This window comes from Malus domestica, chromosome 12, assembly GCF_042453785.1.
Source record: "Malus domestica chromosome 12, GDT2T_hap1".
Lineage (NCBI taxonomy): Eukaryota > Viridiplantae > Streptophyta > Magnoliopsida > Rosales > Rosaceae > Malus > Malus domestica.
This window is the reverse complement of record NC_091672.1, coordinates 30,035,033-30,143,345: the sequence shown is the minus strand read 5'-3', so window position 1 is coordinate 30,143,345 and position 108,313 is coordinate 30,035,033. Positions and strand designations below refer to the sequence as shown.

Below are 108,313 nucleotides of genomic sequence, written 5' to 3'. Positions count from 1 at the left end.
ATCCTAACTTAATTTTAGAAAACATGTAGTGTAACGGGAAAGACTTGAATTTCGGCTTATAATGAATCTTTGAAAATTTTCCAAAATCGATTTGAAAACGTGGATTAAAACTCACAGTTTGTGAAAAAAAATGAAATTTTTAGTTTTTTGAAATATTTTGCATGGGAGCAAAGGAAAATGTTGCAAGACCTTTGGATGTGACCCTACCATTTATTGGGTCCCGAGACTATTTTTTATTGATTTTTAAAGTTAAAAATAGAGAAAATAATATAAACTAATATAGGGCCCTAAATTTATTTGTATGTGTCGCAAATCTTCAGAATGTCCTAGATAATTTTTGGAAACATGTGGTGTGACAAAAATGACTCAAATTTTGGCTTATAATGAATCTTATAAAATTCTCAAAATGATTTGAAAATGTGGGTTATGACACATCCCAGCCCGGGTCCCTACCACATCCCGGGCTCGACTCTGTCATAGCACGATATTGTCCACTTTGGGCCCCAACCACACCCTCACAGTTTTGTTTCTAGGAACTCACGAGTAACTTCCCAAGGGGTCACCCATCCTGGGATTGCTCTAGCCCAAATTCGCTTAACTTTGGAGTTCCGATGGAACCCGACACCAGTGAGCTCCCAAAAGGCCTCGTGCTAGGTAGAGATGGGAATATACATATAAGGCTTCCAGGATCCACTCCCATGGGCAATGTGGGATGTTACAATCCGCCCCCCTTAGGGGCCGATGTCCTCGTTCGCACACTTCTGGCCAGGGATTGGCTCTGATACCAAATTGTCACATCCCGGCCCTGACCCTTACCACATCCTGGGCTCGACTCCGCCGTAGCACGATATTGTCCGCTTTGGGCCCCTACCACACCCTCACGGTTTTGTTTTTGGGAACTTACACGAGATCTTCCCATTGGGTCACCCATCATGGGATTGCTCTTGCGCAAACTCGCTTAACTTCAGAGTTCCGATGGAGCTCCCAAAATGACTTGTGCTAGGTAGAGATGGGAATATACATATAAGGCTTAGAGGATCCACTTCCCTGGGCGATGTGGGATCTTACAATCCACCCCCCTTAGGGGTTCGACGTTCTCGTCGGCATACTTTCGACCAGGGATTGGCTCTGATACCATCACCTAGGGGAATGATCCTTATATGTATATTCTCATCCTTGCCTAGCATGAGGCCTTTTGGGAGCTCACTGGCTTCGGGTTCCATCGGAACTCTGAAGTTAAGCGAGTTCGCGCGAGAGCAATCCCATGATAGGTGACCCACTGGGAAGTTCTCGTGTGAGTTCCCAGAAACAAAACCATGAGGGCGTAGTCGGAGCCCAAAGCTGACAATATCGTGTTACAGCGGAGTCGGGTCTGGGATGTGGTGAGGGCCTGGACCGGGATATGACAATTTGGTATCAGAGCCAAACTCTGGCCGGAAGTGTGGCGACGAGGACGTCAGGCCCTTAAGAATGGTGGATTATAACATCCCACATCGCTCAGGGGAGTGGATCTTGTAAGCCTTATATGTATTTTTCCATCTCTACCTAGTACGAGGCATTTTGGAAGCTCACTGGCTTTGGGTTCCATCGGAACTCCGAAGTTTAGCGAGTTCGCGCGAGAGCAATCCCATGATGGGTGACCTACTGAGAAATTCTCGTGTGAGTTCCCAGAAACAAAACCGTGAGGGCGTGGTCGAGGCCCAAAGCGGACAATATCGTGCTACGGCGGAGTTGAGCCTGGGAAGTGGTCCCGCCTAGGTCGGGATGTGATAGGTTATAACTCACAGTTTTTGTGAAAAAAATTGAAATTCTTTTTAGTTTAAGGAAATAATTTGCATGGGAGCCAAATAAAATGGTGCAAGACATTCAGATGTGATCCTACTATTTATTAGGTCCCAAGAGTATTTTTTTATTGATTTTTAAAGTTGAAAAAAAAAACAATAATATAAACTAATGATTTTGGACCTTATGAAATTCACCGAATGACAGGGAAATGTTCTCCTTTTTACATATAGCATGCAATCCTTTCATTAAAAGAGGGAAGCCCTTACTAATGGTGCAATCATTCACCATGATGATCACATCTATATTTATCATAAGGTTGAAGTACATTACGATATCTGATAATAACTATTGTTATAATACAAGAAGCAATTCCGCTTCAATTTATTCCATGGTGAAGCTTAATTATCAGTATAAGGTAAGTTCACTACTAAGCTACTGAATTCATCCGGGGTGATAGACTTTAGTCGCTGCAGTCGACAAAATCGTAGTTGACGTTAAGGTGGCCTGATGCGTAGCCACTGCCGTCGGTGTCAATTTGGTTAAACATATTCACGTCCAAGTCTAGCCCTCCGTTGCTGCATTGATCAATAATTCTCACCACTGTTTGTGCTCCTGTCACAGTGTTTGTCACCTGCACATATATAAATTCATCAAATTAAAATTGCACACACACATTTAGTATAAGAGCGTTCTGGTGATAACAGTTAGTATGCTAAAAGGAACGTTCTACGCGAATCAGCTAATATGTTAATGTAGGAGCGTTTTAGTGCTAACTAATATGTACCAAGAGGCACTTTCCGCAAGCGTCTTCTCCGCTAGGGCCAGCAGGTCCGCAAAATGCAGTCCATCCATATTTGCTGCGCCATTCGTAGGATTGATCGGCATCCCATGTTGAGCAGAATGCACTAACAGCCCGCAAGTCGTAATTGATTTGGGCTGGATTGTAGAGGTGGTACGTGGATCCCACAGTAGCACTTTGTCCCCACGCACTTCCCACAAATACACAGATAATGACTGAAACTAACAATACAAACCATGGTGCAATCTTCCCTGCCATTTCGTGGTTTATGTGATCTGTAATTTAGGGTTAGTTGAAGTTAGAGGGCGAGGGTAATCTAACCTTTGGGAAGTTGGAATCGTATGGGGCGTAGGCGAGTTAATTGGCTACCACTATCACCTTCACGACTCAGGACTCAGCTGAGGGATGAGTTTTTGCATCTGCTTTGGATACAATATATATAGAGGCCTTAGACCTTACTGTTGGACGTGACAAATACGGCATACAGCAGCGCATTGTGAAATGTACAATACATATATGGTATATACTGACACGAGAGAGAGAGAGAGAGAGAGAGAGACTAGAGCAACTAGTTGACTTGTGTACTACCAGAAAAATATAGAAAATCAGATCATCACAATGGCTTATTAGATTAAGATTTTAATTTTATCATTTTAATTATTCACATATACACAATATAATATTTGTAGGTGATAATTTACGCAAATTAATTAAATGATCAAAATGAAATTTAACTTTTTGACGAACTTCGACAAACCAACAATAGGCATTTACTTCAGACGGCACATATCGCACTACACAAAGAAAATTGAGCCAAGAATGAAAAAACCCTTTTTTTTCAAATGGTAAAGAACATTCATAAAACAATGTCCAAACGGACGTAATACAACGTATGTGTTGAATATATCATTCTAAAATAGTTAGTTAGACAGTTGAGAATGTGGCTATATAAACTGTAGTCTCATAGTTGTAAAGAGATTAATTCAGTATCAATACAATCAATTGTTTCTTTCTCTAAACTCTCTCTCTCTCTCAAACTCTCTGTTCATCCATTTCTCTTAATCTTTCTTCTTGATTTTCTCTTCAATTCTAAACACTACAATGTAGTTAACATGGTATCAGAGCCACCAGGCTTGCGCCATTGATTCTGGTGGTTCCGTATTTTCTTTTAGATTTCTTTTTCTAGTTTTATTTTCTCTTCAGATTTTCTTGAATTTTTCATCTAAGTTCTTTGGTGTTCCTTCTTCTCTCCGATCCCTGAATCGGAGAAGGAAGCAGACTCAAGTTCTTACTCAGTTTTTTCTTTGTGGATGCGAATCGACTGAAAAACGTCGTCACTGACCTCACTGATTTCAACTGGGTTTTGGTCGGTAACAACAAGAATTTGGTCGGAGCTGGAGTTGTAGGGGTCGGATTCTCGACTTCTTGGCGGTTGATTGTGCTCTTGAGAGGCGAGGAAGGCAAGATTGGCCGGGCGAAACGAACGACGTCAATGCCGTGATAATCTTTTCCAGCAGCAGCGGCAGCACCGATCAGAGCCGCACTCTCGCCGAGATGCGAGTCCTCCTCTCTAATCCTCAAGATCTGGCTGTGCCGCACGCACCCCGTCTTCTTCCGATCGAAGCATTGCACAGACTCAATAGCTGGGGCCGCCATGGTGTTGCTCTTTAGGGTTTGGGGTCTTCTTCGTCGTCCCCCGCCACTATCGCCCCACCGACCTCGGCGACTCCGTCTCTTTCGACGATCCCGCGTTGTCCTCCTCCTGGTCCTCCGTACACAGATTGCGCAGTGGCGTTGTTGTTAGGGATTTTGTTTTGGTCCAGGTGTTTCCCAAAATCTTCTGCTTCTTGTTCGCTGCAGTCCAGAATCAAGTTGCATCGTTGGTGTTTGATGAATTGCTGCACATATCAATTGTTTGTGTAATTGTCTCAATGAAGAATTCTGTGTTAATTCGTGTATTAAGGCCGATTGCCAAGAGTGTCTTAGTTCAAGATTCTTTTCTAGTTCGGGTACAGATTCAAGGTTCGCAGAATTGTCAGGTTCGAAGAATTGTCGGGTTAGTTCATATCTTGCACTCCATGTGTTTGATGGAGTATCGCAGTCAAAGTTTTTTGCTTCACGATTATTTGCTCTGGGTTTGTTGATTTTTTGTGCGAAAGAAAACAAGGCCGATGCCATCTTTTTGCACTCTTGATTTGGGATATAAGGCCAAAGCCATTATCTCTGTGTAAGTTGTTTGTTTCCTCCACAAGGCTGATAGCCGGAGTGAAAAGTTTTGTCTCAGATATTGTGTGTTACTCCTTAAAGGCCGATAGCCGGAGTAAAGTTGTTGAAAAGTCTTGTTTGTTGTTCTTGTGTGCACCTCCATTAAGGCCGATTGCCGGAGTGCATTTCTTGTTGACATATTGTTAAGTAATTTAGGGTTGATAACATTTGAAGCAGAGAAGATACTCATTTGAAGCAGAGAACTTGCTGATGTCTGACAAAAGTACTTTGAATACTGCTTTCAGCTTTTGGACGATTGGCGTACCTAAACATGGGACATTGGGTTATTTTTACTTGGCTCCATTGATTGGTTTGCTTCAATCTCAAACTGGGAAGTCCCAGTTGAGATTGAGGGGGGATGTTGAATATATCATTCTAAAATAGTTAGTTAGACAGTTGAGAATGTGGCTATATAAACTGTAGTCTCATAGTTGTAAAGAGATTAATTCAGTATCAATACAATCAATTGTTTCTTTCTCTAAACTCTCTCTCTCTCTCTCTCTCTCTCTCAAACTCTCTGTTCATCCATTTCTCTTAATCTTTCTTCTTGATTTTCTCTTCAATTCTAAACACTACAATGTAGTTAACAGTATGTAGCTCTAGAAAAATGAAAACCAGAATACCCAAAGAAAACATTCAACTTGTGTGGGCTGCTTTATAGCTCTTTAGGAGCAATCTAACACTTTAGGATAGATACTGATAAGCCAAGTCATGTGATGTATTATTTTACATACTATTATAAGATGGACGGCTTTGAAAATATATAAAGAAAAAAATAAATTCGTATGTTATAATTTGAATAAAATAGGAATGCCACAAGCCAATTTGGGAGAAAGTGTTTTCTCACATTGAGAGTTTACCAAACATTATATGTAACATCGAAGTTAATTGGTTTGGATGATTTGATCCCGTAAATTCAGACCATCCAATGCTCATTACATTTAATTCTATGTAATACTGAAGTGGACCCTAAGAAAATGCATATAAAGCCAATTAATAAACCCGACAGCAAAATGCACTCCTCTATTAAAACAATATTGTAAAAATTAATTAAGAATATAGGATTATATGAAAAAGTTCATCGTTATTCGTATGTCAAATTTACATGTAAGTTAATATTTAGAATCGATGCAAAATTTCACATTGTTGTGTACGTTTGTTTTATGTATCAACTTGAACTTAAGAGACAATGTTGGGTAACGTAACAAGGTGATTGCCTGGATGCATCGATCGATCTGCATGGCTACTTTGCCCCAGCAGCTTTGTTAATATACACCAGCTTTCTACATATCTGCCGTCGAAGCTCACGGGCATAACTCACATTTAACATTTTGCAAGTCTTATTATATATAGTATGATGAAAGAATCAAGATCGATTTAACATAATTTACATAAATAATTTAGTATGATGAAAGAATCAAGATAGATTTAACATAATTTACATAAATAATTTGATTTGATAGTGAAGTTTTGGAAGTTTACCAGAGCCGCAGCACTGATTTCACATCTTATTAATAAAAACAATGGCATAAATAACAAGCATATCCTCTTCGTAAGCGCAGTTGTATATACAATATCAACTAGGGGTGTGATATCCACACACCCCTTTTTACTTTTCCCACACCTTTTTGGTTTTCGACCGTCGGATCGGATGAATTGAAGAAGATCAACGGACAGAAATTAACAAGAGGTGTGTGGATAGCACATCCCTATCAACTACCAAAAAAAATGAGTGATTTGACTAGCCTCTTGATGAACCCGAGAGAAAGAAAAAAAACAGTCACTAGAAGGATCCCACCTTCTTATGACTGACGAATTTCATGCCAAATACCTAAACAATATGTATTGAGTGACGTGAAACACATGTATGTGTTGGACTTCATATATGAGAAAACCCAAATTTGATGCCATGAATTAAGTTGACGTTTCAATTTAAAATCAATTGGTAATATGAAAAATAGCAAGAAGGAAGGTTAGTACCACAGTAGAAATCAAGCACCCTGATGGTCCTCTTCACTCCCTTCGTGACACTCTTTTCCACTAGGCCCTCATAACTATATATTGACAAAATGTATGTTCAATTATTTATAAGCACATACAAGTTTTTTTTGTTTTTCACCGCAAGGAATTCATCCTTTATTAGTCATCCTCTAAACATAATGGATAATTAATAATTATAAGTAGCAACCTAAGAAGTAGGCACATGACTGCTCTGGCATCGGCAGCCAATAATTACCACAAGTTGATATCAAAGGGAGCAGTTTCCATTATTTATTAATCCCTTTTGGCTATAACCATAAGAGAAATGAGAGTAGCTAGTGTATGGTTTAATCGCCACAACTGACAAACTGGTAGTTGGCCATTAGATGGCCTGGGGCATCGCCTTTCCCATCAGTGTCCGGTCATTTAAACACACCCTCGTCCAAATCTAGGCCTCCATTACTGCACTGATCACCAATTCTCACCTTTGCCTGATCTCCTGTGCTCACGGTTGTCACCTGAGGTGTAACAAATCAAATGAAACTAATCATTTCCACACTACAAGATAACACGGGTTAGGTGACAGAATTTTGTGGTGCCGACTTTCTTTGGCATTGAATAGGTGACGCGAACAGTAACACTAACTTGAATTTCGTGACATATAATTAAATGTGACAAATTTTCATGTTTATGTGACAAATATTTGTAGCCACAAAAACCTTGTTTTCTTGTAGTTCTGGTAAACTCTAATTGAGCATGTGTGTTTGTCGCAACAAAATTACTTACTTAATATACGTACTATTCTTATATATTCACTTAGATGTGGAAGGTCTCATGCCTGATTTGAATAACAAATTCAATATTTAATTATTACATTGTCTCATTATATAACTTATAATTTATATCCCACATAGGGTATCAGTAATTGTATAATTCTATCCAAAAAAAAAAATCATTAATTGTATTAAAAAAAAAAATCATGTATGGACGTGCCCCTTAGCACTTGCCACAAGATGCCTGACCCCGAAGCCCGACGGGGCCGCAAAACGCAGTCCAACCAAACTTCCGACGCCACTCCAAAGGCTTATTAGCATCCCAAGTGGACCAAATCTAGGTTTCAGTCGAGGATCTAAAAACAGTTTGTTGTTTCTTAAAATACCAAGAAATAGAACTTGGTTCAAGAAACACAACTAATCCAGTGGTAGATCTTCTATCATTTGGGTCTCTTGCCTAATTAGCATCACTGAATGCTATTAAATTCAACTCTTCTCGATTATAATTAATTCCCAAATGCAATGTCCCTTTTAAGTACCTCAAAATTCTCTTCATGCTGTAAAGTATGCAACCATGGGATTCCGCATAAATTGGCAGACCTGATGCACAGAGAATGCAATATCAAGCATGGTGAAAGTGAGATACTGCAATGCTCCTACAATGCTCCTGTACAAAGTTGGATTCCCATAAGGTTGACCATCATCTTTAAGCAATCTATTATGGGTAGACATGGAGCGTCACAAGGTTTTGACTCAATCATTTTTGTCTTGACTAACAAATCCTGCACATATTTAGTCTGTGATAGAAATAACCTAGTTTTGGTATTGGAATTCCTAGAAAATAATGCAATGGTCCTAAGTCTTTGATCTCAAACTCAGCTGTGAGAGCTTGAATGACCTCTTGATTTGCACTAGTTGCATACCAGTAATTATAATGTCATCAACATATAATAACATAATGACAATACCAGAATCCACTTGTTTCACAAATAGAAATGAATCAGAATATGTATTCTTGAACCCCCAGTTTAGGTAGAAATTTAGTAAACCTCTCATTCTAAGCTCTGGGAGCTTGTTTTAAACCATACAATGATTTATGAAGTTTGCAGACTAAATTTGGATGATTGGGATCCACAAAACCAGGAGGCTGAGCCATGTAGACTTCTACTTGAAGAATCCCATGCAGAAAAGCATTCTTGACATCTAACTGTCTTAAAGTCCAACTAAATGTGCTGCAAGTGCCAATACAATCCTCACTGTAGTTAGCTTAACTACAGGGCTAAAAGTTTCCCCATAATCCAGTACTGGTTCTTGACTGAATCCTTTTGCCACTAATATGGCTTTATGTCTAGCAATAAACCCATCTGCGTGCTTTTTGATCTTAAATATCCATTTACACAGCCACCAAATTCTTGTTTGCAGGCAAAGACACCAGACTCCATGTACCCTGAGAATGAAGAGCATCAACCTCTTCCTTTATAGCTTTCAACCAAACATGAATTTTTAAAGCAGTCTTGTAGGTAGCTGGCTCAGTCAATGACAAATCAACACCACCAAATTCTTGTAGAGTAGTCAAGAAAGCCTTCTTTTTCACATTTCCACTTTTGCCCAACTGGCGGCTCCAACTGTCCTTACTGAACATGTGATCACTGGTCTCCAAATCTCACTGCTATGAGATTATGGGTTACTAAAACAACATTTAAACAAGTAAAATGTACACCTTCGAGTCCACATATGGATTTGAGATAACTAAGTAAAACCTATTGTTCGTTCGATTAAACTATGCATCATGTTTACAGAAATTTAAAAGGAAAATATGCGTGGATCATGTGCCAATATAATATTTATATTCGCTGCAAGTGAGTTGAATGGTTTGAATTTTAAAGTGTAAATTAAAGTTGCTAAAAAAAATTGTAAACTATAAGAATCCTAGAAAGTAAGGGACAAAGTTTTCAAATCCCAAGTTTCGTGTCGGTGTTCATGCAACTTGCGAAACCCTAGCCTTTATATTATGGATAGAGTTGACATTTCCTGAACTGAAATCAAAATCAAAATTACCGAAACTGAAATTTACTTAACTTTTCGGTTCAATTTTGATAAGTTGGATTTTACCGTAATCAAACCGAAGTTTTATTATTATTACAAATATATGATATATTATTGTATTTGGTTGAAATTAATCTCAACTATTGGTTCATAAAGACAATTTTATTATGTTATTCTCTCTCCTTCCCTCTCGACTCATTCTCTCACTCTCTCTCTCTTCGACTCATTTGCTAGTTGTTTTCAATTTCAAGTTTCAACTTAAACTTAATTATATGCCATTTAAAATTTGAAGTTACATAAAAATTTGACACTCAAATTCAAACTCACAAATTCGCATAAAAATTACACCAAGATTTGGCACTCGACTTTATTTAATATGACTAAAATTGGGAGAGCCTATAATATTTGGCCTAACAAACAAAGGCCGATTTATTTTTTCTGTTTACCAAACCAAACCGAAGCAAATCCAATTTTTTTAGGCTACCGAAATTTTGATTCGGTTTTAGTTTGATTTTTTCGTTAACCAAAATTTCAGTTTGGTTTTTAATTTGGCATTTTCGGTTGTTACGAAACCGAAACCAGCCCTAGGTTATAGATTAGAAGATAATTCACTTCCCATAAGGAGAAGGAATATCCGAATATTATAAAAATGTTGACTTATTATCAATATTTGAATAGTTAAACATCTTTGAAAGAGAAAATTAGATTCTCAAATCCCATTTTTATGCTGGCGAGTGATCTTACAGTTGCACAAAAGAAACACAATCTCCGGCATTCCTGCAATAATATATGGTCTTTAGGCATGCATGTTCTTCTTTAATTTACTGTTCATGCTTCTGAGAATCGAGCGAGCTAGCTAGCTTAGGTTCATTTCATATTCGTATCGTAAGTTCCTGCTGTGACTTGTCCGAGATGGTTAGATTCAAAGGCAGGGGATAGAGGCTAGAGGTGCATGAATGGAGGAAATGGTCCATATTATTTTTCAATTATTTGGTCCCGGTAGCTATCAATGCCATCAAAAGATATGAATACTGAAGAAAGTTAGGGTTTCACCATAAAACCAATTGACAATAAGGAGAGCAGCTCAACTCTTTACAAGCTCTTGCATGGTTTGGTCCCTCACAGAATTGTGGCGAATTTTCAAGTCTAACATGTGGACAACACAAATTAGGTGACTTGAAGCATGTATGACCGTTGGGCTTCACACATGAGCTAACCTATTCTTTTACCATGAAAAAAAAAAGTTAGGGTTTCACCTTAAAATCAATTAGCAATATAAAGAATAGTCCAACTCTTTTTAAGCTCTTGAGATTTGGTCCTTCACTGAAGTAGGACTTTGTCCTTACATTCTCATAAATACTTAAAAAGAAATATAGCCGGAGGGTGATTTTCGTACTCTTATTCACCTTCTGAACAATTTTTTTAATTTGAATCGTTGATTTCTTTTTATTAATCCAATGGTTAGAAAGAAAAATATGTACAAGTATAAAAAAAATAGTGTGCATAAATCATTTTCTCAAAATTTATGGAAGAATTGTTGCTTATAAAAGTTTCTTTTTTTTTGTTGGAAGGTGCTTATCAAAGTTAGATATTAACATTTTTATGCTGAGTACAGAGTGCCATTAGACTAAATAACCATAACCATGTACTTGTTTAAACAGAGCTAAAAGTTTTATTAATTCCACACAATTACCAAATATGTTAGCAACTTCATATACACAAAAGTGCAACCAATTTATTTATATTGATATAAACCTGCAGGCACCAGCATAACTATGCACGTATTGTTGCATACATTTTGTTCGTCCTTCCTTTAGAAATTTAGAAATTGCGTATTCTTTTCATACAAATAATATTGGAGGATGAATAAATCAAACGCAAAACTTCAAGTATTAAAATATATACTCTTAATAAATTGAGCTACAAATTTATTGCATGAATTGCTTATTTGATCAGTCGACAGCTCGTTTGTTGCGCATAGCTGTCTAAAAATTATGCTTGTCACATACTTAATTGATCAATCAAAAAATAAATGCCCCCAACAATATGCACATGTCCCTGCTCCACCTTATCACGTATATAGAATTCATGGATCTAATTCATTGTCTCTGATCAGCAAATGGAAATATAAATAAATGAGTGAGATTCATGATAACGTTTTATAAATCGATTATGTGTTATTGCATTGATACTTCTCTTCTTGATATTGAAAGAAATTTTAAGTTCGAATTTTACCTGTCAATTATCAAAAGTTAATATAAAATAATGTCTTTTAAGTTACTAATAATATCATAATTTAAAATGAAATGTCAGATTATTCTGAAAACTAACATTAAAAATTCATAAAAATTAAAATAAGAAAACATAATGCAGAGAATCTCATCATACACAAGGCATAATGTACGGTGCCAAATTAAAAATTAGAGAGAATAAAACCACTATTGACAAGTAACACTGGCAATATATATTATATAATTATTAAACAGTAGGGCTACGGACAATAAAGAAAGTTGCACATGAGCCACTATGAAGTATGAACATCTTCTATAATATATATTATTGCTTCTTGTCCCTAACAAATCTCCGAATATATTCTTCCATGTAACTTTAATTAACAACATTAGACGACCAAAAAGAAAAAGGCACAAAAATACAGAGTCACAGACATCCAAACTTCGTGCTCTCCATCTGTGTAGAGCCGGTCTGCTTTCATTTGATTGTGTCCATGGCAGAAATATCAACCCACGGCAATCTAGCAACTTCTTCAACTTCTGTTCTTGTACTTCTCCACCGCTCTTGGTGCTGCAATACAGTGGAAAAAATTAGACCAAATTAAAAGAAGACAACCATTTTATTTTAAGTTTTAGTTTAAACTTATTTGACAACTGTTTTCCCTTTTTAAAATTTTGCTTGATTTTAAAAACTGAGAGCTGAAAACAGTTGCCGAATAAGTTCTAATTTTCGTACAATAAAAAATTAAAAACCGAAATTGTTACAAATTACTCTGAGTTTTCATGAAATATTTAATTTAAGGCACTAACCAAGTCCGATAGCCTCAGATCCCTTCATTATTCGCAGGCGTTTGCATGAATTGACAAACATTCTGTGACCATCCAAGATAAATTTAGTGATGTGTGGTTCATCATAATTTCAAGTGATGTGCAGCCTAATTTTGAACTAGATATAATTAAATTCGACTAATATATATGTATATGTATAATGTTAAGAAAAAACTTACTCCCATGGCACATCTCCAACAAGCATCCAATCTCCATCCTTGTCCTCATAACTAGGCACATACTCAGAACCACTCAGAAGGTCTATTAGTTTGCTCTCGTTCATGAAATCCTTCATTCCTTGTGACCCACAGTTACCTTCAATATTCCAAAATTAAGCAAAATTTTATCACTTGTAAATTACTAAGAGGAAAGGAGGGTATGAAAAACTACTTCTAAGCAATATATTCCTTGGTTTTTATTAATTTATCACAAACCATAAAACAAGGCTATGAAACTGAAAAACAGTGGGTTGAAGAAAAAAACCCTATCAATTAGAGTACCACTTGCTTTATCACTTGTATGTTACTAAATATCCAAAGGTATGAAAAAAATTGTGTTACTTGTAATTAAACTAAGCATGATTAATTAATTAATTAAATTACCAATGGTGAAGGAGCTAAACATTTTGCTTAAGGCAGTAGAAAGCTCTTGGTAGCTTTTGTACAACTTCAGGTCCACTTTACGCAAGTAGGGTGCGCCATCCATGCTGACTTTAACAAATGCTGCACTGATGCTGTTGGTATTTTCACCCTCCTCAGAGCTATTCTTTTGGACGGTCAGGATGTTCTTTCGGAATGATCGGACAGGGGGCCAACCTACAACTTGAGCCCTGTAATAATACAATAATGTGTAGTATAGTTATGTAACATGTCGTTACTATTTTACTCATATTATTACATGTAAAAGGCGATTTCAAACCAACAAAGCTTTCTACTTTACAAAGGTCGGTAGAAGAACGTTTATGCATGCAGACTTATACTTACTTTACAAAGAGGTTATTTCCACAATAAATTGTTTTACTAATATATATCTCCAGGTATAACATGACAACTTTATCAACTATTATTATATAGTATATCTTTGGTACTCATAGAATTTAATCAATAATATACGCGTGTATACGGTAATGTTCTTGTCTATCTTGTTTTACTTTTGATGAGTTGTCCTTAATTCATGTTTAGTGGTTGAGAAAAAAAAGCAAAATAAGATTCCTTATGTTTTGTTGGTTTCCTTAGTCTTCCCGACAACCAACCTAACCATTCAAAAAATACCTATAATTCAATACGTAATGTAAACATTGTACGTAGTCCATACTCATGGCAATTATTTCTCTGGATTCATGTGATCCATGGAAAATAAAACCAAAAAACGAATGTATCAAACAAAATGATTTTCTAAGTTAGTGTTTCATGAGTTGTAACAAGCGATTTATATTTTAACTTGGTACAGAGAAATAATATATAACTTTAGTCAACTTAACAAGTGCTCGTTTTATGAGCACGTACTTAATTAATTCACAATTTTACTGTCGTCTTTCCGTAGATAAAAACCATTTGCATCGTCTAAACTAATAGAAAAATACTCGAGTAACAGTAAGTAATACTCGATGAAAATTATTTGTACCGTCTCAACTGACACAGTAATACTCAACTAACACACTAAGTAATACTAAAACTAAACAAGTAATTTGGTAAAAAGAGAACTTACTTGGCAGCAGGAGGCTTAGTTGGATCATTTGACCTAGGAACAGGAGCAACATTCTTCTCCTTCATCTCCACCGCTTGATCTTCATCACCAGCCGATTGATCTTCAGATGAAATATTGAGCTTCAAATCAACAGTTTCAGCAAACCCTCTCTTTCCAGTGTTCTTGGAAGCTTCAGCATCCTTTCCAGCAGTGCCTAATATTCCACCAGGCAACCCCAGACGCAGTTCTGTCTCCTCAAAGTTTATCAAGCTGTATTTCTGATCCTGCTCTTCGTGTATCACACGACCCATCGTGCTTCTAGGGTTTTTTTCTCTTCTTCTTTTTCTAGGATTTTTCTGTGTGTTAGGGTAAATATTTGAGGCTGTAGCTTTCTGGATCTGAACAACTCGATGATGTTTGTGAAGAGGGGTGCAAAGAGAAAAACGTGCAACTTTGGAAGAAGGGGAAAATAGGTGTGGTGTGGGAGAATATTGCTTTGCTGAAGAAATCTTTAGGTGGAATTAAACGGTTCAGATGATGCCAAGTGGAGGGTTCAGTTAGCTGGATCGCTCGGGCCTTGTCGGAAAACTGATGTCACGGGTGATATCAGGTTTGGAATGATTGTGGTGAGGCTAGTGGACACAAGAAAACATGGCGCTCTCTGTTTGCCTTTTATTTGTTGGAGGCAGATTGTCTGCCCTCCTCTTAAAGTGCATTTCTCATCTTCTTCTATTTGTGCGGTTACGATTAAATCACGTAAATATTTTATATTAATTTTTTAATAAAGATAATAAGACAGAAAGCAATAGAAATATAAAATGTTGACGTTGATTAACCGTGACGGCATAAATAAAATGAGATATGAAAGACACCATAACAAGAAGGCAGACAATCTGCCTCCTTATTTGTTTCCTTGCCATGGCTCCATCTCCACCAGTGGTTTATCATTAATTAATTTAATTAGTTAAGAAGATTAAAAAATTTAAATTAAATTTACAAATTAAATAATGTAGTTGTAGATAATTGGATATTAATTAAGATTTTGTTAACATATTTATCTTTAATTTGATTTGTAAATTTAATTTAAAATTTTTTCTTTCTTGCATTATCTTTTAATAAAACGTTATTAAGTAAACAAATTATTCTTAAACTTTTATTTTAAAATCCAACGATAAGCTATTTTTTTTATTGGAAGATAGAAATTTATTAAATTTAAATATGAACTGTTATTGGCACTCCTTAAAAAATATCTCTCTTTCTTACATAATTGGTCTACTTTTTTTTTTCATTAATGTTTTTAATTAGTTTTTTAGTTGCCTAACTTTACTAATTATTACAAAATGTTAGTCCTTTTTTCCTTTTAGGAGACAAGTCTCCGTGGATATGCTTTAGCTAGCCTACCTCCAGTCCAGTATTAAAAAGTGCTGAGTGTCTTTTTTTTTTTTTTTTTGGTGATAACGAATAATAATCATTGATCAATATTGATGTAGATCAAATAGCGAGTGGGTTGCAAATTAAGTTGAAAGGCGCAAATTCGGCAACAAGCCTAACTTTAGCATATTTTGGGCTCTGAGTGTTATATTTTAGGCTGAATTCTATAGTTTGATATGCGCTTTACCAGCAATTTAAGAATTTAATTAGGCCGTTTGTGTTCTTTTCCTAATTCGTTTCTTATACGTGCTCCTAAAAGGTATAAGGCTAAGAGACATCATAAAACAACTCCTTTTTATCTGATTTTTACAAACAGCCTTTAGGGTGTTAGAGCCGAGTTCGTTGCGTTTATTATTAATCAATAAACTTGAGGGGTTTTTCATATTTTCTAATGGATTTCAGTTTATTTGTTTTTTAAGGTAGCCATTTGATGCGTTCTCTTTGTCACGTTGCATCAAATATCAACCTAATAATCGGATTCATCTCAATCAACTACTCATACTCACCCCACAAACTATGTGAGATTAAAGATTATTTTTACGATGGAGAAGTACTTTATTCTTTTAAGTCCTCAATCGAATCAAGCTAACCTTGGATCGCACAACATAATGTGTTTGGCTACACTTGGAGTTTTCAACTCGAAACTTATTGGCAATGAGTGGAGGTATTATGAGTGTTTATAAGAAAATATTATGGGCAATTACTGTATATTGTGAATCTTCAAATATAAAATGGCTGGTAATATCTACGCACTCCTCTTTACATTCTACACACCTCTTAATTTTTTGTCGTCGAATGAATTGGAAATGATCAAAGAGCAGAAATTCACAAGCATACGTGAGAGATAAAAAGAGGTATGTGGATAACATCACCCTATAAAATGGGAAGATATCTACCAAGCATATGCTTCTTGCAGTATCATTGATGTATGTTAACCATTTTACATGACAGAAAGCCACTTAGTACTACGGTCCTCTTCACTCGTAAGTGAGAAGTCTAATTAGGTTCGATTCTCATCAAAGATGAATTTGAACCATATTATTACTAGCCTATTGTAAGGCTAAGTCCACTCCCTCTCCTTTAATGTAGATAATATCCTTTGTTAAAAAAAAAAAAAAAACATAACGGGAAATAAAAAATGGACAAGTTTTGAAGCTTTTACCTACTTCAGCATATCACATCTGCTTACGTCTTTTATATCACAAAGATGACCTTTGTGGATATGAACAAATTAAAGCAAAGGTTGAAAGGGATATCAAAGATTATCCAAAGTTATTCCATTACCACCACAACAAGTGTTACAATCTTATTCGAAAAATGTTAACTCAAATACCATTCAATTATAATTAAGTTGATGTTGAGCTTTATAAAACCGCAGCTTTTTAAACCATATGCGTCTACCATTGAAATCTAACCCCTAAAGACCTCTCATATCCCTTTCTTTTGTCCTAGGTCCAAGAAATGAACAAAAAGGAACAAATCATGAACAGTAAACCCTAATTTTTTACCCCAAAAAAAAAAGTTTACCCCAATGTCGTTGCACAAAATTTGAAATTTGAAGCCGTTGATCATGTTGAATTTGCATGAATCATTGAATCCGACGGCTTTGATTTAGCCGTACGCATGAACCTTGAGCGAATATCGCATGCAAAGAGGAGGGAGAGAGATGGGAACGCGTGAGAAAAGTCAACTCTATCGACTGAGGGAAAACCATGTGCATTTCTGCGGTATTCCATTGTAGAAGATGATAGGAGCACTGACCGTCTGGGGGCCACAACCACCAACATTAGGTGCCATTTCCATTTCCAGATGGGATTCCTATTTTTTTTTCTTTTTCTTTTTCGCTTGACAGATTTTTTGAGCCATCACATCGTACTATATCTCTATTAATTTATAAAATTCTTTTTATCAGACTAAAAAAGAAAGAAAAAAATTAATTAGTCTTTTATCACATAAAAAAATGTTGAGCAATAATGTAATTTTACAGGTTTAAATTTTACTATTTTTTATTGAAGTATCACCGAAATGCCTTGAATATTAAAAACAAAAAACCAAAAACAAAAATCTCTCACGCCCCACGTTCTCTCTCTCCCTCCCTCCTTTTCATCTTCTAAAAAAATGTGTTCATACACACAAAGTGTGTAGGCAAATGCTAGTATTAGATTAAAAAAAAAGGAAAAAAAATTATTAACCAAAATAAATAAATAAAACAAAATAAAGGCAATTGATCTAGTAATTCAGAAAGAGATTTCAGATTAAAAATAATAATCAAGTGTTATCTTACTAAATGAGGTTAAAACTACATTATGATTGGATTTGCGCCAAATCTTCTGTTAATTTTTGTCTTTTCAAATTCTAATGAGACATTTATCGTTAGAGGAATATGACACCATATAAGTTTGTTTTTGTCGAATAACTTATAATTAGTTTTGTATATAGTTTGAAAACTTTCCCCTTTTATAATTTCTAGAATATTACAGTTGTTCTTATCATTTCCCGTGAGTAGTGTAAATATTGTTAAGATAAGGGGTATTGTAAAGAATCTAAGCATGTCAAATGTTGAATAATTGCAAACACTATTGGCATGCATAATTTTGTTGCTGACTTTATATGTGATTTCGGTAAACAGTATCTGAAACCACTTCAATTATTTTCGTTCTTATATATTTACAAATAAATAAATGAAATCTTTTTATTTAATTACAAATAGGGATAAAGAGCAACATGATTGGTACTGATGATATGTTATTCCATTAATTGGAGTTTACTTAATTATAAATTACATTATCAATAATCTTGTAGTGATCATATATAATGAAATAACAATATGAGATTTCAAAATGCCTAATGAGAAACTTCCCTTGAAGATTCAGTCTCACGATAATGATATTAATTTGCCAGTGTTCTATAAATTATAGTAAAAGTATCCAAATACCATGTAATGAGAGTCCTGCCCATCATACCTGAACACCTTTCTAATACATATCGCTTCCATATACACAGTAGATATGTTTTTATGTTGAGAATAAATCTCATATTGGTGGGAGGAAGAACCTTGCATGAGCTTATAAGTAAGTGGGCTACTTCCCATATTGTTAATTGTTTTATGGTGGAACCTCAACTTTCTTCACGGTATCAGAACAAGTTGTCCCACGTGTAAAGTCAAATGATCACAAGCGCTCCACATCACCATTCTTTTGTGTTGTCCACATATTAGGTTTGAAAAGTTACCACACATGAAGAGACATGTTGAGAATGAATCACACATTGTTAGGAGGAGAGACCTTGCATGAGCTTATAAGTAAGTTGGGCTACTTTCTATATTGTCAATTGGTTTTAGGATGAAACCCCAAACCTCTTCACTTTATTAGACATGCGGTCAATTAAAGTGATACAAAAAAAATTTGTTTAATGATAAATTGACTCTCTTAAGATCATCTACAACCAATAACTATATGCTAATTTTAGCTTGATTGTGTAAGTTATTCTTCAATAAGGAGTCTATATCCTAGTCAGCAAGCAAAGATGACTACAAATAGCTCTCGGTATGGCAACTTGTAGCCCTCTAGCGGGCTACATTTATCCCTCCGACAACTTTTTTGTGATCCTCGCAGGCTTCTTATCTCTTTCCTTTCTCTCGCTCTCTTCAAATATAACAAACTATTAGTCTTGATAAAACACATTTCATAACGTTTGAAAAAGAATGTGGAAACCTTTCTATAACGTTTTTCAAATGTCACAAAACATGTCGTAAATCGAGGAGTCGTGGAAAGTCTGAACGTACTATGACATCCACATAACACCATAAAAATATTTTTGATGACGTTTATGCAACGTTATTGTTGATTTCTTTAAAATTTTTGGTAAATGAATAATTATATTATAAAAGAATCAATATAATTAACAAACTACAACACATTAACGGCAACAAAGACGAAGCTAAAGTCGGCAGCAACGGGCCGACGACAACAAACTACAACACAACAACGGCTTTTATACTACGCCATCCAAAAGATAATTAATAATAAAATTTTCAGCACAAACGCATTGAAAATAACTCTATGAGTCTCTAGGAAAGAGGAAGAAAGCTAAAGCTTTGTCGGATGTTTGGTGTTGGAAGTTTTTTGGAACATTTAGTTTTAGTTCAGATTGTTAGGTGCTAACCGTGCAATCAACTAATAAGGAAATAAAAACATCTTTGCATATGCAACGAGCTAGGGTTGCAACCGTTGCAGGGATGGACGTTTCAGAAAGCTATAGACATGGGCCACAAGGCCATGTTAAATGTTGCGTGATAGGCCATGTTAAATGTTGCATGATATTTCATGGCTGGTTCATCCATCGCCATGGATGGCCAACAAGAAACAAACTGCTCCATCTTTGATTCAATTTTCTCATAAAAGCTGACGAAACACAAAAACTCAGAAAAACACATATGGCAGGGGCCTGCCCTCCACCACCAAACAAACGACTTAATAGAGAGAATGAGAGTCCCTCGTGTGGCGTGGACCCTTCTCCTTCAAATATCCAGGACCCAACTGTCAGCATCCTACACCTCTCTAGACCCTACACGTGTGAAGTAATTAGCATGGAACCAAAAAACCCAGCACAACAATCCATCAGCATCGAACAGGAGACAGGACAGACGGACACCACACGTGTGCTTTTAATAGGGCGATGCTGTTGGCTTGAAGCTTGAATTAACCTTTTCTTCTTCTTTCATGGTCCACGAGTCTCAGTGACTCAGTTGCAGCTTCTGAATTTCACATTTTTATCGCGGATTCTCTAGATGCTATGGGAGTATTTTATCTAGTGAAGTTTTCTGTCGTCGGTGTTCCCGTCAAGATCCAATGGTCAAGATCTATCTTCAAAAGCTCCTGTAAATGTTATATACCGGAACAGCAAATTTTCTGTGGAACCAAACGGAACAGCAGTCAATCTACTGTTCGTATACGGAGAGCTCTTTATTCACAACCGTTTATTTCCCATCAAAACACACAGCATCATGGGCATGTCTTTTTATCAGAAGCTTCACATCAAGTTCAAAAGGCAAAAAATAAAAATCCTAAACGTGGCTTTGTTGAGGTCACGAGTGTATTGTCCCCCTCCTACCTTGCCAAGAATTTAATGAGAAAACGAAACTGAGGATCCATTTCAAATTAGATTTATCATATGCTTAGAAATGTAAATTTTGGTGAAATAAATATGGGTCAAGTTGCACATATGACATGTGACTTATTAAAACCGGACGAGTCATGAGGCACGCGTCGACTTTTAGCAATTAATTGATTTAAATTAAAGAAAATAATAAACAAAATGAGTGCCAAATTAGAGAGATTGGTCAAATCAAGGATGACGACCAAATTAAGGATAAAATGTGATTGGTTTATTTGATTTAAATCAAGATTATTTGATGAAGTCAAATAACGAACCAAGGCCAAATCAAGTCTTGGTGATTTCATCAATTAATTGAGTTCAAAATAAAGACCAAATCAAGCCTCAATCAAGGTGGAGATGCCTATAAATACGAGGCTCTAAGACAACTAATGTGTAACACGCTACTAAAAACCGGTAGTAAACAAATATTGTACATGTTAAAGGAAGTTGAAGTTTTACCATACAACAAATACATGTCAGCCTTTGAAGCTTAGCCACAAACAAAACCATGGCCAATGAAGAATTAGACACAACATAATCTCTGAATCGGCTTGTGTATTTCTCTTGTCACATTGAACAATATATTTGCAGTTGAACTAACCTAACTACTTCTACATGTACACTAATACGTATCTTTACTTGTGTACATAAAGCCAATGACGCAGCACTTCTTTGTTTTTTCTTTTGTTCTATCCAATGTTACCCAACATTTACAACCTATACTTTGAAATTGGAAGAATTTGAAGTAGCGTTATGAGAAACTATATATACTAATATGTTTGGTCACAGCTGACAAGTGAAAGAAAGTAGCTAGCTTATATATGAAAGCCCTGTAAGAAACTAACAACATAAGCAAATTGATAATATTAGGCAAGGATGAAGATGAAGAAATATGTGTGTGTGTGTGTGTAGCTGGAGATGGCGTAAAAGAGGCTCGTTGTGGTCGGGTCCCAAAGGATGTGAACCTAACTCTATGGGGTCTTATTTATCGACCATCATCGGCCGAAGGAGGGCTCATTATTTGTTGTCATGAAAATAAAATTAATGAAAACTTGTGGACCCTTTGTGTCTCTTGTTAGTTTGGCCCTTCCCTCTAAATAATTGTCAAAATTGAGAGAAGTTACAGATCAATCATGCATACTGTGAGTTAAATTCAACTATTTACGCAATGTCATAAAAGTAAAAATGATTAGGATTAGTTTACACATATGTTCGTGACTAATCGTAGCATGCTTCTTATAGGTTTCACTTAACTTTCTACACAAATCCAACATTTCTCCGAAGGAATTATATTTAAATGTATACAAACTGAATATAGTCTCACAACTATTGGTGAATAATTCTTACCTCTAAAGCCATTTCATAATACCAAAACTGGACAAGAGATGCACAAAAAAGGGGAAGGTTGTGAAATACTTTCATATAAACAGATACAATCAATCAAAGCCTTAATTTAGATTGCTATATTCATCCATAATGAATCTTGACATTGTTTGTTAAATTTTAGTTAATTTTAATATTTTAGTTATGCAACGATATTCTATTATGTGGGATGTGGGATTCAGTTTATGTGCATCACAAAATAACCCTAAGACCCTTTTTCTTCTCATGTGGAGCCCTAAAATAGTAACGGCGTCAAGTTAGTACGGTTCTCCTGCTGCTAATTTAAGCGATTTGAATATGAAAACTTACATACAATCTTTTTTTTGTTGTGATTTTATTTGTAATCCACGTAAGTATAATAAAAAAATTCAATTCTAAATCGAGAAAAATATCATTAAAACATAGGGTTAATAAAGGTATCATCTAGAAAAAAAAAAGTATATTCGTGGACTCGAAGGAAACGGAGCGTATTGATGCAAGGGCTCATGGCCGAAAAACATGCCCTAACTTTTGCCCTAATTAAAGTCAAGCCCATTCTTCTGCCCGGACCACCCCATTACGGAAGAGGATCCTCTCCAAATCTATTTTGTAGGAATCTATAAATTCTCACATCTTAACTGATTATCATAATTATACCGTCAGTTTTCATTCATTATTATTTGTATTTAATTTTAAATAAAAAAATTAAATAATTTATGATTTCACGATACAAAATAAATAATTAAGATGTGAGAATTTTTAAGATAGTTCGGATAAAATCCAAATCCTCTCATTACACCATGCCATGCCCATCAACGACTGCCCATGTGGGTCCCAAACCTCACATGGAATGCACCCACCAGCCATAGCCCTTCTGGATCCGAGGGTCCCAGATACCGCGGAATCGATTGATTCATCTGGGTCGTTGGATTAGAAAATCAAAGTCTTCAATTTGGGCGGCTAAGGTTTGTCCCAAGCTTGTCCCAATTTGGAAGGACAACCGCCTCAAATGTGCCGCTCGTGTTACAAACACCATAGCTGCCCATGTCTAATTCATACCTGCCTAATTTTGCTCCTTCCACGCTATTTTATGGTGCGTGACATCCACTTTCTCATTTTACGTACATCCATGTAAATTACATGTAAAATAGCATGTTATGAGATCAGATTGTCAATTAACTGTCATTTTTTGTGCACTATGTTCGATCTTTCTTAAAGACAATGCATAACTTTTAATCAATATTCTTCAATTCAAATAACATGTGTTGGCATGGTTGATTATTTGCTTACTGTGTAGAATCATCACTTAAAGCTTAAAATGTCGATTTCTTGTCTTGAAATGGTTATTCAGTTCTAAAACTTAAGTTCACGACCATTTTATATCTTACACATACAAATTCTGGGGTCAATTAAAATAATTGTTACACATTCCTATTTTTATTCTTGTAACAAAAATGCATAAGAAAATTTTCTTTACATATCTAATTTCTATCAACAGTTCAACAATATACCATGTTAAGTTATCACTTGAAAAAACCCTTAGCACGTATTACCTTCCATCCGTAAAATTTGTGTAACAATGTGGCATGCACGCGCAAAAGGAAGAAAGATGCAAGTACCTAACTTTTGTTAATTTCCCTAGACAGTGTCCTTGAACTTTATGACTTTATCTCCACTTCTAATCTATATAATACCATTCATCTTCATTTGCCCTCCACACAATTATATTCATCTCCCCTCTCCTCAAAGCCTCCATCACCGAATACTCACGACTTGGTTATTTGCTAGTTCACCGTCAAAGTTTGAGCAGAAGAACAATCTTTGAAGAAACACACAGAGAAATCATGGCAATGTTTGCGCAGGATCTTGAAGCCACAGAGCTAAGATTAGGGTTACCGGGCACCAAGGATTCCGAGCAGAACACATATTCTACTACTTTGATTAGCAAGAGCAACAAAAGACCACTGCAACCCGACATGAACGACGAAGACAATGATTCTTCATCCGCCAAAAGATCCGACCAGCAAATTTCTCAGCCTCCACCTTCCAAGTAAGCAATCTTGTTACATATAAACTAGATGCTAATTATATGATTAGGGTTGTTAAATAACATGGTTAGTGATTAATTTGAGGTCAAACAACTTAAACTAATCTGGTTATGTATTTCAGGGCACAAGTAGTAGGGTGGCCGCCGGTGAGATCATACCGGAAAACCTGCCTCCAAGCGAAGAAAACCGAGGCGGAGGCAGCCGGGATTTATGTCAAGATAAGCATGGATGGAGCTCCTTATCTAAGAAAGATAGATTTGAAGGTGTACAGAGGGTATACTGAACTGCTTAAAGCGTTGGAAGACATGTTCAAGTTCAAAGTTGGTGATTATTGTGAGAAGGATTTAGGGTACAATAACAGATCAGAATTTGTACCTACTTATGAAGACAGAGATGGAGATTGGATGCTGCTTGGAGATGTTCCGTGGGAGATGTTCATCGCCTCGTGCAAGAGGTTGAGAATCATGAAGGGTTCGGAAGCGAAAGGCTTAGGCTGCTGCCCGCTCTGATCGAAGAACAATTAGACGAAATCAGAAGAGGTTAAGTCGTGTTTTCTCTCATGAAGACATAGAGCTCGGGCTTTCGATGAAAAAATATAAACTTTGTTGAGTTGTAATAGAAAATATTTACAAGGAGAAGAACAAGGAAAATTTTCATGTATAGTTTGTTCATGTTCTCTTCAAAGAGAGTTGTACAAAGAAAAGAAACGATAAAAAAAAAAGTTTGGGTCCAAATTTTTCGTTGTTGCATTGAATTTCAGTACAATTTTTCTGTTGATATTTGCTGATGTTAAAACAGATCCCAACTATTACAACCCATCTTTGCAATTTGCCCTATCTTGTGGTCCGAAATCTTGGTTGCCGGAAGCATCATCTTTGATCTCTTCCTACTGATGGAGCATTCAGCCTTTGAAATTTTTTGTTCATTGCAATATCTCGCTGTCTTCCCTTCGAGTTCCTCAATCGTCGTTGGGACATTTTGTTAACTGCGGTTCGACGTCAATCCTTCTCTTCCATTCGAGTTCCTCAATCGTAGATGAAGCTTAGGCTGCTCCACCGGTCTATATACATTATCAGTAGCATTATAAGAGCCCTAAATGTAAATATATCATCGTATTAAAAAAAATGACAATGAATTTATAAAACTTAATTATCATTTGGTGCCTGTTGATTATTCAAGTTTTTCTGCTGAGTTTTCCTTATACAAAAATTCACGGGTGCACAATGTTTTATGGTCCTTGAAAGACATTTGAGTTGCACACGTTTTGTTATAAAATTTGGTACACCTATATTAACGCCTACCGTAGAAAAACCCTTCAATATGTATGTTAAGTTGATGCATTGCTTTGCTTTGTAGATTATGTATGCAGTTCAAGCAGCCATTAGAAAGCAAATTGTAGCACCGTAGGCAGTGGCGGCCAGGATTTGATTGCAATGGGGGGCGGAAATTTAAAAAAAAAAAAAAAACTGATTACACTAGAGACTTAGTATACTTTTGCAGAGATCTTTTTTATGGGAGTTAGAAACTATTACAATAATTTAGAGGAATGAGAGTTTCGAACTTAATTAGGACGCATGAGTAGAAACTTACACTTTATTTACTAGGATAATAGACCGCACGACATGCATATAAGCTTACTTTTATGTTCAACTTCTTGTATTTTGTTGGTACTAATTAAGTCTAGGTCTTTTTTATGCTTAATAAACATACACCAGAGACTTCACAAATGTTATTTTCAATGTATAATAACATCAAATGCTCAAATTAAACACATATTGGTTAATGGAAGACAATGACTTTAATTACCTGGAACATATATAAAATTGTCAAGCAAATTTCAAAATTTTTGCGGGGAATTTTTTTTTTTTAACAAACGATATTATCTACATTAATGTAGTTCAAATTCACTTTTGAAAAGAATCAAACCTAAGATCTCTCACTTATAAGTGAAAAGGAATACCACTAGACAGAAGTTTTAAGTGGCGAAGTCTTGAATTTAGTTGGTGGAAAAGTAAGTTATTGGGGTCAAATACATCCAATGCATCCACCTTCCCTTCGCTACTGACCTTAGGTTTGCTGCAACAACATCTTAAGTACTGATTTGGTACTGAGGTGCTTTTATAAAAAATGGGTATAAAAAAAAACTAAGCTAAAAAAGATGTTTGGTAAACACTTAAAAACAACTTATTTTCACAGTTTTCGGTGAAAAAAAAAAGCTGAAAATGTGAAGCAACAAAAATGAGCTTATTCTCACAGCACAACAAAATCAATTTTTTTTCGAAGCACAGTAATACCAAATCAGCCCTAAGTTTGAGTACGTACGTGCATGTTGGGTTCTTAAACAACCATTACCCTTCGTTATTCCAGAAAGCTTTTCATCCACTAAATTATTTTTTTCTAAATACTTTTCCCAAATTTGATACAAAGCATCATGCCAATTTTGAAAAATACTAAATTCTAGATTCAACTTGCTTTGGATATGTGTGCATTTTTTTATTAAATGATTTTTAAATTACTCTAATTTATGAGGAGCACGAGTGAACACATTATCTTGGCCAAATAACTTAAGTCGAATAAGCAATAGGAGTACAAGATTAACCAACAAGAAAGTCGAGATTTTATACCATTGAAAGAAAATAAAAATTTAATTTTTATATGGGATTTACTTAAATAAATATTGTGCGAGGTTGTTCATAACGTGTGAATTTTCAGTAAAAAAACAACGTAAAAGATGGTATGTTCATAAAATTAACACATAAATTTTATTTTTAAACACATCTCATATCTTAATTATTATAACGAAGCCAGATTGACATTGCCATATACATTTTTCTCCAAATTTGAAGATATACGAATTTTTTAATTAAGTAAACTATTTTGTCATTCGGCGATTGCCACATTACAAAAATGCAACAACTCAACGTAAGTTTTTCTTCAAATGTATACTTATTTAAAGGCGAATCATTTAACTTTTATTCTGCCACCCAACACGTCATTTATATAAGGGGGTGTATTCAATTAGGATTTTGAGGGATTTTAATTCTTTTAATGAATCTAAGGGTATTCAATCAGGAATTTAAGTGATTCTCTGAAATTCAATGTGTATTCAATCAAGATTTTAAGATAGTTTATGAAAATCCTTAGAAATCCGGGTGTATTCAATTAGAATTTTAAAGAAGTTTATAACATTCCAGGTGTATTCAATTAGAATTTGATTTTAAAGAATTTGAGAAAGTTGAGGAATTAGAAGGAATTGGAGAGATTTCGTAGTGTATTTTGAGCATCCACAAATCTCACTTCCCTCAAGAGATTTCGAGGGAATTGAATCAAAATTTTACATGGAATCTCTACAAATCAATTAAACTCCATAAAAATCCATGGATTTATAAATCCATTAAAATCTCTCAAATTCTCAATTGAATACACCATCCTAAAAATACGTGATGTATATATATAAAAACACGTGAATGTACCTCTACGTGTTTTCGTCACAATAATTTTTTTTTACATTTCACCTCCTCCTCCTCTCTCTCTCTACACTTTCTCTCTCTAGAACTCTTAAAAGTTGAAAACTTTCGAAAGAATCAGAAGCCCTTCACGAACACGACGACGCCTATGGAGAGAGACCTGAAAGACCACAGTAGCTCCCTTCTCTCTCTCTCTCTCTCTACAAACCTTAACGCCCTAATCTTATCCCAGCAGCTGCGGATCTTTCGAATCCCAATCTGATTTCTCTCAATTCCGGAACCACAAGAATGGCGTCGGAGCTAGGGCAACAGACGGTGGAGTTCTCCGCCCTGGTGAGCCGCGCCGCCGAGGAATCCTTCCTCGCGCTGAAAGAGCTCACCGAGAAATCGAAGGGGGCGCCGGACCAGTCCGATACCGATAAGAAAATTGGACTGCTCAAGTACTTGGCTAAGACCCAGCAACGCATGCTCCGGCTCAATGTCCTCGCCAAGTGGTGCCAACAGGTCTCGTTGTTCTACTGCCTCACTCAAGAAATCGATTTTGGGTTTTTATTTGGCGGCCAATTGGGTGTAAAAGTTATACATTTTGCGTCATATTTTGTGAATTATGCGTTAAATTATGTTACTTTACGGTTGTTTTTGGTGGTAGGATACGAATTCGGTTTCTCCCTTCTGGGATATAGAAGATGATTTGCTGGTGCATGTTTCTTTATGTCTTTAGGTGGTTGAAAAGGTGACTTATACGACAGTTTATTAGCTCGTGATAGGAACTAGTTGTTTTATTGTAGGTACACAGTAGTGTCTGAATTTTGAAGTCAAAAGCAATGCCATGGATGTGCTTATTGGTTAGTGTGAAGTTCTATGAACCATGCCTTATGCTGATATGCCCAGAGTTTATAGTGTCCCCGATGCTTCATGTTCCTTGAAATTTATTTTAATCCCTATAAGCACTTTTCAACTCGGAAGCTATAAATTTTCAGCTGTTAATATTATCCATGCATTTCTATTTGCAGGTCCCGTTAATACAATACTGCCAGCAACTTACCTCCACTCTATCAAGTCATGATACCTGTTTCACTCAAGCAGCAGATTCACTATTTTTCATGCATGATGGGCTGCAGCAAGCTTGTGCTCCTGTTTATGATGTTCCATCTGCAATTGAAATCCTCCTAACAGGGTCATATCAGCGTTTGCCGAAATGTGTAGAAGACGTGGGCATCCAGAGCTCACTAAATGAGGAACAGCAGAAGCCGGCTTTGAAAAAGCTGGACACACTTGTGCGATCTAAATTACTGGAAGTATCACTTCCAAAAGAAATTACTGATGTTAAAGTCTCCGATGGTACAGCAGTGCTTCGTGTTGATGGAGAATTCAAGGTTTTGGTGACTCTAGGCTACCGAGGGCACCTATCAATGTGGAGGATACTGCATTTGGAACTGCTTGTTGGTGAGAGAAGTGGACCTGTAAAGCTTGAAGTATCGCGGCGGCATCTTCTTGGGGATGATTTAGAGCGCAGAATGGCTGCTACAGAAAATCCGTTCATGATATTATACTCAGTTCTACATGAGCTTTGTGTTGCACTTATCATGGGCACTGTCACAAGGCAAGTACAAGCTCTTCGGCAAGGTAGATGGAAAGATGCAATTCGATTTGAGCTCATATCCGATGGGAGCATGAGTCATGCAGGGACTTCTGCCTCTGCACAATTAAATCAAGATGGAGAAACTGATTCATCTGGTCTACGAACACCAGGGTTAAAATTTTTATACTGGTTAGATTTTGATAAAAACAATGGTATTTCTGATTCAGCATCATGTCCGTCTATAAAAATTGAACCAGGACCGGATCTGCAGATAAAGTGTCTTCATAGCACATTTGTCATAGATCCATTAACTGGAAAGGAGGCAGAATTTTCTCTTGACCAAAACTGTATTGATGTTGAGAGGTTGCTTCTGAGAGCCATCTGCTGTAACAGATATACTCGTCTGCTTGAAATTCAGAAAGAGCTGGTGAAAAATGTTCAAATCTGGCGAGGTGCAGGGGATGTTTCTCTTCAGTCTCATGTGGAAGAAGCGGATGTTGACCATAAAAAGGTTGTTTCACATTTTCTTGTTACTTGGTTCTGGTTCTTCATTCTGGTTATTCTTTTTTTTTTCTTCTTAAATGTTGTCTCAGGATAATACTGTATTTTCATGAATGTGTTTTTCATGGTTCATTTTCTTCACATTTTGATATCCTAATTTTCTGTGTGCAGAAAGAAGATAAGTCCAATGCTGGAGAATATGAAGGGCAGGAAGTATTACGTGTGCGCGCCTATGGCTCATCATTTTTCACCCTGGGAATAAACATTAGGTATCCTTGCTTATACGGTTATCAGGATATTATTACAGGATATATGAATTAAGACTTGCCAACGGACTTAAAAAACTGATTGGATGAACTAAGAAAGATGTGCAGCCAATATTGTTTCTGGTTAGACTTTGGAACAAGTTCTTGATGTACTTTTTAGGAGTTTTTCTGATTCTTAGAATCTTAGACATTCTTGGTGGTTCATTCAGACGCAACTTTGGTATGCTTAAGTAGATGCTTTAGAAAGGTGTCTTCTGTAACATTTTTGACTTGCAGGAATGGGCGATTTCGTCTTCAGTCCTCTCATAATATTCTTGCTCCTTCGGGAGTTTTGTCTGAATGTGAAGATACTTTAAATCAAGGAAGTATGACTGCAGCTGAAGTTTTCATAAATTTGAGAAGCAGAAGTATTTTGCACTTATTTGCATCTACTGGCCGATTTCTAGGGCTTGAGGTAAACATTCTCTTTCTTCTTTTGACATTATTTTCAAGAAGAAAAATCACTAGGGCATTGCCTTCTGGACTGTTGACGGTTACGTGCAGATTCACTGTATATGAACTGTGTTCTTGCAGGTGTATGAACATAGTTTTCCTGCAGTTAAAATACCGAAGAACATTTTGAATGGTTCAACTATGTTGCTAATGGGGTTTCCTGATTGCGGGAGCTCTTATTTCTTGCTGATGCAACTTGATAAGGACTTTAAACCCCTATTTAAATTGCTTGAAACTCAGCCAGATCCATCTAGAAAACCCGATTCTTTAAATGACTTAAACCAAGTGATGCGGATCAAGAAAATTGATGTTAGCCAGATGCAGATGCATGAAGATGATATGAATTTAAGCTTGCTTGACTTGGGAAAACTACAATCCTTTCTGCCCAGTTCCAGGGGTTCTAATCAGTCTTCTGAAAATGGTTTTCTTTCGGATATCAGCAATGAAGGTTCTATGCCTATTGCAGGGTGTCCACCTTCGAGTTTTTCTTCTGTTGTAGATGAAGTGTTTGAACTAGAGAAGGGGTTATCTGTACTTCCTTTTTCTGTTCCTGGTTCTCATTTTGGATCTGCTCCGATGAATTGTCCCTCTCCTAAATGGGAAGGAGTTATGCAGATATCACAGTTAAATAATTCTTCAAATCTTTCTAGCATGGCCACCCACTATAATGGATCCTTATATCCATCAAATAATTTGAAAGGCCCCGTACATTCTGCTTCTCTTGGTAATCTACCTTCTGGCCCAGGAAGGAGTGCCACTGTGAGGAAAATACCAGTGTCAAAATCTGATCAGGATTTGGCTTCTCTTAGGTCTCCACAGTCAGTTGAGTATGGTTCTGGTACTTCAGTGGATGAAGATCAGCTGAGATTTATGAATGAAACTTCAAAGGGTGCAATATATGGGAATAAATCATCCCGGTTATTATCTCCACCTCGGTCTACTGGTCCCAGAATTTCTGGGCCTGGTGTGAGACCCAACGGGCCCAAAAGTACACCTATCGGGCCTTTAACTGGACCTTCCAGAGTTGCCGGATCAAACTCATATGCAACCACTCCCGTATGTAAGATACTTTCTCTGTGATATTTATATTGTGAGGGAAGCCTGCATTATGCATATTTCTTTGGTACTATTTATACTCTTTACTGAGATTGCTACACTTTTTTTCTTTGCCAGCCCAGGTCCCAGATTCGGGAGTATGTCATAGCCCTAACCATGATGTTTCGAAAAATGATAGAAAACCTCGCAAACGCACAGTTTCAGATATGTTGAATTTGATCCCATCACTTCAGGGTGTGGAAGCCGATTCAGGAGTTTTTAAAAGGAGGAAAACTTCTGAAGTAACTCATCCTCATCAGTCTTCTTCACAGATGCTTATGTCAAGGGATATAATTTCAAAATTTGAAGTAAACAGTTTCGGGGATCTGATATCTGAAGCAAATAAGGGAAATGCACCTTCCAGCATTTATGTTTCAGCTCTTCTTCATGTGATCAGACACTGTTCTCTTTGTATTAAGCATGCCAGATTAACTAGCCAGATGGCGGCTCTGGATATCCCTTATGTTGAAGAAGTGGGTCTAAGAAGTACATCATCAAACATATGGTTTCGACTTCCATTTGCCAGAGGTGATGCATGGCAACACTTATGCTTGCGACTTGGCAGACCTGGAAGCATTTATTGGGATGTCAAAATAAATGACCAGCATTTCAGGGATTTGTGGGAGCTTCAGAAAGGAAGCAATGGTACACCTTGGGGTTCTGGTGTTCGAATTGCCAATACATCTGACATTGACTCTCATATTCGCTATGATCCAGAGGGTGTTGTTCTTAGTTATCAGTCTGTGGAGGCTGATAGTATTAAGAAGTTAGTGGCTGACATCCAAAGACTTTCTAATGCAAGAATGTTTGCCCTTGGGATGCGGAGATTGCTTGGTGTAAGAGCAGATGAGAAGCCAGAAGAAAGTAGTACAAACCCTGATTTTAAAGCACTAGGAGTCAAAGTTTCTCCTGAGGCAACTGATAGACTATCTGAGCAAATGCGAAGGGCATTTAGAATTGAGGCTGTTGGACTTATGAGTCTGTGGTTCAGTTTTGGATCAGGTGTCCTTGCTCGCTTTGTTGTAGAGTGGGAGTCAGGTAAAGAGGGTTGTACTATGCATGTAACCCCCGACCAACTTTGGCCCCATACCAAGGTACATTCATCTACTTTATCTTTTCTGGTTTGTTTGTTTGAGCATTTTCAATTGATTGCATTCTTATTTGGTGTGAAGTGATATTTTATGAATCTTAATTGTTTACCTTATGTGAAACTGAGTCCTGCATGCATCCTCGGATTTTGTTTTCTTCAGTGGTTGTGCCTGAACATGCCATCTTTAATGAATTTAATAGAAATCTTCGGAAATTTCAAAATATAATTTCAACTATTTTCTGGTGGTTCCATGGAAAAATCTTTTGATATTGGATTAGGATTTTGCTAAGTGCCTTAATGACATCAAAAAAGGTACATTAAAACTGCATGCACAATTCTATCAAAGTTGCTTTACGAAGGATTACATCAAAATGTAGTCATTGAAAAGTAGTCATTGAAAAATAGTTTTTGACATGCATTTGAAGCAATTTAGATTTACGTATTACAGAGATAACTTTATATTTCGCCCCAATTTGTTTCTGATTAAAAATATTTGCATTAATAACAATACCTTTTTTGTTCTTTACAGTTCCTGGAAGATTTCATAAATGGAGCTGAAGTTGCTTCACTTTTGGATTGCATTCGACTCACTGCAGGGCCCTTGCATGCTCTTGCAGCGGCAACACGACCTGCACGAGCTAGTCCTATACCGGGGGTCCCTGGAGGAGCAGTCCTCTCTTCTATCCCAAAGCAGGCTGGGTACTTACCATCTCAGGGCCTTATGCCTACTAGTTCAACCACAAATGCCAGTCAGTCTCCTGGCCTTATGGGGAACGCAGTTTCATCTCCTTCTACAGGGCCTCTTGCAAATCATAGCCCGCATGGGGCTGCTGGTTTAGCTGGTGCTGGCCGAGGTGGACCTGGCATTGTACCCAGCTCACTGTTGCCCATTGATGTCTCTGTTGTGCTACGTGGACCCTATTGGATACGGATCATATACCGAAAGCACTTCGCGGTTGACATGCGCTGTTTTGCAGGAGATCAGGTTTGGTTGCAACCAGCAACCCCACCCAAGGGGGGCCCTTCCATTGGTGGGTCACTACCTTGCCCTCAATTTAGACCATTTATTATGGAGCATGTAGCCCAAGAATTGAATGGTTTAGATACTAATTTCACCGGTGGTCAGCAGACAGGACTGTCAAGTTCAATCAATCAAACCCCAAGTTCAGGTTCCCAACTGTCTACTGTAAATGGAAATAGGGTTAACCTCCCTGGTTCTGCTGCTATGTCCAGGACAGGCAACAACCAAGTAGCTGGTTTAAACCGTGTCGGAAATGCTTCTCTGGTATCCTCAAATTTGGCTGTTGTGAGCTCAGCAGGGCCGGCTTTACGTAGATCCCCAGGTCCTGGTGTCCCTGCTCATGTGAGAGGAGAACTGAATACAGCCATTATTGGTCTTGGAGATGACGGAGGGTATGGAGGTGGTTGGGTTCCTCTTGTTGCTCTTAAAAAGGTGCTAAGAGGTATTCTCAAGTACCTTGGAGTTCTATGGCTATTTGCCCAGCTACCAGGGCTCTTGAAAGAGATTTTGGGGTCAATTCTGAAAGACAATGAAGGCTCACTTCTAAATTTAGACCAGGAGCAGCCCGCCTTGAGATTCTTTGTTGGGTAAGTGCTTTCAGGCAAATCTTTACACATCTCAGAAACTTTATTTTCGAATTCTTATTCTTTTCGATGGTGTGATTCCATCTTCCTTTTTATCGTTGTTGATGAGTTATGCTAAAACAAAGGGAAGTGCCCTAAGAAAACATCCTGACAAGATGGACACACTGATACACGTTTGTGATATTTTATGTTTATTAAAACTTCCCTATTTTATGTTCAATACTTGTACCAGATCACTTTCAGTTGGTTATGTTACATGATAATATTCACCCTTAACATTAGTGGTCCTCGGATGATGTTTATCTGTACAAGGTTTTGCTAAATACTTCCAGGCTTATCTACTTGTTCTTTGATCTGATTGCTTGTTTTTCTGCAGTGGCTATGTATTTGCTGTAAGTGTTCACAGAGTTCAACTTCTTCTTCAAGTACTGAGCGTGAAACGATTCCATCAGCAGCAGCAACAAGGGCAACAGCCAAATACAAACACTGCCAATGAGGAATTATCTACAGCCGAAATAGGAGAAATATGTGACTACTTCAGTCGGCGTGTTGCTTCAGAGCCTTATGATGCATCTCGTGTCGCGTCATTCATTACTCTCCTTACCTTACCCATATCAGTTCTAAGAGAATTCTTGAAATTAATAGCATGGAAAAAAGGACTAGCCCAGGCACAAGGGGGAGATGTATCACCTGCTCAAAAACCCCGTATTGAATTATGCCTTGAAAACCATGCTGGCTCGAGTATGGATGGGAGCTCAGATAATTCATCTGTTGCCAAAAGTAATATTTATTATAATCGGCCTCATAACTCAGTTGATTTTGCATTGACACTTGTTCTTGATCCTGCTCACATACCTCCTATAAACGCCGCTGGTGGAGCTGCATGGTTGCCATACTGCGTCTCAGTGAGGTTGAGGTATTCATTTGGCGAAAATCCTAGCGTGTCCTTTCTTGGTATGGAAGGAAGCCATGGAGGTCGAGCTTGCTGGTTGCGCGTTGATGACTGGGAGAAGTGTAAAAACAAGGTTGCTCGAACTGTGGAACATCAGGGTAGTTCAGGAGTAGACGGTAGTCAAGGAAGGTTAAGAATCGTAGCTGACTATGTGCAAAGGACACTGCATATGTGCTTCAAGGGCTGAGGGATGGTAGTGGGGTTAGTGCAGCCTCCGGGGCAACTTGATAGGTTGTCTCACTCAGATAGATACTTTTATACTACTTCATTCGGGATTAAATCTCGATGATTTTAGCGCAGATTGACCGTGGCTAGTGTTCCATTTTTCGGTTCTCAGTTTGTTGCAGGAGGAGAAACTTGTAGTTATAGGGTGGAGAGCAAATCTTGTGGTAGGGGAATTGCCGGGAGACGGTGGCCTTTTAGAATGTAGTTGCAGAGGTTAGCATGGAGATTGACGGGGCGGTGATGGCGGAGATGGCCTAATATCTTTCTTTTTTTGCTGATTTGGTTCTTTTGATGATAGGGTGTACAATATTTTGGACATTTTCTGATGATTGTTGTACAAATCAGGCTTTAAGGTTATACTTTGTAAACATTTTGTTTCCTGCAGTGGGTCATTTCTCAAGTAACCGTTCAACAGAAGTGAAAATTTTACAACTTTTCCAGTTTTACCGCCCGGTAGTTTACTCAAACGAGTGAATTTCATTTGCCTAGTCCCATCTGAGCGCTAGGCAGCTAGTTATAACCATGATAAATCTCTAAGCATTTGAAAATACAAAGCAAAACAAAAAAAAAAAACACTTGAACTTACCTAGGCGGCCGTCTAGACTCGTCTAGGTCGTTACACTTGGATTGAAAATAGATTGAAAATAGATATCTTTCAAGTCTATCGTTATGTCACTGCTATTTGATTTTGATCAATTAGCAACCAGGATTTGATTTCCGAATAATTTAGCCAATTTTTCAAGATTATAAAAAGGAGTCAAATTACAATCGTTTGAATTTATACAGTGATTGATCTGGAGCCACAGAAATTGGATTGGAAATCAACTACCAGCTTCATTTCACTTTTTAGGCACTGCAAAACAAGGAACTCTTTTCCAACCTAACTTGATCATTCATTTAAATCTCATTTGTCAGTGTTAACTCTTCATCTTATCTTCTTAATAAATCAAGTTAAAATGACACGTGTCACTCAAGTAAATAAGTCACACGTAATAGTACTTTCACTTTTGATTATTATATTTATTTTTTTAGAAAATGTCATTTTCCATCTCTCTACCCCCAATAATGATTCGTCAAATTTGAAAAAAGTACTCACCTCACTTTTAAAGAAACAACAAACTCAGATCCATATTTTTCTGCAAAACCAGAAGCTTCCAACATATCTTTACAAGACAACCAACCATCATCCAACTTTCAACTTGCATAAAAAACAATATATATTTCTGAAAATACAATAATGCAAAAACCCTACATCCCTTTTGGTTGGCCCCATCTCCCATTATCCATACAAGAAAAATTGTAGAGTTCCCACCACCAAATGTTAAGGTCACACTCATTCAACTAACCGCACCATTGATATTACAAGAGGAGGAAACACATCAATTTTGCTTTTGAAAAATTCTCCCCTAGGGTTTCCAATGGCATGACAATCAGTCCCTTGTTTGACAAAAATCAAAAAATTGAGTGATCTTGACCTGTAAATATATCCGTTGTCATGAGTGACAAGGGTACTAAGGCGGGACGTGGGGGCCATAAGCGTGCTGGGAGGCGTGGATGGGGGCATGTAGTAGTGGATGCTTTGTTGGATAGGCTTATGAGGAGGAGTTTGATTCCGGCTTCACCATTGTCGTTGCGTCAGGTTGATGTGTCCGGAAGATTGCTGGGGCGAGGGATATGGGCATGATGCAGAGTGCCTTGGACTGGAGGAACTGCATGGCAGCTCCTACATCTTCTTCCATCAGCTTAGCTACTTGCTGTTCTGTGCCATCATTCGACCACTTCTCCCATGCTTGTTGATTGGTTCCTCCTTCCATGCCCTCCCCCTTCATTGGAACAAAAGCAAAAACCGAAAAATAGTCAAAATACAGTAGACAGAAAGGGCGAATTAGTACATAGACTACTCTCATTTATCAATACATTGTAAACTGTTCATCAAGCCTAGTTACGTATTAGAGAAACTTTTGTAATTATAACATGTGCATTTGCCGCAGTGAACCGTATGAATCTAATAGCGAATTCTAATATACATGCTGCCTCCATAATAAGTCGATCAATTTAAAATATGTGAAGAGAAAAAACCTCAACTGCTGATAGGGGTACGTCAGCGACAAGCTGAGCCACTGCGCCTGCTCCCCCGAGTCGACTCATGCTCAAAACCTGTTTCCATATCAACGTATTAAAAGCGTGAGGCATGGGCGAGGCGTCCAAAGGATAGCCCAGCCTAGGCGTGAGGCGACTAGACCTAAATTTTTTTAATATATACACTAAACGTACACATATATTACATTAAAAAAAAATTATTAATCAATAATCACCCTAAGCACACACATATATTATAAATACATAAACACACATATCTATACATATATTATATTTTATATATATATATAATAGAGGATGAAAAGCATAATAAGCACACATATAACAATGCACGCAGATAGCTCACACATCCATTATATAAAAAAATAAAAATTAGAAAGAAAAAAAAAAGCAGAGAGATGATAGTGCAAGGAAGATGTATGAGGCAATTAACCCTACCCAAAATTTGGGTTTGGGAGTAAAAAAACAAAACAAAAACAAAAATAAATAAATAAATAAATAATAAAAAATCCCCAGAGGCGCGCCTAGGCGGCTTCGACGATGCCTTCCGCCCACTCCCTCAAAATAGAGGCGGCAACCCTTAAGCCCAGCCTCACAGGGCGCCTAGGTGCGCCATGAGGCGAGCCTTTTAAAACATTGTTCCATATAAACAAAATCAGATCAATAAGCATCGAGAAAATAAATTGATTTAACTCCAAAATTTTGAACAACGTTGCATAACTTGTGTCATTTTCTGTTTGATTATGACTTCATTGAAATAGAGGTTCCAACCAGACAGTCATTTCAAGTTTGAAAAAATAATTAGTTCATACAAAGCAAGTATATCAATGCCTTTAATGATGCCTCAGATATGCGACATGACCAGGACCTACCTTACGGTGAAAACATTTTGAAGACTTTAGCATTTGGTACAAGTTTCCGAAGTAACAATGAATTCAAAAAACGCGTTTAATTTGGAGCAGAAAACGTTTTTTTTTTTTTTTTTTTTTTTGGTTAAAAGGATGAGGAAGTACAATTATTTATTCTTTTGAGATGATGAATATATTTGAATTTTGATTCATATACCTTGACTTGGAGCCTTAGAAATTTTACATAATCCACAATTTCGTCAAGCATAGCTGCCCTATCTGTCTGCACAAGGATATCATAACATGTCAAAACGTTTAGAATTTAATACTAAAAGCTAGGCATACTCAAACATCGTTAATAATTTGACACGACGAAACAAGAAAAAAAGTGCAATTCATGCAGCAAAAGGTACAAAAACTCGCTTTAAGACACTAACCTTGTTACAACTGGGTACCAATTCCTGCAAAGCCTTCATTCTTTCTGCAATTCTTTCCCGACGTAACTGCACCAAGAAGATAAATACGCATACGCATACGTATATTATTACCTATAACACTGGATAAGCAGGCATAGGATTGGAGAAGCGATTTGGACGTCTTCAATGAGAATAAACTTACTGCTAACTCTCCCACGAAGAAGAATTTAGGTTCTCTTAGATATGAAATTTTTAGCTTACCCGTTCAGCAATACTGTGGGGATCTGTTGCTTGGCCTCGCCTTGCTCGAACCCTTGGGCGGATGGCAGGAGGGTGATGGACAGCATTAGACAGCCCTGGTGGTGGTTGGCTATGAAACTGCAGCACCAAGATTAACAAAATTAAGTCAATCCACAAATTATCAACATGCGTTGGGTTTGAACTAATGCGTACTTAATCATCCGATGTGAGTACAGATACGTCAAAATTTAGCTGGACAATTGAAAGCTTTTGTATGATGTCCTCCTAATCAGCATAAGATAATATGTTTCAGATCGATGTCAATACAAGATTCCAACTTGGATTTCCATCAGATTAATCCTAACAGTCCATGGTGGAACACTAACTTAGAACACCATCTTACAAGTCATTTCACATCCTTATTTAACTTTCCCGTCATATGTTTGACAAGGAAGAGATAAACGAAATTACACGTTGAAACTAAGTTTTGACATCTCGTTGAGTAAATTCTTGGCAACAGCTTGTGGGCGAGGATGATTGAATATTTAGTTGGACAAGTCAAGATGTTCTTAAGTTGTTTGTGTGTTTTTTGTCCGCTTCAGTTTTGCCATTTAGAAGAAGTTTTACCCCGTTGAAATTCATGTCTTGAACACGTCTTTAATGTATTGTTTGCAGTTTTTGAACGAGTATCAATTGTTGATTGGTAATAACAAACAATTCACGCCTAGAACTAAAATAACCTATCAAACTCATTGAAAAAATTATATAAATTCAGGATCCCCAAATTATGCACAAAAATCTGCATAAGTCTGAATCAACCCTAGTCATTACCAGAAATTGAAAGAGTCAAACTAGTACAAGTCAACTCCATGTGAAGAACAGGAGCGCATGTTCCCACACTCCAAGAGGCGCGTGTACACCATTTATCTTAGTATGACAAAGATTGCAAACACTCGAAAGGACCAAAATGTCCCTCGGACGGCAGAACTCTTCTACACGTTCGAACAACCCACGCGTTTATGGCGCCTTCTGTCTGTCGGACACGTCTTACTAAACAATTCTCTCCACTCTCTCTCAAGCGCGTGCACAGCACTTCATTACCCACTACTAATGTGCTTGAACCAAAGCCCTTGATTACTACAATATTATCAACTGTACCCCTCACCCCTCTAAACGAGATATATTTACTTAAAAGGGGTTCAGGCTTCATGTTCAATAATACAATATTATATGAAAGTTTTTCGTCACATGACATTATATTATTAAATTAGAATGTCATATAACAGGTGAATTCGTTTTGGGGTGTGCTATCCACACACCCCAAATTACTTCTCATACACCCTTGTTAATTTCTATCCGTTGATCTTCTTCAATTCATCCGATCCGACGGCCGAAAATTAGAAGGGTGTGTGAGAAGTAAAATGGGGTGTGTGGATATCACACCCCTTCGTTTTATACAAGTTTCTTTCTCTCTTAACACTTCAAGTTCAGTAATGGCAACAATCTTACTATTTGGCCTTTGGAGAACATAACATACATGATGGCATGATGCAGGACTTTACTTGCTAACGGTAGGTCAGCGTTGCATTCCAAACGACTAACGCGACGCAATGTGTTTTTACTTTTGCACGTGACATTGTATTATCTATTTGAGATTGTCGCGGTAACACACCGTACGTAAGAAAGTGTCTCGTACATGAAAGAGTACATCCTTCAAATATCGAGGGCACTATAGTCATTATGAAATGTTGGAGTTGGACGTACCTGGTGAGGAGGTTGCGGAGGGCGTGGCGTTGGCCGGAGTGAAGAGTGATTTTGCAAATGTCCAAATGCTGGAAACAAACTTGACATATGAACCGAATCTCTTTCCTGCCACACCAGACAAGTACTAAACCGTCATGATTTGCAGACGTAAATTATGTCAGTTAGCTAGGTTAATATGTCCGTCTCGTGACAACAGATAACAAGATTCATTCACCAAATTAACCTTACAATACTTTTCATTTACAAGCACACCCTAGCCCAGCTAGTATCTACACTTCACTGGTTCTCAACTCTCAAATCCAACGAAAGGAAAAGAAATTCCGGATTCCAAAATTCTTCCAAAAAAGAAATATAAAAAAATAACAGAATAAAAAGAAAGAAAAATTCCTGCGTTTCAAATTCCAAAGAAAAAGCTGACTGAAACTGAAAGGGATCTTCTTTTCTTTCTATTTCAACACTTTTCTTGCAGCAAAGCAACGGAATTTTCCATGGAAAACTCCATTTTCCCGGAAAATGGCAAGCAAATCCGAAATCCAAAAAAAAACAAAAAAAACATGTACACAATAAAAAATTGACAACTTGACATATTTTTTGGGCAAGGAAATACAATAATCCAAGATTGCTCTAATTTACGAAAGTAGAAAATTCGAACTCAGGTGCAATTGCTCTGACCAACTGGCCTGATACAATACCTAAGACTACTCGGAGGACGCATTCAAACTCGATATCATTATTCTGACCAACTGACTTAACTTCGGACAACTTTGATATCATAATCTTAAAACAAAAATTAAGGTTAAAGTGGAGTGAGAGAGACTTACGTTAATTGAAGCAGAGACATTGGAAGTGTTTGTGTTGTTAGTATTATTGGCTTCAACAACTTCATCTCTGAACCTGTTGTCTTGCCCAAGAAACCCACCCTGCTCCAAGTTCAAACCCAACGGCATACCCAGCCCCATCCCAACTCCTCCTCCTCTGTACCCAGCACCACCACCCGAGGACCCAGCAGAACCCAGCTGCAGCGCCATGGGCATGGACCCCACTTCTCCTCCGTACCCACCACCAGCTGACTCACCACCACCACCACCAGCAGCACTATACGACGGCGGCACAGCTAGGATCTGCTCAAAGAAATCGTCTCCAAGTCCTTCTGGCGGATTTCCCGCCATATTACTTTCACTTGTACTGACAAAACTCCACCAGTTACTAATTTGTAACTGCAACTGCTTAAATGGGTTTCGCAATTTACAGTAAGAAAACGAAGGGTTTGGTGGGTTAACAATTAAAGATGGGTTCTTGATGCTCTTTTTAGATAGAGTCAGAGAGAGAGAGACAGAGAGACAGAGAGAGAAACAGAGTGTGTCTGTGTATTGGGAAGTGGGAGGGAATTTGAGAAGTGGGGTTTTGTGTTGGTGAAATGGGTGTCAGACCCCATAACCCGGAAATGGTATTCGGTGATTTCGAGCTGGTTTTTCCAGAATCCCAGAGTGATGGGTTTTTGTTGGAGTCTTCTGGGTGAGTTTTGAGAGATAGAGAGAGAGAGAGAGGGAGAGAGAGAGAGAGAGAGAGAGCTGCTCTTCTGAAAACCTTCTGTTTTTGGCTTTCTGAATTGCTTTGCTTTGGGCTCTGAACACTCCGACTTGGGTTTGTGTGTGCGTGTGATTTATGGTTTCCAACTTTTAGAGAGAGAAGAGGAGGAGAGAGAGAAGCAAAATTTGCAGTCTTCGTAGGACTGCAGTTTCTATAGTCCCACGCGCTTACAAGACAAGATGTTTTTCTTCAAAAAAAAACAAAAAAGAAACAAAGCAATTTTTTTCAGGAAATATTATTGATATTTCAAAAAATTTATTCTACATTTTTCACAAATGTATTTTTTTTTTTAAATATGGAAAGTTTGAAATATAAAATGAGAATTTTAGACTACCAATAACAATTCTCTTTTTTCCTTTTCATTTTTGACAATTGAAAGAATATAAACTAAAAATTTGAACTTAAACGCCAAGTAATAGGATAGTTAAAAGTTAACACAAATCTTTTCTTAAAAGCCAAAATTCTAAAGACTTTTAAGGCGATTTGGTCTGAATATATTTTTACTTCTCATTTCAAGAACTTCGTTGCGATCCGCATATATGCTTATGGTCATTATTGTTCGACAAGGATTTTATGTGCGGTTTGACCATTGGAGATTGAATCTATCCAAATTTCGCTCATTGCTTTTCTAAAGATTTTTAAGGCAACTTGGTCTAAATCCATTTTTACTTCTTAGACCAAATCCAACCCTGAGCTAAATGCTATTTTTTAGGTTTTATTCCCTCTCCTTTAAACCCAATCCAACCCATGCTAAATGTGTGGGTTAAAAGCTAAAAGCCAAATTTCCCCCAGGATTTAACCCAGAAAATGGCGTGGGCATCACTAGCAGGACCCCACTCATATGGGCATGTCTCCTGGGATTTATTGAATCCAACGGCTGAGATCGAATATAATCAAATCTAACGGTAAAAAAAAGATCTAACTGCCCAAATTTAAATCCAACGGCTAAAATAATTAAAATAATTATATTTAACTCAAAATTCACCCAAATTTAATGATTTTTCAATATTTATCTAAATTTAAATATTTTTAGGTTAAAATGTTCATAAAAATAAATTATGATAGTGTACATATATTTTTTTTAAATTACTTTAAAAGAAAAAATTAGCATAAATTTATTCTTTAATAATTTCGGGCTAAAAAAATTTAAACTAGAAGGGTTGGAGCAGAAAAACTTTTTCTAAGCTAAAAATTTTAGATTTTAGCTCAAGAGTTGGAAATTGTCTGATTTGAAGAACTTCATTGTAGTTCGCATATATGCTTTTGGCAGTCATTATTCGACAAAGATTTTTAATCGCTATTATGTGCAGTTGGACCATTGAAAACTGAAACTATCCAATATCCACTCATTGCTTTACAAATTTTTGAAAATGTGAGTTATGTAACGGTGTAGTTACTAGTCGTGGCGGTACTCGCAATTTAAGCTTATAAATTTGGTTAGAGTTTTGGCTATTGTCAATTACGTGAGCTTAGATACAAATCATGCTAGATTTGAGAGCATACTCTCTCATACATGATTTAGCCATTTTACTCTCATACCCTCGCCGAAATGAGAAATATTAAGAACTCGTTTATAAGTGCTTTTAAAATAACAATAAATATTTTTAGAGAATATTTGCAGGCTTCAAAAATATTTGAAGTGATTCCTATCAGAAACACTAGTTATGTGTTTTGTGCAGGAAACACTTCAAGTATTTTTCCTAAATTCACTTTCAAAACACTTTCAAATGAGCCATTAATTAGATAGATTCAGTTATTTTAAAAATATTTTCAAAATGATCATCTCATGGATGATCCTAGCCGTCCAATGCATAAAAATATTACAAAAGCAAGTCCAACTTTTAAAACGAGACAAGAGTGTTTCCATCAAATTTTACAACCTGAAAAATATGGTATTATGTTTACTTCACGTAATTAAGTTTCTATTATTGGTTCATACATCTAGCTTTTGGTCCTCTTTCTTTTGCTTTCTTAAGTAATTAGGATAATATTTTCTAAATTTTGTCCTTAATTATAAGCACTTCTCTAATCAAAGATAGCAACTCACTCCATGCACGTTTTATGCGGATAATGCAACCTTTTTCATCATTTATTTCTAACGAAATGTTATTGACGCCTCAAAATATAATCATTTGGAACTTTTTTTATTTGTAGTTTTGTCACACCTCAGTCTCGACTCCGCTGTAGCACGATATTGTCCGTTTTGGGCCCCAACCACGCCCTCACGGTTTTGTTTCTAGGAATTCAGACGAGAACTTCCTAGGAGGTCACCCATCTTGGGAATGCTCTCGCACGAACTCACTTAACTTCGGAGTTCCAATGGAATCCGAAGCCAGTGAGTTCCAAAAATGCCTCATGCTATAGGAGGTGGACATGTACATATAAGGCACATCACCTCCTCTCCATTGGTCGATGTGGGATGTTACAAGTTTTATTTGTTTAATATTTCTAGAAAATTATTATTAGCATTCAAAAAATCTAATGTGCTCTGGCAAAATGGGTCGTGTTTGTCGTGTTAATATCGTTTTCGTGTTGTATCCATTATTTTAATGGATTGTATCGTGTCAAACTCGTTATCTTAACATATACGGTAAAAGGTCATTTTGTGTTGAGTCAATGGGTCATGCAAGGAATTACTTTTTCTAATTTATAAACCTTACAAATGGGTAGTGCTCGTGCCGTTTACATGCATAAACGTTATCTTAACGGGTTCTTAATAGCAAACCTAATAAAGACCCCATTCATTAAAGTTTTCTTAACAATTGACCTGATAATGACCTGACTCGTAAACAGATTGACCCAAAACTTATTATTTTTCTTGTAGTTTTGTGTCGAATTATCGGGTCGTGTAAGAAATTGCAAACCTAATTGTGCACTCCTCGTATTAGAATAGTTTTTCAAATATAAAAAAATTAAAGCACATATTAGATTTTTGGAATGCTAATACCAATTTTCGTTTTTAATAGGGAAAATATGTCATAAACTTGGGTTCGATATCAGCAGCCCAAACAAAAAATTGCCTAGACAGGGGTCTCGGTCGGGCGGCCTAGCTGTTCAGTGACAAACATTGTCCATTTGCATCTTAAACAATTAGAAGACACAAAGGTTGCTATCTTTCTAGTTTTTAATTCTTTTTCCTTTCAAGGGACGGTGCTCTTTGTCTAGTGGAGTTACTTTTTTTATATAATACAAGGTGTATTATACACCTATATGAAACACCACAATACACCTATGATATACAACTCTAAAACTTAAAATACCCTAATCCTACTAAGATAAAGCGTTTTCAGAGGGAAATCTTAAGTGCAACCAGAGATATATCCTCACGTGAGTGTCTTACTTCGTCGCTTAATTTGTTTATGGGTTCGAGATGGCGAAACCTAAACCAAGAATGAGACTTGCGTGAGGAACTGTTATTTATGATAGAGTAGAATCTCACATTAACGTGAGGTTTTAAGGAGAATTTTGTGGTGTTATAGAAGATATATCACAAGCAAACATAAGTCTAAAAGTGCCCAATCAAACCGAGATAAAGTGGTTTCATAAAAAAAAAATGTGAGTATCACCAAAGATATATCACTGTATGAGTGTAGACCTTATCGCATGATCTAGTCACATATAGAAGATGAGCGAGATTTTGTGGTGTAACCACAAACGTATCCCCCTATTAAAATATTTATGATTACTCATGTGATAAAATATATACTAATTGGTGGAGATACAACCAACTATAGGTTAAAATTTATTCAAGCAATAAGTGAGATACTCACATGCCGATATAAGCTCGGTGAAATGGTAAAATCTTTCACTTAGGCTTTTAGCCTTAATAAGGGACCTAGCCTCATGTGTAAAGCCAAAATCTAAGGGAAAAAAACCCTAAATTTATATGATAGCAATTTGATTGTTAATTATGCCCCGTTTCTAACATGAGTTCAAATTTTTATGCAGTTATTTGTGGGTGGTTTCTCTGTGGCCTCTATCATTGATTGACACGTATTAAGTTTATGAGAACAGAGTCAAGAAGGGTTAAGTTTATGAACACGTGTCCATCAATGTTAGAGACAACAGATATGTCACAAACAAAATGAATTCATAAGATTTGAACTCTTTTAAAGTAGCGTGGTATCCCACAAAGAGAAGCTATATCTATCATTAGTGCATCATTACCCTTTCATTACCATTTTTTTAGATTACTTTTGATATATGATTGAAGCCTTTGAAGCAATCCGTGAAAAAAAAGCATATCATATAAAATTATACAAAGCTGAAATGTGGGAAAACAAACAAGGAAGAAAGAGATCATGCATTTCTTGTATTAAATTAATATAAAAGAGCTTCCAGTAGTTACAACCAAAGAGCTTCCAGCAATTACTGAAAGAGATCATCATATAAAACTATACATACACTCTATTATATATATATATATATATATAACAAAAGAGCTTCCAGTAGTTACAACCAAAGAAAATAAAAGAGCTTGAGAAATATATATATATATATATATATATATATATAACAAAAGAGCTTCCATTAGTTACAACCAAAGAAAATAAAAAATAAAAGAGCTTTAGAAATGATAGAAAAATAGTGTCAACTATTCAAGCACCTGTTTAATTAATATCAAAGTTTTGTAATGATAGGACCAACTTCATAGCAGGTATCTCGCTTTATTTTTTAATTAATTCTCACACACACTTCTCAACTTTCGGCCATCAGATCGAATAAATTGAAGTAGATAAAAGAACATAAATTACAGAGGAGTGTTTGAGAGGTCAAAATGAGTGTGTGGATAGCACCGTCCCTCTTAAATATCTCATTGTTTGTCATTCATTTGCTCCAAAATTACGATTGTCCAATACGATAAGTACATGATCTGTACGGAAAACCCTTTCACCATATTGTTTACTCAAAAGTATGAGTATATAATTAATAAATCTTTGAGTTGGGATGATGCCATGGCCTAATGGCGATTAATAGCAAATTTGGACCACTAATCCATTATCTGCGGAAATGGTTTAGGGTTGCGTACACTACAAGACACGTTTAACCTACTTTTAAGGAAAGCAAAACCCTAACTCGGAAGCTCCTCCTTTTCATTCCAAAGCAAAAGGTTTTTCTTTTCTTGGGGTAATATTCTTCCTCCCCTCCTAATTAAAAAATCTTATATCCCTCTCCCTCTATATGGCGGAAAATTCCTACAAGCAACGGGCCATCCCCTCTGCACATGGGTCTCATCTCGAGTCCACAACTTGTGAGTGTTGCCATATACGAGCAGCTAGACATACAATTTTTTTCATCGGCTTTTTAGTCAAAATAGTCCATAAGATTGGCATAACTCTTCAATTTTGTTTCGAAGATTTAAAAGCGATAGAACGGGTTCCCGAGTTTGTTCCCATCAATCATTTTAGTTATTCTGTGCAAAATCTCCACTATATAAGGATGAAATAACAAAAATATCCTTAAATTTTGTCATATCATTTTGGCTCAAAATTTATTAAATTGAGAGTATTTTTGTCATTTTGGTTTTTATTTATGTTTTACGGAATGACCAAAATAATTGATGGTGGACAACTCAAGATCTGCTTCTATCAATTTCAAATTGACTGTGGACAACTCAAGGCCCACTTCTATCAAGTTCAAATCTTAGGGACTATCATGAGGAGTTATATAACAATCTTAGAGACCGTTTTGAATAAAAAGCCATTTTCACCTAATGAGCATGGTTGGCAACACCAACACAATAGAAGGGGCACACAATTTGGACAAATTTTAAGAAGGCAGTTTGAGTTGACGAGAGAGGGCAAAGTGCAAAGCTATCCTTAACTAAAGAAAGGAGTTTTCTGATACAAGTGATGGTGCGGGGGTAGGATTCGAACTCAGGTGTTCGGGTCTAACCAAGGATAAATGCGCTTAATCAACTAAGCTACAAATCCCTTCCGATGAAAAGAAACGATATTCAGGTGATCTAACTTGGCATATTCGCAGAACACTACAAGTAGATTAATAAAGAACGAGAATACTGATCTGCATTATTCTTGTTCTAAACTTACAGCACAACAAAAAATAGAGAATGTGTCGGATTGAGTGATCACTAAAACCTCATGCGTTTTCCTGTGAGCTTGGGACCTTGGCTTCTTGTTTTTCTTCTTCACTCACCGCGGTCGGTGTCTCTGTGAGGCCCTCGGGTTCTTTTTTAAGCTCTGTCTCGAACTCCTTTGCTGCCTGCAAGATTTACAGAGGATTCAAATACACTCTTTATGAATTATGAGAAGCACAGAAAAGGAGGCTGGACCAAACGAGATAATTATTAGTTATAAGAAGAACAGAACTTCGATAGGTGACAGGTATAAGCACCGCGAGGTGTATCACTGGGTTCAAAATTTCTAGTGATTACGTTATTCACTTAATTAAGCTCACTGAAGAAAGAAGCAACATTTAAATCAGTCTTCGATTGTGTGCTGCCACATACACAAATAAACCATACCCCAATCAAATAAAAGGGTTAGATGCATAAATAATGCATCCTTATTTCTTTTCTTACTCCTCATTTACGAGTGCTTAATCGATTACACTATGAACTAAACTTTTTGGTAACGTGCCTACTGCTCAGCATTCCTTGGAATTTGATCGTTCAACATAGGCATATACCGAAATTATTTGGATATGTAATGATTAGACTATTACTTTTAGATACCCTACCGATCAACAACTAAATGAGCCAAATCTGTCTCCTTGTTTTTAACAACTTATGAAAACGCTTCCATTGTCGTCCTTATTACTTAAAAAGAAAAAGAATATCCAACTAGAAGACTTTATGCTTACGCTAAAGTAAAAAATATCTTCGGAATCCTAGAGAGAGTTGTACTTGGTGACCAAAAAATGAAACTTCAAACTGAGTATATGTGCAACATAATCAACTATTTGAATTTGATGTCTATATGCATCCATCTGCCCATAATCATTTAATCCTTCTCCCGTTCTCCCGATTCCCACAGCACACACTTCAAAATAAAACACAGTAAACATAACATTAAAGGTTCCATACGACTAAACTAAAAACTAATTTGTTCGTTAATATATGCTAACTTTCAATGACCAACTGAATTTCAGACCATACTGCATAAAGGCAAATTCAAAGACATATTTTCCCTTTCCCCCCCTTCCCCAAGATGTATAAAGCCCCTAGAGATATGTAATAATTATTTGAAAATAGACCCCACATTTTGATCACTCAAAATTTTGCGATTCACATTGTTCACTCCAAGAGAGCAAAAACGGGGAGAATGCAAAGGAGTTGCATTTTGCCCGCTTAACGTTTGTTACTCATAAACAACAGCAAGAGTTACAATTGTATTTGTTTTCCTTCCTATCGTCATCATTTCGAACTATGTTATAACTCTGAAATCTTTTACCTTCAGTACCGAAACTTCTGAGGACTACCTTAGATGAAAACAATATGTTCACAACAAAAATCACTGTGAAATCTAATACGACTGAGAGGTTACCCTAGTTTCTTTCTCCAATATGGAGGCACCAACGAATGTACAGTTACTTAAACCAAAAGTCATACACAAGGCAGAAACAACTTCTTAAAACGTACAACTCCACAATAATCAACAATCTACAACATTTCAAGAGTTGCCCTACTCGTAACAACACAAAGCCGGAAATTAAAGTAAATGGAATATTAGAATTCCAACTTTTCGCCATTTAACGGCCGAAGTATAAGGCATTTAGTTACCTAATCACCAATAAAGCTATCCCACTGAATTCACTCCATTTTAAAGTGACTTCAATTCTTCTTCCCCCTTCTTACACATAGTGTTTTCTCCTATCGATTATTGCCACTAACAAGCATGTTCTTCCAATAACAAGCATGTTCTTCGACTAGAGTCCAGCACGCGTAGTGCAAGCATGGCATGTCATTTTGTTCTTCCTAATTTGACATTTAACTTCCCATTTTAACACAACATCCTCAAACATAATTACCCAATTTTGCTTCTTTTATTCCTTTTTTTTCCACTGAAACTAAAGCTAGTGTAACAATAATTCCAGAAATTGAATAAATTTTCCCAAGAACAAAATCCCTATTTAGATACATAAAACTACTGAATTTCTTCCAATTCCCAAATACACGAACAACACTAACAATAAAAACAATCCAATAAGCAATAAAGTTCATAATTTTTCTCGAGAACCAAACAGATCCGGTTGAAAAGAAACCAACCTGCTGGAAGCTCTTGACAGTCTTCCCAATACTCTTCCCCACTTCAGGCAACTTCTTGGGCCCAAAAACCAGAGCCGCCACACCGGCTATAACCACAAGCTCCGGCATCCCCAGACCAAACAGAGCGTTACACGTCATACCCTTCTGGGCTCTCTCGGTTCTCGTTCTGCTTCTGCTCAGAACCAAAGCACTGCCACTGACAGTGCTTTTGCTGAAGGACAAAGAGGTGGTGCCATTGCTGGACAAGAAGGTGGATTGGGACGATTGGAAAGGGAGAAAAAGTGGGGATCTTGGAGTGGACAGAGTAAAAGATGATATCTCCATGAATTTGATTTTTGTTAATTACGTTATCTGATTTTTGGCTTCTGGGTTTTTGAAGGTTTTGGAGATTTTCTTGAATTTTGTGTGTTTCGGGGTGTGGAAGATTAGATAACATGAAATTGAAGGGGAAGGCGGCTCCAGCCAAAAGAAGAAAAAAATAAGGGAAAGGTGGGACCTTTGGGTATAAATATTGACCAGTGCTTTTCACATGGGCTACCAAAGTTTGATCCTTCTGAGTTATTACAATAAATTCTCATATTTATGATCTCCGGATCTCTCCCATCAAAAGTTAACAAGTTCACTCATTTGGTCACTTGAAATTTAATTCAACGGTTACAAAGAGGAGTTTCTTAAAAGTTATAATAATTGTAACTGTTGAATCAAATTTCAAAAGTTTGGATAAATGAACTTAGTGGCTTTAGTGGGATATGAAGAGTAATACGTAACCCCTTTATATGTAAAATGTCACTGTTCCTCACATTATGTGGTATTATTTTACAACACAAATATTATAGTTTGACTCATTCATTCTTTTTAATGCATTGAGAAAATCGACAGTTAATGATAATATGTAATATTTTTATGATCAATAGTCAAATTGAGAATGATCTTTAAATTGAATGAAATGATGTTACGTTGTCATGTAAAGATGAATGACTCATATAAGAAGCTATTTATTGTCATTTATTAAAAAATATTAAGTGTGTAGCCTCTAAAAAATGACTTATGAAATCCGACGTCTTCGTTAGCCATTCTATAGATATTGATCAAATGGTCGCATTTTCGTTTGTTTGAGGTCTTTTTGCAATTTTTATAAATAAAGTTCGAACTTGAGTGAAAAAATAAATACGTTACTCTGACCAACTGATCTAACTCACGTCTACACAGCTACTCCGATTATTTTCTATTGCAGACATCCATATTATTCGTCACTTATTAGCTTTTATTAGCAAGAGCACTAACTTCACCATTTGAAGTTCACTTTCAAGGACTCACATGCACCATCTCCCAAGAGCCAGAGCTCTCTCTCTCCTAAACCTAAACCTAAACCTAAAATCCACGCACCAACTCAAAAAAATCCATGCCCAATTAATCACCAATGGCCTCAAATCTCCCTCCCTCCATGCCAAACTCATCCAGCAATACTCTGCCTTATCATCCCCAAAAAGCACCAACCTTTATGCCCGTTTGGTATTCCAACACTTTCAAGAACCAAACTTGTTCCTCCTAAACACTTTGATCAGATGCTCCCAACCCAGAGATTCACTTCTTGTTTTTGCCAATTGGGTTTCTAAATCAACCTTAGTTTTTGATGATTCTACTTACATTTTTGTTCTTGGAGCTTGTGCTAGATTGCCTTCAGTTCCAACGTTGTTACTAGGCAGACAGATACATGGTCGGATTGTGAAACATGATGTCGTATCAAATATTTCGGTGCCAACAACGTTAATACATTATTATGGTAGTAATGAAGATGTTGTTTCGGCACGGAATGTGTTTGATGAAATGCCTGTGAGAAGTTGTGTTACGTGGAACGCAATGATCACGGGGTATTGTTCGCAAAGAGTGAGTGCCCGCGATGCGTTGGTGTTGTTTCGGGACATGTTGGATGATGTTTGTGGGGTGAAACCTACGGATACTACAATGGTTTGTGTTCTTTCTGCGGCGTCTCAGCTAGGTGTGTTGGAAACGGGGGCTTGTGTACATGGTTATGTGGAGAAGACAATGTGTGTTCCTGACAATGATGTGTTTATGGGGACTGGCCTTGTTGATATGTACTCGAAATGCGGATGTGTTGATAGCGCTTTCTCCGTTTTCAAGCGAATGAAAGAGAAGAATGTATTGACTTGGACAGCAATGGCGACCGGGCTAGCCATTCACGGCAAGGGAAATGAAGCATTGGAGCTTTTGGATGTAATGCAGGGTTCTGGAATAAAACCCAATGCAGTGACTTTCACCGGCTTGCTTTCGGCTTGTTGCCATTCAGGTCTCGTTGAAGAAGGCCTCCATTTGTTCCATTTGATGAAGAGCAAGTTTGATGTCGTGCCTCGGATGCAACATTATGGCTGCATTGTCGACATGCTTAGCCGCGGAGGGCACTTGAAAGAAGCCTATGAGTTTATAGTAGGGATGCCAGTTGAACCTGATGCCGTCTTGTGGAGGAGTTTGCTAAGTGCTTGCAATCTCCATGGGGATGTTGCAATGGGAGAGAAGGTGGGGAAGAAGCTGCTCTGTGTACAGTTCACACAGAGTTACGTGGATTCAACTCCAAAGAGTGAGGACTATGTAGCATTGTCGAACGTTTATGCTTTTGCTGAAAGGTGGGAGGATGTGGAGATGGTAAGACAGGAAATGAAGGTTAAGGGAATCGAAAACAAAGCCGGTTGGAGTTCGGTTCAAACTTCAAGCCATTAGCAATATGTTCCGAATGACTTGAAGATCAGTGTCGAATGATTTGTTCTTTATTTTCCTATAGAATTTGTTCGAGTTGTAAAATTTGATGCTGCGTCAAAGAAGGCCACGAAAATGTGCGTATAATCTGTTCCGTGCATGACAAGAAAAATTGAAAGTGCTAAAAGTATCGAACTGTTTAATTCAGTGTAGTGCAGATGAAGAATAGCGTTGTTTACATGACTAATCCAAAAGTAACGAGGCAATACAATGGTTGTTCAAAGCATCCTTTAGTCGATCTTTCCTCGTGCGTAGATCACTCTGTTTGTAACTACTGCTCCCAATTGGAGGGGTTTCCGCCCCTTATCCGCTTTTGCAGATGCTCTAAGCTAGCAACTCGCTGAAGGGAAGGTGTTCGTCCCATCTTGTTCCCCGACACATCTGCTGATGATGTTGCTGCAGAATTCTTCTGCACATTTTCAACGGAAGGAACGTCTGCAGAATCATTCTTGACTCTCGGGTCATGAGTTGGTATAGGGTTATTAGAAGCAGGTTGAAAGAAGTGATGATTTGGGTCATCTTGCTCCGGAACAGCAGCGTCTATTGATGCCTCTGAAGGGCTTCCATCAAATGGTGGCATGCCGATTGATGACACCTCTGACATAGCGTGGAACATGGGGTTCGACCCAGTAAATCTTTTCACCATCTCCTCAGCCATCGTTACCTGGAATTTAGTCACAAATGAAGTAACAAAGTTTATATGATTATTTTCGGTTCATGTTCTAAGAGCCTTCGAGGAACCAGTTACCAAGGCATTTAACTTTCGAGCAGTTCTGAAGACAGGGTTACCTTTGCTCTCAATGTTTCGATATCAGCTTTTAAAACTCTATTGTCAACTGCCACTTCGTTGTACTTCTTGTCCGAATCAGTCAGACGCTTCAACAGAGAGGAGTTCTCGACTCTTAATTGAGATACCTACAAAGAAAATTGCGTTAGGAAATCTATCGAAGACCAAAAGACAGAGATAAAACAGGAAGCCGAGAAAAAAGGAACAAACCTGTCCCTCAAGATCAGTCACATGTGCCTGCTTTCTTCTTCTCGAGCGTCTAGCTGACTCTCTATTAGACAGCATTCTGGAAAAGGCGGGATGAATTAGCGAAAGGCAATGAAACCAAACGCATTTGAAGCCAAACATTTGAATCAATAACTAAGAGATGGAGATCAGGCTGTGCTTATTACAACCAGAAAATCAGATGCCGCTGTTACCTCCTCACGCGTTTGACATCAGCAGGGTCCATATTCTCATTCATTGCAGTTTCACCTTCAGCTTCCTCATCGTCTGTCATTTCTCTCGATGATCCGCTAGTTGCCTGCCTTACTGGGATAGCGGATCTATATTTCGTCGAAGGTAACGAAGGAATGACACCAAGTGGTGCATGAGCATTCTTATCATTTGACCTGGATATATCATACCCAGCTCCTACATAGGTAAAAATAGTAAAAAAACATATATATGACATACTAACAACATTATCTAGCACAAAAGCAGAAGTACATGCGAATTATGAACATGTTTTTGTTTAAATGGAAACCTTTCGAAGGGGCTTCAGATCCGAGTTGTGAAGTACTTGAAGCGTGTGATCCGCTGTCAGCTAAAACCGCAGATTCTTGTGCTTTCACCAACGATCCCTATTGACACGACCAGAACATATCAGCGAGCACTTGTCTATACATAACATAACTTCGTAAGAAAAATTCTCGAGAAATTCATGAAGATCGAATTAGATCTCAACAGGAGAATCGGCGTTTTACTAGAAAATAAAAAAAAAGGTATGGCTTTCAACTCTGTTTCTATCAAAAAATGGGCGTTCGAAAAGATTACTTGATCTTTAGAACCCTACCACAGAAAGTTCCTTTGGGAAAACACATTCATCTGTTCTGTTTCACTCGGACTTCAAAACCATGCTTCAATTGTTCATGTTTTAGTTTTAGCACTACGCGGTAGCTAAGCGGTTTTTCTTGAGTACCTACAGGGTATAAACACTCAGCGTCAACACATATTTTGACCGTTGGATTTCAGCCACGGTTGGTGGCCCTCAGCCCTGCTTTTGCTTTCAAAAAATTCATCCTTTTGTGGCAATAAGTTTTCTTTCTTTCCTTTCCATTTTAGCTCCGTCAAATAATATTCAAACGTATGAAACAAACCAAGTTAACCAACCAACCAGTTATAAACACTTCGAGTAGATGTACTTTTTTGGAAAGCACCTGTCAGGTAGGATCATCTCCGGATCCCTTTCACCTAATCCTCTTCATCAAATCATTTGGACCTTTGAAATTTGATCAAACGACTAAAGTTATTACAACTTTTAAGGTGGGCCCGTATTTTTAGCAGTTGGATCAAATTTCAAAGGTCTGGATTGTTTGATGAGGAGGATTAGGTGGAAGGGATCTAAAAAGAATCCATTTTCTTTCTTAAAAAAACACTCAAATTTTTAATAATTGTTTTGACATGTTTATAATAAAACTACTTCTAACAAAAACGCCTATGAACATAACTGTAATGTTTCCTAAAAAACAACCCCAAAGGATAGACTCTGTTTGGATACCGAGAAAAAAGCTATAAGCAAAAAGAATGAAACTTTAAATATTGAATTGTCCATTCACAAAAGTAGAAAGCAGCTTACTTTAGGTAAACTTTCCACTCACAAAAATAAATAAATGATAGGTTTCAAGTTTTTTTTTTTTTTAAAAAAATTAATAAAAATGATTTGAAAACTTTGAGTTTTAATCATAGGAATAAAAATGTGTTTTAAGGGAATAAGAGCTCGTTTGGATATACTTTAAAAATAATTGAAAGAGCTTTTGCTGAAAATGTTTTTGGAACCAATTCTTAGTAAAAATACAAATAAATCCTAAAAAATCACTTAAAATACTTCCTGAAATAAGCGACATAACTGATACTTCTTACGGGAAACACTTAAAGTGTTTTTTAAACCCATAAACACTTTCTCTAAAAGCGCTTTCAGCCATTTTAAAAGGACATGCAAACGAATCCTAATACTAGAAGTGATTTTTTAAAATAAAAATATCATTTGTGAACAGTATCGAAAGTGTTTCGTTAAAACTCCTATTTTTGTTTCCTTTAACTTTCTCAGCAACCAAACAGAAGTTAAGCTCATTCCCAACCCATTGGTCTGACTTTGACCATATTTTCTCGGAAAAGCAGAGCAAACGAGAAAATGAAACCATGAGAATAAAATGCCCAGAAAGAGAGAAAGGACGAACCTCCCGCGACATAGCCACGGCGGCGCAGGCGAGGTCGAGCTTGGTCTTCAGGAACGCCCGGTACTCATCGGAATCGACGGTGACATTAGGCGGCCGCATATTGTTGTAGTGAGTGTGAGTGGCGTTATGGTGGTGGGCATTGATCATCTTAATCTCTTCAACGTCGTTTTGGTCGTGATGGTGAGCTGTAGAAGAAGAAGAAGAAGGATGCGGAGGTGGCGGCGGCGTCGGCGATGGCGAGGGGGAGTAGGAAGAAGCTTCTTGGAGAAAACGCTGGAAGGCCCACTCCGATGCACTCCGGTTCAACTTAGACAAGTTGTCGTCGTCTGCTCCGCCATTGTCCGGCGGCGCTGTGGAAGACCACAGCAGGTCGGACATTTCCTCCTCCACTGAAAACACCCTATCCATCTCTCTCTTTCTCTCTCTCTCTCTCTCTCTCTCTCTCTGTTTCTCTCTCCTATTGTCTTGCTTTCTAGTTTTGGTCAAGGATTTTATCCGATTTGGATCCTTAAAGTTGGATAACAAGTCATTATATTTTGGTTGAATATTATTTATTATTTGGTATTTAGCCTAAATTAATATTAAACGTGGATGATTAATATTCTGTGGGGTCCTTGAAATAAGAAAACTTCAGAAGAATATTGGATAGGGAAGTTTTCCTTTTGGTTGATCGAATGTGTTTGAATTACATTGATTTCAATCTACGCATGCATTAGGTCAGCTGATCGGAGAAATGTGTCGTTTTTCTATATTCAAGTTTCTCCTTTAATGATTGGAGCCTTTAGACCCAAGTTTGTTAGAAAAAAGTTTTAAAGATTTACTGGAGTTTAATCCCTTTGTTTGTTAGAAAATATTGTAAGAGTTTCAAGGTGACTTTGATTCCTCTGCCATGTTTAGAGTGGTTTAAATCATCGTCTAGATAGAAAAGCTAATCTAGATTTCAATTGAGTTGGATTTTGTTAACAAACAAAAAAAGTCTTAATTTCCTCTCCTTTATATTACGTAACATATTTTGCTTTGATTTCTTTTGTTGCAAGGGAACTTCAATTCCCCTCTCCTCAAAAGGGACTTATTTTTCATATACGTTGATAATAAAAAACGACTTCTTATTACGTTCCGAATTCAAGTCAAAACAAACAATGCACGAAATAAAAAGATACCAATAAACTATTATCTTAATTCTCAGTAAATACGTTTTGTTTTTTTTTACATAACAGTACTTAATTAACTCGAAATAATATTAAAATAACGTCTCGAAATTCATTTCTCATGCATGTTGATACAAAGAGACAGACTTCTTCCTTCACATCCAAAACAAAAACAAAAGCTTTGACAAAAAAAAAAAAACAAAAAAACAAAAACAAAAAGCATACCAAACAAGAGGCAATGAGTGTTTTCCAAAAAAAAAAGAAAAAAAATAAAACAACAAGAGGCAATGAGTGAATTGAAAAGACTGCAGATGGAGCCTTTCCAAGTGGATGGGCATTGAAGCGACGCTGGCGCCGTCCATTTGTGGATAAACTCTAAACTACCCCCACACATTTTGTTGGGCCCATTTGTTTGTGGGGCCCATTATGTTCTCTCTTTTAAGGCATCCAAAGGACAAAAAAAAAGTCCCATTTGTCTCTTTCTCTTTGTGCCACCACCACCACCAAATATAGGTCCCAAATGAATTTAAAATAAATAATAATTAATAAAAATACGTGTCCTTTTTTCATTTGATGGACAGAAAAATGTTATCTATACTAATAGTAAGAGAACTTTCCTTGTCAAATTTTTGTCCTTTTTTTTTAATTTTGTCCTTATTTTTTATACACAATACTGAATGGTTGAATAGTAATTTTGTATCTTTTGTCTTTTTTTTCTATTTTGCCCTCACTTTTGATACACAATACTTACATGAGGAGGGTAAAATAGTAATTTTGTATCTCTTTGAGAAAATGACAATCATATCCCTATTTTTTCTATTTTACTCACGTTTGATACACAATATTTACATAAAAATGATAAAATAGTAATTATGTAATATTAAGATAAAATATGCACTTATTAAGAGAAATTGTCTCACCATCAATTTTTCACTCTTTTTAAAATTTTAAAAACTAATCACACTCCTTAATAAAAAAACAAAAAATAAAATGAAATTGTTCACACACACAGTGTTTATTGGCTAGTATTAATTGAATAGAGGTCTTCTTCCGATCTTACTGTTCGAAATTCCAAGATCAGACAATTTGAATTTCTCAAATTGAATTTGAAAGTCTTCATTAATTGCTTTCGTTGGTCCACCTCACACAAATTAAGAACTCTAATCTCTCTTCCACACAAATGAAGAGTCCAAATTTCTGGTTATTAAAATTCCGCACAGTAAGACATGGGAGAGAATATAAATTCAGATTAATCGAGACCTCTTTTGTATATTAATATTTTATGAGGCCAATATTTTATCTCTTATCTCATTGGTGAAAGAAAATAATGTGAAAATTGGTGGTGGCTCTTTGAATATTTCTTTGATGATCTGGGTTAGAATTAAAACATTTTCATTTACTTTCAAGCTAATCCATTCACGATCGCTGTGAGTTAAACAAAGGTTCTCCCATCAGAGAGCAACTTGCATAAAATAGATTTACCGTCACATGACGTCCAACTTCAATAATGTGCTCTAATACTGTAATATCAATTATTAAGTCAGAACGCCACATAACAGCTAAACCCGTGACGCGTAAACAAATTTTTTTGTCAATCTTCCATGTCAGCCGAATCTTAGTATCTTACATTGAGCTGGAATACACACGCTACACTAGTGCGCTCCAAACCAATCTCGTAATATCGTGTGTTTCAACTTTTCTACGTAATAAGTGTAAATAGTTGCATCCTTGACGTATTGAGGTTTGAAGCGTTTTTCTCTGTACATGTGAAAATTCCCAAAAAAAGACAACATATATAAATAATAGACTTGTCCTTTTACATGGTGATTATTACAAGGAGAATAAAATGACAGAGAGTTTGAAATGGTATTTTATAGATAAGGTTTTAGGAACAAAGGAACCTAAGTACAAAGACATACCAACCAACCATCAGTGAGGAGTACAGAACTTGGTGTGAACAGAATGGCAAAAACATACATAGTATCGAAAGCAATACTTATTTTTGGCTACCTCTCGGGTAAAACATATCGAAAGACAAGATGATCACCGCCTTCCTGATGCCACAGATTCGGTGTTGAAGAGGTACTTCACTCGTGAAAGAACTGAGTCGTGTGCAGGGTCATAGGGATGATCCTTGGACGGGATTTCCAAAATAGCGGGAACCGGCTTATTGTAGCTATCTACTAGAAACCTTATCATGTTTGCAACCTGGTAAGAGAAGAACAGGGTCATTTCCCAACCAACATCTGATTTGGAAGAAGTGCATACGTTTGCGTTACATACAAAGATTGCTATAGATTCTAAAAGGTTTGGCAAGCGCTTGGGCACTACAGATATTGCCTTGAGAACCAGAAAAGGCGCATTCATAACAGTTGACGAACTTTTAAGTACGAGAAAGAACTTACATATTGGCTGATCAAGACAATTGCAATGTCCTCCCTTGTCATAAACTCTTTGAATGCATCTTCGATTTGTTTCACTGTTGTTTCTGAGAAGAAAACCGGAAGCACATACTGTTAGAAACTCAGCACCGTTCAATAAACCTTGCTTTAAATATTAATTAGTTATTACAGAAAAAAAAAAAAAAAAAGCCAGAAAAGGAAAGAAAAGTAGGCTTTTTATTTAAGGGACCAGGCTGTGGACCAATTTCAAGTTCTGTGATTCTCGTTCAAGAAGAAAGACACAAGGAACACCAAACCGCTGTCACTGCAGCCAAAACGTAACTGACCAAAATGTAATATTACACCTTGCTTCATTAATGAATGATGACGGCCTTTATTGTTTGTATTTTCTTGATAAACAAGTATGGATTTTAGATAGATTTCATTTCCTAGAAGTTTGTGATTTCCTTCCCCTTGCCTTACTCCCCCTTTCATTTTACCCACAGGATTAGATGGCAAAAATATCCGACTAATAGACTAGTAACCATATACTAGAATTGGCATTTTGGTCCATCTGCTAACCTACCCACATACAAATATTTAGAAATAGATGACCAGTATAAATGAAGTTTCAAAACCCGTGCATAAATAAAGCTCATAACTTACTTGAATCAACAATAAGATAATTTGTCTTTCTTCGCAAGTCAACGTTACCCACTCCAGCTAGCAAAAATCCGGTTACAGTGTCCTATACATGATAACAATCATCTCATCAGAAAGACAAATCGAGAATACAAGAACAGATTTCAACCAAAAGATTACCGAAAAGACCATCCATACCTCATCAGCAATCATGGCTATGAGCGCCGAACTCTTATTGGGGATGTTAGCTCTACCGGCCATTTTAAGTTACTATCGACTACAGCAAGAAAGAAGAAAAAAATATCACCCACATCGAAAGTCTAATTTAGTACAGAACTAGTGCCCATCGATATACTTCTCATTCCTAGCGGAACAATTCCTATGACTACACGATATCTTATGGAAAGATCATCAAGCTCATAAGCAAATGTCAACGAGATATTTGAATGTAATGAAGATAATTCACACAAGTAATGATGAATGTAATGAAGATAATTGAATCAATGATGCCAATGTCAATGAGAACATAATTCACACAAGTAATATCAGTGATCGAAAATCGGAAAATGAAGACGATGCAGTTAGTTGGCAACAGTTCCAATTCAGTATTCAAAATTAGCTGGAAAATGATTAGCCTAATTCCCACCCTGCAAACAAAATCTGGATCCAAAAAATTTCCCAGTTGAAATCAAACACTCAAATTCTACATTCAATCAGAAAAATCAAACATCCAAATGCTCAAATCATAAACTGACAGTCTGAAATCCAAACAAAACAAATAAACAAATCAGAAATCAACCAAACAAAACATTTAACAGTAAAAAAAATTAAAATAAAATTAAGATCAAATTCACACACAGAGCATTCCAACTCATCAGATAACAGCAGAAAAAATGAAACTTTGACGGATCTAGGGTTGCAAAACGACGGCGTATCGAATCAATTTGGGAATCAGCATACCTCTAGGGTTTGAATCTGAGCTTCCGATTCAGCTTCGCAGTTACCAAATATCCTTTTTCCGGCGGTTTATTGCGTGCGATTTCTAGTTGCGATCGAATATCTAATTTTATTTTTATTTATTTTTTATTATATGTTTATGAGTTACGCGCTAAATAATGTAAGCCCAACGGGCTCATAGTTTCTCATGAGCCGTGCTAATGTAAGCCCAAACGGCCCACTCTTTAACTCGAGGTCCAAAACAAAAAGCCTAATTCAGGGATCCTCGCCGGATCATCTTTGTAAGTATCTCGAAAATCTTCTAAATCAGTTTTTGTTAGGTTCTGTTTATATTTAATTTTAAATAAAAAAATTACATTAATTTTTGACCGAACAATAAACAGATATGATTAAAGGATCGGGCGTGGCTAATTCCGAAGCCCCATATTCAAAATCACTAATCAAATCGAAATCAAACAATCTCCATGAACTTTGGTTGAGTTTATATCGCAGGAATTTCTTACCTTGTGCGGCGAGGGGGAGTGAGGGCTGAGACCGAGAGCTCGATTCAGGCGACGGATTTGGGTGACGTCACTGATGTGGGAGGACAGAGGAAGGATGAGAGGTCGATTCGGTTCGGGCGGAGGAGACGGGTCGAGCGAGAGAGACGGGTCGAGCGAGAGAGACGGTGAGAGTGCGGCGAAGTCGGGAGAGTGATTACTCAGGTTAGGCAAAAATAACGGTTGGGATTTTTTTCTCAACCAATCCGACGATCCACAGAATTCCGTACGCTAGCAAATGAAAGCTGCTAAGATAAGAGGACCTTCCAGGTTATTTCATTTGGGCCCGAACAAAAACAGGCCTTTTGCACTTTCAGTCCATCTTTCTAGGAACTTTCTCATTTGGACACGTGGTGGGGCCCATCAAGTCATGGGGCCCTCTCACTTGGATCCTTATATTCCGAAGCCACCCCGGAATTTCACAACCATTGGTTTTTTATACAGACTAGGATTCTCTTTTCTTTTTTTATATTCTTTTATTTTATTTTTCATTTGTTATAAAAATTAGTATAAAATATTGACGTGATTTAACCGTGACCGTTCAAATAAGAAGGAAGATAATCTTACTTCTTTTTGTACACCCAAACTTTGTTTTTGAACCCTCATAAATTTTATTTTATAAAAAACAGTCTTGTACTTGTATGCAAAATTACCACAAAAAAACGTAGTGATTTTTGATGAAAAATAATTTTTTTTGGACGCAGATTTAACGAAAATAATTATTTTCTTTGTTCATTGGTTTTGAAACAAATAACGTGGTAACCAAGCTGCTGATGAGCTTTGCTCTCATCGTGCTCTTCCTCAGCATCATCTACCACATGTTCTTCATCATGTTCTTGATTATCTTCATTGCGTGGCTCTTCCTATACTTCTCACATAACCAGCGCTCGAGGTGTTTGGGGTTTGCCATCTCGAATTGGGTCGTGATGGTTTTAATTTTAGACTCATAAAAAGTTCTTAATAAAAATATAATCTGGTTCGCTAAAAAAGAGAATCGAACTCGATTGTAAAAATACTAAAATGATCTCATTTATAGCTAAATGATCTAACACACATATGCAAGATGTGGTAAATTTGATAATCTAATTTATGGGACTCTTAATTATGTTTCGATATAATACTGAAATTTTTAGTTTTTAGATTAATAATAAAGAATTATTTCCCAAAATTTAACAGACAAAATTTTAATACATAAATTTGACCTCAATCACAAAATGATATGTGAAGTAACACTCATAACCAACTGGCTAAATCCGTATCTCCATGGCGATACAAGTTTGGTAGTTTTATACGGCCTCTCTATATCTCTCTTAATAATTTATGGAAAACTCATAATATTAAAGGAAAATTAATGAAAATGACTTGAAAATTTTGAGTTTTAACGATAAGAACAATATAAAGGGTAAAGTGAATAGTATTATGATTGACTTTTTAATATAAAAATATAATTTTTCATTAAAGTGAACAATACCGAAAACGTTTCGTTAAAGTTCCCTAATATTAATAAACGAGTGTCGTTGTATGGTTGGCTGTGTCCAAATATCCTATATATAGCAGCAGAGCGTTACAACCTGAGAGTCCATACCCCCATATCATAAATCCCCTCGAACCCAACTTTTGTCTATCATTTTCTTCTTCCCAACTCCTCAAAAGCTTCAAAGCTCCAAACTTTTGCTCTTTTCAGGTAAAATTCCCAACTGGGTTTTCTGGGTTTCTCTCACTTTCTCTCTATTTCACATGCTGGTTCCAATTGTTGTAACATTTGATGGGTTTTCTGGGTTGTAACATTTGATGGGTTTGTTCATAACAACATTATTCTCTGTTCTTGAATTCTTGGAATTCTGATGGTTTGTATAGCAGGAGTAATCTAGTTGTCTGCTAAAATTTCATTCCTTTTGTATACACTGAGAGATAGGTACTTGATTTTAGCAAAAACTTGAAGATATAATTGTTTTTCCATGCGATTTGAGGATGTTTTCATTTGGGTTGGTTCTGAAATGGTCAATTATACTTTCTTTACATTAATTTGTAGATATTTTGATCATAATTTGCTTGTGTAGGTACTGGTTATACTCTTTTCCCATTTTTCCAAACTTTCTTGGGTGGTTTATTATTTTTTATTTTTTTTCATTGTTCAATTTCTCTGCAATATCTACTCAGTGGATGTGAAATTTTAGTTAGTGGGTGAAATTTTCATGTTGGTTAGGTTGGGGTTCGTTTTCGTTTATATTGTTAATGATTTGTTAGAAGTAATGACTTTTTGAGCTTGTATGGCAAAGCAAGTTAACTAATCTGTAGGTGCTCATAAATTGTAATGCGAAAGTGGTAATCTTTTTCCTGTGTATCTAATCTTTCAGAATGGGAAGTACAGGCGAAATTAAGTATGGTGCGTATACCTATGAGAACCTTGAGAGGGAGCCTTATTGGCCTTCTGAAAAGCTCCGAATTTCCATTACCGGGGCAGGTGGTTTTATCGCCTCCCACATTGCCCGGAGATTGAAGAATGAGGGTCATTACATTATTGCTTCCGATTGGAAGAAGAATGAGCACATGACTGAAGACATGTTCTGCCATGAATTCCATCTTGCCGACCTCAGGGTCATGGATAATTGCTTGAAGGTTACCAAGAATGTTGACCATGTGTTCAACCTCGCAGCTGATATGGGCGGAATGGGCTTCATTCAGTCCAACCATTCTGTCATATTTTATAACAATACCATGATTAGTTTCAACATGGTCGAAGCTGCTAGGATCAATGACGTGAAGAGGTTTGATCTCCCAAACTTGCAGTTATAACTTTGATGTGGTGTATGAATGCTTTATGTTTGAGTTGGAAAGTTGGGACCTTAACTCCAAAAGGCTTTGAAGTACTCGAATACTCAAATTCTCTATCTGTTATCTGGGTTTCTGCAGGTTTTTCTATGCTTCTAGTGCGTGTATTTACCCTGAGTTTAAGCAGCTGGAAACCAATGTCAGCTTGAAGGAGTCTGATGCCTGGCCTGCAGAGGTATGTTACTTTACGGTTATGGTTTTGGTCTCTAGTTTTGAACGAATTAAATGAATTCAGTCTTTTGTACCTTTATTTGTAGCCTCAAGATGCTTATGGCCTGGAGAAGCTTGCAACTGAGGAATTGTGCAAGCACTACACCAAAGACTTTGGAATCGAGTGCCGTATTGGAAGGTTCCACAACATTTATGGCCCTTTTGGAACCTGGAAAGGTGACTTGAATTGCAATGATAGCTGATAAGTATGCATGGTCTATTGCTTTTTATCCTAATCTGTGTTGCTCACTTGTATCTGTTGTGTAGGTGGAAGGGAGAAGGCTCCTGCTGCATTTTGCAGAAAGACTCTCACTGCCACTGATAAGTTTGAGATGTGGGGAGATGGACTTCAGACCCGATCCTTCACTTTTATTGATGAATGTGTAGAAGGTGTACTTCGGTAAGAACCTTATTACTATCACTTTTTCGTTTCAAAACTTTTCTAGCTGAACGACACTTCTTTTTTAGGGTTTAAGCTTCAAAATACTTGACGTTCTTAGATGTTGTCATCGATTGTTTTTTTTTCTTCCTGTTTTCACAAGGCTTTGTGGAGTCTAGTTTAGTTGATTATGATAAAGTCAGCATAGAACTTAAACCTTTATGGATTTGGTTTGAATCTTTTGCATTATACGTTGAAGGTGTTAAGAGGGCGTTTTCTGCAAGTAATTGTATGACAGTGCTAGATACGAAGACAAATGAATTTATTACATTGTTGAAATATCTTTTTGTTATGTGTTCGATTTATATCTGCGGAACCTTACAACATTGTATGGTAGATTAACGTGGCCCTTGTACAAAAACTTCCATTATTTGTTTTTCTTGGGCCAAATTTTTATTAGGTATATGTTGTTTCACATGAAACCCCTTTAAAATTTGTAATTTATGTCCTCTCTTCATGATTAAGGTTGACGAAGTCAGACTTCCGTGAGCCAGTGAATATTGGAAGTGATGAGATGGTTAGCATGAATGAAATGGCTGAGATCGTTCTTAGCTTTGAGGACAAGAAGCTGCCTATCCAGCACATTCCTGGGCCAGAGGGTGTCCGTGGTCGTAACTCAGACAACACACTGATCAAAGAGAAACTTGGTTGGGCTCCTACCATGAGGTTGAAGGTAAATAGCTTGAGAGTACCCATTCTGCAGTTTCTTAAAACCACCGAGTTTCTTTAAAGTCGGGGGTCATTGTTGTTGATTTTGTATTTGCTCCCTGTTTACGTCATAGTTTGAACTCACATTTTCATTTTGTTCATTTAGGATGGTCTGAGAATTACCTACTTCTGGATCAAGGAACAGATTGAGAAAGAGAAGGCACAAGGCGCTGACCTCTCGGTGTATGGCTCATCTAAGGTTGTGGGAACCCAAGCCCCAGTTCAACTTGGTTCGCTGCGTGCTGCTGATGGCAAAGAATGAAGGGTCCGACAAATCTGCACCAGAAAATATGGTATTCAGTAGTTCTGGTTATGATAGCGCGGCACATTCTATGTGCGTGGACAATAAGGAGGGAAGCTTTTGTTCCGCTCCCGTTGTATATCTAGCTTGTTGGTTAAATCTGCCACCTTAGGATTGCCTTTGTATTTTGTTTCCCTACCCTTAGCATTATTCAGTTTATGAGTTCAGTTGATCGTTTATAAGATTTTTTTTCGGGTTCAAATTTCAATATCGACCTGTCCCGAATGTTGAGACCGGCTGTATTCAACCGGCGGGCAATCGGAGATGTGCTCGTCTGAGTTATGCTGTTTTATGCTTGCAAAAATTGATCTTTGGTACCTTTACCTCTGCTTTTTTCTGCCTGTAATTCGCAATCCCTTTCCTTGCAATGGTTGATAAAATGGTTGTTAGTTGTGTACTTGCAACTACCAAAGCTTCATCTTTTTGGTGGCTCCCACCATTGCCTATCGCTAATGCTCGGGCTATTCTTGCATACGATCGGAGATATATCCATTGAAGAGAGATATAAGAAGAGAAAGATTGTTGAAAGAGAGAGCCAAGTATCTCTCGCTCGTTCATTGTATACTTGTTAGTCTTAATCGAACTTAAAATGTGCAACATCATTAGAGCGAGAAACATTATAGTGAAATTTTACAGCAGAAGTACAACGAGAACCACGAAAGCATTAGGGAAATGCTTTTCACTCTTCCTTCGTCCTCCTCCTGCGCATCCCTAGCTTATTTTTTTCGTTGTTCTACCGCTGATTTATTCAATCATATGATTAGAAATAATTCGAAAAACCACCAAAAATTTGTGGATCAAACCCAAGCAAATGGAAAAGATATATACCAAGATTCTTTGAAGCATAAAGAATATATTAATTCAATCGTTTCTACTTGTCAACTTGATTGTGAAAGATGATGATGATGATATTTAAATTATAATTATGAGATGATAGCGTTGATGGAGGGGCTTTTAATGACGGACGGTGGAATCCGTGGCTAAAAACTTTGGATGGTAACGTGGCAGAATTGTTAGTGTTAAAGACTCACCTACAAAACAAGGGGATACCATCTCCATTACGTGGATGCTCGGCTTCTCCAAATACCAACTGCATGCTTTTCCCTCCCTGCCATCTCTCTGTTTACATAAAACAATTTACATGAAATGACTTTATTATTATTATTATTGTACCATCTTGATTCAATAACGCATTAATATTTGAATAATAACTTAGACATGACGATAAATTATTGAATATAAGGCTCATTTTGGAACTGCTTTTAAAATGAATGAAACAGTTTTTTGTGAAAATGTTTTGGAACCATTTTTTTAGTAAAAATGCAAGTGAATCTTAGAAAATAAGTAAAAGTGCTTCTTGCAAAAACACTTTAAGTGCTTTTGGAACTCAGAAGTATTTTTTCTAAAAGTGTTTTTAATCATTTTAAAAACATTTTCAAACGTGTTGTTAACCATGTTTGATAGAAAATGTTAAAAGTGGTTTCTATAAAAGCATCTAATGTGTGAATCTTTTAGGAAGAACTTCAAGTTTTTTTTTTTCAAGAAACACTTGCTTTTTTATTAAAAACTTCTACGTACTTCTCATAAAAGTGTTTTTACTAAAAATACTTTTATAGAAAAGAACATTTTAAAGAAGTAATTTCAAACGAGGTCGTATACGTGTAGAGTATTCTTTAGTGTATGTGTTTATGGGACAATGACTTGTAGGCTTGTAGCTAACAATTGGCTCGACCAAATCCCCCAAAGATTTTGGGACATACATCCAATCACATATTGGCAAGTTTTCACATGCGGCTCCGCTCTTTCCATAACGCCTTTTCGATCGCAGTGGTGTCGGTCGGTCACGTGAAATTTTGCGCATCACTTGTGGTATTTCATAAGCACTTTACCAAAAGCACTTTTGATAATCCAAAACATAATGCAGTTGAACTAGAAAGCAATCTGTATCAGATCCTTGTATTCAAGTAATGTGAAATTCAGCTTAAACCAACCGTGCTATCAAAATTCAACGATGCAAAGTAATGTGCACAAACATATTACAAATCGTAATTTCGTTCGTATTCTCTGGCTGTATGGATTCAAAGAACGCGAAAAATAATCCGAAATGTTTATCTGCACAAACTAGAAGCTCTGCTGGGTTGAGACTCCATGATCAAGCATTGTAAAAAACAGGACTCACTTCCAGTTGATCTGCGAATTCCTTGAGTATCTCCTTCACAAGATTTCCACATTTGTCTTCCGGAGCACTCTTGTCTACGTCTAGATCAGCAAACACTGCATCATACAAAAGATCAACTGCCTCGGCCTCGTATGGTGGCAGACCCAACTCTTGCCCATTTTTCACAAGAAAACTCCTAATTTTTTCTGCATTCCCCAATCCGTCCTTTCCGTGGTGATCTTCTTGCAATATCTTCTCAACGACATCGTTCAATTGCTTCTCATCAGCCAAAAGCTGCATAGTTTTCGGAAGTTTATTAGAGACTTCATTGAAATAATTGACACAACATAAATCTAGGCTTGTGCCAACAAAGAATAAAATCCTTGGAACTTTCGAAACCCAAAAAAGCCCCGAGACAAGACAGACATAATGGTTTCCATCAAGGAGAGTTATAACATCCCCTTGACTCGACATGGATTAGCATAATCCGAACTGTTTGAAATTCTCGGTCAACCTGGCTACCAATGTTAAGCAAGTTTATTTTAGTTCTCCAGGTAACGAGGGGTTACCATATAAAATAATGGGGAAAAGGAGCTACCTTTCTTAGCTTAGAACCATTGACAATCTTGATGCTCTGGATAAAAACAACATGCTTTTTAGCCAGGGCCTCGGCTAGTTCCTGCAGGACAGGCTGGAGTAGCTGAGCAAATTGTGCTTGGCCCAGTTCTTCATCCCCATCAGCTTCGTGTTTTGTCAAGATATCACTTAGGGGAGGAAATTCTGTTAAATTGCACCTTGTAAATTATCAACTATATAAAAACTAAGACACTCGATTTGAGAGCGGTGCAATATAGGAAAGAACGGGAGATGAGAATCCATGTGATTGGTCCCATATGCATAGAACAAAGCATGTGAGCAAAACATCATGCATATGCATGTATAATATGCCACAAATATGAGTTCACACGAATGGATGTTAGTTGTTAAAATCACTCAAAATACGTACAAACGAAAAAATGTGCCAACGCTAAATTTGATGAAATTGAGGTTCCACCATAAAACCAATTGGCAATATGGGGAGTAGCCCAAGATCATATAAGCACATAGCAAACCTTGTCCCTCACCGATGTGGGACAACTCTCAACAAAATTATTGTAAATGAGACTTGTAGCAATTCTTGATTTGCAATTTTGCAAAACGGAAAATATGAATACATTCAGTGCTCAAAGTACTTTAGGCCAAATTTAAACAAGTTGAGGAAAACAAAAGGAGAAATCTAGGCACCAAACCAAAAGGATTCCCCCCCCCCACACACAATGTGATGAATTAGTATGATAAAGGTCTGCGGCATTAAAAGTCCGATAACAAGCTATACTAGCACTTGCTGGGATACAGCACAGACTAAGAATACAACCGTAAAGTAAGAGAAGGTGACCAATAACAAACATATACCAAACAAAGAGAAGGGGATGCTAGAAGGTGAGTTATAAACAGATAAAGTCAATAAGTCAATTCACAAATCTGCCTATCAATTTTAATGTGGTCCAAAATTGATCCTTTTGCACTGCATAGTCCATATAGATATCCCGCAACAACAAGCCACTCACGGACCAAAAGTAGCGCAGTCTTTTTCTTCTTTTTCTCCAAAAAAAAGTGCTCGACTCATACGAGAACTTTTTGGAACCAAATTCAAGAAAACTTTAATTTAATGTCTGTTCAGTTACACATAACGCAGCTATATGCATATTTGAATAATCATAGAATTAACAGCCAAAGCAACGAATTTGAGATAAACCTGAAACGGGAGGAACGCCCATCTCAACTCCCATGTGAACAAGCGCATTCCGGATCTCATTCTTGTTGATCTTTCCTTTATCTTCTACATCCAGATCAGTGAACAGATTCTCCGCTAACATTGCAAAATCATCCTCGTCCTCTAAAAACAGTCGAATAGTGTACCCGTCCAAGACAGATATGACAAGTGGATCATCTGAAAGTGAAGACAAAATTTCAGCAAAAGCAATAAGCAAGCATTATGTTCAATTCACCATAATATACTAAATACCAGCATAATCAACCAATCATTAAATCATAAAGCTCTCCGATGTCCTACATTATACAATCAAAATTCTCCGCAACCAACTTCTGTTCTTGCCAAGCATTTTTGCATCCGCCAATAAAACAATACGTTAAATTAAACAACCAAGTTACTTCTTTCAATCTGTCATTTAAGTACTTCAAAGTTCAAATCTCTTATTCCATTTCGGGCCCGAAAACAACTGATTCTCATCTTGTCAGCACGAAAGAACTAGCAAGTCATATGTATCGGAGAGACCCCCAAGACAATAAGGCTCCCCGCTTTGCGAGGGTCAGGGGAACGTTTATCGTATCCTTACCCTTGCTTTGCAAATAGGCTGTTTCCACGACTCAAACCTGTGACCAATCGGTCACAAAGGAGCAACCTTTCCGTTGTGCCAAGGCTCGCCCTCATGTATCAGAGAGACCGAAGACGAAAATTTTCATGTATCCTCAGCAGCACTTAGGAAATGGAAAACAAAACAAACAAGAAAAATGTATTTTCTTTGTGTTTTTCATGTCGATATTTCCCACATTTCTAGCTACCAAACAGGTTCAAAGTCATTGACCAAAAAAAAAAAAAAAACAGGTTCAAAGTCAAACGACAACAATTCATACTAAAATTACACCTTAATTTCTTCAAACTCGTTTAAGTACCACATCAATTACCGATCCTCACTTTCTTAGATCCTAAATCACACAAGACATCCTTAAAACTTCATCGGAACCTCGTTTTCGGATTATACCACAATCCATCGCACAATGTATATAATTAACATTAACAATTGTATTTATGCAAGTTAAATTTAGCACCTTTCAATTCATCGGCGATCGCCGTGATGTACTCGCCGATCACCTTCAGAGCCTGGGCGCGATCGAGCTCCGCGCTTCGGAAAACGTCGTCGTCTTGGAGGCCGATGCGTCTCAAAGCAGAGGACTTGAGGCTCTGAGGCAGCGAGAGGCCGAAGAGGGAGGAAGAGGCTTTGGAGACGGCGAGGTCGAGGACCTGAGCTCCCGTTAAGCTGGCGTCAGCATCCGGCAGAGTAAGGTCGACGGCTCTCAGGTGGCTCCCGTCGAGGACCGTTAAAGTCGCGTCCGACATTTTCAGTTTAGAGAGAGAGAGAGAGAGAGAGGTGACTTTGAAATTTGGTATTTGGACTAGGAATTGAACTGGTCTAGACCCCAGGGCTTTGTTGGTTTTGTGCCTCTTTTTGTCTGAAAAATCAAATTTTAGATGGCACCTCAATTTCCAAGCAATTACAATGGGAAATGTTGCTCAATAATACCGTCTATTGTTTAGGTCATTCATCAAATATTAACTTTGTTAAGAATTAACTAATTCGAAATACTTTATCAAGGTGAACGATAAAATTTTGACAATGTTAAGTTAATGGTATTTCTGATTTTATTGTTTTCTTCCGTTCAAAGTTGATTTATAAAAGGCAGGCTAGAAAGTAGATTATTCTAATGAGGAGTAGTGTTAAGGAGACTAAATTTTGTAAACTAAATGACATGAAAGTTGATGATTGAACTATTACTTAAGTGTTAATGAACATGCTCGTTCCTGTTGGTGACACATTATTTAATTGTATGGATAACATCACTCTTCTAATAATTTTGAAATATTGTAGGATGGAAAGGAGAGTCGCAAAAGTAAATCAAGAAAGTCCTAGTGAGAATGACAGTTACAAAACGTCTATAACAATCAAAATTCAAGAACTTTTTTTTGTTGTCGTTATAATCAAATTAATGTGATGATGAATTCCAATATACAGTTACTACAAATAAATTGGGAATAAAAGTTTGCCATCCCTTAATTCTCATATGGCAATGTCCGTTATCGATTAGATTTTATAGGTTGGTAATGTGTATTATCTGTTAGTCACACACATTTTCTGTACCTCTCTCAATATATCATAGTATATCAAATAGGAGTGTGATATCCACACATCCATTTTTACTTCTCTCACATCTTTTTAATTTTCGGTCGTCGGATCGGATGAATTAAAGAAGATCAACAAACATAAATTAACAAGGGTGTGTGAAAAGTAAAAATGGGTGTGTGGATAGCACACCCCTATCAAATATAGCTCTTTTAGTGAAGAGTTGGTTATTCGTCTGCAAGAGAGATCACCTAAATGAAGTATCACACTATTTTGACTTGTTTACTGTGTGACTTAGTCTACATTGTATAGAAAAATAAAAACAAAACAAAAGGTTGGTAAATTTGACCTTAATATATGTCACGTGAATCGCTATTTGAGTAGGAAAAAACGTATAGCTGTAGTTAAGAACATTTTCATTGTCAGGTTAGCACTTAATCCCAATTATTTCAAATTTTAGGCCACTTGAATGCCTTAAAGTTAGACTAGTTTTAGTGTTTTTGTGGAGAGATTTTTCAATGTGATCGGAACAAAGGTAGTACATCACATGTCATTATAGAAATAGTGGGATATGTGTGTTAAAAAGCTAATAACTTAAAAAATACAAATTTTCACCACTTATATAAAAACACGTGATATACCACTCATGTTCCGGTCACAATGAAAAATTTCTCGTTTTTGTGTATTCACTTCAATTAAGACTAGCGCAAAGGCCCAAAACTAAACTGTCCGACTTGAATTGGGAAAGCTTGGGAATCAAGAAAGATTGATTAAGGCAAGTCACGAAGTAGCTAGGAATATTCCTATTCCTACTTGACTCAGGATTTAGGAACAGCTATAAATAAAAAATATGAGTCTCAACAGTAATATTCGTCTGAAGAACAATTTTTTTCCTTGAATTTCAAGCGATTCGTTGAGTGAAAAAGAAGAGTGTGAAAGAAAAAGAAATAACATACACAATGCGGAAAGAAGCAGGAGGATCTAGGAAGCGGAAAGCGGCGAGAGAGATTAATATGGATATGGAAGAAGCTGATCGCTGCAGCAGCTGCTCCAGCAACAGCTACATGCCAGACACCAGGCAGCAGCAGCCGTTGCTAAAGAGGATGAAGAGGACGCCGTCCCGAAACATGGAGGATCTGTGGAAGGCGGCCTTTCCTGTTGGAACAGCATGGGATGATCAATTGGAGTCGGTTTACAACCACGAACACTCCCAATCCAGGCCCTGGGATTTCTCAAATCTCGAACAAGCATTCGAAGACGGGGGAAAGTTCTGTCCTGAAATTATTGGAGAAAAGAACAAAGTGTATCTGTTTGGTACAACAGAAGAAGCTCGTGATAGTGATGATAGAGTTGTTTTGATCCCTCTAGTGTTGGCTATTGTATCGCCTTCCCCGCCTTCCCATGATCTCGGTTTCTTCAAGTCCAAGGCACCCGGGGATGGTGGCGACGAAGATTTTATTAGGATTCCGATGAAAAAGATGAAGATGGACTGGCTTCCGTACATTCCTCTGGACAAGAGAAACACACAAGTTCACGAGATCGCAATGAAGAAATCTCCTCCTAATATATTTGTCTTGGGCTGTACACAAAGACGGGCTGCTTTGAAACGCATCAATGAAGACCGTTTCATGAAATTCCAGTACTCAGTGCCTTGTTTAGATTACGATCACAAGGCTGTCAAGGAAGAGGAGGAAAATCGTTCTGGTTACGAAACGAAGTTGAATTGGCTTAAGGAGTTCTTACTTGAACAGGTGATACAAGAGGATGAATTTTTAGCTGCGGAGAAAAAGGAACCCTTGGTAAGGTATGTGAGGGAGCAACTATTGGAAGCGAGGAGGGAGGCGAAAAATCGGCAGAGAATTGCTAGGGACAAAAAGATTTACAAGTTCTACCCCCTGCAAACACCGGATTTTCCTCGTCTCACTGTCCAAAGGTCTCCATACATCAGCTTCTACCGCCTCGACGCTCATGAGGTTCTCTGAAATTACTATGGCTAACTGCTGTATCTGCTGAAATCTTGATTATTTGCCTGTGCCAGGCTTTAGTTTAATTTTGTCAAAGAGTAGTTTTTTTTTTGTATTCAATTTTCTCCGTCATGGTTTGAATAATATATGTTTATGCATTGCTATTTTTGATCAATTATGTATATACGGAAAGGCTAGAAGCACCTTTGCTGCAACATGTAACAAGGTTTGGAAATGAAAAACAAACAGAAGTTTTCAAGAGTCAAGACGACATTTTCTAATTTAATGAATGAATGAGACACTTTTTGGAGAACATTGAGTTTCTTTTATACACAACTTCAAATGCATTAAACTATCTTAACCACTTGAGCTACAAACCCTGCACTTAAAAAACATTACTACATACAGGTTGTAGGGCACAAATCACCAATTTTAAGGAACGAGGCAGAGATGACTAAGTGACATATGAAATATGACGACAACAACAACATGTTGTAGAAGGAGATAACAGGTGCAGCCAACGACCCACTAAGACAACATATCTACAACTACATGCATCCCTGTTGCCACATTTTCCGTCTTGACCACAAATCGTGACCCGCCTCCACATTCTCAGGTAGTGCACTATTGTTGTCATCTCCTTCTCTTGGACCAACCTAAAAAATTAAAATGAGGTTTCAAGAGTCGTGGTCACCAAGGTGGAACTGCAGAATACTGATGGCAATTCAACAGAACGTTCTCATTTAAGGTAAGACAAGTGGAATGCCTTTGAAAATAGCAGAAATCAAATTTGAAGGCAACTTCATATTTGACATCTCTTTGTCTATGTTAGATTAGCCTTCTTTTCCATGCCATATTTGACATCTTGGTTGGAGTAAATGGTACGTCATTTATTATTGTTATATGTCCATGTGGCAGTTTTAAAATTTCCTTTGGAGATGGTCTTAAAAACAAAATATATGTCCATGTGGCTTTTTGACAAGGATGTAGATGGTACGTTTGATCTTCTTAATTATTCTGTATCTACACATAGCAAATGATTATAGAAACTCTGAGAGATTATTCTGTATTATCCGACTCATGCTTAAGTTGTAATACATGATGTACACATAATTATGTCTCTAAGCTACTTACTAGAGTCAGATTTTGTACTTAAAACAAAATTAAGGCAGGCTGTTTAGCGGCCTTGATTACAAATTGTTTCTGTCAGTTTTTGGATACCCTGCAGCTCCGCCATGCGCGATCTTTGATACGCTTGAATGCTTGGATGCCATGGCAGCTACTGCAGCTAAGCTTGATTAATGGTAGAGGTGGCAAATCAACCCATTCGGTTGTTAGAGTAACTTTTAAGACCCATTTAGTTTGATTTCACCATTGTATGGCGGTGAGATTGGTACTAGTGATAATGTGTAATAGTGAACTCTTTCAGTACTATCACCATTATATGGTGGCTGCTTTACTATTGAAGAACTCGCCACAGCTGCCAAATCGTTGGATCCAAACCCTACGGAAGAAGAACTGCAGAACATGATAAGCGAAGTTGACGTTGATGGGAACAGAACAATAGATTTGGGGAAGTTCTTGAATCTCATGGCAAGAAAAATGAAGCCTAACAATAATCTTCACCATTTCTGCAAACACCCAACCTTTAGCCCGAGAGCCTTCGCTCTTACCAATTCCGTTTCCCCAGCTAATCGAACCTCAAATCCTTACTTTCGAGCTCTCTGGGACGCTAGGATTCCTCTGGTGGTCTTGCATGCATCATCGAGACACTTGGTAGTGCTCTACCATTAGCACCCGAGAACCTTGAGTTCTAACTCGGAATTAGGTGAGGTTCCCCGGTTTAATCCTCAAATATCTTTTTGTTTCTTGCATCTGTGATGAATTTGATGTTGAGTTTTAGACTATTTATTCATGCATGTCTGTGTTCTGCAAATTCCAGCATCCGGCGAGGAAACCCGACGAGTTTCATGACGAATCCCGGCCAACTCCGACACGGTCGATCTCGTTCGTGTTCTAAAATTGGTATAACCTTGTTCCAGCATCATTTTTAATGTTTGAATTGTGATTTTTCAGCAAGTTTAACTCCAAATCGGAGCTGGGAGAATTTCCGGCCAAAAAGCCGGTGTTCTCTTTCGATGGATCAGGTGACGCAGGAGGAACTCGGGTCGACCCGACCCGCATGCCAACTCAGTCCAGATTTCCCTACCCCAGAGCCCAAATGATTTAGCCCACAACTGGCTTAACACAGCCCTTTTATTTTATAGCTTAAGCCCAAAACCCTAAACCCAAAACCATTAATCCTAATCCGGCCCAAAGATCCTCGGCCCAACCCAACCAAACCGGTCCAACCCATTTGACCGTTGACTCGTGGACCGTTAACTTTCTGATCAACGTTGACCGTTGACTTTTATGGGTTTTTCGACAAGGACCTTTCTAGACTAATATTGAAATTCTGATTCCAAATCTACACTTTATTTTCACAAATTCAATCGCTTTAGTAGCGTTTTATTAAATAGTCTCTACTTGTGTATAGGTGCACCGGTGGAAGGTGATCCAGTCCTACGTAGTTTGAGTGGCTCCCCGAGAGCGGAGTACTTGTGAGTGGACCATTTCTCAAATGCATATTTTATAATTAACCATCTAGCATGTAATTTCATATTACTTTGCTTACGGATTTCTATATTGTGATTTATTTAAATTACGTTTTATGAAATGTTATAACTATTGATTTCACACTTAGAAAAGGTCTACGACTATTGCTTTATGCACATTGAGATACTTCGGATTTATGAAGATTACGGATTTGTGGTTTATGAGAATGATTGAGTTAGAATGCTTTCTCGGTTTTATATGATTTATGGGGCGAGGTTTTGATGGTTTTAAGCTCTAATGTTTTGGCATGATTTCGGAGATATGTTTTCATTGATATCTAGTGGGTTATCTTACGGCACATGCACACAATGCGGGTATAGTCTATGACCATAGGATACAGTTGATGAGGAGTGAGATACTTATGTCATACCCCCAGTTTCACTGGCGAAACCAGTGTCGGACAGCTTCACTAACCACGGCTAGTGTCGGTGTGTTTGCCATATATATAGAGATATGTTATCTTCTTCGGCGTAACCCTGAGTCATACAGCTTCATCTTCGGGTGACGGGGCCTACCTTATTTCTTCACTGGCGTAACCTAGTGTCGTATAGCTTCGCCTTCGGGAGATGGACATGTACTGCCTTCGGGCTACTATGATACCCCTAGAGAAAACAATTTTGATGGGATTTATGATTTTGCCTTCGGTCACTTCGAGATGCATGTTTTAGAGATGATTTTTCAGTTACGAACTTTTCTAGCATGCTAGAGTTTTAGAAAAACTTATACGTAGTATTATACATGTTTTCAAAGTAGGGGTTATTATGTTAAAAAAGAATTCGGGTTTGAATATTATTAGTATAAATATAACTATGGTCCACTCACCCTTTCTGTTTTGCGCCTCCCTTAGGATCTAGTGACGAGGAGTACGACCCGAGTGTTGAGGCATTTCCCTACCAGTGACTCTGAGCTCTTCCATTTACGTATGATTTTCTTGATGAATTGTAATCTGAATTCTTATTTTCACTTGTAGTTCTGTGTAGTAGTATGTTCTGGACATATTTACGTTTCTTTTGTTTCGGATCTGTGATCATTGAACTTTCTGATACCCTTATGTTTAATTCAGGATCTTGTTATTGTTTATGATTTTTGATATTCAGGTGCTGATATTTCTTGTGTATGTATGAAATTATAACTTTCGTCACTTCCGAGTGTCGGCCAGCACATGCCATCCATGTATCATTAGGATATCTAGGTTGGGGCATGTCACCTTATCCTTGACCTCTGCTTCACATTTGAATTCAAATATATTTTAATCAAGCAAAGTGTCCTTCAAATATGAATTAAGAGCAGAAATCGATATCCGAGTTCACCAACTCGGACTTTTAGTATATGAACTCAATGAACAGATCGAGTACTATTACGTTATCTATTAGATGGTTCAAATTTTTGAACTAGATTCACAAAAGGTTCACATTTCTTGAAAGAAAAATGGATACCACTCTCCTGAAGCTACTTGTATGTCATGTATACATGTGTGTGTATCTTTATTAACTTATCTTTGTCAACCAAAAGATGGTGGAAATACAACTTAGTCTTCTATACAAATATAAAAAAAGAAAACTAATGAAAATGGCTTGAAAACTTTGAGTTTTAATGATAAGGACAAAATAAAGGGTAAAGTGAATAGAATCAGGTTTGATTTTTTAATGTAAAAATGTGGTTTTTCGTTAAAGTGAACAGTAGGCTTTTCGTTAAAACTCCAAAAAAAATGATGGGCAATAATGTAATTTCACAGGTCCAAATTTTACTGTTTTTTTATTGAAACAAGTGATATTAAAATATTTCTAATATTTAAAATTAAAAATTAAAAAAAAAAACCTCCCCCCCCCCCCCCCCCCGGTTCTCCCTCTCTCCCTCCTTTTCATTTTCTAAAAAAATATGTTCATACATACAAAGTGTGTAGGCAAATGCTAGCGTATATTTATATATACATATAATGTGTTTTTTCCCATTCTATTTAGTTTATTGTGACGATGGTTAACATTAACATTTTCCTGCAGTTGCGGCATGTGACGTCAAAATAGGAAACGGTTTTTTTTCTTTCTTCTTTAAAGCCAAGATTAATGTGTGAGTTAATTTTGACCAAAACGAAAAGATTGTGAATCAGATCTAGAATCCTTCATTCTCTACGGAAAGCAAGCCAGGAAGCTACAGTGAACTTTCATCCCTCTTTCCATGCATTTTCCTTGGAAAGATTCAGATCATATCCTATATAAACACTACTGTTACATTTATCTCCTCACTCGTGAAATCCTACTTATGTTTTGATATCTTGTTCCTGCGTTTATTTCTTCTTAATTCTCTGTGTTGTTGATCAACTTAATTGTTGTTCTTTTCGATTCTCATGTCACTGAGGTCTCGAAAACCTGCTGGACAACCAGCCATCGTCGATCAAGAAGATGTTCCAATCCCGAAACCCTACAAGCGGAGGTGGCGGTTGGCACTCACAGCCATATACTTCACCAGGGCTCTTGCTTCACTTGCCAAGAAACTACTACACGGTAACAATTCCCAGTTGCTACGCTCCCGCTCGTATGTAGCCATAGACGTGCCCAGGAATCAAGACGATCACGACAATGCACGTGACAAAAAGCACCTTCCTTTTCTCAACATTGATCAGAAGACGCTTGCTGACATGGTGAAGGAAAAAAACCTTGAGCTTCTTAGTCAATTTGGAGGGGTTCGAGAATTGGCTGCAGTTCTTGAGACTGACGTGAAAAGCGGCGTTAGAGGCGCTGAACCTGATCTGATGCATAGAAAGAATGTTTTCGGCACCAATGCGTACCAGAAACCGCCTGCGAAAGGGTTGCTGAGTTTCGTGCTTGAAGCTATCAAGGACACCACAATTATAATACTTTTGGTATGTGCATTACTTTCTCTAGGGTTTGGTATTAAACAGCATGGCTTGAAAGATGGGTGGTATGACGGTGGCAGCATTATCTTTGCTATATTTTTGGTTGTTATTGTGTCTGCACTTTCCAACTTTAAGCAGTCAAGACAATTCGAAAAGCTTTCTTCAAAGAGTGATGACATTCGTGTGGAAGTTGTGAGGGATGGACAGCGCCGTCCTACATCAATCTTTGATGTTGTGGTTGGTGATCTTGTGTGTTTGAAGATCGGTGATCAGGTTCCGACGGATGGTTTGTTCTTAGAAGGGCATTCGTTGAAGGTGGATGAGTCTAGTATGACCGGAGAAAGTGATCACATTGAGATCAATGATGGAAGCAACCCTTTTCTTCTATCCGGTACAAAGGTGACAGATGGGTTTGGCTTGATGATTGTGACTTCTGTGGGCATGAACACGGCGTGGGGAGAGATGATGAGCTCGATCAGCCGCTCTTTGGATGAGCAAACACCTTTGCAAGTGCGCCTCAACAAGCTGACTTCGTACATTGGGAAGGTTGGTTTGACAGTGGCTCTCCTTGTTCTTGTGGTTTCTCTAATTCGTTATTTCACAGGAAACACCGTAGATGTCAATGGAAATAGGGAATTCGGAGGCAGAAAGATGAAGTTTGATGATGTGATGAATGGTGTTGTGGGGATTGTAGCTGCAGCAATTACCATTGTTGTGGTGGCGATTCCCGAAGGCCTGCCTCTGGCTGTTACTTTGACCTTGGCTTATTCAATGAAGAAAATGATGAATGACAATGCTTTGGTACGGAAGCTCTCTGCTTGCGAGACAATGGGATCGGCAACAACAATCTGCACAGACAAAACGGGTACTCTTACTTTGAATGAAATGAACGTTTCAGAGTTCTGGCTTGGTACACAACCGATGACAGAAGAGAACATCACCGTGATAGCGCCTAATGTCCTACATTTACTCCGAGAGGCTGTTGGTCTAAACACAACTGGAAGTATTTGTAAACCAAATTCTTCATCCCCTGCTGAGATTTCGGGTAGCCCTACTGAAAAAGCAATACTTTCATGGGCCTTGTTTGATTTGGGTATGAACATTGATGAAGTGAAACAAGGCTGTGAGATAATTCATGTAGAAACCTTCAATTCGCAGAAAAAGAGAAGCGGTGTTTTGATTAGGAGGAACAACGAAAAGAGTACTCAAACGCATTGGAAAGGAGCTGCTGAGATGATACTTACAATGTGTGCAAACTATTATGATAAAACTGGGGCGCTAAGAGCCATGAATGACGAAGAAAGAAAGCGTGTTGGATCAGCCATTCAGAACATGGCATCCAAAAGCCTCCGGTGCATTGCCTTCGCGCATAGAATGCTTGAAGACGAGAACGGTCAGGTTCCTGAGAAGCTTGAAGAGGGTGGAATGACACTTTTAGGTCTTGTGGGTATAAAGGATCCGTGTAGACCGGGAGTCAGAACAGCAGTAGACGGTTGCAGAGCTGCAGGAGTGAACATTAAGATGATAACTGGCGACAATCTGCATACTGCAAGAGCTATTGCGGTTGAGTGTGGGATACTCAAAACAGATGAAGATTTGGAGACTGAGGCTGTAGTCGAAGGGGTACAATTCAGAGGTTACTCACCTGAAGAGAGGATGGAAAGGATCGACAAGATACGCGTGATGGCAAGATCCTCACCATTTGACAAGCTTCTGATGGTGCAATGCTTGAAGCAGAAAGGCCATGTGGTTGCTGTCACAGGAGATGGTACGAATGATGCACCGGCGCTAAAAGAAGCAGACATTGGGCTTTCAATGGGGATCCAAGGCACCGAAGTTGCAAAGGAGAGCTCGGATATCGTCATCTTAGATGACAACTTCGCATCTGTTGTGACAGTTTTGAGGTGGGGAAGGTGTGTGTACAACAATATTCAAAAGTTCCTCCAGTTCCAACTCACTGTCAATGTCGCTGCGCTTGTTATCAACATTGTTGCTGCTGTTACTTCTGGTAAAGTTCCACTAACTGCAGTGCAGATGCTATGGGTGAATCTCATCATGGACACCTTGGGGGCTTTAGCTTTGGCCACGGAAGAACCGACAGATGAACTTATGGAAAAGAAGCCCGTGGGACGAACGGAACCACTCATTATTAGAATCATGTGGAGAAACCTCATTGCTCAGGCCTTGTATCAAATCACAATCTTGTTAACCCTACAGTTTAAGGGAAGATCCATCTTCGGCGTGGATGAAAAGGTCAAGAACACCCTTATCTTCAACACATTTGTTCTCTGCCAAATCTTCAACGAGTTCAATGCAAGAAAACTTGAAAAGAAGAACATATTCAAGGGGTTACTCAAGAGCAAGCTGTTTCTGGCAATAGTCGGTAGTACCATAGTTCTTCAACTGCTGATGGTGGAATTTCTGAAGAAGTTTGCCAGCACTGAGAGGCTGGACTGGGGACAATGGGGTGCTTGCGTCGGAATCGCAGCGTTCTCTTGGCCGATTGGCTGGCTTGTTAAGTGCATTCCAGTTTCAGGATGGCAGGTTCCAAGGCTAAGAGCTCCTGCATTCTCAAACACAGAGAAATATTAAGTACTCATATATACAGTCTTTTTTAGGTATTTTACTATTCAAGTTTTATGCTTGTCAGTAGTTTTTCTTTAGAGATTTTCTCAATCTAGGGTTCGGAATATTTGATTACTATGGGGATTTTCTCAAGCAGTTTCAGATATATATATTTTTATTTCCTTGGGTTACTGAACTTTAATCACATGCACAAAAACTAGTGCCTTTTCTTCTGATTTAAATCGAGAATATATATATATATATATATAACTGTACAAAGGGCTTACAGCTCAAGTGTTTTTCAATCAAGCAATTTTTTTAATACATTCAATACTAACTTCATGAGTGATGGAGTAGACTAAACCTCAAAATAGATTAGCCATAATAATTTAGATAAAATTCGTCTTTGACGGAAATTAAATCTAAAACTTTTCATTCATATGTGAAAAAAATAATTACTAAACTGTGATATTAAGTGACTCTGATCAAACAATTTATTAATATCATGTTAACTAAAACCCAAACCCTATAAATCACTCCGTTCAGATGGGCCCCTATTCCTAGGTGACATTGTTTTGCAACATTCAAGACAATAGTAACAAAGGATTATTTCAATGCCACTCGTTTCTCAAAATTTGCCAGTAGTTAACCAAACCAAACAGAATATAAAAATGAATATATAATAATTGGTAAAGTTTTGAATCACATCAAGCAGCCCACTGGTAAGGGTGCGGACTGTGACTACCTAATAAATAAAAAAGTGAGAGGTTCTGAGTTTGATTCTCCGAGCTGATGAGTCTACTTGATTGTGGTCACATATATGTTGAAATTTCCTCATAGCCTCTCCAGACCTAGAAGAGGTGGATAACCGTAGTTTACCATCAGTTGTCCCCATTAAAAAAAATAAAATTGGTAAAGTTTGCACATGCGTCAAATGAATATAAACAATGAACCCTTCATTCACTGTGTTATGGACGATTAAACAATTAAAACTCTAATCAGTTGATTAATTAGCTTCTCTCGGCCATTTGAAATTAATTTATAATGGTTTTTCTGCTTCCCTAAGTATACATGCATAGTATATAAGATTAACAGTCACAAGAAAGAATGCAAAATCGAAACTTTTATGAGAGAGAGCTTCTCTCGGCCAATTGAAATTAATTTATAATGGTTTTTCTGCTTCCCTAAAGATACATGCATAGTATATAAGATTAATAGTGACAAGAAAGAATGCAAAATCGAAACTTTTATGAGAGAGAGTGTTGACTTGTATATAGTTTCCTACAATTTAGGATTCCCTAGTTAGAATGATTCCTTGTAATATGGGATCGTAATTATTGTATTTATCCCTTCCCTTTTATGTCTGCCCTAGGATTGTATATTATACCTCAGATTTGGAATGAAACATACAATTTCAACGCATTCTCTTCTGAGAGAACCTCGATTGCTTTGCCAATATAAATAGTTGTCCTCCCCGGACCCCTGGGCCCTTTTCTCCATGTTTTTTCACTGTTTTCTGATGGAAATTGTTATACGTAGTTCAAATGTTTGTATTTTGTGTTTTAGGGTGGGAGAGCTGGTGCAAAGTTGTTTCCCTGGAACACTTGACTTTCTGTGTGCGTTACGTAGAGTAATGTAATTTACGGTAATGGGTTAGTGAGTTTCCAGTAAAGAGTATTTATTTTACATTCAATGTTTTGTGTTCAGTTATGTCGCCTATATTTTTTTCTGCTATACAATGACATTTTACATTTAAGCCTGAAGGATTTGGGGTTGAACTCCACAATGAGAAAATCATAATAATTTGGTAAAAAGTAATTTATATTAATGAAATTGTACGCAAACTGAGGCCTCAGGTGAAACTGAAATGAGGCCTTTCTAAGTTAGCAATTTAATATGATTTTTTTTTTCACAACAATATGAATTTGAGGTATATCAGATTAAATTTATGAAAATAAGAGTTTTTTTTTTCTTCTTTCTAGTCAAGAATACGATGAACAATGAAAATTTTAAGATATATAATAAGACTATAGAGAAAATACGAGGCCTAATTTAAAGTGAGACCCAAGGTGCATGCCTTGTTCGACTTGTGATCAAGTATTTTCTAGTAAAACTTAATTATAGTTTAATTTTTTTTTTTGGGTCAAATGATAGATTTGTTAGATTAGGAAATTGACGGGGTTCGAACCCACACCGTGGTGTAACGGCAACACTCTTCTCCAGTGATTATGAGTTTCCCATCACTATATATGTAATCTTGGATTTGTGGGTGTAGTTAACTTAGGTAGTAATCTTGAGTTTAAAGAGATATTAATAGATAAGATAAATATAATATAGTGCAGAGAATAATTTTGGTATAGAGAGAGAATATGAGTATAAATAAAATTTTCCTATCTTTTAGTTTTGAAATACATCAATGCTTCACATATTTGAAGGACTTTGCTGCGACATATTCATGTGCTTTTTACCTATCAAGTCAAATCAAGTCTATATATTGTTTAGCTGTTATGCGCAATTGGATCGTTGAGTACCAAGTCAATTGTCCACAAGTTCTTTATGGCGAGGTGTAATGAGCTATATGGCGGTGGTGGCAGCCACGGCTTAGGATTATGGCCGGTTATTGGGTCACTCTGAGTTGTATGGTTAATTTGGTTTTGAGTCTCGCTAAAATGTTATGATGTGGGTAGGTTTTTTTGGGTTTATTTCTTTATTGTATTGATGTTTTTAGACGTCTTGTATGTTTATAGTTTTTCTAGTGCAATATTCTAAAAAAAAAAAACTATAACTGTCGATATCTCTTGAAGTATTTTTATATAAAACTTAATTATATTATATTCAAAATATAAGATAAAAAAAGTTACAGCCATTGGGGTGTCTTTGCTATTGTACTAGGTAATATTCTTCCAATCTGACCATTTTTGTAAAGATTAAAAGAGATTAATTTTTTTACAACTAATATATCTTTTATCATCAATTTGGATAAAATTTAAAAGTTGGTTCTTTCTTCTTTCAACACATGTTGAAACTTAGCGAGTCATCTAATCATTTACACCATAACCTCTTATCTCATGTACGTTTTGAGCTTAAGCAACAAAACTATACTCGTGTATGGGTGAGTGACATTCAAAGTAAGAGTATCCCTTTATCGCTTGATGAGTGCTATATAATTGTGATGGTGGATATCCTCTTAGAGAATGTCCCCAGCTCATGGTCATCCCTAATTATAGCAGTTAACAGACTCTAGCAAGCAACCCACGCCAACCAGTTGTTGAGGCAAGCCCGCAAAGGTTTGTAAGCAACAAATGGGTGACGTGACGGTGCACTTAATCTCCATAAAGCTTATTTGGAGCGAAGGCAAATGGGCTTGCAAACAAAACGAAGTGTTCAGTGAGCTAGCACACATCTATCCAACAACCAAATTAAAAGTTACATGCCCATCAATCAAACTTGGTTTCATATCATGCACAGTCGCTAACATTATGTAAGTTTACACTAAGACATATGTTTGGTGTCAATAATACAAAGATACTTATAAGTTTTTTTTCTATATGACTTTGTATCATGAGCACAGATGCCACAATAACAGCTAATTATCCATGCTATGTAAGTTGCTCAAAAGAGAAAAATGTTATATTGATGAAGAATTAGGTAGCAGCTTCTTATCCTCAAATTAAGATGCATGTTGTACATTCAATTCGTGGCATAATGAGATTGATCACTATTGAAAATACTAATGTCACACATTATACTTGCCTCTTGCCTCGAAATAGTTATCTTCGTTGAGAGAGAGAGAGAGATGTGTTCTCTTTCATGCATGTAGCGTACTGTGTACCTTCACCTTGAGAATGTAAAGTTTGGTCCACAAAATAATGTATTTAAAATTATGAAATCCTCATCCAATGAAGAGATGTTTGCCCAATTTCGGTTACACATGATTTATGGAATAGAAGAATGATTTATGGAATAGAAGAATAGGCATATACAACCACATGCGTTTCGGGGCACTGCAGAAGTCTTACATATTTATTTCTCCATGGTACATAAATTTATGCACTATCTATCTACCTATATATCTTTCTCTCTCTCTCTCTCGATAAAGATCAAGATTCAAAACCAAAAGAAAAATATGGGTTCTCTGATCTCCTCTTCAGATCTGAAACTATGTTTAATTCATATCATGAAGCTTTACTACGGCTGTTAATAAGGGTCTTTGTCCATAGGATCATATCTAGCTATCAAATCTGCAACTACATTACTGTTGTCATGTTACTTAATTACTATGTTTATATAAACCAGGCTAATTAGTCTCACGAGTTAACATTACCTTTGATTGATATTGTGAGAGAGAGAGAGAGAGTTCAGTATTTTATATACATACATATATATATATATATATATATATATATATATATATATATATATTACATACATAGAGGGCATATTCTTGAGAAAAATAGTTAATTATGCATCCCAAAGATTCTTAATCATATCAATTTGGGAGGAACCACACATTTGATTTGCATTCAGCTTTAAGTAGGTAGTTTAGTTAAATTGACTAGAACAATGCGTTTTTCTTTCAGCATTCAAATTCGAATCCAGCTTCTTTAATTTAAATAAATTTAATTAGATTATAATACCATTACTTTGAAAACAAAAATTAATAATATTGTTTGTTAAAAGAACACATTCAGTACTATGTATTATATGAATCGATCAGAACAGAATCTCATTAAGATAATAAACTAATACAATTTATAAATTAAAGGAACCTATTGATATGAACAGGTCAGAACAGATGTACAAAGGATTGCATATAGAAACATGAATTAGTACACATATAATTAACTGTACATGAATTGAAGGAATTTAGAAAGAAAAAAAAAAAACACTTTTCCCGGTGAATGAGGATGGATCTCAAAAGCACCAAACTGCATTTACACAGAGAAATTCTGTCACTCCAACCCCAACATGTCTCATTTGCTAATGAGATTCTCCACTAGCTAGGTTTTCACTTTATCAACAACATGCACAACGTCCGAAACATCATACAAGAATTGCTCACAAAATCCAAATTGTTGAAAAAAAAGAAGAGTAAATTGTGACGAGATACCCAGATAAGTAAAACAGACATAGATCTAGTAATTGAATTCTGATAAGTAATTACACCAAATCATATTCATATATGTAAACAGACCTTTTCTAGGGTTTATCCGGGAAAAAAAAACCTAATGGGTTCTTGAGGAGATCGACCGCTGTGAATCTAGGGTTTTTCTCGTGCTTCATTCAACAGGTGAAGCTACCACATGATCTATAGCCTTTCCTGTATACAAAGATAGCTTAGATCATGCTGGCAGCTTCAACTGTTGGAGGTGCACGATAAGATAGCAAGCACTCTAGCTAGGTCATTCTTCTTTTCCTTCTTTCTGTTCTTTCATCTTGGAGGCTTCAGAGAGATAAGAAGAGATGAGAGGATATAAATAGAGCCTGAGGTCTTTGATTACTATTCTTCCAGGCAATTAATTTTGCATCTTCCACTCTGTCTCTCTTGTCTCACGTGAATAGGATATAGCGGTCTTTTCAATTCTTTGCTTCTTCCAACCAAAGTTTTGCACCTTCCACTCCATCTTTTGTTGTCTCTCTTGTACATGTCTTTTTTGGTCTAACTTAATTAGTAAGCATTGACAACCAATAAAAAAAAAACTTAATTAGTAAACTAATAAACATATTAAATATAGCATTTAGAAATAAATACATTTTGATTTGATTAAAAAAAAAGCCATGTATGTGTATTCATGAAAGAAATACGCCAAAATAATGGGGTTAGACCATTTGATTAGAATATTATGTTCGTCTTTCCAGTACATACAAATTTGAAGTTTTGATCCTGTAAACTAGAGTAGGTTAGCACATCGAAATTTGTCAAAAAGTTAAGAAATATGCTCCGATATTCTATGTCTAATTAAAGGAATTCAAATTTCATTCCACCATACATGTTAGGAACTTAGGATACATTCAAAATCCTCCTACACATAGCAATTAAACGTAAACCGAAACAACATAGTTTTAGTAGGCTTGTAGCTAGAGTAACTGTTTGTGTTATTATAGTTTTTGTAAACATTAACCTAATTGATTATATAAAACGCATGTTAATTAAAGAGTGATTAGGGGCTGGAAAGTGAGAAAATTAAGCACTAAGTTAGATTAGCTAGTAGATGAAATGTAAAACAAGGGAAAAGATGAAAGATGCATGTGGCCCCAAAAGAAAAATTGAAATTGAATATTGTCACGCCCCCCACGCCACCACATGCAGACCGGCCCTTTTGTGTGAGTTTCTATATTTCTATGAAGGTCTTTAGTTAACTTTAGCAGGAGGACTTTTCATGTTGTCTCTCTGGGCATCTCTCTCTCTCTCTCTCTCTCTCTCTCTCTCTCTCTCTCTCTCTCTCTCTCTGTGCCGGCCTGTGCTGTAAGGTAACATCAAGCATAAACCCAAAAAAAGTATAAAATCACAGAGCGAATGGGGGACCATTATTTTTGCATGGCTCAACGGGGCTGCATAAGGTTCACACAAAAAAGGAAATTAAGCAGCTGGCACCAAAAAACTGAACATCTTCTCTCTCTCTCTCTCTCTAATTAGCTAGGTACGTTTTGCATTTTGAAGTGTTTTTTCCTTTTGTCCCTTTTATCTATGTTGACATAGTAATGTGCTACTATATATAGTCCTATTCATGTCATTGCCTGTGTGGTGAACCAGTTGATCTGAGAAAAATTAAACTTCATTAGATTTCCGATGTGACATGTGAACTTTGTGTTGGTTTTAGGGTTTTTGTGTTCTTCTCTCTCATTAGTTCTTTTTTTTTTAAAAAAATTGATCATGTGCTGACTGAATAAATAATTAAAAAAAAGTTTAACTGCTTTTTGATACAAAATTAACTATGAACAAATTCATTGATTCATCCACCAAAGATTTTTAAATGGTCAAGATCGATCCATGGTAAATTTGATTAACAAGAAATTTAGTAAGAATATAGTTTTTAATTTCCTTGTGCACCATCTGATGAAAACCAGTCTGCAACTCTCCAAAAACATATACATTTATAATTTTCTGCAGTTTGGTCATCAATAATATCACAGAGACTGAATAAGGAGTAAAATTTGGTGGTCCATCTCTGTTGCATGCATGCCTGCTCACTCTAGGTACCACTAATCTCCGGCATGCCACTGTGACCCCGCACCGCCGTGGTTATATTGGTTATCTTTTTGTTTTTATTTTCTTTTACATTGAGTTAATTGGTGAAATACAATTTCAAGGCATAAAGTACTTATTGATATTGCTCTCTTTCTCCTACATTAACTTTTATTTTTTTAAATTTGTTTTGCATATGCCTCTATTTTAAGGACAGTTTGGATGAGATGTGAAGAAAATAGACTGTATATAAAAATTGGATAAAAAACTTGTTTGTGTTCTTAATTTTCTAAAGAGAAACTTCATGAGGGAAATTGGAAGTCAATTACAAGTTCAAAAGGAATTTCAGCGGTTTACTTTTACCATTTCATTATGGTGTCAGATTACAATGATACGTATCACTTACTGATACAAATTTTATGCAGATCTAGCCGTTAAAAAATACATTAAATTTTAATTTGCAATAATTAACTATTAATTTTTCGAATTACTCAATGATATGTATTATGGAATTTTTTTTTCATAATGTCATTATCATAGACTTATGTTGCGCGGTTGATCTAGCAAATTTAAAAATTAGATTCTAGCTGTTAAATGGCTACAAGAATAAAATTTTACAACATTACTCGAAAAAGTTATTCATGATTTCCGCTTAGCTTTGACTTTTAACTAAATTGCCTTGTACGAATAGAACTTGAATGTATATATAATTGTTCAAAATTCAAACAACTATACTCAATTTCACATAAATTGTTTGTGCTTAAAATCATATCTAATGTGCGTGTGAGTAACTATCAACTATAAATGTATGAGTCTCGTAATGAAACCAAGTAGCTCGTAGTCTAATGGTACATCTATAGTAAGGAACTTGGAGTTGGTATTGTTCCGTACTCAAGTTCTCAACCTGTATACGGAACAAAATATAAATGTTTACCGAAATCAAGTTCGAGTTACGGCAACTTAACTCAAGTTCGTGTTTAAATTTGCTCACAGGAATCATATCCAAAATCAAAAGGCAAAAATATTGGCAAGAACAAAGTTTTGTACATTGATCAGAATACAAAATTTGGCCAAGAAGCATGGATTCACCACTGCTCAAACAGCCCTAGCTAGCATGGGTTCTCAATCAAGGGGATGATGTGGTGCCTATTCAAGGTGAGTTCTTCATACAAACTTACCAAAACGAGCTAATTTGCAGTACGGTTTCATGATCTTCTCTTTGATAGACCTTTGCAGGGCCGACAAAGATGATAAAGTTGGTGGACAAGAAAATGCCTCTGCCCAGCGGGAGGAGAAATTTTCCACGCACTAGCTGACATGGGGTCCCAACTAATACGTAATTGACACCTGTAAATCTTGTTTTTTCAAAAGAAGAAAATATCATCTGTGTTATTTAGGTTAAATATGGTTTATCTTCAACATTCTGCCGTTTGATTGATCCAATCAGCCCACCGTGCTCAATACGACGACAAGACGCCATCTAGGGCCATAACAAGATGCTCGTACTGTCTGCCGTTTGATCGAGGGAACTTTAACTAAAAGTTTTCGGTATTGTTTATTTTAACAAAAAATCATATTTTTACATTAAAAATCAATTCTGTTACTATTTATTTTACCTTTTATTTTCTCCTTATCATTAAAACTCAAAATTTTCAAGTTATTTTCACTAATTTTCCTTTTGATTTGATCCAATCAGTCCACCGTGCTTAATACGAAGACAAGACACCATCTAGGGCCATAAGAAGATGCCCTGTACTGTACTGTCGAGATTTTTCAAATAAATAAATAAATATATATATATATATATATATATATTAGGATCAAACTTTAGGATTATTTTCTGTGTGATCTGGTACCAACAATACTTTTTGGGGTCACAAACTTCATTAAAAAATTTTGGACAAAAATGCTCCTAAAGCAAAAAAATTAAAAAGCAACTCAGAATAATTCATCGAATAATGCAGGGTTTTTTTCGTCATTTTAACAATGTTTTTTTAATAATTAATTATTTTTGTACAATTTTTTTAAGGGAACTTTAATGAAAAGCACTCGGTACTGTTCACTTTAACGAAAAACCACATTTTTACACTAAAAAGTCAATCTTGGTACTATTCACTTTACCCTTTATTTTGTCCTTATCATTAAAACTCAAAGTTTTCAAGCCCTTTTCATTAGTTTTTTTTTTTAAATTAGTATCTCACAATAAACTAGCAATAATATGATTCAATCGGTTATTCATATTTTAAAACACGTTCAAAACATCTTAAGAAGCGTGTAATGCCGGTTATAAAAAAAGTCTTTTGTATGCGCATAATAATGTGATTAAATTAGTTGTCAAATGATTGTTTTTTTTTTTAACAAACGATATTATCTACACTAAGGGGGAAGAGGGGTGGACTTAGCCTCATAATAGGCTAACAATAATGTGATTCAATAAGTTGTTTATTAAATATTATTTTCTCTATTCTTAATATAAGTTCAATAGAATGTAGATGGAAATTGAAATACCGATTTTAATATATGAATTCAACTACTTTGATTAGTTTGTAAGGAATTTCTTACAATTAAAATGTGTAAGTCGCGCATAGCAGACTATGTAAGCTCGTATGCTGCTGGGTGACGTTCCATTCTCCAAATAAACTGAGGTTCTCCATGTCAGCCTAAGAAAAAGATGGGGAAGAGCCGGCTGGATCAACCTAACAGTAAGAAAGATAGGTACCGTTGGATCAATCTTACGGTTCAAGTTTAAAAACATAAAAAAATCCAGCATTCGTGGAGAACAACGCCTGGTCAATCTGGAGTTTTGAAATGCGAGTAATTTTGCTTACCATTATTTAGTAGGATGTATGCTGAATACCATATTTATTACAGTTAGATGAGTTTAAATTTTGAAATTTACTTATTTTTTCTTGTAAAAAGAAGGTCAATTGATGACAAATCACGATTATTAATCTCTTTCAGACCTGAATAAGCTATAGAGAATTTCATCATGCCCGTAGTCATAATCAAGTAAATTATGAGATGCCATTTCTAGGTAAGAGTTTGACTATGAAATGCCATTTCTAAGTAAGTGATTAACCATTTCTAGGTAAGTGATTAATGATAAATGACAATGACAATTACGGATTAGGAAACAACAATAATGTAATCAACGATGACACAAAATATAGACTAGAAAAAATTGTAGAAATAGTTTCTCAATTTTAACTTAATTGGAATAATGATCCTCAATTAAAAATCATGATCATTGATCTTTGAATTCATCAAAACAAGCAGTGATGGTCATTTTCGTCTAATCTGTCCGAATTTAGTGAAGATGATTCATATTGGAAGGACAATTGCCTATAAGTAGATTAAAGTTGAGGGACCATTGCTGTAATTAGATTAAAATTGAGGAACCATTGCTACAATTTTTCTCATTCGATCCTTCATATTTCCTTTGATTCAACTTCACGTGCGTGTCATGAGACTCATTTTGATGGAAGTTTTTATTGAGTTGGTGAAAAATATCATAATTACATGTTTTGATAAATTAATACCCTTAATAGATTAATGATCTTGAATTTTTAGCTAAAGAAAGATTAATCCAATTGAGTTAGAGTTAAAGTTAAAGTTAAAGGAGGGTTGTTACAATTTCCTCTACAGAATATAACAACTAATTGTGTCTGTCGTCCTCACAGGCCGACTTCGGAACTCTTAAAAAGTCCTCACCTCCTGCATCGGAAGCAAATAGGGAAGGAAAAAGAATTGGAGAAAAAAGCAGAAGCAGAATGGCTGAGGAGGAAGTCCAAATTCCGAGAGTGAAACTAGGAAATCAGGGATTTGAGGTAAAACCCCATTCACTTCCTTTCTTTTGACTTTCAATCAACACGACGAAATGAAAAAAATCTCGCTTAGATTGTGTTTCTGTAAGCTTTTTTCTTAGTAAATCGATAGTGTTAATAGGTTTATAGTTAGTCGTTAGAGTATGAGAATCGGTGGATCAATCCCCGCGCATAAATATGATTGCTTTCTACCACTGTAGTAAAGCGCCATCTCCAAAATTTTATATGTTGTCGAGTAAATAGAGATACTTTCATGAACCCTTCGTGTTCGAAACGATCGATCATCGAGTATAAAGAGATCAATTTTCAGCAAGAAGAACTTGTTCTTTCACAGTTAATGGTTATAATACCAGAAAATAAATTGAATTTCACATAACTAGGTCGGCTACCTCATCATCCGCAAACAAACCATCATAATTTTCACTCAAAACACAAAACTAGACGTTCGGAAGGATTACCGATCATCACTGCTGCTGCTGGATCTGAGGATTGGGCGGAGAGGAGGCATGCCGGATCGGGGAGGACCATATATTGGAACTCCACCCGGCAGAGGAGGCAATCCCTGGCGGGGAGGCGGAGGTCCCCTCATCATCTGCGGTGGAGGCGCCATCGGCCTCTGTCGACGATGGATCGCGAAAGGTCCCGAAAAATCCTTACTGAGTGTGTGTCTAGCACTATTTTAATGTTTTGATGTACCGGGAATACAGGCGGTGTCTGTCTAGCACCATTTTAATTTTTTGGTCCTGGTCTTTGTTTTCTTAAGAAACTTGGGCCGGTTTCTTACTCGGAAGACATATTTACTTGGATGTTGAAATCATTTACTCGGAAGACATATTTATTTGAAGTCCCAACTTTCATGTGTTTACTAAGACGTATGGCGTAAAAAAAATGTGAATATCACATTAAGATTTGTAATGCGTGCTTGAAAAATCAAGAATTATATCGATAAGGTGCTAGACTCCTAGTTAATATGATTTCATACTTTCACTTCACGAATTCACGACTTCCTCCATTTTAAGTAAGTAAACATACCATTAATTATTGGGAGTATTTTTTATTTTTTTTTGGTATTACGATCACATTGTCGAAGGTGGACTAGTAATGTACACGATTGTGTGACGATCACGCCATCAAGGATGGATTGGTAATAAGTTTAGTTGTGTGGCGCTCACACTGTCAAGTGTCAAGGGTGGTTAGTAATAAACGTGGTTGTGTTGTGTGACAGTAACGCTGTCCAGGGTGACTAGTCACATTGAAAAATTCCTTGAATTGCTGTAAATAGTAGTTTCTGTGTATTTCATTTCATTTGTTGTTGTGCAGGTTTCCCAGTTGGGATTTGGGTGCATGGGGCTTACTGGAATCTACAATGATCCAGTCCCTGAAGAGGTTGGCATATCAATCATCAAGTACGCATTCGACAAGGGAATCACATTCTTTGATACAGCAGATGTTTATGGATCCCATACTAATGAGGTTTTGATTGGAAAGGTAGAGTCTTCTTCAAAATCCTAAAATTATAAGGTGAAAAATCATCAGTTCTTAGGATGTTGCTTCAACGAAATCTCATTCAAAACGTTATTAGCTCATTTTTCCTGTCTTGTTAACTTTCCTTTCAAGTTTGCATGCTATTTACGATTTAAAGTTTTTCAGGCATTGAAGCAATTGCCTCGAGACCAGATTCAGTTGGCTACGAAATTTGGTATTGTAGGATTCGATTCTAATGGCGTTGTAGTAAATGGCACTCCTGAGTACGTCCGTTCATGTTGCGATACTAGCCTGAAGCGCCTTGGTGTGGACTACATCGATCTTTACTATCAGCACCGCGTGGATACATCCATCCCCATTGAGGATACTGTAAGCGTTAACCCTTTTTCACTCAACAAAATATATTTGAAGTTGAAGATTTCTTATTTTATAACTATTAGTACTTGCTATTGTGGTACAAGGGTAGATGGAGGAACTGAAGAAGTTGGTGGAAGAGGGGAAAATAAAGTACATTGGATTGTCTGAAGCTAGTCCAGACACAATAAGGAGGGCAAACGCAGTTCATCCCATTGCTGCGATACAAATGGAGTGGTCGCTTTGGACTCGTGGAATCGAGGAAGAAATTGTCCCACTTTGCAGGTAACCCTCCTCATCTTACTATCCGATTTGAAAATCCTGTGCAAAAATCATAATTATGCACTGATAGGTGTGCAAAAATCATAATTATGCACTGATAGGTGTTTTCGGAAACCCTAGTACAGCAACAGCATATAGCATTGGTCGCGTTTAAGGAAACTAAAACGATCAAATTATCACTCAAAACAGAGAAGAGGGGGAGAGAGAGAAAAGAAGGGGGGGGGGGTTTGAATTCGATGTTATATATACAATATGTGCATAATGGCTAGCATATTAGCTTGTTGGTGCATTACATTTTTCTTTCTGCATTAACTCGCCCTAGAACTAAGATGTTAGCATCTATTTTTACCATCTTTTTGCACGCTACATGTATTCGCTTCCCGCCTTGTATGTATGACAAGAATTGTGCTGTCCTTGCTGAACATTAGGGAACTAGGAATTGGGATAGTGCCTTACGGCCCTCTCGGTTCTGGATTCTTCGGTGGCAAGGCAGTTATGGAGAGTCTACCTGCAAATAGTCTTCTGGTAATCTATGTCACAGAATTTATGTATGAAGCTCTTTTGTTCTAATTATTAAATGATTTGATGAATCAATCTTGCTCTCAGTATGGGCATCCTCGTTTCCAAGGAGATAACCTTGAGAAGAACAAGATTATATATAGTAGAATACAAATGTTGGCTGAAAAGCATAGATGTAGCACTGCGCAACTTTCCCTTGCCTGGATTCGTGGTCAAGGTGATGATGTGGTACCTATCCCCGGTGCGTGCCCCTTACCTTCCTGATCTAGCCTCTAGGGTTTAGGGTAATTGATGAGTTTTACTAATGCAATGAAGTAGAAACATTGCTGGATTTTTTTTTCCAGTTGCTGACATTCCCTTGTGTTTTCTTGTAGGGACAACTAAGGTGAAAAATCTTGATGATAATATTGGATCCTTTAAAGTGAGGCTCACAAAAGAAGATGTAAAAGAGATTTCAGATATGATACCAGTGGATGCAGCGGCGGGGAATAATGTACCTGAAATTTTCATCCCCTGCTCTTGGAAGTTCGCAGATACACCGCAAAGAGATGGAGGAAGACCATCTTAAATGTTCGTGTATGTGATCGGGTCTGCGCCTTTCCTGTAAGAACTGCTGAAATGATGTAAGGTGTTTATGTTTGTTTGGTTCTGATTGTTGTTAGAAAGTGCAACTAAAGTTCCAATTGCTGCACAGTTTGAGAACCTTTGGTGAATGCTGCCCCGTTCTGTTGGATGCTTAAGCCTATTTTTTTGGTACTAATAACAACTGTTCTCAGTTAGTTGTGTGCTGATTTAAGCTTAATTTCATACACTTCTTAATCAATTTCGTGTTTCACGTATCAAATGATTTCTACATCTTTTACATCTTTTATGAACCCGAAAAATGAACAACTTCCTTTTCTTAGGAACACTTACAAGATAAACAAGAAGGGAAAAATAGAGAAAAAATGTCTAAATAAAAAACAAAACGAAATAAAACTAAAACTTGTAACTTACTAATAACGAAAGATAAGTCCGTGGAGTTGCCCTACTAGGACAACCGTGTGAAGTTGAGAGAATCAATACAGACAATATGAGAAATGCGTTGCATATGACGTGATTAGCGTGTCCCAGCCTCAATTTTTCTTTGATAGTTGTGGCGAGCCCGTTGAGTTAGTGGGTTAAAAATGATTTTTTAAGTTCTTGTGGTATATGGAGTGGTGCGGGGAGAGGGAGCTTATGAATATTCGAGGATAGAGAAAGAATGGTGACTTCTTTGCCTATTTGAGGTGTCAGATTTACCTGCAAATAGTTTTTAGGTAACACGTGAAATATATTGCAAAAATATATCAATTATTTATATGATCAAATATAACAAATCAAATGTATAATCATCATTAGATTTAAGAAATTTAAATTAAAAAAAAAAGGAATAAGAATATATGGCCTGTGAACCAAAGAGAGGCGCGATGTCGCTGCCCTAAAGCCATAGACGCCTCCCTACATGCAGGTTATGGCGGTGTTTACAACTCCAAGATACAACCCAAAGCCTCACAGGATGTCTGATCCGATATGCACGCCAACGGAAGACAGGATTGCTAAGCAGTGATCAATTGCCCAAGAATTATGAAGTAGGAATGTAAATAGATTGAGAGAGATGTAAGAATTGAGGGAGACAGAAGGCTTTAGCGTATTATGTTTTCTGTCTAAAGTTTCTTATTTAAAGAACTTCTCATACCCTTTTAAACGGAATATGACTCTTCAAATAAAACACAACTCGTAAATATTATAAATAAATAAAATAAAATAATAATACGTTTTGAATCTTTAAAATAAAATATTATTAAAATATTTAAAATAACCAACAATCCCCCACAAGATTCAAAACTCTATGAGGAATAAAAAAGACACAATTGAAGAAACGAAAGTTTGGGCAATTTGTATACCATGCAATGGGTGTAGGTGTCTTTTGGACTTGAACCTACACTTTGTATTCTAGTTTTCATCTGAATGAATCATAGTGAACTAAGACTTGAACTAGATTCCTCTAATTTAGATTACAACATATGACACACAAATTATTGATCAAAAACTTGGTGCAGGTTAACACTATTTATGGCCATGCACTTAATCTTGATTCTCATGAGTGTTTTTAGAGAACAACCCAATTCTCACAGTCGCGGCCTTACGACTACTCTCACTTAGGTGAGTCGTCCAAGAGTACATGTGACTTGTACTTTGCGAGAGATTGCCCGCCTTGGAACTCATTCAAGACAATGTCTTTCCTTAACACCACTTATCATCAGCATAAATGTCATAGGGATGAGGAGGAGATTTTATTTCAAATCTCCTATTTTAGAGTGCTGGAATATAAGTCACGCAATATGGATTGTTTCTACCCGTTGAACCTTCTTCATAGGATCTCCAATCACAAAGGTAGGGTTTCTTCCCTAGGTGACTTCCTTATGGGTTTAAGCCCATCCCCCTCGACAAATCTAGGACTCCATTCCTAGATAGACCTTTGGTCAATTGATCAGCAATGTTCTTTTCTGACTTCACATAGTCCAAAGAAACAACTTCTTTATTTAATCACGGATTTGTATCTAACATTAATGTGTCTATTTAATTTCTTATTTGTATGTGTTTGCCTCACTAAATCTATCACGGCCTTATTATCACAATGTATGGAGATGGCATGTATAGGCTTGCTCACCAATGGGATATCAAGCAAAAAATTCTTAATCCATTCAGCCTCTATACATTCAGTATCAAGAGCTATGAGTTCAGATTCCATTGTACTTCTAGAAATTATTGTTTGTTTCTTAGATCCCCAAGATATAGCTGCTCCTCCCAATAAAAATACATATCCTGAAGTAGATTTCACTTCGGAGCTATCAGTGATCCAATTTGCATCACTATACCCTACTACTACATAAGGAAATCCTTTATAGTGTATATAATAATCTATAGTTCCTCTTAGATAATTAAATACTCGCCTTAAAGCATTCTAGTGTTCTTTACTTGGATTATGAGTGTATCTACTTAGCCTTCCAACCGCATAAGCTATATTAGGTCTAGTTTTATTTGCTGTATACATCAAGGACCCAATCATTTGAGAATACTGGAGTTGACACACGGGTTCACCACTATTTTGAAGTAAGCACACACTTGGTTCATATGGTGTCGAGATAGGATTGCAATTGAAAAAATTGAACTTCTTAAGCATTTTCTCAATTGAACTAGCTTGGTTTATAATAAAACCTGCTGTTGTTCTTTCTACTTTCATTCCCAAAATAATATTGGCTTATCCTAGATCTTTCATATCAAATCTCTTTGATAGATAAGACTTAACATCTTTCACAATTTCCAAACTTGTTCCAAATAATAATATGTCATCAACGTAAAGACATAAAATTACACACTGTCCATTGCATTCCTTATAATAGACACACTTTTCATGCTCATTAATTTCATAATCATATTCTGAAATGACTTTATCAAATTTCTCATGCCATTGCTTAGGAGCTTGCTTGAGTCCATATAACGATTTAACCAACTTACACACTTTATGTTCTTGGCCTTTCACTATAAATCCTTCGGGTTGTTCCATGTAAATTTATTCATCTAAGTCTCCATTCAAAAATGTTGTTTTCACATCCATTTGATGAACTACTAAATTGTGTATAGAAGATAACGCTATAAGGATCCTAATTGTGGTAATCCTAAACACAGGAGAGTAAGTGTCAAAGTAATCAATTCCTTTCTTTTGATTGAATCCCTTGGCTACTAGCCTAGCTTTGTACTTGTCTATACTTCCATCAGGCTTCAGTTTCTTCCTAAATACCCACTTACAACCAATTGGTGTAGTACTGGGTGGTAAATCCGTTAACTCCCAAGTGTTGTTTTGTAAAATAGTCTCAACTTCATTGTTTATAGCTTCTTTCCAAAATGGAGCATCGACATAAATCATGGCTTCCTCATATGTTGTTGGATCATCTTCAATTAAAAAAGTATAAAAATCATCACCAAAGTTCTTCTCCACTCAAGGTCTCTTACTCATTCTAAGTTATGCTAGAGGTTCTTCTTCATTAGTAACTTGATGGCTAATACTTGTGGAGGCTTTGTCAGTACTAGTGCATGATCTGTCTATCACTTGCTTTTGCATTATAGTCTTGAAAGGAAATATGTCTTCAAAATATGTTGCATCCCTAGACTCCAATATAGTGTTATTCTAAATTTCATTTATTTCAGAATTGATGACTAGAAATCTATTGGCACTACTATTATGAGCATAACCTAAGAAAATAATATCCACAGTTTTAGGTCCTATCTTCTTTCTCTTAGGTTATGGGATTTCAACTTTAGCCAAACACCCCCACACTTTCGACTTGGAGATTTGGTGTTCTCTTTTTCCACATTTCATATGGAGTAGTAGTGTTGTCTTTAATTATTACTCTATTTATTATAAAACATGCAGTCAAAATTGCTTCCCCCCCACAAATTTTCCGGTAATCTAGAACTCAAAAGCATTGCATTCACCATGTCCAATAAGGTCCTATTCTTCCTTTCTGCAACTCCATTTGATTGTGGAGAATAGGGTGTTGTTACTTCATGTATAATACCATGATCTTCACAAAAAATACTAAAGATCGGTAAGAGTGTACTCACCACCTCTATCAGACCTAAGTCTCTTTATCCTTTTCTCTAATTGATTTTCCACTTCTGTCTTGTAAATCTTGAATTTACCAAATACTTCATCCTTGGTCTTTATCAAATAAATATAATAATACTTCGAACAATCATCTATAAATGTGACAAAATACTTATTACCAACAACTCTAGTAGGTAATCTATTTGAGTCACAAACATCACTATGTATAAACTCTAAAATTTGGGTATTCCTTTCCACAGACTTAAACGGTTTCTTGGTTTGTTTTGCTTGTACACAAATTTCACACTTACGCTTAAGATTCATGTTTGACTTTGGGACTAGGTCCAAATCCATCATTTTCTTAATTTTGAACAAGTTTACATGTCCCAACTGTCCATGCCAAACATTACTAGATTCAACCTTAAGAACTTTTAGAAGAGTATTGAACTCTGAAGAAACACTTAACTTAAATAATCCTTCACTAATAAAACCTTTTCCAATAAATACATTATTCTTGGTTATTACAACCTTATTTGATTCCATTACAACTTTATAACCTTGCTTTAATAAACATGATCCACTAATTAAATTTCTTCTAATATAAGGTACATGTCGCACATCCTTCAAAATTAAGACATTTCCTAATGTCATCTTTAGTTCTATGTCTCCTGTGGAGCCAAAAATAATCACAAGGCGACATGTGGATTTTTGAACAAAAAGGACAAAAATACCCTTGCGGTACAATGAGGTTCTTACGTGCGAGCAGCGAGCAACCCTCTTTCAACCAAGTTAGAAGTGCCCAAAATAGATAACAATTTAAAGCCTATTTCATTAAATCCTTTCTATAAGGTAATTCCCAAAACCTAATTTATTCCATTTCATTATTTAGCTAAATAATATATTCCTTTCATATTTCCTAAAATCTTCCTTTAAAAACATAATAATTGACTAATTAAGGGATTAATTGCCTAATCAATCCCCTAATTGTCAATTAAATCACTCATTCAACCCCAAAAACAACTCAAAGGCCGGCCATCCCCATTCAAAAAGGAGTCTAGCATACTTTCTACCTTTTTTATTTTTTTATTTTTTATCATTTCTCCCTTTTTATTACATTAATTAGCTAGCCAATTAATTTCATAACCACCAAAACATTCACCTTATGATTAATTAGCCAATTAATCATAATACTAATTAAACCAAAATTAAACCTAAAAAACCCTACCTAATGGCCGCCCACTCATTCTCCAAAGGGGACTGGCCTATCCCTATAAATAGGCTCTCATTTTCACCAAAACATCATTCCAACACTCTTGCAAAATTCCACAAACTCTCTAAACACTTTTTTCTCTCTAAATTCTAACTTTGGCATTGGAGTTTCTTCGGCCAAAGCCCCCCATTCATCATGGGCGCGTGAGGCTCTTGGCCTTGCTCTAAGGTGTTAATTGTTTTGTAGGTGCAATTTTGTCCAAGAAGAAGGATGAAGAAATTTGCATCCACAAATTGGTGCTTTCATTGAGAGTTGAAATCCATACTCATAGAATACTCTCGCATAAAAATGTTTTTTCTCTATTTTCTAGTCCATTTGAATATTTTCCATACTCGTACAAGTGAAAATTCCAATACTCAAGAAATGGGATCGCGGAGATCCACGAGGCAAAATACGGTTGTAAACAGAGTGGCACCACCATGGCCCAAGCCATGCCATCCAAGCTTGCACGGGCCCGAGCCCAAGCCTCGCACTCGCATGCACCATGCACTGAGCAGCCTGCTCCTGCGATCCAACTTGCTCCCGTGATCCAGCCTGCTCCTGCTCTCATGGCTTCTCAAGCAGCCCAAGTCGGCTCGAGACTATCTCAACCATCCAGACCAATCATCGAGCCGGGGGCATTTTCGCCACATTTCTTTGCAGATTTGACATTCCGCAACTCAAATCTCGCGCTCGAAGTCTACCACCCTTTTATTGTTCAGGGTGCATTCCATCCGAGCTCTTCCAATCCGAATAGTGAACAACATTTATCTGGACAAGTCATAGAGTTGACGAGCACCCTTGCACAACAGATGACCTTGGTGAATCAACTCTTACAACGCACCGAGATCCAACGTGCCCCAAACGAGAAGTCTCAAAGTAAGACAAGGGTAGATGAACCTTTCCAGCAGCGTCCCGGTAAACAGTTACTTAACCAATCATAAAATGAACACTTAGGTAGCATACATTCTCGATTGGGCCCCCGAGATAGCGTATACTCCCGTCTTAACGCGTGGATGAGCGTGCACTCTTGATTAGGCCTGTGGGTAAATATTCGTTCATGGTTGAGGCCACGCTTCGATAATCAACATGAGCAACCTTCTAGGCAAAGCGTTCATTCGCGGTTAGGCCCTCAAGGAGCATCATCTACATCACATCAGAGCAGGCAGCCTGACGAACGAAATGAAGCAGTCATTCAATCCGGCTTAAGTTCAACCGGCAGCCTGGAAAGAAATCCCTTGCCTGCTAGGAACTTATCTCATACACCACAGCCACGACATAGATGAGCCGAGCGTGTAGAATAGTAACCTAGACCAGCGGGTCAAGACCAGGGGCAGCCGATAACTCCACTCCTCCAACAATGGCAAATCCAAGATGAGGTAGAAAGACTTTTCAATGAACAGATGCTTGATTTTCGACGCAACGAAATGGCTGATGAAACACTAAGGCGGGATATGACTAACATAAGCAAGTCACCTTTCACGGATGAGATCGGGCAGACAAAGCCTCCACACAAGTTTAGCATGCCGCACTTCACATCTTTCAAAGGAGATGAGGATCCAGAAAGACACTTGAAGCACTACATAAGTGCGATGGTCCTTTATCGGAACAATGACGTCCTTATGTGCAAAATATTCACTTTACAAGGCGAGGCACAAGATTGGTTTCATACCTTGTCAGCACGATCCATCCAGAATTTTGATGATCTTTCTTTGGTTTTCACCAAAGAATACTCATCTTATCGTTCAATCAAGAAAAAGTCCGATCACTTGTTCAATGTAAAGAAAAACCCAAATGAGTCACTTTGCGATTATGTGAAGAGATTCAAAGCAGAGAAGGCAAAGATCATCGGATGCGATAACTCGATAACAAGTGCAGCCTTCCAAAAAGGACTCTCAGCAGACCACCCATTGTTCGGAGAAATGATCATGAAAGAAGACCTAACTCTAGCAGATTCCTTTGCTCTGATAGAGAAGCATGCACTTTGGGACGAGGCTCGACAAGTAGAAAAGGTGCCCGAACAGCCTCGAAAAGAGTCGACAGCTGCTCAAAGGAAGAAGGATGGAAAACAGCCCAACAAGGGCATGCCTGAGGTTAAGCGCATGGACCGACCTATGACCAAAGAAGGCCCGATAACCAAGAGCTATTCTAAGTTCTCAATTCTGATTCATCAAATCCTTCATGACATCAAGAACGAACCATGGTTCAAGTTGCCGAACAATCAAAATGAGATACTTCCAAGTTAGACCACACTAAGTATTGCGTATTCCACCGAGGTCCTGGTCACACAACCAACGACTGCTACATTTGGAAGAACTACCTAGAGAAGGTCATGAAAGAAGGCAAAGTCGATAGATACTTGGACAAGCCAGCTGCGCAGCCAAGAAGGAATACAGACGGTGATGAGGAGCCGCCAACCAAGATGATTCAAATCAATGGAATTTTCGTCGAATCTGAGCACTTGGGGGCCATTAATAACTCCAAAAAGAGGAAGACCCAGGAGGCTTTACTAATATCACAAGTTCAAGCAGTCGATACCCAACCTGGACCCATTATTGGCTTCACTGAGCAGGAAGCAGAAGGTGTCGATTTCCCACACGACGATGCATTAGTAGTATATGTCCAACTAGCCCATACTATAGTTGACAGGATGATGGTTGACAATGGAAGTGCAGTCATCTTGCTTCAACTCTCAGTCATTCAGAAAATGGGCCTGGAAAGCACAATCATACGCCAAGCAGAGGTATTTACCGGATTCAATGGACACACCTCAACTGCCATCAGCCACATTACACTTAACATGAAAACACCGCCAGTTGTCTCAAAGCAAACGTTCACGATCGTAAGTGATCCATCTTCCTACAATGGGATTGTTGGGAGACCTTGGTTGATCAAGCTGGATGCCGTCACTTCCGTCAAGTATCAAAAAATTCGATTCCGCATCTAGGGAGGAGGAGTCGGAGAGATTAAGTCTGACCAGGTTTCATCTCGACGATGCACTGTGCAAATGTTGAAAGAATCAAAGAAGAAGATCTTTACCCCCATAGAGGCTACCGAAGTCCAAAAGGACAAAGAGGCTACCAAATAGCAATTACAGCAAGTGGATCAAGAAGATAGAGCCCAAGCAGACGAGATAGGATGGAATCCCGAAAAGGACGCCGAAGACATCATTCTTGATCCCCAGCAGCTGAAAAAGATGGCTAAAATTGGCTCACGACTAAGCCCAGACGAAAAGGAAGAACTCACAACTTTCCTTAGAGAAAACCGAGACGTCTTCATATGGTCACCATCTGACATGCCCCGCATTGACCCCAATGTGGCCTGCCATAAGCTGCATGTCGACCTTACCGCCAAATCGGTAATCCAAAAGAGAAGACATTTCGCACCCGAACGAGTAGCGATCATTGAGGCAGAAATTGACAAGCTATTGGAGGCCGGATTCATAAAAGAGGTAGCACACTCGGCATGGCTTGCTAATGTCGTACTAGTCATGAAGAAAAAGGAGGGCAAATGGAGAGTTTGCATAGACTACACCGACCTCAACAAAGCATGTCCAAAAGACCCTTATCCAGTCCCCCAGATCGATCTATTAGTAGATTCAACTTCTGGGAACCAGTTGCTCAGCTTCTTAGACGTATACTCTGGCTACAACCAAATAGCCATGCACGAGCCCGACAAGGAGAAAACCGCATCCTAGAGCGGGGCACCTACTATTACAAGGTCATGCCCTTTGGCCTCAAGAACGAGGGAGCCACTTACCAAAGACTAGTAAATATGATGTTCAAGAAGCAAATTTGGGTAACCATGGAGGTCTATGTCGACGATATCATGGTAAAGGGCAAGCAGCAATCATATCACATTTGCAATTTGGCAGAAACTTTCAATATCTTTAGGAAATACAAGATGAAAGTCAACCCTACCAAATGCACATTTGGAATATATTCAAGCCAATTCCTAGGGTACTTAGTAACCTAACGAGGAATTGAAGCACATCCCAAGCAAATTCGAGCAATCCTAGAGATGAAATATCCAACTACCTTGAAAGAGATCCAAAGCTTGACCGGACGAGCAGCTGCCTTCAACTATTTCTTCTCACGATCCACAGATCGATGTAAGCCTTTTTTCAAATCTATCAAGAGGGCACAAAGAGACAAATGGGATGAAGAGTGCAAAAAAGCTTTCCAAGACTTGAAGAAGTATCTCTCATCACCTTCCTTACTATCCAAGCCGGAAGCGGCGGAGGATTTATACATTTACTTGGCAGGCTCCGAAGTAGCAGTGAGCTCTGCCCTCATGTGAGAAGAGCTGGAGGCCTAATTGCCGGTATTCTACACTTCTAAAGCTCTTCTCGATGCGGAAACAAGATATCCGAAGATCAAAAAATTAATTTTGGCGTTAGTTGTTGCGGCTCGGAAGCTCAGACCATACTTTCAAGCTCATACAGTCATCGTCATGACTCAGTATCCTTTACGATCAATCTTACATGGTCCAGACACATCTTAACGAGTGATGAAATGGGTATTGGAACTTGGCCAATATGATTTAGTTTTTCGACCTCGCACAGCGATAAAGGCCAAGCCTAAGCAGATTTCATAGCAGAATTCACACCTAGCCTAGGCAATGCAATAGAGCAGCCTAGTAATACTCTAGAAGCCGAACACACCTTAGCCATGCTTACACCCCCAAGTGAAGATTTCTGGCATTTGCACGTTGACGGCGCATCTAACAACAAAGGTTCAGGAGCAGGCATGGTTCTTGTTACCCCAGACGGCTCAATGCTCGAGCATATGATCACTCTATGCTTCAAAGCATCCAATAATGAAGTAGAGTACGAGGCCTTACTAGCAGGCCTTCGAATGGCAAAAGACTTGGCGGTAAGGAAGCTCGCAATTCATTCTGATTCCCAACTAATCACTAGCCAGGCTATTGGGGAATACACGGCAAAACACCCAAGGATGGCACAATACCTAGAGAAAGTACGCCAACAGCTTGAGACATTTTAGATATACACTCTCACTCAAGTTCCGCGGGCAGACAATGCCCATGCAGATACGCTAGCCGATTTAGGCTCCGCCCTCGACCACCAATTTAAATGCTCCATTCTGGTGGAATATCTAGACAAGCCAAGCATAGAGATGGAGCCGACATCCGAAGTGTCACAGGTTAGTGTAACTCCCAACTGGCAAAGTTCTATTATAGACTACTTGGTCAGCGGCACACTCCCTACCGAAAGATTAGAGTCAAGAAAGCTCCAAATCAAGGCGGCACGCTACTATACGTGGAATGGCATTCTTGTTCGAAGATCTTAGACCGGACCGCATCTCCGTTGCCTAACACCTCTCGATGACTTGAAGGTTCTAAGTTTAATCCATGAAGGCGTTTGTGGGAATCACTTTGGAGGCCGATCTTTAGCACAGAAGGCTCTTAACGCAGGCTACTACTGGCCTACCTTGCACCAAGATGCTAAGGAGTTAGTATAAAAGTGCGACCGCTGCCAATGCTACAAACCGGTACCAGCACTGCCTGCCAGCGAACTACACCCATAGACGAGTCCTTGGCCATTCATGCAGTGAGCGATTGACCTGGTAGGGCCTATGCCGCCTGCTACTGGGGGCAGATGCATA

At 37.3% G+C, this 108,313-nt stretch overlaps 16 protein-coding genes, 1 long non-coding RNA gene and 1 other non-coding gene across 23 annotated transcripts; 10 read left to right on the top strand and 8 right to left on the bottom strand.

The window, feature by feature from the left end:
• Positions 1–2,245: 2,245 nt before the first annotated feature.
• Positions 2,246–2,842, bottom strand: LOC114820225 (pathogenesis-related protein PR-4-like). The gene is made up of 2 exons (XM_029090801.2): positions 2,570–2,842; positions 2,246–2,416 (listed from the first exon to the last, which is right to left on the bottom strand). Exons 1-2 carry the CDS (start codon positions 2,840–2,842, stop codon positions 2,246–2,248), a joined length of 444 nt encoding a protein of 147 aa, XP_028946634.1.
• A 9,333-nt stretch (positions 2,843–12,175) lies between these two features.
• LOC114820072 (auxin-responsive protein IAA16) lies at positions 12,176–15,074 on the bottom strand. Its single transcript, XM_029090143.2, has 5 exons — positions 14,415–15,074; positions 13,310–13,536; positions 12,887–13,022; positions 12,690–12,751; positions 12,176–12,450 (listed from the first exon to the last, which is right to left on the bottom strand). The coding sequence occupies exons 1-5, from the start codon at positions 14,702–14,704 to the stop codon at positions 12,413–12,415; spliced, it is 753 nt and encodes a 250-aa protein (XP_028945976.1). The 5' UTR covers positions 14,705–15,074; the 3' UTR covers positions 12,176–12,412.
• Positions 15,075–24,043: 8,969 nt separating this feature from the next.
• LOC103430506 (auxin-responsive protein IAA3) lies at positions 24,044–25,125 on the top strand. Its single transcript, XM_008368651.4, has 2 exons — positions 24,044–24,393; positions 24,513–25,125. Exons 1-2 carry the CDS (start codon positions 24,188–24,190, stop codon positions 24,898–24,900), a joined length of 594 nt encoding a protein of 197 aa, XP_008366873.1. The 5' UTR covers positions 24,044–24,187; the 3' UTR covers positions 24,901–25,125.
• Positions 25,126–27,868: 2,743 nt separating this feature from the next.
• Positions 27,869–36,098, top strand: LOC103430508 (mediator of RNA polymerase II transcription subunit 14-like). 2 transcript variants are annotated; one of them, XM_070809420.1, is made up of 8 exons: positions 27,869–28,362; positions 28,872–29,951; positions 30,113–30,210; positions 30,484–30,661; positions 30,781–31,755; positions 31,878–32,888; positions 33,414–34,492; positions 34,866–36,098. In XM_070809420.1, exons 1-8 carry the CDS (start codon positions 28,147–28,149, stop codon positions 35,626–35,628), a joined length of 5,400 nt encoding a protein of 1,799 aa, XP_070665521.1. In that variant the 5' UTR covers positions 27,869–28,146; the 3' UTR covers positions 35,629–36,098. The 2 variants fall into 2 exon arrangements, with proteins under 2 accessions (XP_070665521.1, XP_008366874.3); XM_008368652.4 differs by having other exon boundaries at positions 30,781–31,759; positions 31,873–32,888.
• Positions 36,099–36,849: 751 nt separating this feature from the next.
• On the bottom strand, positions 36,850–42,768 carry LOC103430509 (transcription factor UNE12-like). Of its 4 annotated transcripts, none has more exons than XM_008368654.4 (7): positions 41,856–42,768; positions 41,035–41,139; positions 39,292–39,408; positions 39,052–39,117; positions 38,832–38,897; positions 37,746–37,823; positions 36,850–37,489 (listed from the first exon to the last, which is right to left on the bottom strand). In XM_008368654.4, exons 1-7 carry the CDS (start codon positions 42,201–42,203, stop codon positions 37,259–37,261), a joined length of 1,011 nt encoding a protein of 336 aa, XP_008366876.1. In that variant the 5' UTR covers positions 42,204–42,768; the 3' UTR covers positions 36,850–37,258. The 4 variants fall into 4 exon arrangements, with proteins under 4 accessions (XP_008366876.1, XP_028945975.1, XP_070665522.1 ...); XM_029090142.2 differs by having other exon boundaries at positions 37,752–37,823; positions 41,856–42,767; XM_070809421.1 differs by having other exon boundaries at positions 39,292–39,412; positions 41,036–41,139; positions 41,856–42,767.
• A 5,834-nt stretch (positions 42,769–48,602) lies between these two features.
• LOC103451031 (sec-independent protein translocase protein TATA, chloroplastic) lies at positions 48,603–51,403 on the bottom strand. The gene is made up of 2 exons (XM_008390456.3): positions 50,852–51,403; positions 48,603–48,846 (listed from the first exon to the last, which is right to left on the bottom strand). The coding sequence occupies exons 1-2, from the start codon at positions 51,173–51,175 to the stop codon at positions 48,724–48,726; spliced, it is 447 nt and encodes a 148-aa protein (XP_008388678.2). The 5' UTR covers positions 51,176–51,403; the 3' UTR covers positions 48,603–48,723.
• A 695-nt stretch (positions 51,404–52,098) lies between these two features.
• On the top strand, positions 52,099–53,775 carry LOC114820070 (pentatricopeptide repeat-containing protein At3g18970). Its single transcript, XM_029090140.2, has one exon. The coding sequence runs from the start codon at positions 52,169–52,171 to the stop codon at positions 53,585–53,587; it is 1,419 nt and encodes a 472-aa protein (XP_028945973.1). The 5' UTR covers positions 52,099–52,168; the 3' UTR covers positions 53,588–53,775.
• On the bottom strand, positions 53,736–57,449 carry LOC114820071 (light-inducible protein CPRF2-like). The gene is made up of 6 exons (XM_029090141.2): positions 56,849–57,449; positions 55,156–55,252; positions 54,830–55,043; positions 54,621–54,696; positions 54,413–54,538; positions 53,736–54,287 (listed from the first exon to the last, which is right to left on the bottom strand). The coding sequence occupies exons 1-6, from the start codon at positions 57,254–57,256 to the stop codon at positions 53,895–53,897; spliced, it is 1,314 nt and encodes a 437-aa protein (XP_028945974.1). The 5' UTR covers positions 57,257–57,449; the 3' UTR covers positions 53,736–53,894.
• Positions 57,450–59,769: 2,320 nt separating this feature from the next.
• Positions 59,770–62,849, bottom strand: LOC103430504 (V-type proton ATPase subunit F). Of its 2 annotated transcripts, none has more exons than XM_008368649.4 (5): positions 62,480–62,849; positions 61,218–61,296; positions 61,044–61,125; positions 60,402–60,484; positions 59,770–60,204 (listed from the first exon to the last, which is right to left on the bottom strand). In XM_008368649.4, the coding sequence occupies exons 2-5, from the start codon at positions 61,278–61,280 to the stop codon at positions 60,040–60,042; spliced, it is 393 nt and encodes a 130-aa protein (XP_008366871.1). In that variant the 5' UTR covers positions 61,281–61,296; positions 62,480–62,849; the 3' UTR covers positions 59,770–60,039. The 2 variants fall into 2 exon arrangements, with proteins under 2 accessions (XP_008366871.1, XP_008366870.1); XM_008368648.3 differs by having other exon boundaries at positions 61,980–62,727.
• Positions 62,850–64,139: 1,290 nt separating this feature from the next.
• LOC103430505 (GDP-mannose 3,5-epimerase 2) lies at positions 64,140–67,098 on the top strand. Its single transcript, NM_001328910.1, is given in 7 exon segments — positions 64,140–64,199; positions 64,873–65,283; positions 65,429–65,522; positions 65,605–65,734; positions 65,825–65,957; positions 66,462–66,669; positions 66,811–67,098. Coding segments are annotated over 6 exon segments (1,131 nt in total). The 5' UTR covers positions 64,140–64,199; position 64,873; the 3' UTR covers positions 66,967–67,098.
• A 1,837-nt stretch (positions 67,099–68,935) lies between these two features.
• On the bottom strand, positions 68,936–72,514 carry LOC103430586 (uncharacterized). The gene is made up of 4 exons (XM_029090139.2): positions 72,053–72,514; positions 70,959–71,153; positions 69,762–69,943; positions 68,936–69,457 (listed from the first exon to the last, which is right to left on the bottom strand). The coding sequence occupies exons 1-4, from the start codon at positions 72,339–72,341 to the stop codon at positions 69,158–69,160; spliced, it is 966 nt and encodes a 321-aa protein (XP_028945972.1). The 5' UTR covers positions 72,342–72,514; the 3' UTR covers positions 68,936–69,157.
• A 1,567-nt stretch (positions 72,515–74,081) lies between these two features.
• LOC139189928 (protein HEAT INTOLERANT 4-like) lies at positions 74,082–75,104 on the top strand. The gene has a single exon (XM_070809201.1). The coding sequence runs from the start codon at positions 74,082–74,084 to the stop codon at positions 75,102–75,104; it is 1,023 nt and encodes a 340-aa protein (XP_070665302.1).
• A 4,773-nt stretch (positions 75,105–79,877) lies between these two features.
• LOC103451029 (calcium-transporting ATPase 12, plasma membrane-type-like) lies at positions 79,878–83,316 on the top strand. Its single transcript, XM_008390454.4, has one exon. The coding sequence runs from the start codon at positions 80,086–80,088 to the stop codon at positions 83,185–83,187; it is 3,102 nt and encodes a 1,033-aa protein (XP_008388676.2). The 5' UTR covers positions 79,878–80,085; the 3' UTR covers positions 83,188–83,316.
• Positions 83,317–88,402: 5,086 nt separating this feature from the next.
• On the bottom strand, positions 88,403–88,569 carry MIR167G (microRNA MIR167g). The gene has a single exon (NR_120898.1). It is a non-coding gene; the product is annotated as a microRNA MIR167g (primary transcript).
• A 1,056-nt stretch (positions 88,570–89,625) lies between these two features.
• On the top strand, positions 89,626–91,865 carry LOC139189963 (uncharacterized). The gene is made up of 3 exons (XR_011573821.1): positions 89,626–89,801; positions 91,340–91,501; positions 91,573–91,865. It is a non-coding gene; the product is annotated as an uncharacterized lncRNA (long non-coding RNA).
• A 2,129-nt stretch (positions 91,866–93,994) lies between these two features.
• Positions 93,995–97,589, top strand: LOC103451030 (perakine reductase-like). Its single transcript, XM_008390455.4, has 7 exons — positions 93,995–94,173; positions 95,491–95,658; positions 95,821–96,024; positions 96,122–96,294; positions 96,720–96,816; positions 96,898–97,051; positions 97,185–97,589. Exons 1-7 carry the CDS (start codon positions 94,117–94,119, stop codon positions 97,376–97,378), a joined length of 1,047 nt encoding a protein of 348 aa, XP_008388677.2. The 5' UTR covers positions 93,995–94,116; the 3' UTR covers positions 97,379–97,589.
• Positions 97,590–104,116: 6,527 nt separating this feature from the next.
• LOC139189927 (uncharacterized) lies at positions 104,117–104,935 on the top strand. The gene has a single exon (XM_070809200.1). The coding sequence runs from the start codon at positions 104,117–104,119 to the stop codon at positions 104,933–104,935; it is 819 nt and encodes a 272-aa protein (XP_070665301.1).
• Positions 104,936–107,359: 2,424 nt separating this feature from the next.
• LOC139189926 (uncharacterized) lies at positions 107,360–107,692 on the top strand. Its single transcript, XM_070809199.1, has one exon. The coding sequence runs from the start codon at positions 107,360–107,362 to the stop codon at positions 107,690–107,692; it is 333 nt and encodes a 110-aa protein (XP_070665300.1).
• The last annotated feature ends 621 nt before the right edge of the window (positions 107,693–108,313 follow it).

Excerpts from the sequence above, each read along its gene's own strand:
- LOC139189926 (XM_070809199.1), top strand. The coding sequence starts at position 107,360 with ATGCTTACACCCCCAAGTGAAGATTTCTGGCATTTGCACGTTGACGGC.
- LOC114820072 (XM_029090143.2), bottom strand. The coding sequence starts at position 14,704 with ATGGGTCGTGTGATACACGAAGAGCAGGATCAGAAATACAGCTTGATA. Across the intron at positions 13,537-14,414 it reads ACTAAGCCTCCTGCTGCCAA|GGCTCAAGTTGTAGGTTGGC; the intron begins GTAAGTTCTCTT and ends GTATTATTACAG. Across the intron at positions 13,023-13,309 it reads GTTTAGCTCCTTCACCATTG|GTAACTGTGGGTCACAAGGA; the intron begins GTAATTTAATTA and ends GGAATATTGAAG.
- LOC139189928 (XM_070809201.1), top strand. The coding sequence starts at position 74,082 with ATGCGGAAAGAAGCAGGAGGATCTAGGAAGCGGAAAGCGGCGAGAGAG.
- LOC114820071 (XM_029090141.2), bottom strand. The coding sequence starts at position 57,256 with ATGGATAGGGTGTTTTCAGTGGAGGAGGAAATGTCCGACCTGCTGTGG. Across the intron at positions 55,044-55,155 it reads ATCTGAAGCCCCTTCGAAAG|GAGCTGGGTATGATATATCC; the intron begins GTTTCCATTTAA and ends TTACCTATGTAG. Across the intron at positions 54,288-54,412 it reads TCGAAACATTGAGAGCAAAG|GTAACGATGGCTGAGGAGAT; the intron begins GTAACCCTGTCT and ends ACTAAATTCCAG.
- LOC114820070 (XM_029090140.2), top strand. The coding sequence starts at position 52,169 with ATGCACCATCTCCCAAGAGCCAGAGCTCTCTCTCTCCTAAACCTAAAC.
- LOC139189927 (XM_070809200.1), top strand. The coding sequence starts at position 104,117 with ATGGCTGATGAAACACTAAGGCGGGATATGACTAACATAAGCAAGTCA.
- LOC103430508 (XM_008368652.4), top strand. The coding sequence starts at position 28,147 with ATGGCGTCGGAGCTAGGGCAACAGACGGTGGAGTTCTCCGCCCTGGTG. Across the intron at positions 30,211-30,483 it reads ACCCTGGGAATAAACATTAG|GAATGGGCGATTTCGTCTTC; the intron begins GTATCCTTGCTT and ends TTTGACTTGCAG. Across the intron at positions 32,889-33,413 it reads AACTTTGGCCCCATACCAAG|TTCCTGGAAGATTTCATAAA; the intron begins GTACATTCATCT and ends TGTTCTTTACAG.
- LOC103430506 (XM_008368651.4), top strand. The coding sequence starts at position 24,188 with ATGGCAATGTTTGCGCAGGATCTTGAAGCCACAGAGCTAAGATTAGGG. Across the intron at positions 24,394-24,512 it reads TCTCAGCCTCCACCTTCCAA|GGCACAAGTAGTAGGGTGGC; the intron begins GTAAGCAATCTT and ends TATGTATTTCAG.
- LOC103451029 (XM_008390454.4), top strand. The coding sequence starts at position 80,086 with ATGTCACTGAGGTCTCGAAAACCTGCTGGACAACCAGCCATCGTCGAT.
- LOC103451031 (XM_008390456.3), bottom strand. The coding sequence starts at position 51,175 with ATGGAGATATCATCTTTTACTCTGTCCACTCCAAGATCCCCACTTTTT. Across the intron at positions 48,847-50,851 it reads CTGTCAAGAGCTTCCAGCAG|GCAGCAAAGGAGTTCGAGAC; the intron begins GTTGGTTTCTTT and ends TAAATCTTGCAG.
- LOC114820225 (XM_029090801.2), bottom strand. The coding sequence starts at position 2,842 with ATGGCAGGGAAGATTGCACCATGGTTTGTATTGTTAGTTTCAGTCATT. Across the intron at positions 2,417-2,569 it reads CTTGCGGAAAGTGCCTCTTG|GTGACAAACACTGTGACAGG; the intron begins GTACATATTAGT and ends ATATATGTGCAG.
- LOC103430509 (XM_070809421.1), bottom strand. The coding sequence starts at position 42,203 with ATGGCGGGAAATCCGCCAGAAGGACTTGGAGACGATTTCTTTGAGCAG. Across the intron at positions 41,140-41,855 it reads ATGTCTCTGCTTCAATTAAC|GAAAGAGATTCGGTTCATAT; the intron begins GTAAGTCTCTCT and ends CTGGTGTGGCAG. Across the intron at positions 38,898-39,051 it reads TGGTACCCAGTTGTAACAAG|ACAGATAGGGCAGCTATGCT; the intron begins GTTAGTGTCTTA and ends ATCCTTGTGCAG.
- LOC103430586 (XM_029090139.2), bottom strand. The coding sequence starts at position 72,341 with ATGTCGGACGCGACTTTAACGGTCCTCGACGGGAGCCACCTGAGAGCC. Across the intron at positions 71,154-72,052 it reads GATCGCCGATGAATTGAAAG|ATGATCCACTTGTCATATCT; the intron begins GTGCTAAATTTA and ends CTTCACTTTCAG. Across the intron at positions 69,944-70,958 it reads GGGCGTTCCTCCCGTTTCAG|AATTTCCTCCCCTAAGTGAT; the intron begins GTTTATCTCAAA and ends GCAATTTAACAG.
- LOC103430504 (XM_008368649.4), bottom strand. The coding sequence starts at position 61,280 with ATGGCCGGTAGAGCTAACATCCCCAATAAGAGTTCGGCGCTCATAGCC. Across the intron at positions 61,126-61,217 it reads TAGCCATGATTGCTGATGAG|GACACTGTAACCGGATTTTT; the intron begins GTATGGATGGTC and ends TATCATGTATAG. Across the intron at positions 60,485-61,043 it reads TTATCTTATTGTTGATTCAA|AAACAACAGTGAAACAAATC; the intron begins GTAAGTTATGAG and ends TTTTCTTCTCAG.
- LOC103451030 (XM_008390455.4), top strand. The coding sequence starts at position 94,117 with ATGGCTGAGGAGGAAGTCCAAATTCCGAGAGTGAAACTAGGAAATCAG. Across the intron at positions 95,659-95,820 it reads ATGAGGTTTTGATTGGAAAG|GCATTGAAGCAATTGCCTCG; the intron begins GTAGAGTCTTCT and ends AAAGTTTTTCAG. Across the intron at positions 96,817-96,897 it reads TACCTGCAAATAGTCTTCTG|TATGGGCATCCTCGTTTCCA; the intron begins GTAATCTATGTC and ends TCTTGCTCTCAG.